Genomic DNA, 144,179 nt, shown 5'->3' with positions numbered 1-144,179 from the left:
TATATTGGTTTCACTGGTAAAAATAAATAATTGAAATGGGTTTATATTTGTTTTTTGTTAAGTTGCCTAATAATTATGCACAGTAATAGTCACCTGCACACAGAGATATCCCCCTAAAATAGCTAAAACTAAAAACAAACTAAAAACTACTTCCAAAAATATTCAGCTTTGATATTAATGAGTTTTTTGGGTTCATTGAGAACATGGTTGTTGTTCAATAATAAAATTAATCCTCAAAAATACAACTTGCCTAATAATTCTGCACTCCCTGTACTGTAGCAGTTTGCTCAGTGTACCCCGTTCCTGCCAGAACACCGCTAGTGTTATATTACAACATATCCCTTACTCCAGCTACTTCTGCAGTACTTCTGGGTAGTCCCACTCCGGAGGCTAACCCCTCTTCCGCTGTGCCCCAAGCGATGCTCCCTCCCGCGGGAGCTATACCTCCTTCGGCGGATGCCCAGACTAGGGCTTTACAGCAGTCCATTTCGGACGCCATTTTGTCTGCAATGGGCTCCGTTTCCTCAGCCTTAACCAGCTCCCTGTCTCAGGTCCTCTGCACCCAAACAGTGACCATGACTCACGATACCATGGTATCACTTCCCAATACCTCCAGAAACTCCTTGACTGATGGCCTAGTTCCATCCTCTGACAGCGCGCTCCGGTCGGGCAAAAGAGCCTGTTCGCCCCAGGCAGAACGTGCATGGAATTGGAAAACGGCTAGATCCCAGCCGGAACCAGAATCTGACTCTCAGGAGTCTGAGGAGGAGGTTAATTTGCAATCCCCAGTGAACTCGCCCGGCTGTGGCTAAGTCATCTTCGATGACCGATGCGCAGGTATCCCTTACGGATCCATCCGGTACCCCTTTATTTGACCCGGACTCTCTCCATCACCCCAGGTCATCTGAGTGGCTGCCGGCCCCCCATGTCGCTAGCTACCTAGAGTCCAGGACCCGCAAGCCCCTTAGTAAGGAGGCCAGGAATAAATTACCGAATGCCCCCGTCTGGCAATACCGAACAAGGTGTGCGAAACGCCTACGGTCGACCCTAAGGTGGTACAATTTTTGTCCAAATCAGGTTTTAGCCCCCGTAGGGGCCTGGACTCAGCCCTTTGGGCTTGCCAGGACAAATTATTGGACATTATGGGTCCGCTTGCCAAGATCTTTGACATGGCGGAATCGGCTAAAGCAGAAGGCCGACTGGTTGACCCCGATGAGCTTAGAGGCTGGGTCCAGAGAGCCATATGCATGGCTGGCAATGCCAACACCTCTATTGCCATTGAGCGCAGAAAGGCCATCCTAATAAAGATGGAACCTAAATTGTCCAACATGGCCCTCACTGAGTCGGGCAAAGACGCCCAGGGGCTCCTATTCGGTGACCCCTTAATTAAGGAGCTGGGAAAATTTGTAGGGACTTTTACTGCCCTTGATAAGGCGCAAACCTCAATGCGCAAGGTTTTCAATAATCGGGTTTCCTCCAGGGCTGGCAGTACAAGGGGCCATCTGGCCGGCCGTTCGTCTTTCCAGTCCTGAGGCTCGGGTCGAGGCCCCTCATCATCATCGTACCGGTCCTCCAGTCAGAACCCGAGGCAACCCCCATCCTTCTTCCCATCACGAGGCTCCTTTGGACGGGGTAGATCCTATCGAGGACAGCCGAACCTTCGACGTCCCTTTGGTAAGTCAACCGATTCTTCTCCCTTTTTCGGATCAGGGTGTGGGGGGCAGACTCTGGTTCTTTTCGCATGTGTGGGTCTCAATCACCTCGGATCCGTGGATTTTGTCCACGATCCGGGGTTTTCACATAGAACTGGTGTCGACCCCGTACTCCATTGTGCCTCCACCGCTTACTCGGACGGCACTGACTTCCCAATCCCTCATAGACGAGGAATTAAACGAGTTGCTCCTAAAGGGGGCTATAGAGCCAGCTCCTCAGGTCCTGCTGGGGGTGATCAGCAACATGTTCCTCGTAGAGAAAAAAGAGGGTCAATTCAGACCAGTAATAAATCTCAAGGCCTTAAATTCCTTCGTAAGATACCGTCATTTAAAAATGGAGGGCATCCACCTCCTCCGGGACATGCTCCTCCCACATGACTGGCTAGTGAAACTAGACTTAAAGGATGCAGACCTTACAGTCCCGATTGCCCCATCCTCAAGGGACCTATTACAGTTCCGTTGGCAGGACACCCTGTGGCGCTTCACGTGTCTTCCCTTTGGCCTGTCGTCCGCCCCGTGGTGCTTCACCAAGCTACTGCACCCAGTCATGGCCTGGCTCCGCAGCCGTGGGTGAGGCTCATAGTCTACCTGGACGACATTTTGATCATGGCCAGGGATTACTCCACCATTCAGGATCACTTTCGCTTGTCGATGTCCCTCCTCACCGACTTGGGCTTCATTATCACCCGGGAGAAATCCTGCTTGACCCCGTCCAGGACCATGGAGTTCCTGGGTTTCCTGGTGGACTCAGAGGCCTTGACTCTCAGCCTTCCCCCAGTGAAGGTGCGCGTGATTCGCAAGGAATTACGTCGCACATTGTCTTTGCCTCAGGTGTCCCTTCGCCAGCTGGCCAGGGTGATAGGTCTTTTATCATCCTCCATTCAGGCGATTTTTCCCTCCCCACTGCATTATCGGGTCTTACAGCGCCTAAAGATAGCCCACCTGCAGGCGGGAGCAACTTATGCGGACCTGATTCTATTGGATTCGGACACTCGAGACGAGTTGGTTTGGTGGATTGCCAACCTCTCAGCCTGGAATGGCAGGGCCATTTTCGGCCCTCGTCCAGACCTTGTCGTGGAATCAGACGCCAGCCTCCTGGGATGGGGTGCCCATTGCGAGGGGGTATCCACCGGAGGTCCTTGGGCGGCCTCCGAATCGAATCTGCACATCAATGCCCTGGAGCTCCTGGCGGGATCCTTTGCGATCCGCAGTTTCGCCAGGGGGGAAGGCCAGGGCGTGTGTTCGTCTATGGATGGACAACGTCTCAGCCGTCCGGTATATCAACTCCATGGGAGGTACTCGATCCAGGATGTTAACACATCTGGCCAAGGAGTTTTGGGATTTCTGCCTTTCCAATAATGTGTCGGTGGTGGCGGAATATCTGCCGGGGCTCCACAATACTCAGGCCGATTGGAGTTCTCGTTTCATGTCCGATTCCAGCGGCTGGAAATTGGACGAGGAAACCTTCGCCTCTGTGTTATCCCTTTAGGGTCCGTTCTCCATCGACCTTTTTGCATCTCGATGGAACGACCAGCTGCCCAGATACTTCAGTTGGAGGCCGGACCCATCCGCGGAAGCGGTGGATGCTTTCCTACAACAGTGGTCGGAGAACCTGACGTACGCTTTTCCACCTTTTTCCCTGATAACATGGGTTCTGGCCATGGTGCGTCACCAGTCAGCGGACATGGTCTTAGTGATCCCATTTTGGAGGACACAATCTTGGTTCCCGCAACTCCTGGAGTTGTTGGTGGACAGACCCCTGTTATTACCTTAATCGGCGACCCTGTTGCAGGGGCCGTTGGGTCAACCACACCCCCTAGTCGTAACCGACTCTTTGCGCCTGCTGGCTTGCAGGATTTTGGGAATCCCAGTCGCCTCTCAGATGTTTCAGAGACGGCTAGATTCCTTCTGGAGAGCGCATGGGCCCCCGGGACCAGAAGAGCTTACAAGTCTGCATGGCAGTCATGGTCTGATTGGTGCCTGCTTAGGAACTTTGATCCCGTTACGGCTTCCGTGAATAATATTATCCTTTTTCTTTCTTCCTTGTACAAGGACGGTAAAGCCTATCGTACTATTAACGTTTTTAGGTCTGCCATCTCGTCAGGCCATAGAGGGTCCGAGGGCTGCCCGGCGGGACGCCATTCCCTCGTTTGTCGCCTTCTTAGGGGATCTCGCCTCACCCGTCCTCGTTTCTCGAGCTCTTGGGGTGTTTCTACAGTTTTATCTTTTCTGTCAGCCTGGCCGGTCAATCAGGAGTTGTCCTTACGCCAGCTGTCAGCTAAATTAGTTACCTTATTTTGCCTCGTCTCTTGTAAAAGGGTATCAGACGTGCGGGCGTTGGACTACGACGCTCGCTAGTTCACCCCGGAAGGCGTGACCTTTAATATCTCATGTCGCACTAAGACCAGTATTAGGTCCATGGATTATCCGGCTTTTCCAGAGTCTTTGGTCCTTTGTCCTGTGGCATGCCTTAAAGAGTACGAGGCTCGGACTTCTCCTTTGCGTCCTACTTCTCATTCGCAATTGTTCATTTCGTTTCGCCGTCCTCACCTTCCGGTCACTAGTGTCACCTTGTCGCGTTGGGTGAAATGGATCCTATCCCTGTCTGGCATTGACACCTCCATTTTCACGGCTCATCGGTTCGAGGAGCGTCGGCCACGTCCCTAGCCTTGTCGGGGGCTAAGTTGGAGGACGTCATGAGACTAGCAGACTAGTCTTGAGTTTCTACGTTCAGCGAGTTCTACTTCAGACCGGGTCCACATGTGTTTTCCTCTATTGTGAATCGGCTTTGAACTAGCAATATGAGCTTCCGTGTCTTGATATAAAATTGTGGGATTTTACTAGTATATTACATAAAGTCATGATTTTATGAAAGACACGGAGGCGAGTATTGTCCCACCCTTTTTTTTCACCCTCCCTATTACTTGGTTTGTTTTTTCTTAATGCTGTATAGCAGGCATCCTCAAACTGCGACCCTCCAGCTGTTGTGAAACTACAACACACACAATGCCCTGCTGTAGGCTGATACCTCTAGGCTGTTCGGGCATGCTGGGAGTTGTAGTTTTGCAACAGCTGGAGGGCCGCAGTTTGAGGATGCCTGCTGTATAGGATGTTGACTTTTATGTTAGCCCTGACGTTTTAGTGTATCAGCGCTACTGTTTGGAGTTCATCCTCGGCTCCTTGCTATTTATATTTATTTTCTTTCCAGGTTGATTCCAGGTCCCAGCACTCTGTGGATGATCGTTCCCCAGTGTTGTAGCATCCTACCAGGATTTCGGTTGGGGATCATTCCGTTTTCCGACATCGGTTGAAGTCACGCCGTTTTTCTTCAGTTTCGGTTGCAGTTCCGTTACCAAAGAAAGAGGAAGTTGGGATATGAAGGAGGTCCCTATATGTGGGGACTAAGGGGAGGGACTACTATCCTCATTGGTGAAATGTTTTCTGATTATCTTCTTTGCTGTGTTGTTTCAGTAAAGAAAGAGTTAAGCAATACTCGCCTCCGTGTCTTTCATAAAAGCATGACTTTACGTCATATACTAGTAAAATCCCACAATTCTCACCCATTGTAGAAAGGTGGGCAAACCATGTTCCCTTCCTTGGTTGGAAAACACAGGCCTATAGTTCCATATAGTACTTACATAATAGAGCCATGCTGGGTCTACATATTAGTACCAAACAGTTCCTACATTATAGCACCACACAATGTGTATATCATAGTGTTATACAGTTCCTACATAACAGTGTCATACACAGTGGCGTACCTAGAAATGACTAGGCTCTACACAAAGTTTTTGAACAGGGTCCCCCTAGCAACTTCTTCGCAACCCCCACTCCTGTGGCTATTTAAGATCGTTCTCTCAGACGAGGCCCAGCTGCCGCTCCACCCGTTTCCTATAGTGTCACTGTATAAAATGTCATTGAATAACACTATTGAGGGGGCCATACAAAAAAAATCTGACCATAAAATCTTTTAGACCTCCTCCTAAGTGGACCCCTTCTGAGTTTGTGCCCCAAAGCAGTTGCTTCCCCTGCTTCCCCTCTAGCTACACCCCTGGCCATACAGTGCCTACATAATAGTGCCAAACAGTGCTTACATTATAGCGCCATACAGTATCTACATAATAGTGACAATTGACATATAGTTCCCCCATAACAGTGCCATATAATGCATTAACAATAGTTGCATACAGTTCCTATATAATAGTGTCACATAAGGCCTACATAATAGTGTCATACATTGCCTACATAAAAGTGTGATATACAATAGTTATGACATACCAATGTCCTAAAATGCCTATTTTATAGTGCCATACAATGTCTACATAGCAATGCCATATGGTTCCTACATAAGAGTGTCATATAATGCCTAGATCATAGTGATATACAATGTCTACATAATAGTGCTGTATTTGCTTCTTCCTCACCCCTGAGTCATCTAAAATTCTAGCGCATGCTCTCTTCATCTCCCGCCTGGACTACTGCAACATTCTCCTGTCTGGCCTCCCATCCAGCACTCTCGCACCCCTCCAATCTATCCTCAACTCGGCTGCCCTTATAACCCACCTCTCCCCTTGTTTCTCCTTTGCCTCCCCCTTTGCCGATCCCCTCACTGGCTCCCGTCACCCAGCAAATTCAGTTTAAAATACATATAAAGCCGTCCATAACCTGCCCCCTCCTTACATCTCTCACCTGTTACCTGCTTCCCCGATACATTCCCACACGTAAACTCCGATCCTCACGAGACCTCCTTCTCTGTTCTCCTCTCTTCTGTTCTTCACATAATCGTCTACAAGATTTCTTGTAGAAAATGTTTCAAAATGTTAGGTGATGCTATTATGTATTATGTAACAAACTACATACAAGTGTATGAAAGTGTCCAACCTGGCCTTAAAAGGAGACACCATAGGCTGACAGACTGAGTAGGCCGTTCACTGCAGCTCACTTGTCAGCTTTGCTGTATAGACTGGGGAAGAATGAGCAGAATCATGTTATTGTCATTAAAGGGAAGCCCAAGGTGGATGGTATATTGCCAGGATAAGCCACCAATATCTGATAGGTGTGGGTCCCACCTCTGGGATCCACAACTATCTCTAGAATGGAGCCTCTAGAATGGAGATCTCTAAATGGACCAACCCCTTTAATGACAGCTATATTGTACTGCCGGAGGCCTTGATAAGGCAGGATAGTAACACTATGCAGATACCTTGTCTCTCAGTGTTCTCTGGGAATGGATGAGTTTTCTGTAAGACAGTTTAGATAAATGTTCGTATTTGAAGACTGAGCACCGGGGAGCTCAAAGCATTAGGATGAAACCCATCATTTTTAGGGCATGTCCCCACAGATTTTTGCATGTGTATTTCAGCATATATTATGCACTGAAATATATGCCATATGTCTATGACATATAGTTCGTATGTCATGAATTTTTTTACGCAGTTGATTTAAACTATATGTCATGTACAAGAAAAGTACAAGAAAAGTGATGTCAGGTCTCGAAGTGTTCCATGTGTATTACACATTGAGATCAATCGAAGGAAAAAATACACATCAAATATGTATCAAAAACATCTAACTGCACATGGAAATGAGAAATACACATTGAAAATCTGACCTCGTTCTCCTATTGTAATACCCTTAATTTTCAGCCTCTACAAACTCCGTGTGAACACACCCTTACAGCGCTTTAGTGCCATTACTTTTGAGGCATTTTCCTGAAGAAAATATTGGAAGCACTGAAAGATCTGATCGATAGGGTCTACTGGGACATCAGCCTGGAGAGCATGGACTCCTCTCACGTCTCCCTGGTCAACATCAAAATGAAAAGTATGTTGAAAATTATGAAGAGATCAGTGAGTGAAAACATAAGACAAATGCAGTCACAATGGTGTTTGGTAGGGATGAGCGAATCGACTTTGGATGAAACCATTTCCCGAACTATGGTTCGGTTCCAAATACCGAAGCCCGAGTTCGGGAAATGTTTTTTTTACAGTAAAAATTAATTTATGAAATTATTACGCGAAGTCTTGTGAGACTTCACGAAGCAATAACTTCAGCTCATCTGAGGCAATACATTCTAATACAGTACGGAGCTCCTGCTCCGTACAGTATTAGAACAAAGTTTTATGCAAATCGACTTCGGATGTTTCATCCGAAGTCGATTCGCTCATCCCTAGTGTTTAGTTTAGATTTTTAACTATGAGATGAAGTTGATGGATCTGGATGTTGAACTGTTAAGAATCTTACAGCAGGAATATTGTTGTGTTAGAAAGATTAATCTGGGGAATATAAAACATATTTGGGATCTTAAACAGATAAAGAGGCAGAGGATGCTGCTACAATTGAAATGGATGAGCCAGTCCAGCTTACATTGGCTTTGAGATATGTAATCTATCTAATTACTTCATCAAAGCTACAACCCATGAGGATATGGGTCATGTGAAACACTACCTGGCTCCAAAGATCGAGGATGAAGAAGCTCCTTAATATTGTACATTACTATTTTATGGGGTAAAAACTAAGCATAAGAGAATGGATTCGAAACAAATCAGATTTGTTGTGAATGTTACAAAATGTGTCTATCAAACAAATCTGAAGCTTTTGCGATTCATTTTGGACAAATTGCGTAAAAACAGCGTCCAGCGCCATTATACTGTGAATATTGCCGGGGAAAACCACAAGGGGGGAAGGGGATGGAGGATCACATGAAACTGGGAGGAAGTAGGGGGAATGCTGAGATGCTGGAATACAGCTTCATTAGCCAATCAGGTGGGACAGTAGACAGGGAGATCCTTATGTTGAACGAGAAGAATCACCATACTGGGTTCAGCTTCTGACCTGGAAGGATGTGTCTGGCAGTGTCTGAAGAAAAGCAATTGCAGACCCAAGCCACTAATGTAGTATGATAAGGACACTATAGGGAAAGAATAGAGAGATAAAATTGTGTAGATTCTAGGGAATTTGATAAAAGAATGTGACGGGCTGGTCATCACACCCTGTAATACTGCTGCTGCTAGCAGCTCAGCCTGGCAGCTACTTCTGTATTACAAACCCCCTGCAAGATAAATAAACTCATTTTTTTCTGGAAATGAACAGAGACAGCTTTATTTTTTCAAAACCTCAAGATTCTACAGTTCATAGGCTTATTACTAGCACAGCACCCCAATAGCATTCTGCTGCAAACGTTGAGCAATTCCAAATTTTTCTTCTAAAAACCATTTCAGTGTATTATATCCATGTTATTAAATGTATTGCATTATAGCAAAAGCATTTTACATCAATAACGCAATTTTTTTGCCCATATAAGGGTACAGCCAAACAATCAGATTTCTGCATGGAGTTTTGGAAGCCAGAACCAGAAGTGAATTCATAACAGAGGGTAAGTCATGTCTGTGTTTTCTACTTTTCTACTTTTATGATCAACTCCTGATTTTGGCTTCTAAAACTGCATGCAGAACCCCGTGTGGCCATACAATTATTGAACATTGCATTGTTATATCTGTGTTAATGGATGTATTACTGACAGACCATGTAGTTCAAAGACATTTTACTACATAAATTGCATTAATAACTGTTCAATAATTAAATGCATAGTTCAAATATATTTTACCATAAACATTGCATTGTTACATCTGTGTTGGGAGATGCATTACTGCATCAGACCATGTAGCTCCAAGACATTTTATTCAAAAAATGCAGTTATACCCATCACATAGTTCAAAGACATTTACCTCAGAAATTGCATTATTACCAAAGTAAATTGTCAATACCAGTGTGCAGTATGTTTTCAGCAGGACACTCAATTGTGCCTCTCTCTGTATTTGAATTACACACTTATAATTTGGTTACTACCATTCCATAATCTGTGTACCAAACCAGTGACTTTTCATTTATAGGCCTCATAAATGTTTGTAAAATGGAAAAGTGCAAAACGAAACACCCAGGCTTCATCATCCCAGAGTCAGAATTTGGATAGTAGCAGCAGTAGCAGCACCGGCTGTCTAGCCAGTAGTAGTAGGCCACAGTTCTCCTTGGCTTCTAAAAGGTACAATATTATTATTGAGGACAAAGAGGATGAGATTGTGGACTGGATGGCTCACTCCTCATGGCAGTCACAGCAGGATGATCCTGTACTTGCCCTTAGCTCAGTCTAGGGTTAGCCGAGCAAGAGGGTGGAAGTTGCATGTGCTCCACTCCTCACAAAATGGACCAAAGTTATAGAGAATCACCTTCTCTGAAGATTAGCTACTGAGTGAAAAACCACAATTTCTACAGTGCTCAAGACAGAGAGAGATAAAAATAAGAACCAATAAGGTCTAGAACCTGCATGGCCAAGCATTAGAGTCAGACAGTAAGGTATTTGCTGATCAAAGCTGATAGACATTACTGCTGTGAGAGGGACAGGGTTCAAACACCCTTGACACCTGAACACAACCTGGCCAGTCGTATCTTAAGTACTGTATCCCTCAGTTGGAAATTACAGCCAGGATTGCAAGAGTAATATTGCTAGCCATAGATTCTGCAGAGAGAGACTTTGGGAAGATAGAGAGGGAAGAGTCCTATGTTTCGATCCTTGCTCAAATCCATATATTGCTATCGGGGAGATTTGCACTGTGAATTGCTAGCAATGTGTTTTGATACTGCTGAATGTACTACTGTCCCATTCTGCACTTTAGTAAAGAGAATTGTTTGTTTTCTACCTCTAGCCTGATTAATAACTCCTGCACCAATGGCTGACCATTGCACCCTACACCTCCTGCCTTGCACCCACACCAAACCTACAACATCAAGGGCACCTCAGTTACCATCAGGCAGGAACCCCAACATCAGGATGTGCCCAGAGGGAAGAAAGTTGACACCATCTTTTCACTGCCCTAGTAAGTAGCATCAGTGTGAGGATTGCCACAGATTCACTACCACTTCCATCCTCCACTCTGCTACTCCTGGGCTGGTTGGGAAAGCACAAATGTAGACACCGCAGCTCTGTTGCAGCACATGAAGTGGCATCACCAGTTACTCTTTGAAAATAGAAGTGGCCACCAGCTAGCGCAACAAGAATGTCCTCCTTCTCCCGGTCTTCTATGCTGCTGTATACATGTGTAGTAAAGTGTCCTTGTCATCGTCATCTCTCTTACGGCTTCTTCCACTTAGGCTTGTCTTCCTACTCTGCGTCATCATCGACCATCGATAACAAAATATATAGAGAGGAAAAAACTCTACACAGCCAACAACTCGCTAATGCACAAGCTTCACTTGGCTCCCACCTGGCCAAGTTGCTGGCGATGCAGTCGCTGCCATACTACTTGGATTCTGCTACTTTTAGGAAGCTCATGGCATGCGCTCAGCCTCACTGGAAGATACCTAGCTGGCATTATTTTTCCAAAAAAGCCAGTCATACTTTGTACTCTCACATGACGGAGAATGTGGGCTGCTCTTTACAATTCTCGCTGTGTGGCAAAGTGCACACTATGGTGGACATCTGGAGCAGCTGTTATGAGCAGGGACAGTACATGTCTTTCACAGCCCCCTAGGTCAATATTGTGCATGACAGCGGCGAGGCAGCACAGCAACAAGACCAGATCCTATTGAAAACTTCACATTTGTGTCTGTCTGGATTCCACACCAGGCGTTTATCTGCCTCCTCCTTGTCCTCCTCTGTAGACATCCTTCTGTCTCTCCACTGCCCGCTCTGCTATCATATGCGTAAAGTGAAGCATTGCCATGTCGTGCTAGAGCTGATTAACCTGGGCAAGAGTAGCCACACAGTCGATCAGTTGCTAAAGTGCATCAAGCAGCAAACATCCCAATATTTGTTTTCCCCCCTTCTGCAACTGGGCAAGGTGGTCAGCGACAGTGGCAGGAGCATCTTGATTGTCCTGCATTTGGGTGAAATAACACTGGTTCCCTGCATGGAACACGAGATAAATTTAGTACACTGGTTTGCAGAGACTGTTCTTGCGCTTCAGCAATTCTTATGTGGCAAGTAATGCCTTCCTGGACTTGCAGCGATAGAATGGTTCTCTTGATCTGCAACATTCCAACTTTCTGGAATTCCACCTTGTATATGTTACAGCATCTGCATGAGCCACGTAAAGCAAGCTCTATGCTTGGTTGCTTACATGATGACAGGCGTATCCTTACCCTCAAGCAGTCTGATGATTACTGGATATCCAAGCTTTAAGATTGTCACTGTCAAAGCAAAATGGGGGAATGTTTTCCTGTTGCCGAAAGGGGACCAAATTACTTTATTACCAGGATATTCTGTGTACGCAGCTTGCCACTGCTTTCAGTAAGCAGATGCCTGCTGCCAGTGATTCTGACCAGGAGTCTACTCTCTAGTCATCCACATTCTGCTATCTCCACTACCACAAGCAGCAGAAGACGCAGCAGCAGCCAGTTCAGTATCATTAACATGATGAAGACATTTTTTCATGTGCTTCGCAAGGCTGACTTAAATCAGCAAATGGAGATGTAATTACCTTGTCATGCCATCACCTGCCTACCATCATGTTCCACGTTGTATTGCAGCTGCTGCTGCCATCGCCACTGCCACAAACATTACCGCTACACAGCCCCACTACTACTACTACCCCTAAACAGCCACACACACACACATCTACTGCCTTGTCTGTTCCATGCTGTGCTGCCGCTACTAGGATGGACACATGCCAGTATTACCCTATAGTGTTGATTGAGCACGTCGGGATGCTTGGGTACCGAGCACCCGAGTATAATGGAAGTCAATGGGAGAACCCGAGCATTAAACCAGGCACCCCCTGCTCTAAAGAGGGCAGGGTGCCTGGTTCATAGGAAAAGGTCAAAAATTGATGGAAACACCACCGAAATGGTTCGGGAACAGCATGGGGAGGATGTCTGGACTCCCAGGTCGCTGCTGGGAACGATGTTGTCCGAGTAGTAGACCACTTTTAAAGACTGACAATATTACGCACAAAACCGAAGATAAAATCGATTTTAGAGGAAAAATTGTTAGGAAACATTTTTCCTGTATATTTACTTGTATATAAAGTGCAAGTGCTGCCAAAAATTACAAGGAAGAGGCACTCCGATACAACCTGTATATCACATAAAGGATGGCCTCATTCACATTGTAGTACAATTGTTCAGGTAGTGGGACTCCTACACTCATAAAGCCTATGCACTAAGTGAAAGGGCTGCCAAAAATTACAAGGAACCGGCACTACAATACATCCTTTATTACACATAAAGGAGGGCATCATACACACCCTTGAAAAATTATGATTGATGGCCTACTGGTGACCCTCAAAAACTATTGGAGCAAGGGCCTGCTGATCTGACCATCTAAAACATAAGGGGCAAGGGCCTGTTGCTGATCTGATCATCTAAAACATTAGGGGTGAGGGTCTGCTGCTGAGCTGACCATCTAAAACATTAGGGGTGAGGGTCTGCTGCTCAGCTGACCCTCTAAAACATTATGGGCGAGGGCCTGCTGCTGATCTGACCATATAAAACATTAGGGGCGAGGGCCTGCTGGTGGCCCTCAAAAACATTATGAACCAGGGCCTGCTGGTGACCCTCTAAAACATTATGGGCGAGGGCCTACTGGTGACCCTCAAAAACATTAGGAGCAAGGGCCTGCTGGTGACCCTTTAAAACATTATGGGCGAGGGCCTGCTGCCACTTTGGTGACTCTAGATAACCTGGGGCCGATTGCACGTGCCCATGACGGTGACGATCCATTCAGATGTTTGCCCTATCAACTTTGGATGTTATTTTCAGCTCAAACCATGGTGACCATAGGTAGCGGTGAATCAGTGTTCGATTCCGGAGAGGGAGCCTGAGAAACGGCTACGTCTACCACATCCAAGCAAGGCAGCATGCGCGCAAATTACCTATTAGGTATAATTAGGTGAGGGCCTGCAGGTGAGCTGACCCTGTAAAATATTTTAGGTGCGGGCCTGCAGGTGAGCTGACCCTGTAAATGATTTTAGGTGCGGGCCTGCAGGTGAGCTGACCCTGTAAAATATTTTAGATGTGGGCCTGCTGGTGAGCTGATGCTCTAAAAGGTTGTAGGTTAGGGCCTGCAGGTGAGCTGTCTCTCTAAAAAAAAATATGCAAGGGCCTTCAGGTGAGCTGACCCTGTAAAAGATTGTAGGTGAAGGCCTGCTCATGAGATGACCCTGTAAAAAATTATATGCGAGGGCCTGCTGGTGAGCTGACCCTGTAAAACATTGTAGGTGAGGGCCTGCTGGTGAGCTGACCCTGTAAAACATTATATGCGAAGGGCATATATGCGAGGGCATTATATGTGACAAATAAGCATGTTGATATGATAGAGGAGGAGAAGGAGGATGAGAAAAGGAAGATTCAACCATATACCCTTGTTTGTGGTGGAAGGGGTACATGGGAATACAGTGTATTCAGTACATTATAAACAATGCATTTAAAGTGCCTTTATGTTCAGCTTTCCTCTGGTGGAGTCGAAAAGTCATGGTCAATCCAGGCCTTGTTCATTTTTATAAGAGTCAACCTGTCAGCATTTTCAGTTGACAGGCAGATACGCTTATCTGTTATAATGCCACCAGTAGCACTAAATACCCGCTCAGACAAAACGCTGGCGGCAGGGCAGGCCAGCACCTCCAAGGCGTAGAGCACCAGTTCGTGCCACGTGTCCAGCTTGGACACCCAGTAGTTGTAAGGCACTGAGGGATCATTGAGGACATTCCCTCCTTGTGACACTAGGCCACGCATCAGGGTGAGGGTGCTGGCGGGGTGTCATGAAACTGTCCCAGGCTTTGGAGAGTGTTGCCCTGCCTCTGTTGAAACTGCTGTGTGTTCCCCTTGTCTCCCTTCCTCGGGTTGGCCAAGGAACTACGGACTCTGCCGCCAGCGTTGTCAGATAGAAACTTTTGGAGCAATTTTTCAACAAGAATCTTCTGGTATTGCACCGTTTTGCTCGTCCTCTCCACCAGAGGAATGAAAGATAAGAAATTCTCTTTGTAGCAGGGGTCAAGAAGAGTGAACAACCAGTAATCCGTGTTGTCTAAAATGCGTATAATGCACTGGTCGAGGCAAAGGCAGCCTAACATAAAGTCAACCATGTGTGCCAGAGTACCAACAGGCAAGACTTCGCTGTCATCATCAGGAGGATCACTCTCAATCTCTTCATCCTGTTCTGCCTACCCACGCAAAACAGGTGGAATTAAACTTCCATGGGTACTACCCTCTGTAGCGGAGGCAACCTTCTCCTGCTCCTCCTCCTCCTCTTCATCGTCCAATTTACGCTGAGAAGATGAACTGAGGGTGGTGTGGCTATCACCCTCTGTAATGTCTTCCCCTATTTCCACCTCTTCCACATGCAAAGCGTCATCCTTAATTGTGAGTAGCGAGCGTTTGAGTAGACACAGAAGTGGTATGGTTACACTGATAATAGCGTTATCGCCGCTCACCATCTGTGTTGATTCCTCAAAGTTTCTCACAGAGGTCAGACATCCATGCCCACTCCTCGCTTGGAAATAGCGGAAGCTGACTGAAAAGGTGACGACCATGTTGCAGCTGGTATTCCACTACTGCCGGTGAGCTGGCAATTTCAAGCGCTGCTGCAGAGTTGACAGACCGGCTGAAGCTGTTGATGACTTGCGGTAATGTGCACACACACGGTGCACCTTCACCTGTAGCTCAGGCAAATTGGGGTAGGTTTTGAGAAACCGCTGAACCACTACGTTTAAGACGTGGGCTAGGCATGGAATGTGTGTGAGCTTGACAAACTACAAAGCCGCCACCAAGTTACGGCCATTATCAGAGACAATCATACCTGGTTCTAGATTGAGTGCGAGAGCCACAGCTCAGTCTGGTCTCTTATCCCCTGAGCATATCAGCTTGAGCACGGCCTGTTGCCGCTTCTCCACTGCAGTGCTACACTACTTCCAGCTACCGACTGATGACTGACTGGTGCTGCACGCGGATAATTCGATTGTGGAAGTGGAGGAGGAGGCGGAGGAGGAGAAGTGGGGGTTGGAGCCACTAACGTAGGTGGTGGCGGAAACCCTGATGGAATTAGGGCCCACAATCCTTGGCGTCGGTAGCACCTGTGCCATCCCAGGGTACGACTCACTTCCGGCATCCACAACATTCTCCCAGTGTGCCATCAGGGAAATGTAGCGTCCCTGGCCGAAAGCACTTGTCCATGTGTCAGTGGTTAAGGGGACCTTCCCAGTAACTGCATTGGTCAGGGCACCTGTGATGTTACGGGACACATGTTGGTGTAAGGCAGGCACGGCACACCTTGAAAAATAGTGGCGGCGTAACGCATTTAGTGCTATGGCCTGTGGGTGGGTGGCTGGGTATTTGCGCTTGCTTTCAAATGCCTGGGGTAAGGACATTTGGACGCTGTGCTGGGACACTGAAGTGGATGTGGTTGCTGATGGTGTTTGCAAAGGTCCAGGTGCATGTCGGGAGGCATCCGGGCCTGCATCCTGGACAGGGGATTGGCCAGCACGTAGCACAGGGGAAGAGGAGGCAGTGGTGTGACCCGCAGACACTGATTGTGGACACAGGCGTTCGGCCCACCTATTAGGGTGCTTTGATGCCATGTGGAGGATCATGCTGGTGGTGGTGAGGTTGCTAGTTTTCATGCACTTGCTCATTTTTGTACTGCACAGGTTGCAAATTACAATTCTTTTATCGTCTGCACTTTCCTCAAAAAAGCGCCATAGTGCGGAACACCTACCCCTTGACAAGGGAGATTGCCGCAAGGGGGTGGTCCGGGGAACAGTTGCAGGCCTGTTTGGTGTGGCCCGCCTTCTATCTTTTTTCCACCCCACTGCCTCTTCCAGCCTGTTGCGGTGCTGCAGATCCCTCCCTCTCTGTACTGCTGTCCTCGCTCGGCTTTCCACCTTCCCAGGTTGGGTCAGTGACTTCATCGTCCTCTTCCAATTCCTCACTCTGGTTATCCTCCTGACTTGTTGACCTAACAACATCCTCAGTTATTGACAACTGTGTCTCATCTTCATCAATCTCTTGAGACACTAATTGCGGTTGACTTATTGGCAACTGTGTCTCATCAACACTAATTGCCGTTCCCCACTGTCATCTTCTTATGACTGTGGATGCTCAAGAGTTTGGGAATCAGGGCACAATATCTCCTCATGTCCCTCTTCAAACGGGCTTGTCGAGAGTCCCAAATCAAGGAATGGCTATGAAAAGAGCTCCTCGGAATATCCAAGTGTGGGATCACTTGTTTGCCGAGACCCTCCATCAGGGGCGTTGCTAGGGTCTGAAAACATCCGGGGCACAAGCCCACTGTATCACGCCCCTGTGAAGCCAAGCCCCCACCACATGAAGCCACGCCCCCATCTCCGGGGGGGGGGGGGGGGCCCTTCACAGTAGTTATTAACCCCTTTCAGCAGTCCCCTCTTCACAGTAGTTATTAACCCCTTTCAGCAGTCCCCCTTCACAGTAGTTATTAACCACTTTCAGCAGTCCCGCCTTCACAGTAGTTATTAACCCATTTCAGCAGTCTCCCCTTCAGTGAATGGGGGACTGCTGAAAGGGGTTAATAACTACTGTGAAGGGCCTAGTTGTCTGGGCAACCCCACAGATCATCCCCTCATCCCCCTTATACTTGTTCTGCTGGCTGCATGGGCATGAGTTCAACTTCAGTGGGCAATTCCGTCCTGTGGCGCGTGATCCCGCGAGACCCGTGACCTACAGCGGCGGGTCTTGCGGGATGACGCGCTGCAGGATGGGATTGTGCACCGAAGTGACTGAACTCAAGCACACGTGGTGTTCGTCCGAACACCGCGATGTGCCGAGCATAGCGATGCTCGAGTCGAACTGGTGATTGGCCGAACATGCTCGCCCAACACTTCTACTGATCACAAGCTACACCTGAGACAAGAGGTGTGGTCATTACCAACAACAACACTGCAACAAGTGAAAACAGATAGGCTTTCAGATGACATAACGTTCAGCCAGTCTCTCAGATCTTCTAACCTCTGTCACTGGAGGGACCTTGACACTCAGCCAGTTCTACCAGTTTTGTAAATGACCCCAACTGTTTTTTTCTCAAAACATTGTGGGTTTAAACACCATCTGCCCCCCCCCCCTTTCCCGGATAAGGGACACATTTTGGACGTTTTCTAATATGAAAAAGCAGAACACATGCAACGGCACAGTGTGTTTTTAAACACACTGCTTGTTAACATCGTCGACCATGCATTTAACCATAGCTATATACAGTCAGGTCCATAATATTGGGACACTGACACAATTCTAACATTTTAGGCTCTGTACACCACCACAATGGATTTGAAATGAAATGAACAAGATGTGCTTTAACTGCAGACTGTCAGCTTTAATTTGAGGGTATTTACATCCAAATCAGGTGAACGGTGTAGGAATTACAACAGTTTGCATATGTGCCTCCTGCTTGTTAAGGGACCAAAAGTAATGGGACATAATAATAATCATAAATCAAACTTTCACTTTTTAATACTTGGTTGCAAATGCTTTTCAGTCAATTACAGCCTGAAGTCTGGAATGCATAGACATCACCAGACGCTGGGTTTCATCCCTGGTGATGCTCTGCCAGGCCTCTACTGCAACTGTCTTCAGTTCCTGCTTGTTTTTGGGGCATTTTCCCTACAATTTTGTCTTCAGCAAATGAGATGCATGCTCAATCGGATTCAGGTCAGGTGATTGACTTGGCCATTGCATAACATTCCACTTCTTTTCCTTAAAAAACTCTTTGGTTGCTTTTGCAGTATGCTTTGGGTCATTGTCCATCTGCACTGTGAAGCGCCGTCCAATGAGTTCTGAAGCATTTGGCTGAATATGAGCAGATAATATTGCTGCTGCCTTTGTCGGCAGTCACATCATCAATAAATACAAGAGAACCAGTTCCATTGGCAGCCATACATGCCCACGCCATGACACTACCACCACCATGCTTCACTGATGAGGTGGTATGCTTAGGATCATGAGTAGTTCCTTTCCTGCTCCATACTCTTCTCTTCCCATCACTCTGGTACAAGTTGATCTTGATCTCATCTGTCCATAGGATGTTGTTCTAGAACTGTGAAGGATTTTTTAGATGTCGTTTGGCAAACTCTAATCTGGCCTTCCTGTTTTTGAGGCTCACCAATGGTTTACATCTTGTGGTGAACCCTCTGTATTCACTGTGGTGAAGTCTTCTCTTGATTGTTGACTTTGACACACATACACCTACCTCCTGGAGAGTGTTCTTGATCTGGCCAACTGTTGTGAAGGGTGTTTTCTTCACCAGGGTAAAAATGTTTTTGCTATCTCTCTGATGGGTTTGTTGTGTTTTTTCAGCCTAATGATGGCTTGCTTCACTGATAGTGACAGCTCTTTGGATCTCATCTTGAGAGTGGACAGCAACAGATTCCAAATGCAAATAGCACACTTGAAATGAACTCTGGACCTTTTATCTGCTCACTGTAATTGGGATAATGAAGGAACCTGGCCATGAAACAGCTGAGAAGCCAATTGTCCCATTATCCAGCTCCAGCAATTCATTAATAAACTTTAATTGAATATCGTTAAAATATTAAACTAGACACATGGAACAAAAAATCCCTGAGAGTGAACTCAGATGATTCCACAGCAGGCAACTATGAAGATATACTGTAGGGTGGGGAGAACTGTCCCTATAATCTCGCCCTCGTGTAGTGCTCAGCCCAGGGACGACCCCTGATGGTGGGGACTCCCTGTCCTCGAACCTGGACTAACAGAATCCTTCAACAGCTCTAACGCAATGGTAGTGATTAAATAGGTGCCTGTAGGTGGAAAGGAAAAAGAAATGCTATACATATACTCTCCCCTATAGGGATAGGGTAAATTGATGGACTCTGTATACAGCCCTAGTACTGTATTATGACAGTCAACAAGGTACACAGTGCATCAAGGTATATGTAGTAAATTACACCCTATAAGTAAATAGACATAAGATAAATTATACCCCAACACATTTTTCCCACTGTGTGGGATCATCAGGGGGTAGGTAAACACAATTGATATCATAGATATCGGATACCAATATTGATATAGTGATATCCGCAATTTGGGTGCGGACCACGAATAATGATATACTAGCGTCCATAATACATTAATTTCGATAATGAGGGGGCCATTAGATAATAGCAGGAGGAGGTCAATCTCATTTGGACATCATGCAGACCATAGCATAGAGAAATTGATATCCCATAAGGTTTCCATAGAGGCATCTGTGGGGGAGAAAAACATAGTATGGTATAGAACACGGCGGGTTCCAAAGTTTCACCTCCACCAGTGACCACCAATATTAGAAACCGAAACTCACAGTCTCCACAGACATCAGAAAGGTCCAATGAGTACAAAGATGGCATCAATATACTTAGAAATCCTAAGTCATAAGAAATACAAACTCAGTGTCACCAGAGATGGTCAGAGAAATGAGTACTCCTGGGGGATGTGTGTCCCTACTTACGATTAGTCGTCCATATCTAAGATAGAGCGTCCCATCTCCTCCAGAGGCCCGCTACCATCTGTGCCCCATGTCCCCCTTTTTAAATACACTCCTAATACTTATTAATTTTAAGGGTTATATGAATTGCTGGAGCTGGATTTTCGTTTATTAACCCTGATTTAGATTGTATCTTTACTTGCTGGACTAGCAATTGTCCCATTACTTTTGGCCCCTTAACAAGTGGGAGGCACATATGCAAACTGTTGTAATTCCTACACCGTCCACCTAATTTGGATGTCAATCCCCTCAAATTAAAGCTGACAGTCTGCAGTTAATGCACATCTTGTTCGTTTCATTTCAAATCCATTGTGGTGGTGTATAGAGCCAAAAATGTTAGAATTGTGTCCATGTCCCAATATTTATGGACCTGACTGTATGTCAGTGTCACTGTGACCTTCTGCTGTGATTGTTTTCAAGAGGGGAGAGAGGGAGAGAAAGAGCAAAATTGTAGTAACAAATTTGAAAAAATATAACAAAAAGATAAAAAATCATATGAGACGTCAGAGTGTAATATACACATTTTCTGGCAAATTGAAAAAATTTTTAACAAATTGGACATAAAACAAATTTCAAGAAGTTCGCTCATCTCTAGTAAAAAAGAACATCACCCACTTCTCCTAACTACTTTGTAATGAATGTAACTCTATTGCATTCTGGTCATGTTTTTAGGCATATTTGCAGATAGTTCTGTATATATTCAAGATTCTTTGTGTATTTCACACTGCATTTTCAGTGTTAATTTACTATATACGCTGTGAAAGCTCCCGATACATATGTTAAATGGGGTCATAGCCTTCCATTATACCAACAGAAGTCAAACGAGTGCTATTTTGGCCTCCAATGAGTGGTATATTCTAGGATTTCTTTATTTTTTACTGCATGTGTAATGACTCAGAGTGCCATTACTACTCCGCACCCCGCTACTGTTTCCTATGGGCTAATACAGTATCATCTTATGCATTTATTGCAGGTTCTATACAATGTGCATTGCTATTCCTATGTTACTGTTATTGTTCATGTAATGTACCTGGTTCATCAGAAGGTGGCAACAAGCATGGCAGAGCTACATTTGCAGAGGATGGAACATTCTTTCCATTCTCTTCTCTCCCTCTAAGGAGGAGTTTAGTTAGTTAGAGGTCAGTGGAGAATACCCCCTGCTTGGGGAAGGAAGCAGGTCCAGGTTCCTGCTGGACGTGTCCTGCCTAAGCCAGCTAGAGCACCTTCAGCTCTGCTGGACGCAGAGGCCAAAGCCTGAAGCCTCTGAAGCCAGGAGGTATAGATTCCCTGGTATTTATCTAGAGACAGACTACAGAAAGAAGTTGCAGCATAAAGAAAGAAGCAAAGTTATACAGTAAGCTTGTCAGCACAGCAGAGCCAGAGAGCAACAGATGTAGCAAAGTTGAGTTTGTTTGCCTGCCAGAGTTAATGCTAATGCCTGCTGGGAACCAAGACAAAGCCTGAAACTGTTGGAGAAACGTTTATTCAAGTAAAGCTGTTATTAAACTTCATCACAAGGTCTGGACTCAATTTATTTCTTCAAATCCCTTGATTATTTCCCCTATTTGCTCTGCTTCGGACGACAACGTCTGGGTTCCAGTGTATCCAGGTAGGAGCACCGTGACACGTGCACCAACATTAAGGGACATTGAGGCCACCCTATACCACTCTGGCATTCCTACACCTGGGTACCATCTACTACATCACTAAAAGGGGTCCTGTGCCCTTGTTGCTTGACTGCAACTGGCGTCACAAAAAACATTTGCTTTAAGGGAACCATGGCCGTTGTCGTGTGACGGACATGGTACAACCCAGAAGACTGTACTATTCCATGCAAAAGTGTCTAGTAAAAGCAGGTATACTAAGTATTTTAGTTTTGTTTTTTTAAACATGGGCTATGGATGATGCATGCCATTCAGTTTATGGACAATACTGATTCTGTAGAAAAAAGCGCTGTATTTTGGAAGTATTCTCCTGAGGGGCTGATGTACACATACAACCTTTCAGAGCCCATTTATAATATAAATATAATATTTTGTGGTATCCCTCAGCCACTAGGGCCTATGATTTTGCAATGGGGCCTCTTCCTTAGTATGCATCCAATTTCATAGTATATCTATTTGATTCCAAGAGGCAAAAAAGCAATGGCACGCTCCACTGGACATTGTATTACCATATGGAAGAATACAAAGTATTATACCTCCATGGTTTGTAGCCTCAGACACTCCATGTGTTGCCATACAAGTTCTATATATTTCTGTGTGCATGAGGACTAGGAAAAATTACGGAGTTCGTGTGCTGTTGCACTCGATTTTGATGTTAAGACCTCCCACCGGAAGATGAATAGTGAACATAAACCAGGCATATACCCTGTGTGCCGCTCCCCTATATTGATATGTTCAAAAAAGAGCACATCAGAGCTATAACGCCATAAAATTCACAAATGTGACTCTTCTCCGCTACACAAATTATTGTCAAGGGAACTCGATTACTAAGCAACGGATAGAGAAGTGTTTAGTGTGAAATTATTCTGTAGTTATAGAAATATTGTAACAGGTCAGGGCTTGGAAGATGATTATATTACCAGTCAGTGGTGCTGGGAATGAGGGCAGTGCTGTGCAACCTCCCAGTCACTGAAGGAAGCAAGATGGAGAGTGTCAGCAATAGATAACATGGCGTCATTCACACCTCAGAACCCCGAGCATTGATACTTTACTTTTTTTTTTATGTGTGTTGTGGGTTTCCTTATGTTAAAGTCAATGGGGTAAAAAGAATTCACATGGGCCCATTCACATGACCGTATGGCCGTGGTGCCTATATACACTCACCTAAAGAATTATTAGGAACACCTGTTCTATTTCTCATTAATGCAATTATCTAGTCAACCAATCACATGGCAGTTGCTTCAATGCATTTAGGGGGGTGGTCCTGGTCAAGACAATCTCCTGAACTCCAAACTGAATGTCAGAATGGGAAAGAAAGGTAATTTAAGCAATTTTGAGCGTGGCATGGTTGTTGGTGCCAGACGGGCCGGTCTGAGTATTTCACAATCTGCTCAGTTACTGGGATTTTCACGCACAACCATTTCTAGGGTTTACAAAGAATGGTGTGAAAAGGGAAATACATCCAGTATGCGGCAGTCCTGTGGGCGATAATGCCTTGTGGATGCTAGAGGTCAGAGGAGAATGGGCCGACTGATTCAAGCTGATAGAAGAGCAACGTTGACTGAAATAACCACTCGTTACAACCGAGGTATGCAGCAAAGCATTTGTGAAGCCACAACACGCACAACCTTGAGGCGGATGGGCTACAACAGCAGAAGACCCCACCGGGTACCACTCATCTTCACTACAAATAGGAAAAAGAGGCTACAATTTGCACGAGCTCACCAAAATTGGACTGTTAAAGACTGGAAAAGTGTTTCCTGGTCTGATGAGTCTCGATTTCTGTTGAGACATTCAAATGGTAGAGTCCGAATTTGGCGTAAACAGAATGAGAACTTGTATCCATCCTCTGATGGCTGCTTCCAGCAGGATAATGCACCATGTCACAAAGCTCGAATCATTTCAAATTGGTTTCTTGAACATGACAATGAGTTCACTGTACTAAAATGGCCCCCACAGTCACCAGATCTCAACCCAATAGAGCATCTTTGGGATGTGGTGGAACGAGAGCTTCGTGCCCTGGATGTGCATCCCTCAAATCTCCATCAACTGCAAGATTCTATCCTATCAATATGGGCCAACATTTCTAAAGAATGCTATCAGCACCTTGTTGAATCAATGCCACGTAGAATTAAGGCAGTTCTGAAGGCAAAAGGGGGTCCAACACCGTATTAGTATGTGTTCCTAATAATTCTTTAGGTGAGTGTATATGTGGCCGTGGTGCCTGTATTTTACATTGTGGAAAGGGGTTTTCCAACTGAATTAACATGACCGTATGGCTGTGCTGCCTGTATATAGCAGTCTGCAAAACACGGTAACCGTCCGTGTGAACTCCAATGCTGCATGGGTCCGCGATCTGCAATTTCTGGCAAAAGATAGGACATGTCCCATCTTTTGTGGAGCAGAGTTAGAAACCCACGGAAACAATCGGAAGCGCCTCCGTGGGCTTTCGGATCCATGCCTCTGCAACGCAAAAGATAGGACATGTCCTATCTTTTTCCCTTTCTTTGCGGATGACGGACCAATTCAATTCACTGGGTCCACATCCGCAACATCGAGTTCATACGCATATGTGAATGAGCTCTAAGAGCGTATGAAGCAGTGTGTTTTGGGTGAAAGTAGATTGATGGTAAGCCCCCTACATGTATAGTATGTCTGGAAAGGATTTCTCTAATTTACTTCCCTCAATCACTTTCTTTAGGCTACGTTTACATCTTCTTCAGGCAAATTCAGTAGTTTGTTCCAGCAGAGGAACAGACTACCGCAGTTACCACATCCAGCAGACTACCGGATCCCCACGTAACAGTATGTGTCCGGCAGAAATCTAGCATTTATGCCAGAAGCCCATCGGATTACTGTAGGATCCAGTTATAGTCAATGGAGATCTGGCGGTGTGCGGCAGTGTCGAGCTATGTTAAATAAGATTCCAGAACAGGCTACTGGATTTACCTCCTGGAGATGTAAGCATAGCCTTGTAAGCAGGAGCGATTTAGGTATTATAGGAGAAGATATGTCTGTCATTGTGTTTAATTCTTGCCATCTACTACAGCAGTGGTCCCCAACTTTTTTTGCGCCAGGGACTAGTTTCACACAAAACTATTTTCTTGCAGATCAGCATGCGTTGTTGGGGGGTGGGGGGGGGGGATGTGGTTATGGTTAGGGTTGGGTAATGGGGGTCATTCAAAAAACAGTAATTAATAAACCCGTATAGGCCCCCACTTAGTGACTTACAAATGATGTCTCCTTTGGCTGGAGTTGTTCTCTTTCCATTTTCCACAATTTCTTACTGTATAACTGAACAAAAAGAACACGCCCATTTAGTATTAGGCCCCTTGCAGACAATCGTGTCCGGATAAGGTCCGGATGCTTTGCGGCAAACCCGCGCGAGTAGGTACGCAATTGCAGTCAGTTTTGACTGCGATTGCGTTGCGTTGTTCAGTTTTTATCGCGCGGGTGCAATGTGTTTTGCACGCGCGTGATAAAAAACTGAATGTGGTACCCAGACCCGAACTTCTTCACAGAAGTTAAGGTTTGGGTTCAAGGTTGTGTAGATTGTATTATTTCCCCTTATAACATGGTTATAAGGGAAAATAATAGCATTCTGAATACAGAATGCATAGTACAATGGGGCTGGAGGGGTTAAAAAAAAAAATAATAATAATCTAACTCACCTTAATCCACTTGTTCGCGCAGCCGGCATCTCTTCTATCTTCTTCTCTGAGGAATAGGACCTTTGATGACGTCACTGCGCTCATCACATGGTCCATCACATGATCTTTTACCATGGTGATGGATCATGTGACGGACCACGTGATGAGCGCAGTGACATCATCAAAGGTCCTTTTCCTGTGCACAGCAAAGAAGAAGACAGAAGAGAAGCCGGGCTGCGCGATCAAGTGGATTAAGGTGAGTTATATATATATATATTTTTTACGGCTGCTAGAACATAGGTTTTACGGCCTGCTAGAACATCTGAGGAGAAAGAGGGGTCTTCTCCTCTCTAAACTCAGAGACACACAAAGTTTCACACAGCTTATCTGTAAAAAACGAATTAAGGACTCCTTCTCCAAGACCATTTCTCTGTTTGTTGGTGTTTTGCAATGTATTACTCCACCTCCCTGGTCTTTTCTGTGTATATCCATGTTTCTTTAGAGATTTTTTCATTCCTTGCCTGAAAAAGGGACCTCACAGTCGAAAGCTTGCCTTATAACATCATGTATTTTAGTTAGCCGTGAAGAGGTATCAAATTACAATATTTTTTATTGTTTCATAAATATACAGACGTTATGTTTATATGACATAACCAAAAGACCACCAGCAAACAGCTGTCTCTTTATCTGGAAGGGGATGTATGTTTGCTACCCTTACACACAAGTGAAAATCTAAGCAATAAATAAGAAGAACCAAGAAAAAAACAGATACTAAGCCAAGCGTGGTAGACAAGGCTATTGCCAGGGACTCAATGAAGAGGTCTCTTGATGACTGAATGACTATTTGGTTTTCCAAAATCTCTTTGCACTGCAGGCATCTGCATCCATTTACAGCTGAATAGGATTTGGCTGATGTGTAGGTCCCAGCTGATGCCTGCGTATGGATGAAAACACCAGCTGGTGTGGTGAACATGACAAGGTGTGAGGAACATGCATAGCCTGGTGGCAAAAATAGGATTTCTAAATTGACGATTTACACCTTGTATGTGGCCTGCTGCAGAGCTATGGCACCACCTCCACAGGTGAAGGAAGGATCAATCATAATTACTTTTGTCCAGATCCCCGGCAATAATAATGCATGATAATTCCAAAAAGAAATGACAATAACAGTGTTCCCCAGCCTCAGTATGGCTGCCTTGTGTGTCATAGCTTCCATAACAGTCTTGATTTCATTCTGCTACAGATGGAGCATAGCTCTTATAGACAAATGGTGCAATCAGGCGCTCATTACCTAGTGCTTTGGAAAATTCTCTTTAATTAAACAAGAGCTGGGGCTTGCCATTTGTCTAAAGAGCCATGACCCATCTGTACAAGTGATTCTATGGGTGTTTGTTCTTCAAGAGACGAATGCCACCCCACAGCTATAATAGCAGACGCTCACAAGGAGAGGCTAGAGAAATATTGTACTAAGATAATAATTTTCTATCCGGACAAATGTATGTGGACACCTGACCTTCACACGAACGTGAGCTTGTAGGACATTATGTTTCTAAACCACAGGTGTCAATGTGGGGTTGTGCCTCCTTTTGCGACTTCTACAACCTTCACAAGATTTTGGAGGTTGTCTTTGGGAATTTGTGACCGTTCTGCGGAAAAGAGCATTTGTGAGTTTATGGATGAAAAGGTCTGCCTTGCAATTTGTATTTCAAATAGAAAGGCATTGAATATGTGATCTTGGACCTGTGGGCATCTGCTCAACCATGGAAGCCCATTTCATAAAGGTCCTGATGCATAGTTCTTGTGCTGATGTCACTTTCATAGTTTGGCACTCTAAAGGTGATTTTTCTCCTTATACACTTAAGTGCTCCACGGCCCCACTGTAAGTTTGTATGGTCCACCACTCTTGGACTGTTAGATGCTTCAACTTAATAATGTTTAGAGGTCCCGAGCAGATCTAGCAGACCAAAGATCTCACAAATTGACTTGTGGCAAGGACAGCATGCTATAATTAACGTTTATGGTAATTAACCTCTTCCGTCATGCTACTGTGAAAGTTTTTTCCATTTTTTTTTTATAGAGGTTACATGGCTGTGTGCTTGATTCTACAGGGTGGGCCATTTATATGGATACACCTTAATAAAATGGGAATGGTTGGTGATATTAACTTCCTGTTTGTGGCACATTAGTATATGTGAGGGGGAAACTTTTCAAGATGGGTGGTGACCATGGTGGCCATTTTGAAGTCGACCATTTTGAATCCAACTTTAGTTTTTTCAATAGGAAGAGGGTCATTTGACACATCAAACTTATTGGGAATTTCACAAAAAAAACAACGGTGTGCTTGGTTTTAATGTAACTTTATTCTTTCATGAGTTATTTACAAGTTTCTGACCACTTACAAAATGTGTTCAATGTGCTGCCCATTGTGTTGGATTGTCAATGCAACCCTTTTCTCCCACTCTTCACACACTGATAGCAACACCGCAGGAGAAATGCTAGCACAGGCTTCCAGTATCCGTAGTTTCAGGTGCTGCACATCTCGTATCATCTAAAGGCAATCGTCTATGCTGTGAAGATACGAGATGTGCAGCACCTGAAACTACGGATACTGGAAGCCTGTGCTAGCATTTCTCCTGCGGTGTTGCTATCAGTGTGTGAAGAGTGGGAGAAGAGGGTTGCATTGACAATCCAACACAATGGACAGCACATTGAACACATTTTATAAGTGGTCAGAAACTTGTAAATAACTCATGAAAGAATAAAGTTACGTTAAAACCAAGCACACCATTGTTTTTCTTGTCAAATTCCCAAAAAGTTTGATGTGTCATATGACCCTCTTCCTATTGAAAAAACAAAAGTTGGATTCAAAATGGCCAACTTCAAAATGGCCGCCATGGTCACCACCCATCTTGAAAAGTTTCCCCCCTCACATATACTAATGTGCCACAAACAGGAAGTTAATATCACCAACCATTCCCATTTTATTAAGGTGTATCCATATAAATGGCCCACCCTGTATATACTTCTCTAAAAATGGATGGTACCGAAACACCTGATCCCAATAATCAGGGTGTCCACATTCTTTTGGTCATATGGTATACCTAGAGCTGAGATCACACATAAAGACTGTTACTGTGATCCTGCCAAGTTTTTCACATTGTGATAAACAACAATGGCTGGCTCACATGAACAGTTTGTTTATCTGGCATGTGGTATAACTGTTACTCACGTATCCACAATAGGTCGGCGTTGCTGTGCTCTCACCCAGTTACTGACTGCAGGCTCCTGAACTACGAGGCACAGGATGCAAGGCAAGCAATGTAGACAGTCCTAGTTGGAATCAGCAGTGCAGGGAAACTCTGAGCCCTGGATACTGCAGCTCCACTACTGCCAGTAGCAATAGGTGGGCACAGTACTGGGCAGTCATATGTGAAGCAGGTGGAATCGGGAACACCACTTTAGTGACTGTAGGCTCCCGAGCCATGAAGCACAGTATGCAAGGTGCATGGAGCACAAAGTGGTGGCCAGAACTATCTAATGTTAAATGCACACTCAAGTCATGATTGCCAAGGAGAGGCTTTTGTAACTTCTTTAAAATATTGCAATCCAAGGCCGTCTCAAGTTGGGGGACCACTGTGCAAGAAAAAGTACCATACCTGCCAACAGGTAATTTGTGTACAAAAAATAGTGGTAGGTTGTGGTGGCTCACTAGCAAGTAGTTAAGGTATGGTGCTGCAAGCTCATATAGAGGGAATCACCCCACCCTCTCTTAAAGGCAAATGTAGTAATAGAATAATGAGCGAGCACTCATACACTTGGCAACCAAATTGACATGTGCAGAAAATATTTATTATATCCCCATAAAATACAAGTAATAAAATTTATAAGAACAATGTAGCAATAATATACAACATTACAGTCACATATATTGTGGTAGATATGATCAACACTATATTCATATGACTCAATAGTGTCGATAAATTCAATAATATATATCACACCAAGAAACTTCAAGTATATGCTGTTATTTGGGAAAGAGGGGGTATTATCTTCCAGCGCTCTATCCCAATTTGGGAAACTGAATGTCACTGAAAATGTTGTAGGTGTATTCACTGGGAGCGCAACATGTTCATAATGTGTCCACAGGAATCCTGATAATGTGAAAAGTCTCTTATAGCTGATCCTTTTAAGCTCGATATGAGCTTTGGATTGAAGAAAACTTTAAATCGATATTTGGCTTACCGTCTAGCGTCTGCTGTCTCCCTATTGCTTCAATGGAGCTTTAAATATTTGCCGGCTTATTCAGTCGCTCCATACAGCAAGCTGGTTTAAATTTCGCGGGAGTTCCAAAGATCGCGGGAGTTGCCACTCTGTTCCGCAATTTCCTTTGGTGCAGCTTTCGACGATAAGAATAGTTAATCCTTTACTGTAGAGATTTTCTTCTGTATGGCCATACAGTATTATCGGAGGCTTTTCAATGCAGGTACAGGCTTTTCAATGCAGGTACAACAAGTGATGTACCTGCATTGAAAAGCCTCCGATGATACTGTATGGCCATACAGAAGAAAATCTCTACAGTAAAGGATTAACTATTCTTATCGTCGAAAGCTGCACCAAAGGAAATTGCGGAACAGAGTGGCAACTCCCGCGATCTTTGGAACTCCCGCGAAATTTAAACCAGCTTGCTGTATGGAGCGACTGAATAAGCCGGCAAATATTTAAAGCTCCATTGAAGCAATAGGGAGACAGCAGACGCTTGACGGTAAGCCAAATATCGATTTAAAGTTTTCTTCAATCCAAAGCTCATATCGAGCTTAAAAGGATCAGCTATAAGAGACTTTTCACATTATCAGGATTCCTGTGGACACATTATGAACATGTTGCGCTCCCAGTGAATACACCTACAACATGTTCAGTGACATTCAGTTTCCCAAATTGGGATAGAGCGCTAGAAGATAATACCCCCTCTTTCCCAAATAACAGCATATACTTGAAGTTTCTTGGTGTGATATATATTATTGAATTTATCAACACTATTGAGTCATATGAATATAGTGTTGATCATATCTACCACAATATATGTGACTGTAATGTTGTATATTATTGCTACATTGTTCTTATAAATTTTATTACTTGTATTTTATGGGGATATAATAAATATTTTCTGCACATGTCAATTTGGTTGCCAAGTGTATGAGTGCTCGCTCATTACTCTATTACTACAGGTAATTTGTAGTATTATAGATCAGCCCCATTCACTTCAATGAGTCTGAGCTGCAATTCCAGACATAACCCATGGACAGGTGTGGTGGCTCTTGGAAGAAAGCAGTCATGTTAGTCCCGCTCCTTTTATATTCTTATGATTTTAATGTAATGGTTTAAATTCAGGTCACTGATGTCTTCTTAAAGACACTCCTGGTACAGGACAGTTCCTGACAAGTCATCATGTAACAAGGCTTGGGTTTGGGCGATTTGAGTCTCATCTCTGATCCTTTCCTTCTGGCAGGAGCTAAGCCACCACTGGAGGTGTCTGTCAACAGCTTTCCATTTTCTTGTCACTGAAAATATATGTTACAGGCCAAACTGAGCATGAATGTGTAAAGGGGTGTTGGGTGAAATAACTGCTGGCCAAACAAAGAGTTCAGCCAACAACTCATAAAGATATATGGGTACCTCAAAAGTCCATAGAAAATCAAAGTAGATAATTAGAAATGCAATTTTCAAATGTTATCTTCCTACTGCTGACTGTTAGGACCCATGCACATGACAAAACGGTGTAAAGGACCATGTACAGGGTGCTGACATAGGGTGATCTGGGACATCCTTTTTAGAGGGGTTGTCCGAGTTAAATAAAAATGCTGACAACCCCTGTACATTTGCTAAAATAACCAAAGAAGTCATATTCACCCCTTTCCTCCTATGCTTCTTCCAGGGTCACTCTCAGGTTCTCCCCTCCGCCATCTTCCTGGCTGCAGAGTAAGGCTGAAACGATTACTCGATTGAATCAAATAACTAGACACAAAAAAATCGTTGATGCAAATTATTTGCATCGAGGATTCGTTTGTCATGTGACCACGGAGCGGGAGTGAAGAGCTTGCTATTGCTCACCGCACTGCGCTGCACTTTCCTCCTGACACATGGTCAGGACATGGTGCAGATAAGCGTGCACTATGACCTGACACTGTGTGACGTCAGGACGTCAGTGCAGCGCGCGGAGAAGCAGATGGACGAGCTGTGGAGCTGTGCCCCTACAGAAGTGGTAAGTATTTTATTGCACTGGGAACATGGCTAGGAGGGGAGATGGTGGCACTGGGGGGCAGCTGGTGGCACTGAGGGGACAGCTGATAGCACTGGGTGGAAGCTTATTGTACTGGGGGGCAGCTGATGGCACTGGAGGGGAAGCTGGTGGCACTGGGGGGGGGCAGCTGGTGGCACTGGGTGAAAACGGATGGCACTGGGGGGCAGCTAATGGCACTAGGGGGAATCCCGCCTGATGGCACTGGGTGGAAGCTGATGGCACTGGGGGGGCAGCTGATGGCACTGGGGGGGAAGCTGATGGCACTGGGGGGAAGCTGATGGCACTAGGGGGAGCCTGATGGCACTAGGGGCTGATGAGTTTTTATAAAGAAAAACATTCTTTTAATTAGTTTTTTGTTATTAAAGTACTCGATTAATCGTTGGATCAATCGATAGAATACTCGATTACAAAAATAGGTGATTATTTTAGCACATTTACACGAGCTGCCTGAGATTTTCATTTAACTAGAACAACCCCTTTAATATCACTAGATAAATCTGAATATTTAGCTGTACTTCACGCAATGTACAATTTAAAGTTTTTTGGTAAACAAAGGGGTTCACTTATAAACTCATATACGCCACTTTTGTGGCGTATATCAGTCGTAGGTTTTGTCGGCCGCCATTTTGTGGCAAAAATCTGCTTCTTTTCCCCGCTGACATCACTTTTAAGACAGGTCGAGAAAAGGGGGTGTGATATGGGTTGGTAAGAGGGCGGGCCAGCAGGCATGTCTCATTCATCATTTGGCTTAAATCTACGCCAGCAAGGGAGCTGATGTAGATTTAAGTCTGTAGAACAGCTTGCTGGGGTAAGTGCCAAAGTTATGCAGAGGCCTACTTCCTCCAGCAGTACAGAGACATTTAAGTCCGAAATGGAAAATGCCAGTCCTAATAAATGAGCCCCATAATTTTTAAATGTACAGTCGATATTAAGGATGAGTGAACCAGTTCGGACTTAACTGAGTTCGGTCCGAACTTTGCTATTTTTCAGATGGCAGACGTACCTGAATATTTCAGGGTTCATTCCGGATGAATCCACCAAAATGTCATGTAGTGCCATTTTAGAGCACATGTCCACGGGAAAAAAGCACTAGTGAGGGAGAAAAAGGGCTCTTGCATGAAGTAGGTTTTGGCCAATGCGCTCACTTTCCAGTCCACACCCCACTCCCGCCATGTCCAAAATAACGACACGTATACCAGGTTGGATTGAATCAGCCACAGCAGCTGTTTTATTATTACATATTTAACTTTTCCAGAAAACTGTACAACCAACCCATATGCAATGGCGTATGACAACACCCCCCAACATATGTATAACATATATTAACGACAAGAGAGGTCCTCGAAGCCCCAACTGTTTTGGTTAAATCCTCCTCCCCGGGGTACTCCATCTTGATCCCAGCCAATCAGCGCCAGCTCAGAGGCACCACTGATGGACCTAAAAACCTATCCCGAAAATACCAACCATGGGAGTGAAGCCCCAACCATGGAGCCCTCCCATCCTCCAGAACCTGTTATTCCACCAACTCCGAGGACCTCCCGCCGCATTGACTGCCATGACAAGAACTTAGCCCCTCCGCTAGCTGTGACCTGGAAAACAAAACAACCTGCACCGCACACCATTCAAAGTTGCAAACAAGGGGGAGGGTGGGTGGGAGCTGACTGCATCTACTGTGCCTCTGTCTGTCTACCTTCTTTTCTAAAATAGCCCCTTCTTTCCCTCTATTTAAGGCACCCATTTACTCTGCCCCTACCTCTAAATCCACCAATCCCCACCTAAACCCTCTGGCTGATGCCTCCCCTCATGATGCTGGCCTCCCCCCAGGCTGCGCCCTCTAGTCCGGCCACACTTGACGCAGGTATTGGCTATTGCGCTCACTTACCAGCCCACACCCCACTTCCGCCATGTCCCAAAATAACAACAAGTACACCAGATTGGATTGAATTGGCCACAGCAGCCGTTTTATTATTACATATTTAACTTTTCCAGAGAACTGTACAACCAACCCATATGCAACGGCATATGACAACACCCCCCCAACATATGTATGACATATATTAACGACGAGGGAGGTCCTCGAAGCCCCAACTGTTTTGGTTAAAGCCTCCTCCGCAGGGTACCCCATCTTGCCCCCAGCAAATGAGAGCCAGCTTGGAGGCACCACTGATGGACCTAAAAAACCTGCCCTGAAAATACCAACCATGGGAGTCCAGCCCCAACCATGGAGCCTTCCCATCCTCCAGAACCTGTTATTCCACCAGCTCCGAGGACCTCCCGCCGCCAAGAAAGCACCAGCTTGAGCCCTTAACTCCTTAAGGACCAGGCTCATTTTCACCTTAAAGGGAGTCTGTCACCACATTTCAGCATATTAGACCGATCAAATAGGGTTATATGATCCACCCAGAACTTAAAAACGGTACCTTTGTTGTAGAAAACGGACTTTTCTTTTAGCCGAAAATGAACTTATAAGGTTATGTTAATGAGCCCTCTCAAGTGCCCAGGGCGGTCTCTCAATCCTCGGAGCCCCAGGCAGCACCTCCTAAACGGCTCATAACCCCGCCCTCCGTGCGCCTCTGCCCGCCCGTTTACTCCCCTCCCCTGTCCTTTTCCACTGCGGCTGTGCGGTCCAAATCGTAGCGGGCGCATGCGCAGTAGGTATCGCGATGCCCTGCCAGGAGCGGGCATCGCATTGCGCATGCGCCCGCTACGATTTGGACCGCACAGCCGCAGTGGAAAAGGACAGGGGAGGGGAGTAAACGGGCGGGCAGAGGCGCACGGAGGGCGGGGTTATGAGCCGTTTAGGAGGTGCTGCCTGGGGCTCCGAGGATTGAGAGACCGCCCTGGGCACTTGAGAGGGCTCATTAACATAACCTTATAAGTTCATTTTCGGCTAAAAGAAAAGTCCGTTTTCTACAACAAAGGTACCGTTTTTAAGTTCTGGGTGGATCATATAACCCTATTTGATCGGTCTAATATGCTGAAATGTGGTGACAGACTCCCTTTAAGGACCAGGCCATTTTTTGCAAATCTGACCAGTGTCACTTTATGTGGTGATAACTTTAAAACGCTTTGACTTATCCATGCCATTCTGAGATTGCTTTTTCGTCACATATTGTACTTCATGACAGTGGTAAAATGGAGTAAAAAAAAAATCATTTTTATTTATAAAAAAATACCAAATTTGCCAAAAATTTTGAAAAATTTGCAAATTTCCAAGTTTCAATTTCTCTACTTCTATAATACATAGTAATACCTACAAAAATAATTATTACTTTACATTCCCCATATGTCTACTTCATGTTTGGATCATTTTGGGAATGACATTTTATTTTTTGGGGATGTTACAAGGCTTAGAAGATTAGAAGCAAATCTAGAAATTTTTCTGAAATTTTCAAAAACCCACTTTTCAAGGACCAGTTCAGATCTGAAGTCACTTTGTGAGGCTTACATAATAGAAACCACCCAAAAATGACCCCATTTTAGAAACTACACCCCTCAAGGTATTCCAAACTTATTTTGCAAACTTTGTTAACCTTTTAGGTGTTCAACAAGAATTAATGGACAATAGAGATACAATTTAAAATTTCACTTTTTTGGCAGATTTTCCATTTTTATAATTTTTTTCCAGTTACAAAGCAAGGGTTAACAGCCAAACAAAACTAAATATTTGGCTCTGATTCTGTAGTTTACAGAAACACCCCATATGTGGTCGTAAACTGCTGTACGGGCACACGGCAGGGAGCAGAAGAAAGGAATGCCATACGGTTTTTGGAAGGCAGATTTTGCTGGACTGTTTTTTTTACACCATGTCCCATTTGAAGCCCCCCTGATGCACCCCTAGAGTAGAAACTCCAAAAAAGTGACCCCATTCTAGAAACTACACCCCTCAAGGTATTTAAAACTGATTTTACAAACTTTGTTAACCCTTTAGGTGTTCCACAGGAATTAATGGAAAATAGAGATACAATTTCAAAATTTTACTTTTTTGGAAGATTTTCCATTTTAATAATTTTTTTCCAGTTACAAAGCAAGGGTTAACAGCCAAACAAAACTAAATATTTGGCTCTGATTCTGTAGTTTACAGAAACACCCCATATGTGGTCGTAAACCGCTGTACGGGCACACGGCAGGGCGCAGAAGGAAAGGAATGCCATACGGTCTTTGGAAGGCAGATTTTGCTGGACTGTTTTTTTGACACCATGTCCCATTTGAAGCCCCCCTGATGCACCCCTAGAGTATAAACTCCAAAAAAGTGACCCTATTTTAGAAACTATGTTTTGTTGGTACTATTTTAGGGTACATATGATTTTTGGTTGCTCTATATTACACTTTTTGTGAGGCAAGGTAACAAGAAATAGCTGTTTTGGCACCGTTTTTATTTTTTGTTATTTACAACATTCATCTGACAGGTTAGATCATGTGGTATTTTTATAGACCAGGATGTCACGGACGCGGCGATACCTAATATGTATACTTTTTTTAAATTTATGTAAGTTTTACACATGATTTCATTTTTCATTTTCCATAGTCTGAGAGCCATAGTTTTTTCAGTTTTTGGGCGATTATCTTGGGTAGGGTATGATTTTTGCGGGATGAGATTAGGGTTTGATTGGCACTATTTTTGGGTGCATATGACTTTTTGATTGCTTGCTATTACACTTTTTGTGATGTAAGGTGACAAAATTTTTAAATTTTTTTACGTTATTCACCTGAGGGGTTAGGTAATGTGATATTTTTATAGAGCAAGTTATTACGGACACGGCGATACCTAATATGTATACTTTGTTTTATTTATGTAAGTTTTACACAATGATTTCATTTTTTAAACTAAAAAAAAATCATGTTTTAGTGTTTCCATAGTCTGAGAGCTATAGTTTTTTCAGTTTTTGGGCGATTATCTTGGGTAGGGTATGATATTTGCGGGGTGAGATGATGGTTTGATTGGCACTATTTTGGGGTGCGTGTCACTTTTTGATCGCTTGCTATTACACTTTTGTGATGTAAGGTGACAAAAAATTGCTTTTTTTTTACATCGTTTGTGTTCATCTGAGGGGTTAGGTCATGTGATATTTTTATAGAGCCAGTCGATATGGACGCGGCTATACCTAATATGTATACTTTTTATTTATTTATGTAAGTTTTACACAATATCATTTTTGAAACAAAAAAAATAATCATGTTTTAGTGTCTCCATATTCTGAGAGCCATAGTTTTTTTAATTTTTTGGGCGATTATCTTAGGTAGGGTCTCATTTTTTGCAGGAGGAGATGAAGGTTTGATTGGCACTATTTTGGGGTGCATATGACTTTTTGATCGCTTGCTATTTGTGATATAAGGTGACAAAAAATGGTTTATTTAGCACAGTTTTTATTTTTAATTTTTACGGTGTTCATCTGAGGGGTTAGGTCATGTGATATTTTTATAGAGCCGGTCGATACGGACGCAGCGATACCTAATATGTATACTTTTTTATGTAAGTTTTACACAATAACAGCTTTTAAAAAAAATAATAATCCTGTTTTAGTGTCTCCATATTCTGAGCCATATTTTTTATTTTTTTTTGGGCGATGTAACGGACCGTTTCAGCAGACAAGGGGTTAAAATCTGTTTAGGCGATAAGCCCCTTTCTGAGAGACAGGCACAGCTACTGCAGAACACCAAACGACCGAACTGGATACAAAGTAGCACTCCAAACTGGAACCTCACGAATAGCTGCTAGCAGACGAACAGGGATCAGCTTACACTTCTGGCAATCGGTCCTCTAACAGCATACAGTGAATCCCCCCAATAACGAGACAAGGCTCCGTGTTGAGGGTCAAGCAGTGGTCTGACTGTACTTCACGTACAGCCTCTTTTATTCATAAACCACAAACATAGTACTGCCCACAGGGGTTTGAAATATAACCAATCAGTAATTTACAACACATACAATGATACAACAGCAACCAATCCTTCACGCCCCCAGAGGACCAGAATGAAGACTGTGACATAGGACAACATATCCCCACAATGCATCATGGTCCTCCCCTCTGTCCCAGAGACAACCTGAGGAGCAATCCAATTATCTCTGAGGACAAAGGGAGATCGCCAATACACATGTGAGGACAACAGAACAGACTTCACCATTTTAAACACACAATGGGACAATGGCACAATAGAAACACACCCGCATATTCCTCCCAAGCTGACAAGTTACACTTATTATAAATTGTTACAACTTTGTGAGTTTACATTGGCCATACATATAACTTACATTAATTCAAACAGTATAACGTGGGGACAAACCTATCCAAAATTCACTTAAATAGGTTCAGGGGTTTAAAAGTTAGTATATGGCCCATAATCCAGGGGCAAGAGGCCAGCAGCCAGTCCTCTCCAAAACCCAGTGGCGAGGTTGGTTTCGCCACAGGCGATTGTCTGATGTAGGGGCTCATTTTTTGCGGGATGAGGTGATGTTTTGATTGGTACTATTTTGGTGGGCATACGCCTTTTTGATCGCTTGCTGTTGTACTTTTTGTGATGTAAGGTGACGATTTTTTTTTTATTTAGCACAGTTGTTATTTTTTTTTTTTTACGGTGTTAATCTGAGGGGTTAGGCCATGTGATATATTTATAGAGCCGGTTGATACGGACGCGGTGATACCTAATATGTCTATTTATATTTTTCCCCTATTTTTTACCAATTTTTTTTTACTTTATTTGGGGAAAATGACGTTTTTGTTTAATTTTACTTGAAACTTTTAATTTTTTGGGGGAAAACTTTATTTTTTCAACTTTTTTTTTCACTTTATTTTTTCTCCCACTTTGGGACTTCAACTTTTGGGGGTCTAATCCTTTTTACAATGCATTCCAATACTTTTGTATTGGGATGCATTGGCTGTATGAGTAATACAGTGTGTATTACTCATACAGCTTCCGGCCTGTGAGATCCAGGGGGCTGGATCTCACAGGCTCGTCACAGGAAGGCAGCACCGATGCCTCAGGAAGGCATCGCGCTGCCTTCCATGCCATCGGGTCCCCCCTACAGCCCCATGGGGACCCGATGGCACCGGCGATCACCGACGTGGGGGGGCGGGTCACGGGACCCCCCCGCGCATTGACCCAAGGTTCCGGTGATCGGAAATCCTTAAGTACCGGGACAACATGCTGTACCGGTATGTCATGTGTCCGGAAGAGGTTAGGCCTGTGCGTCCCTCTAAACTCCTAAAGCAGTTTCAATGCCCCCTTGCAAGTCGAGACACCAGAGATCCATTCCAATCGCATTGAGATGGACCCCATCACTACGCCAAAAAGCCCCTGAGCCTTGTTCCAATTCCGCATGTCTTATGGCTACAGCCCCATTCCTCAACATAAACCTTCCCACCACCCAATTCACCTTTATTCGGGACACCACGAGAGGACGGCTGGATGATGTGGGACGCCGCGTACGTCCTAGCAGGTCAAAGAGGAAGAGATACCGCGGAGAAGCCGCATACGGCGTGGAGTGGTAAAGTACATTCACACACATTGATATTCTATGTGTAATTGCGCAATATATAATATCTCTGTATGAAAATATTGAATAGAGACATACACGATGAAGAACAGTATTTATTTATTATAAGAGCAGATGAGCATGGTCGCAACACAGGTGGACATTTCATCTTAGCCACTGCTGGACATTCACTTTTATGTGGCTACTTTAATGCTGCTGGTTCTGGTTCTGTGCTGCTCATAATCTTGTTGCACATAGGATTGCTACTGAGCTATTGCTATCTATATTGCTGCTCATAGATTATTTCCACTGCTGCTGACTCATATTTATTATTTTTCATTGCTGCTGGAATATTGCTGCTGATTCGTATTTATTGTTGGTTTTATTTTTAGTATTTTATTTTTACGCCAATTTTATTGTGTGGTGCTTTTTATGCTTATATTACATTAAATATATATTTTTTTACCTGATTAATGGCTGATGGTCCATGTGGCCCAAATATTTGAGTGCCCCCCCACACATTTTGATATCTACACGGGCTGTGGGTGAGCCAGAGGGGTGTGCACCTATTTCATCTCTACTTCGGTGGGTGAGCCGCTTGCAGCTCTTTTTATCCGGGCTTTGTTCACACGTTCTACTGACCGCGCCCAACGCCACACATGCCTGTATACCACATCGGACCAAATGGTTACTAAGACTGGGAATAATGCCCAGATCCGCAATAGGTAAAATTTTATATCTCCAATTAACTTGCGGAAAGGTCGGGCCCCCAAGTCATTTCCACCTACGTGTAAAACCAACACATTCGGGGGTCAATCCAAACACACAAATCTGTGTACCTCTGTTAAAACATTATTCAACACCATACCTCTCTTTCCTAGCCAATGGATTACCGCCACGTCCCTTAAAAAACCTAGCTGTCGCCCGTCCTGCTGTACCGCCGCACGCAAGGCTCCCCAAAAAAACTAACGAATGGCCCATGATCCAAACTAAAGCCGGCCTCTATTCTGCAAAGAGAAGGAAAAGAAAACAGGGCACCCACTAAACATTAGCCCAATTTTGCAAGATAACTACTATTTAAAGTCAACAAAGAACACAACATTACCTCATACTCCTTAAAGGCGAGCCGGGCGTACATACAATCTGAAACAGAGAGATTCCCACAGACCAATACGCTTGACAACCTCATCCCCTTCCCCGCGCCTAGCTGCCTCGGTAGCCGCCCCTATGCGAAAGGAATGACCAGTATAACCCGCCCCATCCAAACCCAGGCAAGTAAAACACAGACGGAAAACTGCAAGAAACTGGAAACAGGACAGGAAAGAGCCGTCGTCATGAACCAAAAGAGGACCAAACGTCCCCTTTCTAACTGCCCAGTAATCCCCCAAACATCGCACTCGGCACATTGCACATCCTGGAACTGCATAAAGGACAACTCTAAAACCCCTCCAACTCACATCTGTCTTTGACCATCTAATTCTAAACTCCAACCTATCAGGATAGAGATCAACGTCCTCCTGTAACAGAACGCCCGGTCTTCGGGCACTACCGCTGACTAATTCCCCCAAATGCAAGTCCCCAAAGAAGGCCAACCAAAAGGCCAGCTTAAACAAAGAAAACTCAAACGCTGACTGGCACACCGTCTCTACCTGCCTGCCCAAATCTACCAGCAGGGCGAATGATTCCGGTCGCCTATCATCCTCACCTCCCCTTTGGCGTCTCCAACCCTTTAAAGCCTGAGCTACTAAAAAATTTTTTGTGACATCAGGCAAACCACATAAGCGAAATCCAAAAGCTAAACCTGCCACCACTCTATTCAATTTCGCTACTAACCATCCCTCATCCTTACAGTGCCCGAGAAATAGCATCAAAGGGGCCTCTAAATCACTTCCCATGCTGTTCGACATCAACCCCTATCGTGCTGCACCAATCTCTCCAACAAATCCAAAACCTAGCATAAGTGTCCCACATATTCGGGGCCAACGACGACCGGATCACCCCTGCTACTGTTCCTCCAGCAGATCCCACAGAAAGGTTGGAGAGGAAAGGGGGACCTCCTCCGCCTCCGGTGCCAGCAGCCGAAATCGCTCCTACTGGAAACGAGAAAGCGCATCAGCTATACAATTTTGAACCCATGGAACATAGACTGCTACCACCCAAGTATTCAGCTCCAAACACTCCAGGACCAAACGTTGCAATAACTGCACAACTTGTGGCGAAGATGTCGATAAGGAATTGATCGCCTGAACCACTCCCAGGTTATCGCAACCAAAACGCACTTTACAGTTACGAAATCTTTCCCCCCAAAGGAAAACTGCCACCAGGATCGGAAAAAGCTCGAGCAAAGCTAAATTTCGTACCCAACCCCATGAAAACCACCCTTCTAGCCATCTTTCCGCGCACCACTGCCCACCACAATAGACCCCAAACCGCGTCCCCCCTGCCGCATCAGAGAATAGTTAAAAATCTAAACAATTCACAGCCTCCCTCAAAAATAGCGACCGCCCGTTGTAGGAGGCCAAAAAGGAACCCCAAACTCTCAAGTCGGCTCGCAATTCCCTTCCCAACCATATATAGTGATGAGGCGCCGACGCCTTGGAAGTCACTATTGACAATCGCCGCGAAAAAACTCTGCCCATCGGTATTATCCGACAAGCAAAGTTTAGTTTTCCTAGAAGCGACAGCAAATCGCGTATTTGTATCTTATGCAAACATTGCGCCCGCTGCACCGTATTTTTTAAATCCTCACGCTTGTCTGGCGGCAACCGACATTCCATCCTTTCAGTATCAATAATGATACCTAAAAAACTTAGTTCGGTCGCTGGGCCCACCGTCTTTTCTGGTGCCAACGGGACTCCAAAACCCGCAAACAGCGTTTCCAGCATATGCAACAATAAAGAGCAAACCGTCGAGCCTGGCGGACCCATGCATACAAAGTCATCCAAGTAATGGATGATAGAGGTCCATCTAGCCACATCTGCAACTGCCCACTCCAAAAAAGAACTAAAAGTTTTAAAATAAGCACAGGACAACGAGCACCCTATAGGGAGACATCGGTCCACAAAAAAATTACCCCCCTAAAAACAACCCAACAAATGTAAACTGTCCGGGTGCACCGGCAAAGCCGCTTCGATATCCGTTTTCGCTAACAATGACCCTTTTCTAAATGTTTTAACCCACCCGACTGCCGCGTCAAATGATGTATACACCACCGAACACAGATCGGGATCTATCCCATCATGACCGACGAACCCTTAGGATACAACAAGTGATGAATGCGCCAAAATTTATTCGGCTCCTTTTGGACACAACCCCCAGCGAGAACAGACGCAAATCTGACATCGGAGGTTCCGAAAACGGCCCCTCCATCCGACCCAGCCGCACTTCCCGTGACTATCTCCTTGTGCTTGTATGTGAAACTCAATTTTTTTTTTTACAAAAACAACTCCCCCGAAACAAAGAGGATACGGAAACCGAACTGGAATCCATCCCCTAACAAACATCAGGCTACCTATTTAGGAATGGCGCCATCTTTTCCAGTCGCACTGGCGTCACCCCCTTTTGAGGCCGCCCCCCCCCCTTTTTGCTTATTTCCTCTGAAACATCTACTAGCCCCCAAAGGAAGTGAATTTGTGCTAAAATTTGCACTTCACCTCAAACTTACACCCTCCTTCATTAAACAAAAAGCACAGTCCTTTGGCCGATGCTGTAGTAAACGTGGATTGGCTGGCTCCTCCTGCTTCCCCCAGAAAGGACTGAGCCGTTCTAACCGGCGCCGTGCCTTTTAGCCATAACGCAATACCCTTGTGGTCCCAACGAATGTTGGGATGCACGGCCTTCCGCTGGCAAAATTGTTAGTCATAGCGGAGCCAAGCTTGACCACCGTAAACCCGGCATGCCTCGCTAATTGCGTCAAGATAGCAAAAAAGAGCCAAACAATATTCGGGCACTTTTTCCCCAATAACACTGGCTAAAATAGCAAAAGCTTGCAGCCAATTAGAAAATGTGCACGGAATCAATTGATACCGGCGCTTTTCTTCCTCTTCTTTTTTACCGTCGTCCTTCCTGGCCCTGTCCAAATTTAAAACACTCAAGGGGGAGCAGTGAAAACATTTCAACATACTCCCCTTTCCAAATCCTAAAGGGCCCTCAAAGCACACATAAACCTCCCCCATGCAGCATCATCCATCCTAACCGACTCCTCCTTAAGTGAACCCCCGGCCTGCGTCTGTACTGACACAGAACCCGATCCCGACGGCCCGGCGTTTCCACCCGTAATCAGGGCCGGTGCAAGGATTTTTGCCGCCCTAGGCAAGATAAAAATTGCCGCCCCCCCCCCCCCTTATCAGATGATCTGTGGATGACGCACTGTTATGGGGAGGATCTGTGGATGACGCACTGTTATGGGGGGATCTGTGGATGACGCACTGTTATGGGGGGGATCTGTGGATGACGCACTGTTATGGGGGGATCTGTGGATGACGCACTGTTATGGGGGGGATCTGTGGATGACGCACTGTTATGGGGGGGATCTGTGGATGACGCACTGTTATGGGGAGGATCTGTGGATGACTCACTGTTATGGGGGGATCTGTGGATGACTCACTGTTATGGGGGGGATCTGTGGATGACTCACTGTTATGGGGGAAGGGGATCTGTGGATGACACTTATGTCATCCACAGATCCCCATAAGTGTCATCTACAGATCCCCCATCAGATGCATCAGTGTGGAGGGAGGAGGCGGAGACACTCATGGTGGGGCCCGGTGCAGTGATTCTACTCTAATACACTGGGTCCCGCCGCAGCTGTTAAGTCCATTCAATCCGAATGGGTCCACAATTACTGTACTGTACTTACTGTAGTACCTTATGTATAGCATTAAGACGGCGCAGACTGGCAGCTCCCTCCTCATGCGCCGCCTGCCTGCTTATCTCACTTTATGAATGAACAGGCAGACGGGCAGGCGGCGCATGAGGAGGGAGCTGCGGCAGGCGGCGCATGACCGAGCGAGCTGCTGGTCTGCGCCATTATACTGCTATACATAAGGTACTACAGTAAGTACAGTACAGTAATTGCGGACCCATTCGGATTGAATGTACTTAACAGCTGCGGGGCCTGGTGTATTAGAGTAGAGTCACTGCACCGGGCCCCGCCATGAGTTTCCCCACCTCCTCCCTCCACACTGATACTTCGCTGGCCGCGCTGTGCAGCATAGCGGCCAGCGAAGTATCCCCAATCCGCTTTATAAGACGCACGGCCATTTTCCCCCCACTTTTGGGGGGAAAAGTGCGTCTTATAAGGCAAAAAATACAGTAAATAATAAACATATTGCATTGTCTACTGACTACTTACCAGTCCAGGACAATAAGATGAGCTGGTCTCTGGCTGCAGTCTGGCTCTTGGTCGGGCTCTGGGGACTGGAGACAAACACGGTACGTACACCATTCAGGAATGTCGCCCTGGCTGGGGTCCTGGGGAAGAAGAAAGCAGCTGCACCTGCAGGCTGCACTCCAATCCAGGCAGGTAGGAGGCTAGGAGCCCACTTCTAGTTCTGTCCCAGAAGGCACAGGCACTGCACGACTGCACTGCCGCACTGGGGGTCGGGGGAGGCAAATTGCTGGTGGTGGGCCACTGTGGCTCTGGCTGGCTGCTGGGCTGCTGAGTGTGCGGCCTTGCCGCCTTCTCTTCTTCCTCCTTCGCTCCACCCCTCATTAGCTCCAAAGTCAGCAGAGCTCCGCCTCCACTCCACCCTCTGCACTGCAGCCTGAAGCCAGGTAAGCCGGCATAAGCTAGCAGCAGTTAGAACTTAGAATAGTCACTCAGAGTCAGGACGTCAGACCCCCCCTCCCGCCCGCACCCCCCCCCCCCGCCCCCACGGCTTTACTGAGGCAGCAGCGCTCAGTCACAGACTGTCACAGTCAGGAGTCAGCAGGCGCCGGCTCAGCCCAGTGCTGCGCAGTGCGCAGCCTGCTGCCTGTGTGCGCTGCCTGTCTGACATGTGCCGCCCGCCGCCGCGGCCCGCCGGGATTCTTTAGAGCGCTCAGCCGCTCTGGCGGCGCAGCATGAGGGGCGCCGCCGGCCGCCACTGTTATGTTAGTTCTAACCAACTTCTTTTTTTTTTTTTTTTTTTTTTTAAATCGCGGCGGGCGCCCCCTGCTATGTGGCGCCCTAGGCGACTGCCTAGTTCGCCTTACTGGTGGCGCCGGCCCTGCCCGTAATGCCCCCAACCTGTGTATGGGCTGAACTCGTACCCCCGCTATGTAACGGGTTGAACCCAGTCCCTGTTATACCCCAAGCAGGGAACGGCAACCCCCCAACTGGCCCCCATCCCGCTGCTAACGACGCCAAACCCCCTAATACATTGACAAGCCCCCGCCCCAAGTCCCCGGAAGATCCCCCAACCCCTCCACCCCCAAAGGTATTAAGGATAGATAAGAAAGGTCCCCATGTTAACTCACCAGGCTGCCTGGGTGCTGTGATCCCACCAGCCGCAGATCCTGAATCCCGTCCAGACGCAGTTCCCGAAACCAGTATATCCAAAGATCTGCAGCAGCCCACTCCTAGGTGTCTGGGGGATCCCTTGCCCCTTTGAAGGTTTCTACGAAATATGTTCCTTCTATGGAGCAAGTAAACGTGACGCCAGTTGCAGTTAGGCAACGAGGACATGGAGTCCCCTTTGTAGATGGTAATGTTGGTACCCATGGTAGGATTGCCAGAGTGGTGTAGAGTAGCCTACAATGTCTCTGTAGATGTTGTATACACGTGTCAAGGTGTTCCTACCTGGAATATCCTTGGATCCCAGGTGTGAAGTGGTCCGAAGCAGTACAAAAAGGGTAGTTGAATTTGGATGATGAATAAGTAGAATAAATGGAGTCCAAACTTGTAGTAACGTTGAACACAGCTTTACTTGGCATAAACGGTAGTTCTCACAGTTTTCAAATGGTATCTTGGTCATCAGCAGGTATTGGCATAATCTGGCAGGCAAATACTTCTCTGCAACAATCTCAGCTCTGCTATGCTAGCTGGAGTAAATAGGAACATTCCTCTTCTGTTTGAACTTAGGTTTAGTTGTCTGTAGTCTGTCTCTTAGGCCTCGTGCACACGACAGTGTTTTTTCACTGTCAGTGATTTGGCTTCAGTGGTCCGTGTCCGATTCTGCTTCAGTTGTGTTTCCTTGTGTCTTCCTTTTTTTTTGTCTGACAGGGGGAAAAAAAGGAAGGTTAATGAAAAGTGTAATTTTATTGCACCAAGGTCTTGTAGAAAAAACGGACATGGACACGGATAACATACCAGTTGTGCATCCGTTTTTTTTTGACGGACCCATTGACTTGAATGGGTCCTTCCTCTGTTTTCCACTGACAAGAATAGGATAGGTTATATTTTTTTGACGGACTGAAATCACGGATCACGGACGCGGAGAAAAAACGGACGACTATCAGTTTTTTTTTCACAGCTCCATAGAAATTAATGGGACCTCAGCTAAACTCTGAAAAATTACGGAACGCACACAACGTTCGTGTGCATGAGGCCTTACTCTATCTTGAGTCCTAGGAACTTCTTGTCCTGGCTTTGGAGTACCTCAAGCTCTAGCTTCAGCTTGGATGTGCACAACCTCCAGTGATAAGGCTGGCGTAGGAATAACAATACCTGTCCAGACAGGACCAGGCCTGCTGCCTTCCCCTAGCAGGGGTTAAGTCAGACAAGACTCCTCACGCAACCTCTCCCCACGAGGGGGTAGGGTAGACTGACTTACTCACTACCTAAACTCCTCCCTCTCTAGAGAAGGCTGGAAGGAACTAGAAGGTTTCTCTCCAGGGAAACTAGCTCTGCCTTGATTTACCGCCATCTGCTGGTAGACCAGGCAATTACATGAACATATAACAGTTACACAGATATAAATATGCACACTGTTCAGGGATGACATGAAATACATTTTGATGACATTTGATGACAAGTTAGCATATTGGAGATGGTAGCAAGGTGCAAAAGAGTGGTAATTGGGACATGAAACATCCAAAGTCGATTCGCATAAAACTTTGTTCTAAATCTGTACGGAGCGAGCACTCCGTACAGTATTAGAATGTATTGGCTCCGATGAGCCGAAGGTATTACTGTGATGAAAAAATGAATCCAGCCAGCAAAGGAAGCAATGTGGATAATAACAATACATTAGTAAGTGCCTTGTATTAACTTTCTCTACATGATAAATGCAACTTACTGAAGTGAGACAACCCCTTTAAGAATCCTTCCTAAATCTAAAGACAGTAAGCCTGATAGACATATTAAGATATACATAGCCCTTTGGCTTTTTAAGCATATTATTCATCTCAGTAGTATACAGCTGTCCATGTGTATTAACGTCAAACGTGGATTTACTGTATTTTCTTACCACTGCTTCAGCAAGCAAAATAGGAAACACTTTCCAATAAATCTTAGGCCTCATGCACACAGCCGTTGTGCGGCCGTTCGGTGCATTGCGGACCGCAATTTGCAGTCCCCAATGCACGGGCAACGTCCGTGCGGCGGCCAGGACGGATCGAGACCCATTCTGTAATGGTCACGTCCACACTCTCACAGGGGGAAGGATAGTGACCACTGCGCTCCACCCTCACCCCTGGCCCTGCCTACTTGCCTCACGAGTCCTGATGACAGGGGACAACTGGACAACAGTCCCTAACTTAGGATACGTGCAGGGAAGACAGACAAGACAAAATACGGAACATGAACGGACCAGGTCAGAACCAAGAGAGCTACGCAGTACAAAGGGTTAAGCAAAGAATGGTCAGGAGAAGCCGGGGTCAAATACCAGGAGAGTAGAGAAGTACAAGAGGAGTCCTAAGAGAGTAGTCAGGTGGGAGCCGAGGTCACAATACCAGGACGGATGCGCAGTACAGGAGGAGCAGGCAAAAGGATCGTCAGGGAACGGAATCAGGTGTGTATTCAGTAGTCCAACAAATAGCCAGGAACCTAGAAATTAACAGGCAACCTGTGGCTAGCAGGCTGCCTGTATTTATAGTGGGGAGTGAGGGTCATGTGACGTGGCCAGCGTCACATGACCGACAGACCAACCAGTTGAGCACCGAGTGATCAGCTCGGCGCTCAAGGCAGACTTAGGAGCAGGGAGCTACCCAGCAGTAAAGCCGCCCTGGGAATGAGGTCAAACACAAATCCTCATTCCCAAAGCTAAGCAACAGTTCTGCGGGCAATGGGGGACCGAGTGCACCTTCGGAACCCCGTTACACATTCAACTTGAATGTGTCCGTGATCCGTCCGCACCACAGAAACACCATGGAAGCACTCTGTAGGAATAATGTAAGTCACCTGCACATACTAAATGGTAAAACACATGGAAAAGGACCTAGGAATTTTAGTGAACAGCAAACTAAGCTGTAGAAACCAATGTCAGGCAGCTGCTGCCAAGGCCAATAAGAGAATGGATTGCATCAAAAGGGCCATAGATGCGAGTGATGAACATAGTCCATCCACTTTACAAATCACATGTCAGACCACACATGGAGTACTGAGTACAGTTCTGGGCTCCTGTGAACAAGGCAGACATAGCAGAGCTGGAGAGGGTTCAGAGGAGGGCAACTAAAGTAATAACTGGAATGGGTGGACTACAGTACCCTGAAAGATTATCAAAATTAGGGTTATTCACTTTAGAAAAAAGACGACTGAGGGGAGATCTAATACCATGTGTAAATATATCAGAGGTCAGTACAGAGATCTATCCCATCATCTATTTATCCCCAGGACTGTGACTGTGATGAGGGGACATCCTCTGCATCTGGAGGAAAGAAGGTTTGTACACAAAGAGGATTCTTTACAGTAATACCAGTGAGACTATGGAACTCTCCTGATTGGAGTCGGGAAGGAATTTTTTCCCCCTAAAGTGTGTTAAATTGGATTCTACCTCACAGGTGTTTTTTTTTTTTGCCTTCCTCTGGATCAACTAACAGGCTGAACTGAATGGAAAGATGTCTTTTTTCAGCCTTATAAACTATGTTACTATGTATTGAACTCCACTCAGACATCTCCTCTACTCAAGTCCTTTAACCAAACCCAACATCCAGCATTAACCCAACAAAGCTGTTCAGTATAATCATTTTCCACTTTGTAAGACCTTAGCTTCATTTTCCTGGAACCCATATTTTTTTGGTTTTTATACTTATACTTACCTGGCAGGGGAAATACCATAATCGGTGTTTCTCACTTAGGTGATTTTGGTTCTTTACTGTTAAGGTAGTTTCCTGGTCTTGTGGATTAGACCATGTGGAGTATCTGTTCTTATAAGTGGTCCTCCCACAGCCAGCAATGCGATGTGTGGTCTAAGGGGGGGCACCGGATCTCAGAAGAACCGTGAGCAGGGAGCCGATGGCTCCCTGATTCACTATGAAAACTAACTGCCTGGCAGTGACAAGATCTGCCGGGAGGGTGCGCCCCCCCAGCCTCTGTGCTGAAGTGCCCCAGAAGTGGCGACCCTGGGGCACCTGATCTCAATGGGGTTGGGAGCCCACTGAGTGACGGCAAATTTGCCCACACTTCATATTTACACATTTGACCGCACTCACCTCTCTTGACCCAGCTTTACAGCTTAGAATAAGAAGAGGTATTTTTTTAATTCACTTTATTTATTTTTTATGTTCACTGTGTTTTTCAGGGTTGTGGCACCCTTACGAGCTACGCCTCCACCCCCAGGGTCTACAGGTGTGTGTGGCCATCTGGCTCCTCACCCCCCTTCCCTGCAAACCCTTGGCCTCTCCCTCCTTGGAGAGACCAAACTTTGACTTTGGCTCTTGACCAACAACGGCTTCTCCGCAAGTGGATGAAGTGAGTATTATTTCTTTTACTTTCAGCCACCATTTTAGTAAAAATTGATTAGTTCCCACGAAACGCGAAGAAATTCTGCTTTTTGGCTAATCGAATTGTTACTGCAATTCGGATTGAAGTCAGCTTTGGATAAGCTCAACACTAATTCATGTCTGTCCATGTTGGCTTAGGAATACAGTGGGTACAGAAACAAATTTGAAGATCTTTTGATCTTAGTAAGTTCTGGAGTCTTCCATTATAGTCTGAGAGATACTCCCTCCCTATGTGGGACATAAAGTGGAACCCATTTTTTCACCCTGTTATAGCATTATTAATGAGCTGAGCAGCAGTGGGTAGATGCATTTTTAAATGCTGCCTCTTATGCGTTGTATGTAAAAATCCCCAGCAGTTACCCACAGAGATAATTCCAAATTTAAGGTCTTAATTTATTACATTTACATTTAAACAGTTAAACAGACATGACCATCTGAGGGTTTATCTCTGCGGGTGATTTCTGGAGATCTCTATGTATACTTACTATTGGATCTGAAACCCTGCCAAAGATTTAATGTCATGGAGTGTACTAAATTGGAAAACTATGCCGACATTGCATTTACTTAGAGACCTCTACTTTTTTAACTTTATTTTTGGATTTGACTGCAAGTCATAAGTACCATGAAGGTAACCAACACTGCTGTTATGGGGTCCATGAGAGGAGGTCCCATAGCACTTTCTAATGGGTAATATGAAAAATCTCAACTGGCTTTGCATTATTAGTAAAATAGGAAATATTTGAGACATTAAAGAGGTTGTTCCATGAAAAATATTCTACAGCACCTGGATCAGATTTTTTTTTTTTTTAATTGCATGGTTTTAAAACTTTAGTATAGCTAACATATATACTGTATCCTCAATTGTCAAAGAGGAAAAAAATACAGATTTCCCAGGGACGCTGTTCTTCAAAAGTACAAAAAGCTGTCTTTTATTGATAACTGCATAAGGAGAGAACACTTGTGTAACGTGTTTCGAAGGGTGTCGCCCTTCTTCTTCAGCTCAATATAAATCTAGCAGAGCAATGAATGTGGAGATCTCTGGATCCATGTGAGGTACTGGGCTGGTTCTAGCTTTGCTAAAAGGGGTTGTCATGTCCTATATGATGTCTTATTTAAAAAAAAAATTCAGCAGTTCAATATTAATTGCCTATCCTCAGGACAGGTCATCAATATCTGATCGTGGGGGTCCAACTCCTGGCTACCCCATGATCAGCTGCCTGACAAAGCTGCAGGACTCTAGTGAGTGCTGTGGCTTTTTTCTAAACCAATTACATCATGGTCGTTGGTCACATGGCCTATTTGCAGCTCAGTCCTATTCAAGTGAATGGTTCTGGGCTGCAATACCAAGCACAGCCATTATACAATGTAGGGCGCAATGCTTGGTTAGCTGTGAGGAGGTCACAGCATTCACAGCCTCTTCAAATAGCTGATCATTGGGGGTGCCGGGTGTTGGACTTCCACTGGTTAGATATTGATGACCTATCCTGAGGATAGGTCATCAATATCCATCTCCTGGAAAATCCCTTTAATCATAGGATACCTCCTTAAAGGGCTTGTCTGGTCTAGGTTATAATGTATAATGTTAAATTCTGCGGTAATAGAGAGGGGGAAGGGGGCATTTCAAATCCTCATTTATAATTAAAGAGGACCTTTCACCTGTATAAACTATGTGAACTGAGTATGCTGCCATATAGAGCGGCGCCCGGGGATCTCACTGCACCTACTATTATCCCCGGGCGCCGCTCCGTTCTCCCGTTATAGGCTCCGGTACCTTTGCTTTTTAAGTTATAGTAGGCGGGTCTTCTCTTGTCCTGTGGGCGTCTCCTTCTCTCAGGCTGTGAGCTGTGCGCTGAGATTGGCCTACTATAACTTAAAAAGCAAAGGTACCGGAGCCTATAACGGGAGAACGGAGCGGCGCCCGGGGATAATAGTAGGTGCAGTGAGATCCCCGGGCGCCGCTCTATATGGCAGCATACTCAGTTCACATGGTTTATACAGGTGAAAGGTCCTCTTTAAGAACAAAAAATGGCTACAAAGAGAGTGCATTCATTTGGAGGACTTGGCATATCCATACATTTCACAGACCATTCAGTTCAGTGAGCACCATTTAATTTTTCATCAAGGGAACGCTTGATGCCAGATTCTCCATATGATTACAGGGGATACCAGCAGAGGGACACCCAAGGAGCAGCTAATTTTCAGAGCACACTTCTAACAAAAAATGATTGTCCAATGTAGACAACCCTTTTAAAGGGCATCTGTCACCAACAAATTCACTGGTAAACTATGCACGAGGCGAAACGGCCGTATGCAAGTTTGAGTATACACTCAAACTTGCATACGGCCGTTTCGCCTCGTGCATAGTTTACCAGTGAATTTGTTGGTGACAGATGCCCTTTAAATGGGTTGTCTACATTGGACAATCATTTTTTGTTAGAAGTGTGCTCTGAAAATTAGCTGCTCCTTGGGTGTCCCTCTGCTGGTATCCCCTGTAATCATATGGAGAATCTGGCATCAAGCGTTCCCCATGATATGTACCCGTATACCCATGATATGTACCCGTATACTCATGATATGTACCCGCTGTGGAGCGAATGTGAATTTGTCCCAAGGCAAGTGCCGTGCTGTTTTTTCCTAACTTGGTTGTATTGCAGTATCTTCTATTGTTTACTGAGCATTCAAGGAGATTGAAGTGAGCAGAATAGGTCTTTTTACTGGATTGGTACAGTGTCCAAGACTTGATCGGTGTATTGTCAAGTCGCTTTTCCCCCTCCCCCCCAATTCTCGCTCCTACCCCAATAATGACAGACACAGCAAGTGGATTTTAAGGCCATAGCAGCCTTTTATTAATAATATAAATACAAATAAATAACATAAATAATACAGAAAACCCAGGCCTTCCCACCTGAAGGCCACGCCCAAGAACCGTACCAATAACCTATGAAAATCACAACGCGGGGAGGGTCCTTGGAGCCCCATAAATGACGGATAACGGCCCCACCCTTCGTTAAATTACCTCTAGCCGATGAACGCCAGCTCAGAGGCAGGAACCTGTAACCAAGAGCAACCAACGTGGGCCGCTACCCGCCATATCCCACCTTAAACCAGTACCTGGGGAGTCCAGAGCCTCCTTTTGGCTCCCTCCCCACCACGCCAGAACCACCAACTTCAAGGACCCCCCCACCGACCACGACCCAAGAAGGTGAACACCTCACCTCCTTGCGTCCCGACACACCTGCAGCGCCAATTCAATACTGTCCTGTAAACCAGAACACCAAAGATCTATTCCTACCCCGTTCAAGTGTACCCCATCACTCCTCCAAAATGCCCCATCACCCGACTCCAAGTCCCTATGCCGAACCACAATGCCCCCATTCCGTGTAACAAACCTACCAACAGCCCTGTTCACTTTTATCCTCGTCTTATTCAATCGCTCCACAGACCTCGCCTCCCTCCAGTGCTGACGCGGCACCATGTCCGACCAAACAGTCACTAGCTGCGGATACAGCGCCCACAACCGTAGCAGGTCAAACTTAATGTCCACTACCAACTCCCTGAAGGGATGCGCCCCCAAATCATTCCCCCCGACATGCAACACCAAAACACCGGGGGGCCTATCCAAATGCGCAAACCTGTGAAACTCAGGGAGGACCCGACTCCACAGCATGCCCCCCATCCCCAGCCATCGGATTATGGCCACCTCTCTCGAGAACGATAACTGCCTTCCATCCGGCCTGACCGCTGCTCTCAACGCTCCCCAGAACATGTAGGAGTGCCCCATAATCCAAATCAAGCACGGTGGAACCCCTACAAAAAGAAAAAACGAAATAAGCATATTATCCACTGTTCGCCGCCTGCACCCCCCCGCTCCCAAGTTCACCACCATCATGCCCACGCGGGCCTGACGTATGACCGAAACCGAAGGGACTCCCAACGGCCAATGCGCCGAATGACATCCTCACTCAACCCCCTCTGAGCCGCTTCCGTGGCTGCACCTATCCGAAACGAATGACCCTCATATAACGAGGGGTCCTTACCAAATCCCAAAAAACAAGATCTCATAACCACAACAAACTGGAAACGAGAGAGAAAAGCCCCGTCAACGTGGACTAACAACGGGCCAGCCCCTCTGACCTCGTCCCTTCCCCAAAACTCCTTAAGGCAACGAACCGGCACGCGTCCGCCCCTTCACCTTGTACAATACCACCCTGCAACCCCGACCCTTTTGGTCCGTTTTTGACTGTCTGATGCAAAATTCCAATCTATCCTCAAATAATTCCACATCCTGTCCGCGAAGGCCCCCGGCCCGACCCTTACTCGGACTAACTAACTCCCCAATACGCAAGGCTCCAAAAAAGCCGAGCGAAAAAGCCAACTTAAATAACCGGACTTCTCCTGCCGACACGCAAGTCCCCTCCAACTGTCCCAACATATCCAACAACAAAGCGAACGAAACCGGACGGCGAGTATCCATCCCAGCTGAACGCTTTCGCCAACCCCTTAAAGCCTGTACCACCCAAAAGGACTTAGTCACATCTACCGCCCCCCCAGCACCGACAACCAAAAGTACACCTGCCATAAACTTATTCAACCTGGAACATGACCACCCCTCCTCCCTGCAGTGCCCCACCCAAAGCAACATCAACACTCCGTCCTCCAAACCACAACCCCGGAAACGCTGCCTCCAAACCTCCCAAAGACCCCATGCCCTGTCGTACGCCGCCCATGTCACTGCCGACAGGGAGCCCCTCACCAGATCTTCAACCGACCGAAAGGCAGACTCCACAGCTCCGGGGGAAAGCTCGTTCCTTCCGTCTCCGCCTTCGGCGCCAACTCCCGAAAACGCTCCCACTGGAAATGAGACAAAGCATCCGCAATTGAGTTACTAACCCCCGGAACATGAGATGCTACAACCCACGCGTTCAATGACAGGCAACCCAATGTCAAATGCTGAAGCAATCTCACAACTGGCGGCGACGAAGCGGAATTGCGATTAATGGCCTCAACCACCCCCATATTGTCGCAATGAAAACAGACCTTCCGATCGTGAAAGAATCCACCCCGAATGGACACCGCCACCACGATTGGAAACAACTCCAGCAACACCAAGTTCTTCACCAAACCCTCCTCCTTCCAGCTCTCCGGCAACTCCCCCACACACCAACGACCACCCAAATATGCCCCAAAACCGTGACCCACCACCGCATCCGTAAACAAATCTAAATCTGCCAGTGACACCCCTTCTGCCATCCACAAAGACCACCCATTGTAAGTCTCCAAAAAGGACGCCCAAACCGTCAAGTCATCCTGCAACTCACGGGTAATTCGAATGAAATGATGCGGGGACCGTGCCCCCTCCAACGCACCTACACTCCATAGCCACCGTGTCAATGATTATCCCCAAAAAACTCAACTGCATTGTCGGGCCCTCCGTCTTCTCAGACGCCAAAGGAACCCCGAAAAGGCGGGACATGGCTTCAAAGGAATGCAGCATTACAGAATCTGCATCCGGGTAATTATTTAGAAAACGCGCCATCTCGGCTACCCGAATTGGTGTCCGCCTCTTTTCCCAACGCATCACACCAATTTTTTCCCTTACGATGTGCTCCGTAGTTTCCACCGCAAGAGGAACATTCGTGCTTAAACTTGCACTTGTCCCCGTTTTTGCATCCCCCCTCATTAAACAAAAAACAGAGTCCCTTAAGCGAGGCCGCCGAGCGCTCCGACTGCCCAGAACCCCGGCGCCCCCTTGAAAGGGCTGCGCGGCCCTGACTGGCGTCATAACCCTTATCCACACGCCAATGTCCTTATGGTCCCAGTGCATACTAGGCCGGACCGCTTTTCGCTGCCGAAGCTGTTCATCGTACCTCAACCACCCCAGCCCCCCATAGACACGGTAAGCCTCGCCTATGGCATCCATATAACAGAAAAGGGGGGAACAATTTTCCTGCGCCTTCTCCCCGATAACACTTGCCAGAATCACAAAGGCCTGCAACCAGTTTGAGAAGGTCCGCGGAATCAAACGTGAATGCCGCTTATCCTCCTCCTCCTTCTTCTTATCATCCCGCCTATCCCTGTCTAAATAAAACGTTCCAGGGGAAGCAGCAAAAATATACCCACGTACTCCCCTTTCCAAATTTTTTCCCTAACCTCGTGCTTCAAGTGCGCCCCCAGGGGGCCCTCAAAACACACGTGAACCTCCCCTTTCGCCGGGTCGTCCAAAACGCGGCTCCTCCCCATCCTTCTCCTTGGCACCATGCCGTCCTTATCCACCCCCCCTTGCTGTGTCGCCCCAAGCATGCCCCCAGCCCCCGCACCGACCTCTCCAACGCCTGCCCCACCAAAACCCCCAGCCGCACTCGTCCCCGTCAACCCCGAGCGTTGCACCCCCCATGCTGCCAACGGTGACCCCCCTACCGGCCCCACACCTAGCAATCCCGCCACCAAATCCCGCAACCCCGACAACAATTCCCCTAGCCCCCCTGCAACGGACACCCCAGAGCCCCCCACAACCCCCGGGGCCCCCCCGCTATTAGCAATCACTAAAGAGGAATCCCCGCACTTTTCACCTAGCTGCGTGGACGCTGTGAATCCACCAGCCGGAACGTGAGGCACCGAAACTTGACTGGCGACGTTCATCCTTCCGGTCGTCCACCGATGCTCGTCGTCTCCCGCACTTCTTCCCGCGTCCACCGATTCAGCAGCCTGCAAATCCACAGCCGCGCCACTTGATGAAGCTCTTGAAGCACTTGCAGACACTAAGGCCCGCAGTACCGAAGTCCCACCACCAGATGGCACCCACGTCTCACTTGAATCTCCAGAGACCTGCAATTCCACAGCCCCGCCACTAGATGTCGCCCGTCTTCCTTCTTTAAGAGCCGACTCAGAGCCAGCGCCGCGCTGCTCAGTTAAGAAAACCAGCCCAGCGCCGCCCACATGACCCCGCCGTCTTGCCGATGCTGCCTGCATCGCACTCCCACGGCGGGCAAGGGAACCAGGGTCTGGCCCCCCCCCCACCGCACCAGCTCCGGATCCAACATTGCCTGCATCAGGGGAGGGGTGGTCCCGCACCCCCCTCCCAGGGCCCTGCTGCACTACAGGATTCCTCCCAGCACGCGACCGCCTGGAAGCCCTGTTACTCACCGCGGTGCGTGCTGGAGGGTCCACAGAGGGGCTCCTTAACCGGCGCCGGACCCTCGGGGTCACATCTGGACTAAGGCGCGCCGGAGGCCTAGTCCTCCGCGGCCGGCTGGAGGGAAGAACCGAAGCAGCAGTCTCCCCGGACTCCCTCCAAGCTCCCTCCAAGCCCCGGTCATGCCAGGCCTGCATCCAGGCTTGCAGCCCCAATTCCAGCCTGCACTAGAACCCTGGTTCAGACAGCACACAGTTAATGCAGACACAGGGGACAAACACACGGCAGGCAGGCTGGGGACTTGACTGGAGTATAGACAGGGTAGACAGATTGGTTTAACATAAACATGAAGTGAACTGTACTTGGACTTGAAAAGTACAGGATGGCACACAGTTGAAACACGGCACGAATATAAGCAGGAGATAATGCAGGATAACCGCAGGTAAATTACTAGAGCACTAGTTCATCAAACACCTTTGTGGGTCATTAGGGAACCTAAAGCTCAGGCACCAACCTGCTGTTCAGAGTGGACAAATGAGACTGTGCGTTTTTCCTCCTCTAAGAATCCAGGTGTATTCCCTCTCACCATGTCAAGAGAAAACCGGTGTCTACAGACGTCCTTTCTTATAATACGTCCTGTGGAACACCAAAGTGTTCTGATAGTGAAAATACCGCTACCCAATGGGGCTGTTTTGAGGACGCGGTATATTTGACTATTTGCCTGTTTTAGATAGACGCTTGTGAGTATAATAAATTACTTTTTATACATTTATTGACGGTATTTCACTATGGAAGCAACACTCTTCCTAGGGTCATATATTGCAAATATGGCCAACCTGCGGCTCTCCAGCTGTTGCAAAACTACAACTCCCAGCATGCCTAGTCTGCCTACAGCTATCAGCCTACAGCAGGGCATGGTGGGAGTGGTAGTTTTACAACAGCTGGAGAGCCGCATGTTGGCCAGCCCTGATATATTGTATGAGCGGATACAAAGGGAAAAGGAAATTTGACTTCACCTGATGTGCCTTAACTTGCTTGCGCTTGTGAGTATAATAGCGCATTAATATAAGATCTAAGTAGCGTTATTTTTACTATCAGCGCACTTAGGTGTTCCACAGGATGTATTATGAGAAAGGACGTCTATGGACCCCAGTTTTCTCTTGACGTAGTGAGAGAGAATACACCTAGATTCTAAGAGGAGGGAAAATGCACGGTCTCATTTGTCCACTTATGGTTCATGTGAACTGAACCCACATCACTTTGGAGACTCGCTGCACATTCCATCTATTTACGGACTGGAAGTATTGTATTGTTTTATCACTGCTGTTGAGAGTGTCTTAAATACCTAGGGACCCACAACCATTTTTACAAAACACACTCTCAAAAACCTCTTGATCAAACCATACTGTCAAAGTATGGCAGACTCAATTTAAATACACTGCTCAAAAAAATAAAGGGAACACAAAAATAACACATCCTAGATCTGAGTTAATTAAATATTCCTCTGAAATACTTTGTTCTTTACATAGTTGAATGTGCTGACAACAAAATCACACAAAAATAAAAAAATGGAAATCAAATTTTTCAACCCATGGAGGTCTGGATTTGGAGTCACACTCAAAATTAAAGTGGAAAAACACACTACAGGCTGATCCAACTTTGATGTAATGTCCTTAAAACAAGTCAAAATGAGGCTCAGTAGTGTGTGTGGCCTCCACGTGCCTGTATGACCTCCCTACAATGCCTGTGCATGCTCCTGATGAGGTGGCGGACGGTCTCCTGAGGGATCTCCTCCCAGACCTGAACTAAAGCATTTGCCAACTCCTGGACAGTGGGTGGTGCAACGTGACGTTGGTGGATAGAGCGAGACATGATGTCCCAGATGTGCTCAATTGGATTCAGGTCTGGGGAACGGGCGGGCCAGTCCATAGCATCAATGCCTTCGTCTTGCAGGAACTGCTTGTCACGGAACCATGAACCAGACGTACAACAAGAGATAAGTGAAAATAAGAAGGCTTTATTGAAAATAAAGCTGTAAAGCAAAAGTCCAAACGGATGGTGAAACCGAGCAGAGTCTTTGCGAAGCCAGAGGTCAGGAACCAGAAGGGTAGTCAGACGAAGCCAGGATCAGGAACCAGCAGGGTAGTCAGACGAAGCCAGGATCAGGAACCAGCAGGGTAGTCAGACGAAGCCAGGATCAGGAACCAGCAGGGTAGTCAGACGAAGCCAGGATCAGGAACCAGAAGCAGCAGCAGTCTTAGAAGCATGTGAACACAAGAGGACCAAGCAAGGAACTGAAGCCACAGACCTCCTATATATATGAGCTAGGCATCCAGCTCCTCCCAGGGGAAGGAGGAGCCGCAGGGTGGAAGGCTACAAGAAACCCAGAAACCAAGATGGCCGCCAGCACATGTCAAACGAAGGAGAGCAGCAAGCAGGTAAGACCATGACAGTACCTCCCCCTCAAGGGCCCCTCCTCCGCGGAGCACAAAACGGTTTCTGAGGGAAGCGTGCGTGGAAGGCTCGGAGCAAGGCAGGAGCATGGACATCTGCGGAGGGAACCCAGGAACGCTCCTCTGGACCATAACCACGCCAATGGACCAAAAACTGCAACCGACCGCGGACCAGGCGTGAGTCCAGGATATTGCTCACCTCATATTCCTCACGATTGCCCACTTGGACCGGATGAGGCCGAGGAACCGAGGAAGTGAAACGATTACACACCAGTGGCTTCAACAGGGAGACATGAAACACGTTGGAGATCCGCATGCCAGGAGGAAGCGCAAGGGCATAGGCTACCGGGTTTACCCTGCGAAGCACTCGGAAGGGACCAACAAAGCGAGGCGCCAGCTTGGGAGTGGGCACTCGAAAGCTCGGATGGCCTCGAGCGGCCAGACCTGGGAATTACTGCCCTTCCTGGTCAGATCCGTGAGAGGCTTGGCCAGCATGGAAAAGTCCCTGATGAACTTCCGATAATAATTGGCGAAGCCCAAAAAGCGCTGCAGGGAACGAAGACCACTGGGCTGGGGCCACTGTAAGACAGCCGAAACCTTCTCAGGATCCATGGAGAACCCCTCAGCGGAAATGATGTAACCTAAGAAGGTTACCTGGGATCGGTGAAATTCGCATTTCTCAAGCTTACCGAACAGCTTGTTCTCTCGTAACCGTTGCAACACTCGTCTGACATCCAGAATGTGGGCCTCCATGGATTCAGAATATACCAAGATGTCATCCAAATAGACTACCACACACTGCTGCAACAGGTCACGGAAAACATCGTTGATGAATTCCTGAAAGACTGCGGGCGCATTGCACAACCCAAAGGGCATAACCAAGGATTCGTAATGACCGGTCCTGGTGTTAAACGCGGTCTTCCACTCATCGCCCGCCTTGATCCTTACCAGGTTATATGCCGCCCTCAGGTCGAGTTTGGTAAAGACCGTGGCCCCTTTAAGGCGATCGAACAGCTCGGAAATCAAGGGTATCGGGTAAGCGTTCTTGATCGTGATGCGATTGAGACCCCTGTAATCGATGCAAGGCCTCAACTCACCGCCCTTCTTTTTCACAAAGAAAAATCCAGCCCCTGCCGGGGACGAAGATTTGCGAATGTGTCCGCGTGAAAGCGCCTCCCTCACGTACTCCTCCATGGCCTCATTCTCCGCTACCGACAGTGGATAGACTTTGCCACGAGGAGGAACGGCACCAGATTGTAACTCTATGGCACAATCGTATGGGCGGTGCGGAGGTAGGGCAACCGCGCGCACCTTATCGAATACATCCCGGTACTCCTCGTATTCAGGAGGCAACAGAGAGTCCGAGGAAGTACACAGCAACTTGACAGACCCATGGATGCAACTAGCCCCACACTGCGGTGACCACGAGAGGATCTCGACCGATCTCCAATCGAAAGTCGGATTATGCTTCTGGAGCCAGGGGTACCCCAAGACCACCGAGTAGTGTGGAGACGAAATAACCTGGAGGCAGACCGACTCTCTGTGAATGGCACCAATGGCTATCCCCACTGGAAGGGTCTCATGAGTCACGTGTGGCGGCAGAAGGGGTCTGCCGTCTATCGCCTCAAGAGCCAGTGGGGAACCTCGAGCCTGCAGAGGAATGGAATTGGCGGCAGCGAACACACTATCAATGAACAAACCACCAGCACCAGAGTCCACCAACGCCTGGGTCGTCACCGAGCCCCCGACCCAGGAGAGGACAACAGTGATCAGTGGTTTGTCAACACGGGAAACCGGGGACGAGGAGACTCCACCCAAGATCTGCCCCCGACAGGATCTCAGGGTACGAGCGTTTCCCGGACGGTTCGGACATGCCAACCGAAAATGCCCACCGAGACCACAGTACATGCATCGGCCCTCGCGTCTCCGGAGTGCCCTCTCCCCCTCGGACAGGCGAGCAAACCCCAGCTGCATGGGTTCACCCCCAGACAAGTCATCCCCAGGAGGCGTGGGAGGAGAGGGAGGCACGGGTGGGACAGCAAACGTAGGCACCAATCTGTTAGAAGACCTCCGCAGGTTCTCCTTAAAGGAAGGTCTCTCCCTGAGTCTGGTGTCAATCAAAATCAGGAAAGAAATAAGAGACTCGAGCTCAACTGGTAGGTCCTTAGCTGCAACCTCATCCTTCAAGGCATCCGAGAGACCATGAGAGAAAGCAGCGACCAGAGCCTCATTATTCCAGCCCACCTCTGCTGCTAGGGTACGAAACTCAATGGCGTATTCAGCTACGGATCGTGAACCCTGTCTGATGGACATAAGGAGCTTCGCAGCAGAGGCAGCACGAGCCGGCACATCGAATACCTTCCGAAGAGAAGCAACAAAACCGGAAAACTCGGCAACCACCGGATTGTTGTTCTCCCATAAAGGGCTGGCCCAGGCCAAGGCCTTGTCCGAGAGCAGCGAGATCAAGAAGCCCACCTTTGATCTCTCAGTAGGAAAGGCATGTGGCAGCAACTCGAAATAAATGCCCACCTGGTTAAGGAAACCTCGGCACTGAGTTGGCTCTCCCCCAAAGCGCTGTGGAAGAGGGGCAGAACCGGTCATACCCCGAAACACCGCAGGCGCAACAACAGGTGTCGGGGTAGACTCTGGCGCAACAACCGGAGCGGCAGTAGGAGCGAGCCCAGGAGCGACAACCGACCCATCGGCAACGGGAGCGAAATGAGCCGTGCGTTCAAGCAGGGTTTGCAACGCCACAGCGAACCGACCCAACAGGTGATCCTGCTGATCAAGTCTGGCAACCAGCGTGGGTAGCGAGGATGGCCCTGTACCGTCAGAATTCATGGCTTGGTCCTAATGTCACGGAACCATGAACCAGACGTACAACAAGAGATAAGTGAAAATAAGAAGGCTTTATTGAAAATAAAGCTGTAAAGCAAAAGTCCAAACGGATGGTGAAACCGAGCAGAGTCTTTGCGAAGCCAGAGGTCAGGAACCAGAAGGGTAGTCAGACGAAGCCAGGATCAGGAACCAGCAGGGTAGTCAGACGAAGCCAGGATCAGGAACCAGCAGGGTAGTCAGACGAAGCCAGGATCAGGAACCAGCAGGGTAGTCAGACGAAGCCAGGATCAGGAACCAGAAGCAGCAGCAGTCTTAGAAGCATGTGAACACAAGAGGACCAAGCAAGGAACTGAAGCCACAGACCTCCTATATATATGAGCTAGGCATCCAGCTCCTCCCAGGGGAAGGAGGAGCCGCAGGGTAGAAGGCTACAAGAAACCCAGAAACCAAGATGGCCGCCAGCACATGTCAAACGAAGGAGAGCAGCAAGCAGGTAAGACCATGACACTGCTGACACACTCTAGCCACATGAGGTCTAGCATTGTCTTGCATTAGGAGGAACCCAGGGCCAACCGCACCAGCATATGGTCTCACAAGGGGTCTGAGGATCTCATCTCGGTACCTAATGGAAGTCAGGCTACCTCTGGCGAGCACATGGAGGGCTGTACGGCCCTCCAAAGAAATGCCACCCCACACCATTACTGACCCAATGCCAAACTGGTCATGCTGGAGGATGTTACAGGCAGCAGAACGTTCTCCGCGGCGTCTCCAGACTCTGTCACGTCTGTCACATGTGCTCAGTGTGAACCTGCTTTCATCTGTGAAGAGCACAGGGCGCCAGTGGCGAATTTGCCAATCTTGGTGTTCTCTGGCAAATGCCAAACGTCCTGCACGGTGTTGGGCTGTAAGCACAACCCCCACCTGTGGACGTCGGGCCCTCATATCACCCTCATGGAGTCTGTTTCTGACCGTTTGAGCAGACACATGCACATTTATGGCCTGCTGGAGGTCATTTTGAAGGGCTCTAGCAGTGCTCCTCCTGTTCCTCCTTGCACAAAGGCGGAGGTAGCGGTCCTGCTGCTGGGTTGTTGCCCTCCTACGGCCTCCTCCACGTCTCCTGATGTACTGGCCTGTCTCCTGGTAGCGCCTCCATGCTCTGGACACTACGCTGACAGACACAGCAAACCTTCTTGCCACAGCTCGCATTGATGTGCCATCCTGGATAAGCTGCACTACCTGAGCCACTTGTGTGGGTTGTAGACTCCGTCTCATGCTACCACTAGAGTGAAAGCACTGCCAGCATTCAAAAGTGACCAAAACATCAGCCAGGAAGCATAGGAACTGAGAAGTGTTCTGTGGTCACCACCTGCAGACCCACTCCTTTATTGGGGGTGTCTTGCTAATTGCCTATAATTTCCACCTGTTGTCTATCCCATTTGCACAACAGCATGTGAAATTGATTGTCACTCAGTGTTGCTTCCTAAGTGGACAGTTTGATTTCACAGAAGTGTGATTGACTTGGAGTTACATTGTGTTGTTTAAGTGTTCCCTTTATTTTTTTGAGCAGTGTATAATAGTATGGTACAATAATATTTGTGGTCGGATTATTGGAAGGGCATATGTGTTCTTTGGTCCCCACCACCTTGAGGATCTAGAGAGCCTCTATAACCTACTTTCCCTGATGGCCTTTCGGTGATCCTTTGAAGCCAACTAGAAGTGACCGTGCATTAATGTAGTTGTCTCTTTTAATGTCTAAGTGAGTCACTGTCTCGGCTGTCTCCATAACACTGATAAACTTCATTGGAGAGGACCATGTACCATTCAGTGGAAAAAGCCATACGCATGAACAGCCACCTCTTCTATATATGGGGTCCAGTTCTCAGAGGAGGAGTCGGTTCCATTCACCAAGTTCAGTTTGATTTACTAGCTTACAAGTTATTGGAGCCAAGGATTAAATTATTGGTAAATTTAATGTTGTATATAGGGTTGCACCGGGTATCGAACTATCAATACTTTTTCGATCCTTTGATGCCCAGTTCAGTTCAGTACTGACTTTGACAGTTTTTCGATACTATTATTAGCTCCAATTAGAGAACATGGACCGCATGGTGCATGCCAAATTCTCATCAGCTGCTGCAGGTGGAGAATGCTAGAGAACAGAGGAGAAAGCACTGCCATAGCGGCTGCTATGGGGCCCATGGAATTAGGGGGTCCACCAACACATATTCAACTTGGACCTCCTGCAGCTCTGCTGCTCCTTGTCACCTCTCATTAGCAACAGAGCTGGCGGTTGCTAGTGCTAACTTGCATCAGGGAACAGCGGGACGATGATGGTCTTCCTTACATGTGATCAGGAGGATTCAGTGGGGCATGGTAGTTCTATGCCAGAAGAGAAGAAGCTGGGTGGAGCATGGAAGCATGATGGAGCATGTGAATAGTACCAATCGCCTTCTTCTTAATTCAGGAGCCAAGGTCGATGTGAAGCTGTGGGGATAGCTGTAGCCTGTGCACAAAGGTCTTTAGCAGACACATGCTCAGCAGAGTCAGCCTCTCTAATCCTCAAGATTCACAACTGAGCTGCAGCACACTGGAAGTTGAAAAATTCAGAGGAGATGGGGGGGGGGGCTTTTTCTGCCCAGTGTGCCCACCTATAGGCCAACGTCTGCCCATATATATTAAAACAACTGTCTGTACTGTAGTACTGCTTCCAGGATTGAATACTCACCTAGCTTCTGCTCTGCTATTATACATATAGAGTATAATATACAGTATTTCTATAATATACAGTATTGTGCAGATAGAGCACCTGTGGAGGGGAAGGAGAACATGCATGCACTGCAGCAATTGATGACATATTTGAATTCCGTAGTGGTTCAGTGCATGCATGTGCACTCAACTCCAGAGGTGCTATGGAGGAGAATGGTGCAATGTGCAAGCAGAGGGTTCCGCTTGTTTTTGATGATGTGCACCGAGACCAGGCAGCAACATAGAGGAACATTAGGGTTAATGTGAATCATTAATCCCCATGTTGCCAATATGTGAGATAAATTATTGAGGGTCAGTTATTATTAATGTGAGGCACATTTTGTTATTACTTTAGTACCTCCATGTGTCTCACATTAATAGAGAATCCAGAAAGTACCTCCTCATATATTGGCAACATGGAGTTAATGTGTGAGGTACATGACGGGGGTTACTTAGTATTAATGTGAGGCACATGGCGAAGTGAGTCCTAGAAACCACCCGCACCACTGTTCTGATCTACTTGCATGGCGGACCACAACTGGACAGCAGTCCCTGTTTAACTGAGTGCTGGGGCTTATGAAGAAGAAAACAATAAACAAAGTGACAGAGGCACATGGGGAAAATTAAGAGAAACAGAACCAGAATACACAAAGTCGGATGGACCGGGTCAAAACCAGGAGAATGCAATCTGCAAAGTCAGAATACCGAGAGTAATACACTGCCTGTCCAAAAAAAAAGTCGCCACCAAGAAAAAAGGTCACACACTAATATTTCATTGGACCGCCTTTTGCTTTGATTACGGCACGCATTCGCTGTAACATTGTTTCGATAAGCTTCTGCAATGTCACAAGATTTATTTCCATCCAGTGTTGCATTAATTTTTCCCCAAGATCTTGCATTGATGATGGTATGATGGTAGAGTCTGACTGCTGCGCAAAGCCTTCTCCAGCACATCCCAAAGATTCTCAATGGGGTTAAGGTCCGGACTCTGTGGTGGCCAATCCATGTTGTCTCATGCTCCCTGAACCACTCTTTCACAATTTGAGCCGGATCAATCCTGGCATTGTCATCTTGGAATATGCCCGTGCCATCAGGGAAGAAAAAATCCATTGATGGAATAACCTGGTCATTCAGTATGTTCAGGTCGTCAGCTGACCTCATTCTTGGAGCACATACTGTTGCTGAACCTAGACCTGACCAACTGCAGCAACCCCAGATCATAGCACTGCCCCCACAGGCTTGTACAGTAGGCACTAGGTATGATGGGTGCATCACTTCATCTGCCTCTCTTCTTACCCTGATGCGCCCATCAATCTGGAATAGGTTAAATCTTGACTCATCAGACCACATGACCTTCTTCCATTGCTCCAGAGTGCAATCTTTATGCTCCCTAGCAAATTGAGGCCTTTTTTTCTGGTTTGCCTCACTGATCAGTGGTTTTCTTACGGCTACACATCTGTTCTGTCCCAATCCCTTGAGTTCCCTTCGCATTGTGCATGTGGAAATGCTCTTACTTTCACTATTAAACATAGCCCTGAGTTCTACTGTTGTTTTTCTTCAATTTGATTTCACCAAACGTTTAAGTGATCGCCGATCACGATTATTCTGGATTTTTTCCCCGACACATTTCTTCCTCGAATACGATGGGTCCCCACTATCCTTCCGGTTTTTAATAATGCGTTGGACAGTTCTTAACCCAATTTTAGTAGTTTCTGCAATCTCCTTAGATGTTTTCTCTGCTTGATGCATGCCAATGATTTGACCCTTTTCAAACAGACTAACATCTTTTCCACGACCACGAGATGTGTCTTTCGACATGGTTGTTTAAGAAATGAGAAGCAACTCATTGCACCAGTTGGGGTTAAATAACTTGTTGCCAGCTGAAAGATAATCGGCCATGCAGTAATTATCCAATAGGAGGCTCATAACTATTTGCTTAGTTAAATCCAGAAGGCAACTTTTTTTTTTGAACAGGCAGTGTACAATACCAAGCCAAGGTCAAACATGAGTGGTCAAGTCTGGGTCCAAATATGTCAGGCAAAAGCAGATCCAAAACCAAGCCAAAGTCAAACCAGGAGAAACAGTACAGACAAATCAGAATCCAAATTCTGGGTCAGAGGAGTAGCCAAGGTCAGAAGACATGTGAGGAGGTACTTGCTGAGGTTCTGTCACGGATGGTGTACAGGAAACAAGACAATACTATATAAACAATGTCTCTCTGGATCCACAACTAAGGAACAAAGGGAGACCCCTGCAATAGACCTGCCGCTCTCCCTCACTGCTCAGCCTATGCGAACACCCCAAAGGTGGATGGCCGCATATCCACGTTCCTCGGCTATCTATTACCTGAAGACCCTACAATAGTGAAGGGACACGACCACCGGCTCCCTACACTGACACGGAGGGAGTCAGGGTCACCTGGATCCAGAAAAGACAAAATCATAAATACATAAACAGCACTTATCTTGCAGACGAATGACGACTGACGACTGGGAACTGGGAACAGCATGCACACACACTCCAGGAAGTTGTATCAGCCGCACACTACTGCATTATGGGGAGGAACTTAAAGGGTAGCGATCAGTCTAACTGCATGACAGCTGAGATAGACTAACGAGATGAGAAACTAAACCAAAACAAAGAAATTCAAGGAGGGGGATCTGAGAAGCTCCTGTGAGCGCTTCTCAGCTGTCTGGCTGTGACAGTACCCCTCCCTCTAGGAGTGGACTCCGGACACTCAGGGCCCACCTTCTCAGGATGGGACCTATGGAAAGCCCTGATGAGACGAGAGGCCTTAATGTCCGTCACTGGGACCCACATCCTCTCCTCAGGACCATAACCCTCCCAATGAACGAGGTACTGGAGGGAACCGCAGACAAGACGAGAATCCACAATCCTAGAGACCTGAAATTCAAGATTTCCATCAACCATAATCGGAGGAGGAGGCAAAGGCGAGGGTACAATAGGTTGAACATAAGGTTTCAATAAGGACTTATGAAAAACATTATGGATCTTCCAAGTCTGAGGAAGATCAAGACGGTAGGCAACAGGATTGATGACAGACAGGATCTTGTAAGGCCCAATAAACCTAGGACCCAACTTCCAGGAGGGAACCTTCAATTTGATATTCTTGGTAGACAACCACACCAGATCACCAACATTCAGGTCCGGACCAGGCACACGTCTCTTATCCGCCACACTCTTATATCTCTCACTCATGCTCTTTAGATTATCCTGAATCTTTTGCCAAATAGATGACAAAGACGAGGAGAATCTGTCCTCATCAGGCAAACCAGAAGAGCCCTCTCCCGAGAAAGTCCCAAACTGCGGATGGAACCCATATGCACCAAAAAATGGTGACTTATCAGAGGACTCCTGACGACGGTTATTTAAAGCAAACTCAGCAAGGGACAAAAAAGAACACCAATCCTCCTGATTCTCCGCCACAAAACAGCGCAGATATGTCTCCAGATTCTGATTGACGCGCTCTGTCTGGCCATTCGACTGCGGATGGAAAGCAGAAGAGAATGACAACCGAACCCCCAAGCGAGAACAGAAAGCCTTCCAGAATCTGGAAACAAACTGCGTGCCCCTATCAGAGACTATGTCTGAAGGAATCCCATGCAATTTGACAATGTGGTCAATAAATGCCTGCGCCAGCGTCTTAGCATTGGGCAAACCAGGAAAAGGGATAAAATGCACCATTTTGCTAAAACGGTCCACCACCACCAGAATCACAGACTTCCCCGAGGAACGAGGCAAGTCCGTTATGAAGTCCATGGACAGATGTGTCCAAGGACGGGAAGGAATGGGCAAAGGAAGGAGAGGACCTGATGGCCGTGAATGAGGGACCTTGGCACGAGCGCAAGTCTCGCAAGCTGCCACAAAACCCTCAACCGACTTACGAAGCGCAGGCCACCAGAATCTCCGAGCGATGAGATCCAGTGTGGCTCTTCCCCCCGGGTGCCCAGCAAGGACCGTGTCGTGGTGTTCTTTAAAAATCTTGTGTCTCAAAGCGAGAGGCACAAACAACCTCCCAGGAGGACAAAGATCAGGAGCTTCTGACTGGGCTGCATGCACCTCTGCCTCCAATTCAGGAAAAAGAGCAGAGACCACCACACCTTCAGCCAAAATGGGACCCGGGTCTTCAAGATTCCCACCTCCCGGAAAACAACGTGACAGGGCATCTGCCTTCACATTCTTAACCCCAGGGCGGAACGTAACAACAAAATTGAACCTTGAAAAGAACAAAGACCATCTGGCCTGTCTCGGGTTCAGACGCTTGGCTGACTCCAAGTAGGCCAGATTTTTATGGTCAGTAAACACGGTAATAGGGTGTCTGGCTCCCTCTAGCCAATGGCGCCATTCCTCAAAAGCCAACTTGATGGCCAACAATTCCCTATCTCCCACATCATAATTTCTCTCTGCGGAGTAGAGTTTCTTTGAGAAAAAGGCACACGGTTGCCATTTGGCAGGAGAGGAACCCTGAGACATGACCGCACCCACCCCTACCTCAGAAGCATCAACCTCAACTATGAAGGGTAACGAAATATCAGGTTGTACTAGGATGGGAGCGGAAGCAAAACTCTCCTTGATATTAGAAAAGGCCTTACGCGCCTCTACCGACCAGGAAGAAAAATCTACCCCCTTTCTGGTCATATCAGTGAGTGGTTTAACAACAGAGGAATAATTCAAAATAAATTTCCTGTAATAATTGGCAAAGCCCAAAAAACGCATCAGCGCCTTCTGATTCTCAGGAAGCTCCCACTCAAGCACAGCGCGGACCTTCTCGGGGTCCATGCGAAAACCAGAAGCGGAGACAAGAAACCCCAGAAATTGGATTTCTGGAACCGCAAACACACATTTTTCCAGTTTCGCGTATAATTTATTCTCCCGCAGGATGAGCAAGACCTGACGTAAGTGTTCCTTATGAGTCTTGAAATCAGGAGAAAAAATCAAAATGTCATCCAAATACACTAATACAAATTTTCCCATTAAATGATAAAAAATGCTGTTGACGAAATGCTGAAAAACGGCTGGGGCATTCATCAAACCAAAAGGCATAACCAAATTCTCAAAATGGCCCTCAGGGGTATTGAAAGCCGTCTTCCATTCGTCTCCTTCTCTGACCCTAACCAGGTTGTATGCCCCTCTTAGGTCTAATTTGGAAAAGACTTTAGCCCCAACAACCTGGTTAAACAGGTCCGGGATCAGAGGAAGCGGATAAGGATCACAAATAGTGATACTGTTCAGCTCCCTGAAATCCAGACAAGGTCTTAAAGAACCATCTTTTTTCTTAACAAAGAAAAAACCAGCGGCAACAGGTGACTTCGAGGGTCGTATGTGTCCTTTTCTCAGACTCTCAGAGATATAAGCCCGCATAGCGACCCTCTCAGGTTGGGAGAGATTGTATAAACGAGATTTAGGCAGCTTGGCGCCTGGGATGAGATTAATAGGGCAATCATACTCCCTGTGCGGAGGCAAACCCTGAACTCCACTCTCAGAGAAGACATCCAAAAATTCAGAGAGGAAAGGTGGTACAGTCTTAGTAGAAACCTCAGAAACAGATGTTATGAGGCAATTCTCTCTGCAAAAGTTACTCCAACCATTTATTTGCCTCGCTTGCCAATCAATGGTGGGGTTATGTTTAGTGAGCCAGGGTAGCCCCAACACTAGAGGAGTAGGCAACCCGCTAAGGACGAAACATGACACATCCTCAACATGAGCATCACTCACAATTAAACGGATATTGTGAACTATACCCTTTAATGATTTCTGAAAAAGTGGAGCTGAATCAATAGCAAAAACAGGAATATCCTTTCCCAAAGTGCATACCTGGAAACCATGAGTTATTGCAAATTGATTATCAATGAGGTTGACAGCTGCTCCACTATCCACAAAAATCTCACAAAAAATGCTCTTGCTCTCTAGCGCCACCCTAGGACAAAACGGGAACTACAAGCAAACGGAAAACCTTCAATTTCCGCCTCAACCCTGCCAATAGTAACAGACGGAACATTTTTAAAAGATTTTTTCCTTTTTGTCTCTTTATTACTCCCAGAAAACTGCCTGAATCTCCTAGAGGGACAAACATTTGCCAGATGATTTATACCTCCACAACAAAAACAAACCCTCCCCTGCGGGCTGAATCTTCTATTGTCAGAGGCAATCAACCCCAGCTGCATGGACTCCTGCTCAGAAGGGGCTGACAGCGACTGAGACCCCTGTGCACAGAATGAGACCGCTGCACTGTCCCGGGACTGAGTATGACAGGAAGGAGAGATCTCTCCTCTCTCTCTAAGACGCCTGTCAATACGAACAGCCTGAGACATAGCAGAATCCAAGGAGGTAGGTCTTTCATGAAAGGCAAATGCATCTTTCAATCCCTCTGAAAGACCATAGCAAAATTGACTTCGGAGTGCAGCATCATTCCAACCCGTATCTGCTGCCCATCTCCGAAATTCTGAACAGTATATCTCTGCGGATTGTTTACCCTGGCATAACAGACGTAGTCTAGACTCAGCCAGAGCAATACGATCCGGATCATCATATATCTGACCCAGGGCTAAAAAGAATTCATCCACTGAACGAAGGGGCCGTGCCCCCTCCGGCAGCAAAAAGGCCCAGGACTGAGCGTTACCCCTGAGCAGCGATATAATGATCCCCACCCTCCGTTCTTCATCACCAGAAGAATGGGGAAGAAGGCGAAAATTGAGTTTGCAAGCCTCTCTAAAACGCACAAAATTCTCACTACCCCCGGAGAACGTATCCAGGAGCGAGATCTTAGGCTCAGCACAAACTCCATGAACGCAAGCTGAACCGGTCACTTGAAACTGAGAAAAAGTCTTACGGAGATCAGCTACCTCCAAAGAAAGACCCTGAAAGCGTTCAGCCAAAAGTGAAACCGGATCCATGCTTGAGACGGTTTTGGCGGCTGATAATGTCACGGATGGTGTACAGGAAACAAGACAATACCATATAAACAATGTCTCTCTGGATCCACAACTAAGGAACAAAGGGAGACCCCTGCAATAGACCTGCCGCTCTCCCTCACTGCTCAGCCTATGCGAACACCCCAAGGGTGGATGGACGCATATCCACGTTCCTCGGCTATCTATTACCTGAAGACCCTACAATAGTGAAGGGACATGACCACCGGCTCCCTACACTGACACGGAGGGAGTCAGGGTCACCTGGATCCAGAAAAGACAAAATCATAAATACATAAACAGCACTTATCTTGCAGACGAATGACGACTGACGACTGGGAACTGGGAACAGCATGCACACACACTCCAGGAAGTTGTATCAGCCGCACACTACTGCATTATGGGGAGGAACTTAAAGGGTAGCGATCAGTCTAACTGCATGACAGCTGAGATAGACTAACGAGATGAGAAACTAAACCAAAACAAAGAAATTCAAGGAGGGGGATCTGAGAAGCTCCTGTGAGCGCTTCTCAGCTGTCTGGCTGTGACAGGTTCCTATTAATGTTAGGCACATGGCTTTATCAATTTATACTTTCACATGCCTCACATTAATAATCAGTGACGTCAAGTACTTTCTCACATAATGGGCAAACAATAATTTGCAATAAAATATATATAGTGGGGTTTCGCTCTGGTAGAAAGAATTAGTGGACGCAGTATAGAGGCAACCACAAGTTCTTTGGATTAAACAGTTCAGTGTTTTATTCACACTTCAGGCAAGTGACAAAACAAGCAGTCATAATCAAACAAAAAGTCACCTAGCGGTGTTGGTGTTAATTTACACCATGCGGCAATTCTGCCTCAAAGAGTACTTGCTGATAGCAGCACCAACCTGTTTTCACGCCAAACAGATAGCAAGCCTTCATCCAGACACAAGGCTCACAGATCCCAACACAGAGACCTGGCTTCTGAGCCCAGCTGCCTATTTAAGGATAGCCAGGTGCTGCCAAAACCCGGACCGGCACTTAAAATCCGGTCCTGTATTTGACCTCATCTGGCTGTAAATCAGCCCAATAGCACATGCTGGGAGGAAAATACCTGCCTTGCCAGACAAAACCTCTCACTGTGTCACATACCCCCCCCCCTTTTTGTTCAACCCTGAGGGGGTGAACACACCCCAGACAGTGTACCCAGGACAGTGCATCCGCGTTTCCCTGTAACTGGCCTGCCCTGTGTTCCACCGAAGACTTAAAGTTTTGTAGAGAGAGAAACCATCGGGTGACCCAGGCATTTCTGTCCTTGGCCTGGCTCATCCACTTGAGAGGGGAGTGGTCAGTCACCAGGCGGAATTTTCTCCCAAATAAATAATAGCTGAGAGATTCTAGTGCCCACTTAATAGCCAGGCACTCTCTCTCCACTATACTATACCGGGTCTCGGCTGGGGTGAGCTTACGGCTGAGGAAGACAACGGAATGCTCCTCCCCCTTGTCTTCCTGAGACAGTACAGCACCGAGGCATACTTCGGAGGCATCAGTCTGTACTATAAACTCCCTTTTGAAGTTTGGCGTCACCGAATCCGGGGACCCGTACAGGGCCGACTTCAAAGCGGAGAAAGCCTCTTCCGCTCGATCATCCCAGCGAACATTCATTGACTTGTGTCCCTTCAAGAGTCCTGTCAAGGGCGCGGCTGGAGTAGCAAAGTGGGGAACAAACCTCATGTAATAGCCAGGGCCGTCTTTACCAAGGGGCAAAAGGGGCAGCTGCCCCGGGCCCAGTTGCTCCTGGGGGGCCCAAGGCAGCTGCCTCTTGAGCCCTGCTAGCTACTGCCCCGGGTGTCAAGCTGTCAGCTACACAGGGGTGCTGCCGTGCCTGCCTGCAGTGAGTCCAGGCATCACGATCGTACTGTGTTAAAGTTGTGATCAGGACCTTAATGACATCATCACCATGTGACCAGTAACCTAGCAATTTCTGGTCACATGGCTATGAGGTCATCACAGGTCCTAGCAGGAGTGTTCTGTGGAGCTTTTTTGTGTGAACATTACATCAGAAAAGGTGACAGGGGCTGTTATGTTAATATACTGTAAACTACTGTATAGTGGGGGGCTGTATACTGTGGGGGGCCTGTATATTGTGTGGGGGCTGTATACTGTGTGGTGGGCTGTATACTGTGTGGGGGCCTGTATACTGTGTGGGGGCCTGTATACTGTGGGGGGGGGCTGTATACTGGGGGGGCTGTATACTGTGTGGTGGGCTGTATACTGTGTGGGACTGTATACTGTGTGGGGGCCTGTATACTGTGGGGGGGGCTGTATACTGTGGGGGGGGGGCTGTATACTGTGGGGGGCCTATATACTGTGGGGGGGGGGCTGTATAGTGTGGGGGCCTGTATAGTGTGGGGGGCTATACTGCTGTACTGTATACTGTGGGGGTCTGTATACTGTATACTGTGGGTGCGGTATAGTGTGGAGTGCTATACTGCTGTACTGTATAGTGTGGGGGGCTGTATTGTGTATAGTTTGGGGCGCTGTATACAGTGAGGTGTTGTATACTGTGAGGTGCTGTATACTGTGGGCTGCTATACTGCTCTACTATATACTGTGGGGTACTGTATAGTGTGGGGTGCTATACTGCTCTACTATATACTGTGGGGTACTGTATAGTGTGGGGTGCTAAACTGCATACTGTGTGGTGCTGTATACTATAGGGTGCTATACTGCATACTGTGGGGTGCTGGGGTGCACTGTAACACTAGGGTGAGCCGAGCCCTGGTCTCCTTCCTGCAGAGCGGTGCCCACTTCCAGCCTGAGCCCAGCTGCCCAGAGCACTGATCCTGAGCCGCTGGAGTCTTCAGAACTGGAAGTATTTACAGTCATTCACTGTACTCTACCAGATGTGTGGATTTTTTTTGTGTGTGTTGTGGTGGAGGGCGTGATTGCCTAAGGTGTGGGAAGGCGGGATACAGGGGGCCCAAGTAAATTTTTGCCCAGGGTCCAATCAATATTAAAGACGGCCCTGGTAATAGCCCACCATTCCCAGGAATGACTTTATTTGCCTAGTGGTGACAGGTTGGGGCCAATTCCGTATTGCCTCGGTAGGTGACTTTCCCAGTCGGTACTGTGGATGACAATATCGTCCAGGTAAGCCGAAGCACACCGACAATGTGGACAAAGTACAATGTCCATTAGTAGCTGAAAAGTGGCGGGGCGCCATGCAGACCAAAGGGTAAGACCTTATATTGATACAGCCCCTCAGGCGTGATGAAGGCAGTTTTCTCTCTGGCAGCCTCCGTTAAGGGCACCTTTCGGGAGGTCCAAAACAGAAAAATACCGGGCTTGTCCTAACCTCTCGATGAGCTCATCCACCCGGGGTATGGGATACACATCGAATTTGGAAACCGCAACGTCCTGTCCGGCTTGGGTATCAATACAATAGGACTGGCCCACTCACTTTTTGACTCCTCAATGACGTCTAGCTGCAACATTAGCTGTACCTCCTCCGATATGGCTTGTCAACGAGCCTCAGGTACCCGGTATGGTTTTAATCGGACCTTTGCCTGAGGCTCAGTGACAATGTCAGGCTGGATTATGGAAGTGCGTCCAGGGAGGTGCGAGAACACATCCGTGTTCTGACTAACGAACTCCCTGGCCTCCTGAATCTGTTTAGAGGAGAGGCTGTCAGCAATTTTTACTGTGGCAGCCACCTCTCTTGCATCAGACAGAGGGGCCCGTACCTCTTCTCCTAGAAAACCCAGCTACGGGCTGTCTTCTGTACAGGTTTCCCTATCTTTCCACGGTTTGAGTAAATTCACATGGTAAACCTGCTCCAGCTTTCGCTGCCCTGGCTGGTGAACCTTGTAGTGTACATCTAGTTTACACCCTGTAGTTTACAATTTTCTCGAGTACCTCGTAGGGCCCCTGCCACCTACCCAGGAACTTACTGTCCACGGTCGGCACCAGAACCAAAACCCGATCACTCGGGTTAAAGATCCATACCCGAGCCTGCCGATTATATACCCAACTCTGGGCTCGCTGAGCTGCCTCCATATGCTTCCTAACAAGAGGCAATACTGTCTCTATCCGATCTTGCATCTGGGTAACAATGACACTTTTATGTTGAGTGGGTTGTTGTTCCCATGCCTCTTTGCCACGTCCAAGAGACCGCGAGGGTGTCTGCCATATAGCAGTTCGACGGGCAAGAACCCAGTAGAGGCCTGGGGTACCTCTCGCACGGCGAACATTAGATAGGGCAGAAGGAGGTCCCAGTCCTTCCCATCTTTAACCACCACCCTTTTCAACATATTTTTTAATGTTTGGTTAAACCTTTCTACCAGACCGTCCATTTGCAGATGTCAGTAGCTGTTTTATGTGCAGCAACTTACAGAATTCCCTCATCACCTTGGACATAAAAGGGTCACTTGGTCGGTCAGAACCTCTTTAGGTAGTCCTACTCGGGAAAACATCTTCATTAATTCCTTAGCTATGAGTTTGGCCGAGGTATGTCGCAGTGGCACCGCCTCCGGATACCGAGTGACGTAGTTTAGAATGACTAAGATGTGTTGATGCCCTCTGGTGGACTTCGGTACTGGGCCTATGAGATCCATAGCTATTCGGTCAAACGGTACTTTGATAATCGGGAGAGGTACTAGGGGACTACAGAAATGTGGATGGGGGCAAAATATCTCGCAGGTCGAGCAAGACTTATAAGACTCTTCCACCTTTTGAATATGCTGGGCCAGTAAAACTGCTGTGGAATACAATCCTGAGTTTTCTGCAGCCCCAGGTGACCCCCGAGAACGTGTTGGTGGGCTAGATCTAACAAGAGCTGGCAATAAGCCTTGGGGACCACCAATTGTTCAATAGGTTCACACCGTTGTTGGTTTACCCAATTCAACATATCCTGATGAACCACAAAACGGGGAAACCACAGGTTGTTGTGGTTCACCATCTACTATTAACACATTTTCCCAGTCGCGGGATAGGGTTGGGTCCCAACGTTGGGCGGTACCAAAATTATCCCTGGAGACATTGAGGTCTGCCAATTCAGGACTCGGCAGCAAGTCCTCCACATCTCCCACCATCACACTTAGCGGGGTTGTCTCCCCTCTTCCACCGAAGTGGCGGTCAGCCCTACCGCTGGCCCTTCGGTCTCAGGTTCCCAGGGTTCTGGTCTCCCCCCTGAGCCAGACCACTCTGCTAGGGTTACCCCTGTCTCATGGGTATCAGTCACTCTCATAGCAGGCCACAGTGCCGAGAAGCCCGGGAATTCTCTCCCTATTATGAGTTTATAATGTATTATGAGTTTATAATGTCCATCTACCGGCCACCGTAGTTAGAGACACCAGCGTGGTGGGGTAGTCTTTTAGGTCTCCGTGGATGCACATTACCCCTACTTTCCGGCCAGTATACTCAGGGGACCACACCAGGGTAGCCCTTACTAGGGTCACCAGACTTCCTGAATCCAGCAGAGCCTCTGCAAGAGTGTCTTCCACTTCCACCTGGCACAAATGATCTAGAGACTCTGGGGTACCTGTTGCACACAGCCTCCTGGCATATAGCGACTGATGGTAGCCATAGTTAGTGTCCATGGGCTCAACCCGATGGGGACATTCAGCCCTTACATGGCCAGGCTTCTGACACCGCCAGCAGACTATCGGAGCCAGGACTGATGTGGGTACATCCCGGGCAGGTTTTATCGGCTCAAATCTCCGGGCCTGGGGTGGAGATTTCCAGGGTTTGCCGACCCCCCTCCCGACAGAACCCTCCTTTAGATTCCTGGTAGCTTCATAGAGTTCCACTAGGTCCACCATCTCAAGGGCATTGCCAGGAGACACCTGACCGATCCAGTGCTGGAGAGGGTATGGCAAAGCCCTCCAGAACATATCAGCCAACAGACGATCCAGCATAGCAGTGGGACTCAACACGTCAGGCTGTAGCCATTTTTGCAAGAGGTGAAGTTATAATACTGGGGTCTTGTGGGGTCAGCTGGGTTGAACTCCTACCGATGCATCTGCTGGGCCCGGACCAACACATTCACCCCCCGTCTTGCCAGAATCTCAATCTTCACTTTCTGGTAGTCGGCCGCTTGATCGTCCGGCAAGTCGAAATACACCTGCTGGGAATCAGATGCCAGGAATGGAGCGACGACCTGAGCCCACTGATCACGGGGTAGCTTTTCCCTGAAGGCCACTTTCTCATACATCGCCAGGTAGGTTTCGATGTCGTCTGTGGGGGTCATTTTAGGAATCGCGGCACGGACTGCTTTCCGGGCATGGTGGACGCTCGGGGTTGCTCCTGCTGTCTACAAAGCCATCACGTGTTATAGCAGCAACTGGTTAGTCTTCTGCTGCTGCTTAGTAACCTTGCGTTGTTGCAGGTTTGTCTCTCGCTGCTGCAGATTAGCCTCCATGAGGGCCTTCACAGCACGGCACTTCGAGAATTCGCGAATATTTAGAATATGGTGCTATATATTCGTAATGATGAATATTCTTTTTTTTTTTTTAACACAGTACACATCAGGTGATCATCCCTCCCTTCTTCTAGCTTGTGGACCAATGAGAAGGTTTTGTCACAGCTTAGCAACATCCCTAGAAACCAATAGAAAAGTTGCCTACCCCTTAGTATATAAGAACCTCCCCAGAAGCTATTTTCTAAAGTTTATTGCAGTTATGAAAGAGACAGCAGTGTCATTGCTGTGCTCTGTGCTTTGTTGTAATACATTAGACAGTTAACTTATGTATATAATTCAGATAATTAGGGGGAGATAGTCAGTGAAGGTTAAATTGATCTATAGTGTAGCTGATAGGTGCAGGTTGTTAGGCAGTGTGATAGGTTCTGCTGTCCATACATACATGCTACAGACATAGTGCTGTGATGTCACAAGTTGCACGTATTGCGAAAAAATATGTGCATTATTAATTGCCGAAAATTCGCAAGCGCAAATATATTGGAGCGCTCTGAATGAAGGTACTGTAGAACGGAACAAAACAGCGGCACTCACCCGTGTGTAGTCAATTCAGCAACTTTATTAATCCAGTGTTACATCAGGCAGGGGGCGGAAAATTCAAAAAACAAGCATTGATCAGCGGCGGCCGTTTCGCGCTACATGCGCTTCTTCTGGCTGTGCGTCAATTCGTGCTTGCGCATTGCTCCTTTTAAATGCTGGCGCAGGCCGTTGTCATGGAAATCAACAAGTCGGGCCGCGTCAGCATAAAGGAGATGACTGAAACGGGATACATATAAAAACAATGTAAGTGCAAAAACCAAGGAACATACACATATTAAGCAACAAGAAACTATACATGCTAAGATGTTACAAAAATGGACTTAGATCGTTCCTATCATTAAGTCCCAATTCCCCTAGGGCTTGTGTGCGCAATATCCATTTAGCCTCTCTCTGCAGGAGGAGGCGGTGTCTGTCTCCCCCCTGCAGAGGGGCGGACACAATTTCCAGGCCAGAAAAAGAGACACAACTCATATCACTATCATGGGCACTTCTAATGTGTTCTATAAACCTAGGACACCCTTTCCCTGTCTTAATGGAGTTAAAATGTTCCTTCACTCGTTCAAAAAGACATCTGATAGTTTTACCGATGTAAAAGCGTCCACATGTGCACAATAATAAATATACTAGATAAGTACTGCGACAGTTAATGAAGGTATTGACAGTATGCCGGATACTAGCAAATTCAATACTCTTTTTCTGCGAATTATTGGTGCACAGTGAACAATTTCCACACCTGTAGTTGCCTTTTGGCAAGTTACTTTTTATCCAATTCTTGCTCTTGTCTTTCTGGAGCCTACTCCTGACGAGTTTGTCCTTGACAGTGTGACTCCTTCTAAAGGAGATAAGGGGTCTCTGTCCTGTCAGCTCATTAAGAGTTGCGTCCCTCCTCAAAACGTCCCAATTCTTGAATATGACCGACCGGATGCGATCCGCCATTGGACTGTATTTGAAGGAGAACGCAAATCTGGCACCCTTGATCTGATCAACACCCCTATCTTTTTTCTGGTTACCACTCTTCAGAAGGCAATCCTGTGAGAAATTTTCCTCCACTCTTTCCATGTCTCTGCTTAGTGCTTCTTCAGGGTAACCCCTTTTTACTAAGCGCTGTTTAAGATCATCAGCCTGTCTATGATAACCACTGTTTTTGCTGTTAATACGTCTCAGTCTAATAAACTGTCCGTACGGTACGGCCTTTTTGACACTCCGTGGATGGAAGCTGTCGTGGTGGAGCAAGGAGTTGGTCGCCGTGGGCTTACGGAAGCCCTCCGTGACCAACTCATCGCCTTCCACCAGGACAGCCACATCCAGGAATTCCAACCTATTTCCTCCAAAATTCATGGTGAAGGTCATGCCCATGTCATTTTTATTTAAATAATCAACAAACTCGTTGCACTCCTCTTCTGTACCTTCCCAGACTACAAAAACATCATCTACAAAACGTAGGTACGCTTTCAATTTAGAAAGAAAAGGATTATTGACAGAATATATGTATCTGTCCTCTAGTCTGGCAAGGTACATATTAGCAAAAGTGCAGGAGACGGGGGTCCCCATAGCCTTACCCAGCTTCTGCCTAAACCACTCGTCACCAAATTGGAAAACATTGTTCATTAAAATGAACTTCAACGCCTCCCCAACAAACTCACAATATACAGGGCCTTTACCTAAGTTCACCACAATGTCCAGGATCGCCTCAACACCCGCATCATGAGGGATGCGGGTGTAGAGGCTATCCACATCGAGGGATACAAGTTGGTAATCTTTCTGCCAACAGATTTCTTTCAGGGCCAACAAAAAGTCATTGGTATCCCTGAGATAGGCAGGGGCGCTGCTGAGTACTGGTCTCAGAAGCCAGTCCAAATATTTGGATAAAGGCTCAGTCACTGAGCCAATCCCCGCGACGATGGGACGCCCCGGGGGGTGGCTCAGTGACTTATGCACCTTTGGAAGAAAATACCAAGATGGCTTTGCCGGAGATGACGGGACAAGTTTGTCCAACATATTTTTGGGTAAACAACCCACCTCCACGTATTTTTTGACGATGGATTGCAGCAGCTGCTGGGTACTAGGCAGGGGATCCCCCCGTATCCTTTCATAGACAGAGGTATCACCCAATTGTCTGAGAGCTTCGTTGATGTAAAATTCTCTGGACATGAGAACAACATTGCCCCCCTTGTCCGCTGGTTTCACTATTATATCTTCCTGGGAACGGAGCCACTGTAAGGCTTTCTGTTCCTCTATACTGATGTTAGGTTGAGAAGTGGAGTATATCAGCGCTCTGATATCCCTCATAACTTGATATTGGAAGATATCAATGCTACTCCCAGCGGGCATGGGTGTCACGGCCATGCCCATGACCGTGACTCCTTTACCGCATGCGGTTGCCTGCGGTTTTGTATGGGCGTTCAACCACGGGTGAGGGCCGCTTGTCTGTGGCCTCACTTGTGGTTGCCGCGGGCAACCAGTGTTGTTGTTAGCAGCAGAGCAGCCTGAGCGTCGCTAGGCAGTTTGCTGCCCTGGCATGCGGTCTCACCTGACGTTCCTTTTGTTAGGTGTGTTTGTTGTGTGCACTTTCCCTTTATGTATGTTTGTTTTCCCTTCTGTGTTACTGGAAGGGTTAACTTCCTTCCCAGTGTGTGTGTGATGTCACTGGGTGTGTCCAATCCTTGGGTGTGGCCACTTGGGCCTATAAAGACCCTCTCTCTTGCAGAGCTCAGGAGGTTGCTTCAGCATGCTTGCTGATAGCAGCCTCCTGTGTTTGTCATCCGCCAGTGAGAGCCACCACTGTGGTCATAGTTTAAGTTTGAGTTTGAGTTTACGTTTAAGTTAAAGTTTTATGTATGCCTATGTCTTTATGTGTGTGTTGTAGCAAGTTTGTCTGTTGGGATTTTCATATGTGTTTGTGCAGCATAACGGTTCTGGATCCCTGTCTGTTTAGGGATCCAGTCAGCAGGGCTGTGGCAGGTTGGTGAATGTCTGTTCACCTGCCATTTCCGTATTGCTGTTTCTGTTCCCCTTTTCCCAACAGCTTGGCCATTGAGGCTCCTGCTCCTCCGTGTCAAGGAGGAGTAGGTTGCCTTACCCAGCTCCTAGCTCAGGGATCTGCGGAGGGTAAGATAGGGCTCCGAGGTTCCGGCGCATGGGCCCTCCTACCTTAAAGGTCGGCCGATGCAGGTTAGGAGTTAGGGTCAGGGTAGGGACGCTGTAGGAGGTGACCTGCTCCCTGTCCTGTGGCTTCATGGCCGAGTAGCTACTTCAACACCTGGCACCTCACGGCTGAGGGTTTCCCCCATCCTCAGCCGTGACAATGGGTGGGCAAAAGATGGATCTCACTCCACCAGTGAATGGATCCATGGAGACATCAGTTAAAGATCTCTCAGTGGCATCCATTCCAGTTAGAAATTCGAGACAGGCTCGTTCATCATCATTAAATTTATTGGACACTTGGAAGGCCACAGGATCCGACTGGAGTGGTACCTCTCCCAGGGTGGTAGGTAACTTTTGTGGGGTGTCTCTGAATAGCTTGTGTAGGTACAATTTGCGGGTGGCTTTGAACAAATCGACTTCAAAGGTTACAGGATCAAACCTTTCAGTCAAGCTGTAACCAAGTCCTATCTGCATATTTCAGTCAAGCTGTAACCAAGCGCTCTATCTGCATATAAAGCTATTCTAATGTTCTGCCGTGCCAACCATTTTCTCCAGTCTCAGGAAACTTATACCTGCTTGAAAAATGTAGCAAAAGTGACCCATGCCAGTATTTTGCGCGCATTACGCGAATAATACATTGCCGATTTTCGCAATCAAGAATATGATCTCGAACTCGGGAATATATGACGAGTATTCTACAAAATATTATAAAATAATACAGCTGGTTTAATGTACGACATACAACCGTGCCTGAAAAATGCAGAAACCCAAAAAATCGGCGTTCACACCAGCCTCACTACTCATACCCGCATCCTCCACCAATTGTGGGGTTTTGCTGTGGTAGACAGGATTAGCAGACGCAGTATAGAGGCAACCACAAGTTCTTTGGATCAAACAGTTCAGTATTTTATTCACACTTTAGGCAAGTGACAAAACAAGCAGTCATAATCAAACAAAAAGTCACCTTGCGGTGTTGGTGTTAATTCAAAGAGTCCTTGACCATAGCAGCACCAACCTGTTTTCACGCCAAACAGGTAGCAAGCCTTCACCCAGACACAAGGCTCGCAGATCCCAACACAGAGACATGGCTTCTGAGCCCAGCTGCCTATTTAAGGGTTTTCAGGTGCTGCCAAAACCTGGACCGGCACTTAAAATCCGGCCCGGTATTTGACCTCACCTGGCTGTAAATCAGAACCCCATTTTGCCTGCCAAACTGGGGTTATTGTGTGGGTATTTTTATTTTATTTTTTTGCCTGGTATCAAATTGGTATAGAATACTGTGTTACTTTACTTGGTATCGAAATCAAAATTCAAGTATTGTGACAATATATCTGTACAATGTATAATGTATATGCTGATACTTACAGTACATGGTCACATAACATGGGATATAATGAAATGTGAGAATGACAAAGGAACGTGCTAGGAATCTACAAAAACTGGGTAAATGAAGTATATGGAAGAGGCTGGTCTACTGACAATGATAGAAGACAGTCCGAAAGGGGATTCCGAGCCTCAGGACAAACTAAAAATAAATGATCTGTACAACATAGGTCTTGGCCTCCAGGCAATGTGATGGGATCATGAGTGGCGCATTGTTAAAGGCTATTTATACAGCTTAAGGGTCTTCGTATTATGTGATTGTGTGGAATAAATAGCTGTTTTATCCTAGAAGACCCACACATTCTATACACCACCAGTAATATACAGGAGTTCAGAAACACCCAGTATAGCTTCCAGCTAGAACTGGAGCATAACCCTGAAGTTGACATGTTATCCTCCATATTCAGCTCTCTAGGAAAAGAGATTTTCCACTTGAACACAGATCATTGCATCTATTCAGGTCCGGACAATGCCTGAAAACTTATTATAGCTGACTTAAAAGGTTCCAGTCTATGACCACAATATGTTTTCAATTACCGGAGGGATACACATGGTGTATTGGGAGGTAGTTCACCACCTGGCAGTGGCTTTCTATGGATAGGACAGGATAATCTGGATAATATGTGGACATAGAGGGGATAGAAGATAGCACGGGAGAGAAGTGTCATCCCTCTCTTACTACCTACAAAGTCTGCACTTTCCAGAATCAGATATTCTATTTCTGTTAATCTATTGTCACGGCCTATGGTGTGCGCTGTGACACTGTTGCTACACTTGCAGTTGCCCACGGCAACGTGTTGCTGTGTGTGCATGCGGTAGCAGTGTCCCGGCCTTCTGGGTGATTGCCGTTGCCACGCATGTTGTTGCCTGCGGCAACGTGTAGCTTTCTATGCTTGTGTGTGCACTTCCCCTTTTAGTGGCTTCCTTCCCTTGTCTGGTGTTGGAAGGGTTAACTCCCTTCCTTGTGTTTTGTTAACACTGGGTTTATGTGTGTGTGGCTGCTTGGGCTATTTAGCCTCTGCTGGATGCCTGAAGCTGGGGGGTACTCCAGCCATGGTGTATGCTGGAGTTATCCTCCTGGTCTTCATTTCCATCTGTCCAGTGAGGGCCACCCTTGTGGTCATAGAAGATAGAAGATGTTTTTATGGTGTCTCACGTTTATTGCAGCTATGGTTGTCCTGGGTTTCTGTGTGGTTGTGGTGTGTGCTGTGTCCTTTTAATGTTGATGTGGACACCAGCACTTGTGCACGGGTTCCAGTCAGTGTGTCTGTGGCAGGTAAGTGTGTTACTAGTCTCGCTTACCTGCCATCTCTATAGCTGTATGTGTTCCCCTCTCCTTGCAGCCTGGCCTCAGATGGAGACTCCTGTTCCTCCATGACTGGGATGAACAGGTTGTTTCTCCCCTGCTCCTAAGTAAGGGATTACCAGGGCGACTTAGGGTTACTAGGAATCCTGAGTATGAGTCGTCCTACCATCGGGGTCCGCTCATACGGTGAGGAGTCAGGGAGAGGATTAGGGACGCGGTAGGAGGTGACCTGCTCCCTTATTACTCCTTTTTGCCAGGCTGATCCCCTTTACCCTCTGACACCACACGGTGGGGGGTTTCCCCCACTCCCCGTCGTGACATCTATTTCCCATTAAAGGGATTGTCTAAGCGTTTAACACTGATGATCTATCCTCAGGATAGGGGTGTTTTCCAGATGTTTAATATTGATGGTCTATCCTCAAGATAGGACATTAATATCTGATTGGTGTGGGTTTCTCTAGTGAGCGATATGGCCTCCTCGCAACATAACAAGCACAGTGTCACCCATTGGATAGTGGCTGAGCCTGGTATTGCAGCTCAGTCTCATTGACTTGAATGGCTTGCTTAGGAAGAGACAGTGGCGCAATTCAAACAGCTGATCAGTGGGGTGCTGGGAGTTGGATGCTGAGGCTAGGTCATCAATATTAAAACACTCTGACAACCCCTTTAAATTTATGGCACTGTATGCAAATTGTAGTTGGTACCATGATTCTGCCTCCTTTTGGGACCCTCAATAATATTTCCAAATCTCATATAAATAAGGTAAGTCAATATACTTACTGAGGAAATATGAGGCCAGGTTCTTGCAAGATCCTGATGTTGGAACATGAAGACTGGGATCTGATTGCACTGGGGCCAGCTTTTGACACCCCTGGCAAACAGCTCATTATGCTGGGAAAAGCCACAACCAGCAAGGAAAAGTAGTAATACTAGTTCAAACTGAGCATGGGAACCTCCACTATGATGTCCTTATACCCCAACAGAACACACAGACAAGGGTTGTCTTCAGCTATTTGTCACAGCCATCTGTAATAGAGTAAGACTGAATAAAGCCAAAGCAGTTCAGGTATATATTCATTCGATGTGAATTGTTCTCGTAGGCCTGAGAACACAAAGCACTTCTCGGGGGTCTCCAGAGTGATGTGAGCCAAGAAGGTTCTTGCATACAAGTTTAGCGAGGTACAAAACTTTTTTAAGACTTTTCAAAAACAATCAGACCCAGTCTAAATTTGTTCCATCATCTTTTAGTTGTTGCAGGACTACTAAATATTTGGCCCCAAGTTAGTAAAGAGAGAAGATTGTAGCTGAATATTAAAAGGTATTTTCTAAGGAAGCCAGCTGTTTAGCTTCAAGTGTTCATAAATAATATTAAAAGTTCATGATGGATGGACCCAAGTGTAATAAATGATAAATGATGAGCAGATAGGACGTGTATATATTCCTAAAAAACACCCAACTATCAGGGTCGTATCTATAGAGGGTGAAGATATGGCAGTCATACCTTGAACCTGATGGATGAAGTAGCCCAAAGGCCCATCTGCCACATAAGAGGACACCAACATTATAAATGGCCCATGCTAAATAGGTGGGAATTTTGTATTAGGACCCAAGAGCTTTAGGTTACACTTCTGTCAATCAGTACATCATGGCATGATTTGTTTTCAACATAAACTTTGTTTCCATACTTTATTTCTATAGATCTAAATGTACAGGTGAAACTCGAAAAATTAGATATGGTGCAAAGTTCATTTATTTCAGTAATGCAACTTAAAAGGTGAAACTAATATATGAGATAGACTCATTACATGCAAAGCGAGATATTTCAAGCCTTTATTTGTTATAATTTGGATGATTATGGCTTACAGCTTATGAAACCCCAAAGTCTCAATTTTGAGGTACCCTTTGCTCAGGGGGTATGGATTAATTAGCTGACTAGAGTGTGACACTTTGATCCTAGAATATTGAACCTTTTTACAAAATTCAAATTTTAAGCTGCATTAATGCAATTCCTTTTAATTTGCATTACTGAAATAAATGGACTTTTGATATTCTAATTTTTCGAGTTTCACCTGTATATAATATTTAGAAACCTTGTTGAGATGGTCTTTTCTCCTCACTTAAATTGTATAAATTCTTCAAGAAAAACATAAGCTGGATGAAAAGCTTGGTCATACAAAATCATATGCAATAGCAATAGAACAGTTTCAAATGTTGGAGCAATCAAGATAAGACTACATCAACCAAATTGCATGAAGGTAGAAAAGTGTCCCAGAAAACAATATGAAAAATGGTCTTCTAGGGGGATTGACCTCCTCAAAGAAGAGAAGCAATATAAAATGCATTCGGACAGTCTTCAGACCCTTTCACTTTTTTCACACTCTGTTATACTTGGCCTTGTGCTAAAATAAAAATGTTAAAAATTTTCCTCATCATTGTGCACCCATAATGAGAAATTGAAAACAGAATGTTCGAAATCTTTGCTAATTTATTGAGAAGAAAAAACGAAAATCTTACATTGACATAAGTATTTAGACCCTTTACTTAGGACTTAGTTGAAGCACATTTGTCAGCGATTACAGCCTCCAGTCTTCTTGGATATGATGCCACAATGTTTGTACACCTGGATTAGAGGATTTTCTGCCATTCTTCCTCTCAAGCTCTGCCAGGTTGGATGGGGGACCATCAGTGGTGATGTTTGATTGGGTTCAAGTCAGGTCTTTGGCTGGGCCACTCAAGGACATTCACCGAGTTGTCCCTAAGCAACTTATGTGTTCTCTTGGCTGTGTGCTAGTGACATTGTCTTGTTGGAAGGTAAACATTCATCCCAGTGTGAGGTCCAGAGCACTCTGGATCAGGTTTCCATTGAGAATATATCTTTGTACTTTGCTCCATCCAGCTTTCCCTCAGCCATGACCAGTCTTCCTGTCCCAGCCACTGAAAAACACCCCCATAGCATGATGCTGCTCACCATGCTTCACTGTAGGGATGGTATTAAGCAGAGCCTAATTTCCTCCAAACATGATGCTTAGGATTGAGGCCAAAAAGCTTGCTTTCATTAGACCAGTGAATCTTGTTTCTCACAGTCTTTATGTGCTTTTTTTTGGAAACTCCAGGTGGGCTTTCACGTGTGTTTTTAATGAGGAGAGGCTTCTTTCTGGCCAATCTACAGTACCTTAAAGCCCAGATTGGAGGCATGCTATAATGATGTTTGACCTTCTGAAAGTTTCTCCCATCTGCACACAGGATTATTGGAGCTCAGCCAGAGTGGACATTGGGTTCTTGGTCAACTATCCTACCAAGGCTCTTTTCTTCCAATTACTTAGTTTGGAGGGGTAGTCAGCTCTGGGATTATTATTATTTAGGAATTATGGAGACCACTGTGTTCTTGGAAACTTTCAGTGCAGCAGAATTTTTTTGTACCCTTCTCCAGATCTGTCCCTCCATACAATCCTGTCTCTCTCCTGTCTCCTGATATTTCTCCTGTCAATCCTGTCCCTGAACTCTACAGGCTGTTTTACTCCTAATGTCTTGACTTTTGCTCTGATATGCATTGTCAGCTGTGACACCTTATATAGACAGGGATGTATCTTTCCAAATCAACTGAATTTACCACAGTTTGACTCCCATCAAGTTGTAGAAACATGTCAAAGATGATCAAGAGAAACTGGAGGCCCTCAGAGCTAAAATTCTATTTTCCCTTTCTTATTAATTGAGATTGAGTGCAGAATGATGGGGGGAGGGGGGGAGGCCACAACATAACAAACTGTGGAAAAAGTGGTAGATACCTTCAATAGTTTTTTTTCTTCTTACAGGAGTACAAAATTCTTGATTCAGCTTGATTCACTTCAACCATACTTTTTTTTTTCTTGTTGTGGCTTTACTTTTGAAGAGAAAATGCAGCCTTACAGAACTCATAATCAGGAGCCACATGAGTTACGCACATAAAGGTTAAAAATCCTCATTACACTTATAAATAAATCATATTTTAATAAGCAAAACCACAATATTCATAGATGGAGAATGATTGGCACTTAATAGACTTTGCAATATCATGTTTGCATTTTCAAGACAACTGAGTAGAAGAAGAGAGAAGACAAGGCTGTCCCTTTATAGATCTGTCTCCATCTAAGTTGTGCTCAATATTTTATGAGTATCTTGGATATGGGGCATTTCCATAAAGAGTCACCTAAAGTTACCTAGAGGAAACATATTCTTCTTACTAGTTTCATAAACTTTTATATTGTATCCACCTTGTGCGCCTTTTTTTTTGTTTTTTTAATGGATTGTCGTGAATATGATTGAATTATATGATTACATTGGATCTTGCCATTAGAGACGGCATGGACCTACGGCAGGCTGTTCCTTCGGGTGAACAGCCTGTCAGATCCGTCCTGCCGCTAGTGAACGTGTGCCCCCGGACTGCCGCTCTGACCTCATTGACTATAATGGGGGAGGGGCGGAGGTTCGGCGGAGGCACGGCGAGAGGCTGCCGGTATAAATGTCGGACATGTCCTAATTTTATTCCGGCAGCCTCTCGCCGAGCGCTGCCGTGCCTCCGCTGGAACTCCGCCCCCGCCCCATTATAGTCAATGGGGGTGGAGCGGCAGTCCGGGGGCACACGTTCACTAGCGGCAGGACGGATCCGACAGGCTGTTCACCTCTAGAGATGTCCCAAACTATTCGCCGGCGAACATCGCTTGTTCACGTTCGCCGCTATACGTCATCATTGAGCAAACTTTGACCCTGTACCTCACAGTCAGCAGACACATTCCAGCCAATCAGCAGCATACCCTCCCTCCCAGACCCTCCCACCTCCTATCAAAAAGCAAGGACAGCATCCATCTTAGATTCATTTGGAAGCTGCAGTGTTAGTGAGAGCAGGGACAGTGCAGCTGCTGATTTATTAGGGAAATCGTTCGCTAGGCCAGTGTTCTGTGTCCACTCCAGTCCTCAAAGACTCATCTGACCTGCTGTAAGGACAGCGTCCTGACAGCACCCCAAAAAGCCCTTTTTAGGGCTAGTACATCAGTCTGCCAGTGCCCACCACTCATATCTGGTGGCACAGTAGCTTGCATTTAAAACAGTAAAACAATTTTTTCTCTGTAATATAATTGCAGTTGCCTGCCAGCGTGTGTGTCAGGCCCACAGAGTGTACTGTGCCCACTACTGCCAGTGCCCACCACTCATATCTGGTGGCACAGTAGCTTGCATTTAAAACAGTAAAACATTTTTTTCTCTGTAATATAATTGCAGTTGCCTGCCAGTGTGTGCCAGGCCCACAGAGTGTACTGTGCCCACTGCCCGTGCCCACCACTCATATCTGGTGGCACAGTAGCTTGCATTTAAAACAGTAAAAAAAAAATTCTCTGTAATATAATTGCAGTTGCCTGCCAGCGTGTGTGTCAGGCCCATAGAGTGTACTGTGCCCACTGCCAGTGCCCACCACTCATATCTGGTGGCACAGTAGCTTGCATTTAAAACAGTAAAACAATTTTTTCTCTGTAATATAATTGCAGTTGCCTGCCAGTGTGTGTCAGGCCCACAGACTGTACTGTGCCCACTGCCCACCACTCATATCGGGTGGCACAGTACCTTGCACGCATAGTACCACTAATCTAAAAAAAAATGACAGGCAGAGGCAGGCCACCCCGCAGGGGCCGTCGTGGTCGTGGTGCTGTGATTTCCTTTGGCCCTAGAATAATGCCCAGTGTTCAGAGGCCACGTACCCTGAACTCGAAAAGTTCTGAAGACATAGTTGACTGGCTAATACAGGACACCCAATCTTCTACAGCTTCTGCTCGGAACCTTGACGCACCATCCTCCTCCAGCTCAGCTTCGGACACCTCTCAAGTTACCACTCGCCCGCCTGCCGCCACCACCAACACTAGCACCACAGCCGCTTCACTTGATCTGTCAGAGGAGTTATTTATACATCAGTTGGAAGAAATGAGTGATGCGCAACCATTATTGCCAGAGGATGTAGATAACAGGGATATGTCTCAGTCAGGCAGCATTACACACATGGACGTACGGTGTGAGGATGATGATGTTGTACCCGCTGCTGCTTCCTTTGCTGAGTTGTCAGATACAAGTGAAGCGGTTGACGATGACGATGTGTCCGTGGATGTCACGTGGGTGACCGCTCGAAGAGAAGAAGAACAGGGGGAAAGTTCAGATGGGAAGACAGAGAGGAGGAGGAGATGAGTTGGAAGCAGGGGGAGGTCGTCGCAAGGAGCTAGTGGCACAGTCAGACAGCATATATCGGCACCCGGGGTCAGCCAGACAGCACGTCAATCAACGCATGCTGTTGCCACCACCAGAATGCAGTCATTGCAAAGCTCAGCAGTGTGGCATTTTTTTTGTGTGTCTGCCTCTGATAACAGCGATGCCATTTGCAACCTGTGCCAAAAGAAACTGAGTCGTGGGAAGTCCAACACCCACCTAGGTACAACTACTTTGTGAAGGCACATGATCTCACATCACAAACGCTTATAGGATCTACACATGATGAGTACAAGCAGCACACAAACTCAAAGCCACCATCCTCCTCCTGGTCCAGCATCTTCAGCCACGTCAACCACTGCTGTCCTCCTTGCCCCCTCTCAACCACCCGCCACTCCGCCTCTCACCTTCAGCAGTTTCTGCTCATCTGCCCACAGTCAGGTGTCTGTCAAGGAAATGTTTGAGCGTAAGAAGCCAATGTCACAGAGTCACCCCCTTGCCCGGCGTCTGACAGCTGGCTTGTCGGAACTCTTAGCTCGCCAGCTTTTACCATACAAGCTGGTGGAGTCTGAGGCCTTCAAAAAATTTTAAGCTATTGGGACACCGCAGTGGAAGGTACCCGGCCGAATTTTTTTTTTCACAAAAGGAAATCCTCAACCTGTACTCTATTGTGGAAAAGGAAGTCATGGCATGTCTGGCACACAGTGTTGGGGCAAGGGTCCATCTGACCACTGATACCTGGTCTGCAAAGCACGGTCAGGGCAGGTATATCACAGTACACTGCGCATTGGGTAAACCTGCTGACGGCTGCCAAGCAAGAAAATGCGTGGCTCTGCAGAGGAGTTGGTGACACCGCCACGACTTGCAGGCAGGCCTGCTGCCACCTCCTCGGCTGAGTCCTCTTCTGCTGCTGCGTCTTGCTCCACATCAACTGCACCCCCCCAGCTCCCCAGGGGCTATTCCACATCCTGGATACGACAGTGTCACGCTGTCTTGGGGTTGACTTGCCTGAAAGCAGAGAGTCACATCGGACCTGCACTCCTGTCAGCCCTGAACGCACAGGTGGATCAGTGGCTGACCCCGCACCAAGTGGAGATCGGCAAAGTGGTTTGTGACAACGGAAGCAATTTGTTGGCGGCATTGAATTTGGGCAAGTTGACACATGTGCCGTGCATGGCACATGTGTTGAATCTGATCGTACAACACTTTGTGCATAAGTACCCAGGCTTACAGGACATCCTCAAGCAGGCCAGGAAGGTGTGTGGCCATTTCAGGCGTTCCTACATGGCCATGGCGCACTTTTCAGATATTCAGCGGCGAAACAACATGCCAGTGAGGCGCTTGATTTGCGACAGCCCGACACGTTGGAATTCAACACTCCTAATGTTCGACCGCCTGCTCCAACAAGAAAAAGCTGTCAACGAGTATTTGTATGACCGGGGTGCTAGGACAGCCTCTGCGGAGCTGGGAATTTTTTTGCCACGTTACTGGACACTCATGCGCAATGCCTGTAAGCTCATGCGTCCTTTTGAGGAGGTCACAAACCTAGTCAGTCGCACAGAAGCACCATCAGCGACATCATCCCATTTGTTTTCTTCCTGGAGCGTGCCCTGCGAAGAGTGCTGGATCAGGCCATAGATGAGCGTGAAGAGGAAGAGGAAGAGTTGTGGTCACCATCACCACTAGAAACAGCCTTATCAGCATCGCTTGCTGGACCTGCGGCAACGCTGAAAGAGGAGTCGGAGGAAGAGGAGTCAGAGGAGGAATGTGGTTTTGAGGAGGAGGAAGACCAACCACAGCAGGCATCCCAGGGTGCTCGTTGTAACCTATCTGGTACCCGTGGTGTTGTACGTGCCTGGGGGGAAGAACAGACCTTTAATGAGATCAGTGAGGACGAGGAACGGGACATGACGAGTAGCTCGGCATCCAACCTTGTGCAAATGGGGTCTTTCATGCTGTCATGCCTGTTGAGGGACCCTCATTTAAAAAGGCTGAAGGAGAACGACCTGTACTGGGTGGCCACGCTACTAGACCCCCGGTATAAGCAGAAAGTGGCTGAAATGTTACCGAATTACCGGAAGTCGGAAAGGATGCAGCAGTTCCAAAACAAGTTAAAAAGTATGCTTTACACAGCGTATAAGGGTGATGTCACAGCACAACGGGAATCTAACAGGGGAAGAGGTGAAAGTAATCCTCCTCCTACCACGACCAAGCCGGCAAGGACAGCCCTTCGGGGTCCACCCAGCCTTTCGGGGTCCGCAGACTACCTCGCCTTAGCTGCAGATATCGACACTCTGAGGAGCGATGAACCCCTTGACTACTGGGTGTGCAGGCTTGACCTGTGGCCTGAGCTATCCCAATTTGCGATAGAACTTCTGGCCTTCCCCGCTTCAAGTGTCCTGTCAGAAAGGACCTTCAGCGCAGCAGGAGGTATTGTCACTGAGAAGAGAAGTCGCCTAGGTCAAAAAAGTCTAGATTACCTCACCTTTATTAAGATGAATGAGGCATGGATTCCGAAGGGACTGACAGTGGGGGATGCATTTGACTAAAAAAGGCCTGATGAGATGCCTTGGGCTAAAAATGGTCCACACGCTGCTATATTTAATCTTTGCATGCCGGATGACTTGTGTGACTTCTCCGCCACCAACTAGGGTTCAAGCCGCAATGTTTTAGTGCACTTTCTGCCTGGAAAACATCAATTTTTCAGCGGCTGCAACAATACCTTTGCAGTTGTCTAAACTCTATTCGATACACGTCCCCTGATAGGGGACGTAACAGGGATTAAACTGATAGGAATAGTACTACTTAACATACCACTCATATAGGGTGGCACAGTACATTGCACGGCGCACGCGCAGTGCCCCAAATTGGAAGTAAGAGGACCGACCAAGCATCTTTTTCCATCTCCCGGTTCCTAAAATCTATTCCATACACCACACCGGCCCCTGATAGGGGACATAACAGGGATTAAACTGATAGGAATAGTACTACTTAACATACCACTCATATAGGGTAGCACAGTACATTGCACGGCGCACGCGCAGTGCCCCAAATTGGAAGTAAGAGGACCGACCAAGCATCTTTTTCCATCTCCCTTTCCTAAAATCTATTCCATACACCGGCCCCTGATAGGGGACAAAACAGAGATTAAACTGGTAAGAACAGATTTTTTTTAATTTAAAAAAAAGAGGACAGCCTCTGCGGAGCTGGGTATTTTTTGGCTGCGTTACTGAACGCTCATGCACAATCGCTGTAGGCTCATGCGTCCTTTTGCGGAGGTGACAAACCTGGTCAGTCAAACCTAAGGCAACATCATCGACCTCATCCCATATGCGTTTTTTCTGGAGCGTGCCCTGCGAAGAGTGCTGGATCAGACCGTAGATGAGCATGAAGAGGAAGAGTTGTGGTCACCATCACCACCAGAAGCAGCTTTGTCATCGTCGATTGCTGGACCTGCGGCAACGCAGAGAGAGGAGTCTGAAGAAGAGGAGTCAGAGGAGAAAGGTGGCTTTGAGGAGGTGGAAGACCAACCACAGCAGGCGTCCCACGGGGCTTGTTGTCACCTTTCGGCGACCATTTGTGTTGTACGTGGCTGGGTGGAGGAAGAGACCTTAAATTACGTCAGTGAGGACAAGGAACGGGACATGGCTAGCTTGGTATCCAACCTTGTGCAAATGGGGAGTTTGCGGTTGTGCAAATGGACTGTTTGCGGTTGTTTGCTGTGCGTTAAACGGGGAGTTCGGTCTGTCAGAGTTTGGTCTGTCACTGTGAAGCGGGCGTAACCCTTACTCTGCCTGATCGATACAACATCATACCTGATGTTTTAAAGCACGTTATTCCAAACAATTTAGGAATGTTAGGTGATTTATGCCCTTTATGGATTAAAACCCGACTCTGCGTCAACTACGTAATTTTCCATGGGAGTTTTGCCATGGATCCCCCTCCGGCATGCCACAGTCCAGGTGTTAGTCCCCTTGAAACAACTTTTCCATCACTATTGTGGCCAGAAAGAGTCCCTGTGGGTTTTAAAATTCGCCTGCCTATTGAAGTCTATGGCGGTTCGCCCGGTTCGTCCGCGAACATTTGCGGAAATTCGCGTTCGCCGTTCACAAACGGGAAATTTTATGTTCGCGACATCTCTATTCACCTGACGGAACAGCCTGCTAGAGGTCCATGCCACTAGTGTGAAAGTAGCCTTAGTTTCAGCGATCGGTGCGATTCCCAGCACCAGAATTTCTGACATGTCCCATCACTATGACGTGAAAAGTTTCATAAAACATGAGTTACATTTGTCCAGTATAAGGGACGTCAGTCCTTACCAAGAATCTTTTTAGCCAATGAGTGGGTAAGCTCTCCATTCAAGACTGGTGAAAATCCCAATAAAATACATTTAAGGCTACTTTCACATTAGCGTTTTTTCCGTCATGGATCTGCAAAAACGCTTCCGTTACTATAATACAACTGCATGCATCCGTCATGAACGGATCCGGTTGTATTATGTCTTATATAGCCATGACGGATCCGTCATGAACACCATTGAAAGTCAATGGAGGACGTATCCGTCTTGCTCCGCACCACATCGCGACTTGCAGCGTTATTCTGTCCGAGATGGGAGCACAACCAAACGGAACGGAATGCATTTTGGAGCATTCCGTTTTGTTCAGTTCAGTTTTGTCCCCATTGACAATGAATGGGGACAAAAGTAAAGCGTTTTCTTCCTCTATTGAGATCCTATGACAGATCTCAATACCCGAATTGAAAACGCTAATTGTCAAGGCTGTTGCAGCCTGTTATTGTGGGAGGGGCGTAGGCTTTATAAGCTCCCCTCCCACAGTCATCCGGCGCTGGCGTCATCCTGTGCTTTCTCTGTACATCCGGTTACGCCAGTCCCGCACGCACAAGGCATCAGCCAGGTAAGTGTGTTCGCTGGCTCTTACCTTCCACGTCGCATCCCCACCACCTCGTTCCTATCCAGCAAGGGCCAGTTCGGACATCCACTTGTTTTACCCCACAAACCGGCCGCTGCGCACAGTCTCACGCCTGTTTACGTTATTCAGGCCACGTTTGTCATTTACATCTCACGCCTGTTTACGTTATTGAGGCCACGTCTTGTCTCTTTCACGTCCCACGCCTGTTTACGTTATTCAGGCCACGTCTGTCATTTACGTCTCACACCTGTTTACGTTATTCAGGCCACGTCTTATCTCTTTCAAGTCCCACGCCTGTTTACGTTATTCAGGCCACGTTTTGTCTCATTTACGTCCCACGCCTGGTTACGTTATTCAAGCCACATCTTGTCTCTTCTCGTCTTATGCCTGTTTACGTTATTCAGGCCACGTCTTGTCATCTACGTTCCACGCCTGTTTACGTCATTCAGGCCACATCTTGTCTTTCATGTCTCACGCCTGTTACGTCACCCAGGTCATATCTTGCCATCCTCGGTCATGTTCACGGCCTGTCTTCCTTCCAAGCCATATTCATCATCCATGTATCTTCTGGTAATGCACCTGTCATCGTTAGTCAGGCCGCACTTTGTTCCCTCATCCATGTTCATCTGTCCTCCTGGTGGCCTAATCAGGTTCATTCGTCTACAATCTTGCTCATTGGTCATAAGCCTCTCCGCTAAATATTTTTCTTTTGTCTCAGTCAAGAACCGATTTCGGCAGCGCCGCCACGAACTTTCAGGACCTGAGTGCCCTCGTTAGACCAGGTGGGAATATCAGGTACTGGTCCTCTCTTTATCTAAATTCGTACATTTTGCGGAGCCTTGTCACGTTTTTCCACGTCCCGGACTCTTGGTCACTCCAAGCGTTCCTCTTGGGCAGCAAACTCAACGCGCCGCCTCGGGTTTCAGGGCCCAAATGTTTCAGAGGCTATGTCTTGTTTTACCCCACACACTAAAAATGCTCTCTCTTTCAGCTTCCAACATGTCACATCATTCTGAAATTGATGACACCGCTTCCATTCCGGATTCCCTGGCATCCAGCAACGCTAGTGTGGGGTCACTCCGAAGCTGGACGATCCCCAAAATCATAGCGGAGTTGAACAAAAGAGGGATTCGTTACCCAGCTACGGCCAGGAAGGCGGAGCTATACCGACTCCAGGTGTCCGATTCCTCCCCCTCAGGAGAGCAGGTGTCAATGTCGACAATCCAGTTGTCATTGACCCAGCTGCACGCCACCATCAACTCCCTAGCGACCTCTATTTCGGACATTAAGAACAGGCTGTCGGCAGTGGAGTCCAGAGATCCGCCGCCCAGCCTCCCCATCCCTTCTCTCCCAGTCGCTTCCACGTCCCAATCCGCAACCTCAGGTAGGGTTCCCGTCTTGTCCGAAGTAGCCCCGTCCCATTTGGTCACTGACAACATCAAACGGGACATCTTGGAGGTAAAGGACGTCAATTTGGCCGCTATTCTCATAGCCACCCACGACGCGGTTGAGAATAGGACCATCGCTTGCGAAAACATGTCAATAGTTCTCAGGTCCAGGGATTAAACAGAAAACTTTCCATCCCAGAATTCGTCCTGGCATTCAGCCTGTTCAGGGACATAATCTGCTTCGCCTATGCTGAAAGGTGCGAGGAGCTAGATATGTACTTGTACAGGGTCCCGGACCTGGGGCATAAGTACGGAGGGTACGCATTTTATGATTACCATCGCTCCTTCTCGGCCAAAGCCGCGGCGGCCCTCGCCCAGTTCCAACGGGTCACCAATTGGGCATCCCTGGACCTGGAGCTCCTTTGCCGACATTTCGTCGGGCTCAAAGCCGCTGCTTGCTCGTCATGCCAATCGATTCTGCATTCCTCAGATTGGTGCCCTAATCCCAGCCTTCCAATGTCCCAGCCTAGGCCCACGGCAGGCACTTCGGGGTCCCAGCCGAGACACAACACGGGCACGGACAAACTGGGTCTCCCTATAGTCTTCCTAGGCAATAGAGATGGCCCGAATAGTTCGCCGGCGAATAGTTCCCGGCGAACATAGCTTGTTCGCGTTCGCCGCGGCGGGCGAACATATGCGATGTTCGGTCCGCCCCCTATACATCATCATTGAGTAAACTTTGACCCTGTACCTCACAGTCAGCAAACACATTCCAGCCAATCAGCAGCAGACCCTCCCTCCCAGACCCTCCCACCTCCCGGACAGCATCCATTTTAGATTCATTCGGAATCTGCATTCTCAGTGAGAGGAGGGAAAGTGCTGCTGCTGCTGATTCAATAGGGAAAGCGTTAGCTAGGGCATTGTTCTGTGTCCACAGACTCTTCTGCTGTAAGGACAGCGTCCTGACAGCACCCCAAAAAGCCCTTTTCAGGGCTGGTACATCAGTCTGCTTTTTTTTATTTTTTATATATACATATATTGCAGTTGCCTGCCCGTGTGTGAGAGGCTGCAGGCTCAGTCACAGACAGTACTGTGTGCACACCATTCATACAGGGTGTGACAGAAAATACCTAGCAGATAAAAAAAATTCTATTTAATATTTTTCTGTGATCTAATCCCATTTGCAAGCCCGTGTGTGTCAGGCCCACACAGACTGTATTGTGGCCGCTGGCTAGTGGCTAGACCTCCACTTATACCGTTACAGGGTGTCATTTACTCACAAATACCTCGCAGATAAAAAAAATTCTATTTAATTTTTTTCTGTGATCTAATCCCATTTGCAAGCCTGTGTGTGTCAGGCCCACACAGACTGTATTGTGGCCGCTGGCTAGTGGCTAGACCTCCACTTATACCATTACAGGGTGTCATTTACTCACAAATACCTCGCAGATAAAAAAAATTCTATTTAATTTTTTTCTGTGATCTAATCCCATTTGCAAGCCCGTGTGTGTCAGGCCCACACAGACTGTATTGTGGCCGCTGGCTAGTGGCTAGACCTCCACTTATACCGTTACAGGGTGTCATTTACTCACAAATACCTCGCAGATAAAAAAAAATTATATTAAATTTTTTTCTGTGATATAATCACAGTTGCAAGCCAGTGTGTGTCAGGCCAACACAGACTGTACTGTGCCCACTGCCCACCACTTATATAGGGTGGCACAGTACCTTGCACGCATAGTAACACTTATCTAATAAAAAATGACAGGCAGAGGCAGGCCACGCCGCAGGGGCCGTCGTGTTCGTGGTGCTGTGATTTCCACTGGCCCTGGAATAATGCCCAGTGTTCAGAGGCCACGTACCCTGAACCCAAAAAATTCAGAGAAAATAGTTGACTGGCTTACACAGGACACCCAATCTTCAACAGCTTCCGCTAAGAACCTTGACGCACCATCCTCCTCCATCTCAGCTTTGGTCACCTGCTCTCAAGTTACCACTCTCCCGCCCGCCGCCACCACTACCACCACAGCCACCACAGCCGCTTCACTTGATCCCTCAGAGGAGTTATTTACACATCATTTGGATGAAATTAGTGATGCGCAACCATTATTGCCAGAGGATGGAGATAACAGGGATATGTCTCAGTCAGGCAGCATTACACACATGGACGTACAGTGTGATGATGATGATGATGTTGTATCCGCTGCTGCTTCCTTTGCTGAGGTGTCAGATACAAGTGAAGTGGTTGATGATGACGATGTGTCCGTGGATGCCACGTGGGTGCCTGCTCGAAGAGAAGAAGAAGAGGGGGAAAGTTCAGGGGAGACAGAGAGAAGGAGGAGACGAGTTGGAAGCAGGGGGAGGTCGTCGCAAGGAGCTAGTGGCACAGTCAGACAGCATGTATCGGCACCCGGGGTCAGCCAGACAGCACGCCAATCAACACATGCTGCTGCCACCACCAGAATGCCGTCATTGCAAAGCTCAGCAGCGTGGCATTTTTTTTGTGTGTCTGCCTCTGACAACAGCGATGCCATTTGCAACCAGTGCCAAAAGAAACTGAGTCGTGGGAAATCCAACACCCACCTAGGTACAACTGCAGAAAATACCACTCATCCGGTGGGGCAGTAAATTGCACGGTGCAGACGCAGTGACCGTGGCATGTATTCAAACAAAGGGGAGGGAGCCAGCATTTTTTTAACCATCTCCCCGCTCGAAAAATCTATTTAATAAATTGACCCCAGATTGGGGACGTAACAGGGATTAAACTAATGAGAAGAGAGAACTACAGAAAATACCACTCATATCGGGTGGGGCAGTAAATTGCACGGCACAGACGCAGTGACCGTGGATTCAAACAAAGGGGAGGGAGCCAGCGTTTTTTTAACCATCTCCCCGTTTGAAAAATCAATTCAATTCACCTTTCGGGGACCCTTGGTGTTGTACGTGGCTGGGTGGAGGAAGAAACCTTCAATGACATCAACGGGACATGGCTAGCTTGGTATCCAACCTTGAACAAATGGGGAGTTTGTCACAGTCCAGGTGTTAGTCCCCTTGAAACAACTTTTCCATCACTACTGTGGCTAGAAAGAGTCCCTGTGGGTTTTAAAATTCGCCTGCCTATTGAAGTCTATGGTGGTTCGCCCGGTTCGCGAACATTTGCAGAAATTCGCGTTCGGCGTTCGCGAACGGAAAATTTTATGTTCGCAACATCACTACTAGGCAACAGTCAGGTTTGCAACAATTATAACTTTGCAACCTGCAATTACAACCAGTGCAGAGCGCTCCATGTCTTCTCCACTTGTTTCAGGGCCCACCCCCTGTCGGTTTTCCCAAACAGAACCGCCAGAAACAAGTGACTAGGCTTGGTCAACGTGGACCTGTTAGCCGCACTCCTCTGTGATCACCACAACCCCCACCAGGTTCACTTCTTAATCAAGGGTTTCACGGAGGGTTTCCACATGGTCTCCTGGCCCTTCCTCAGTCGTCCTGGGAAGGCCCTAACCTCAGGTCCGCAGTTTCCTATGCCGCTTCGGTGGGTCCTCTGATCCAGGTGGAGCCGGAGAAGGGTTTCCTCATCGGGCCTTCCTCTAGTATTCCCTTTGATTATTGGAGGATAAACCCTATCGGCATAGTCACCAAAAAAAGTTTTTTTAACCATCTACCCGTTCGAAAAATCAATTCAATTCCCCTTTCGGGGACCCTTGGTGTTGTACGTGGCTGGGTGGAGGAAGAAACCTTCAATGACATCAACGGGACATGGCTAGCTTGGTATCCAACCTTGAACAAATGGGGAGTTTGCGGTTGGGCAAATGGACTGTTTGCGGTTGATGGGGGGCATTAAAAGGGGAGTTTGGTCTGTCAATGTCTGTGAAGCGGGCGTAACCCTTACACTACCTGATCGATACAACATCATACCTGATCGTATACACACACTGGATGTTTTAAACCACGTTGTTCAAAAAAATTTTTGATTGTTAGGTGATTTATGCCCTTTATGGATTAAAATCCAACTCTGCGTCAACTACATAATTTTCCATGGGAGTTTTGCCATGGATCCCCCTCCGGCATGTCACAGTCCAGGTGTTAGTCCCCTTGAAACAACTTTTCCATCACTACTGTGGCTAGAAAGAGTCCCTGTGGGTTTTAAAATTCGCCTGCCTATTGAGGTCTATGGCGGTTTGCCTGGTTCGCCCGTTCGCGAACATTTGCAGAAATTCGCGTTCGGCGTTCGCGAACGGAAAAATTTTATGTTCGCAACATCACTACTAGGCAACAGTCAGGTTTGCAACAATTATAACTTTGCAACCTGCAATTACAACCAGTGCAGAGCGCTCCATGTCTTCTCCACTTGTTTCAGGGCCCACCCCCTGTCGGTTTTCCCAAACAGAACTGCCAGAAACAAGTGACTAGGCGTGGTCAACGTGGACCTGTTAGCCGCACTCCTCCGTGATCACCACAACGCCCACCAGGTTCACTTCTTAATCAAGGGTTTCACGGAGGGTTTCCACACTGGTCTCGTGGCCCTTCCTCAGTCGTCCTGGGAAGGCCCTAACCTCAGGTCCGCAGTTTCTGATGCCGCTTCGGTGGGTCCTCTGATCTAGATGGAGCCGGAGAAGGGTTTCCTCATCGGGCCTTCCTCTAGTATTCCCTTCGATTATTGAAGGATAAACCCTATCGGCATCGTCACCAAAAAAAATTCAAATAAAAAAAGATTAATCTATGACCTCTCAGCTCCTCATGGTTCAAACATCCCCAGCCTCAACTCCCTAGTCCCGTCTGAGGAGTTCTCGATGAAATACTCCTCTCTCAGCGAGGCCATCTCTCTCATTCTCCTGGCAGGCCCAGGGGCTTGGCTGTCCAAGGCAGACCTGGCGGACGCCTTCAAGTTGCTACCGATCAACCCACAACTCTGGAAATTCTACGGCTTAAAATGGGACGCCTTGTACTATTTCGCCAACCGCCTCACCTTCGGCTCCAAAAGCAGTCCATGGCTATTCGACCAGTTCGCCCAGGCCCTGTACTGGGTCCTGGTCAACCACTGCGATTGCCCCATGGTCATCCATTACCTGGACGACTTTCTGTTGATAGAACAACCTGACGCCACACCCTGCAAACTCGACAGTCTCCTCCAGGTTTTGCCAGCCTTAACATTCCTGTCGCCCCTTCCAAGATAGAAGGGCCCTCAACCACTATCACCTTCCTCGGCATTGTCTTAGACACCCAAAAGATGGAAGCGAGGTTGCCTGAGGACAAACTGTCAAAAATCAAGGATATCATTTCCAGATTTGTGGGTTGCAGGGTCATCTTGAAGCAGGAATTACAATCCCTGCTGGGTATACTGAACTTCGCCGCCATTATCATGCCCCAGGGCAAGGCCTTCTTATCCAGATTGTTGGATCTGCTCCCGACAGCCACAGAGCAGGACTCCCCAATAGCCCTGGACACCCAAGTGATGGCCGATTTATCCATGTGGAATTCCTTCCTGACCTACTGGAATCGGATCTCCTTATTCGTCCCTCAATGGCGTCCCTCTTCTCCCACGATTTTTTCTGACGCAGCTGCCTCCAAAGGTTTCGCGGCCATCTACAACAACCAGTGGTTCGCAGGCCAGTGGCCTCCCGAAATCTCTTCTCTCAGTGAGTAGCTCAGATCCTCCCACCTCCTAGAAATCTACCCAATCGTAGCGGGCGCACAACTTTGGGGCAGGCAGTGGGAAAATTCCCCGGTGACATTTATCACGGACAATCAGACGGTAGTGGACATCATCACCAAGGGCAGGTCAAAATCATGTCACATCATGCCTTTTGTCCGCAAATTAGTTTGTCTCTCCCTACAGCACAATTTTCAGGTATCATGCAGACACATCCGGGGTGTCCAGAATTCGGTGGCTGACGCACTGTCACGCTTCTATTTCCAACATTTCTTCCAGGTCATGCCGGAGGTGGAGCCAGCAGGATTGTCCCCTCCAGAGTTCAACACCCTACGCATGGACTAGCGCAAATCATTTCATCCGCCAAATCCCTCATACAAAAATCACTATCAGCCAACACAGCTAGAAACTATAAAACCGGTTGGAACAGCTTCCAAAAATTTTCACTTCTCCATCCTAGGAGCGGCACAGATAGGACCACCTATTTGATGGCTTTTTTAGATTATTGTCACCATCACCTCAAACTTAGCTACAATTCCATCAGATTATACATGGCAGGGGTGCAATACTACTACACCCTAAAGCATCCCGGTAGTAAGGCGATATTCGCGTCCCCCGCAATCAAGGCCGTCCTTAGGGAGATTCAAAAAAGCAGCCAACCATGCACTCCAATCAGACAACCAGTTTAAGGGGATCTGTTTAGGAAGCTTTCCAATTCCCTAGACAGCAACCCTTTCGGGCTCCATCCCAGCACCGTTATCAAGGCAGCCATGTATCTAGGTTTCTATGTTTTTTTGCGACCAGCGGAATTCACAGGTTTCTCCCCAAAATCCAAGGGTCTGACCAAGAGCCAGCTAGCCTGGAATCATGACCATTTCATCTTGCTACTGCCTTCCACCAAAACGTCGCAATCAGGGCCTCCAGTCCAAGTCAAATACTTCAAATCATCAATAAATGGTGCCCAGTCCAGGTCTTTAACCAATTAATGAGCTCCTTGGGCCATTCCTCCCCAGACAGCCTGCTACTGCCCTTCAAATCCAAGCCCCTCACGGCCGCGCAATTCGTTTCCCACATTCGTCTACTAGTTTCAGGCCTAGGTTTTGATCCCAAAACCATATCAGGACACTCCTTTCGGATCGGGGCAGCTTACGCAGCATCCAAGCACATTGTACCCAGTCATATCATCCGCAAAATGGGACGTTGGGAATCATCTTGCTTCACCAGGTACATTCCCAATCCGCATCAGGAAATTTCAGAAGTTTTCCGCAAGCTTGCGTTGTAAGCCATGTACCAGTCAATAAAAATACTAAATCCACCTTTGCTTGACTTTTTGGCCCCTTATAGGCTACCCACGTTCGCGGCTATGGGCACAATCCAGGCCTACTTAGTTAGCAGTACGGATAGGTCTTTCCTGGGCACCACTGCGCCAGCGCCAGTATCCGTAGCCACGACCATAATGTGAAAGTAGCCTAAGTTTGTGAGTGTAACGTGAAAAAAATGTGGAAAAGTTAAAGGGGTATGAATACTTTTTCAAGGCACTGCAACCCGGAATAACAGCTTTACAGATCTCATGCTGGGCAACAAGCTTTCCGCTTACAATGTTCTTACAAGAGGCAACTGGCTTGATGGTTACAGTCTCACATGGAGCAGAGCTTAATAGTTACAGCAGTCTCTCATAGAGGGCACAGTCTTAGAGGCAAAAAGTTGGCGAACATATTGGGGGATATTCGATTGTGACTCTTCAATGCATTTGCGATTTTTCTCATTGCAATCTGTATTTTACACCGCCCTTGCCAAAAAAGGGCCGTGGCGAGGGCGGAGTAGAGCTTCCGCTATCGGCCCAGGCACATTCATCATTACTTAACAAAGTGACCCTCTTTGCAACCTAATCAGTCTGGTTCACCGCTCTCCACATAGGCATTTCTCTATGCTTGGCAAACCGACTGGTCCATTCCTCCTGACTTGGCTATCCTCAGTTCCACTGAGGCTCACGGGTGTATAGGCTGAGAAGTGCAAGTCAGCTACCACTGCTCCAGTCTACCCTTCTGTGGTAGGTGGTGCTGCTGCTTTTCCTTATTTATACCCTGAGTTGATGCACCAATTTGCTTTTTATTTAATGCTAATTATACTCTGGGTGCGGGGGGGGGGGGGGGGGGGGGGGGTACATAGAAATCGTACGTATTCGTACTGACCCAGAGAATGAAGGGCACAGGTCAGTTTTGTGGCAAAGGGAATGCCGTAGGAACAAAACCCTGTGGTATCTGAATCTATGGGACTCCTGTGGATATAAGTTTTAACTGCAGTCCTATGTAACACCACAGATAACACAGGGATAACTCTCTGAGTACAGATAATGTAGTAGATGTCACCTGCAGTCCTATGTAACATTGCAAATAACACAGTGATAACTCTCTGAGTACAGATAATGTAGTAGATGTCCCCTGTAGTCCTATGTAACACCCCAAATAACACAGTGATAGCTCTCTGAATACAGATAACACAGTGATTGCTCTCTGATTACCGAAAATGTAGTAGTGTTACCTGCAGTCCTATGTAAAACCACAGATAACACTAGTGCTGATAATGTGGTAGTGTTACCTGCAGTCCTATGTAAAAACCACAGATAACACTAGTGCTGATGTGGTAGTGTTACCTGCAGTCCTATGTAAAACCACAGATAACACTAGTGTAGACCATGTGGTAGTGTTACCTATGTCCTTAGTGTGCCTCCCTGTGCCTCTCCCACGGACTCCATGCTGGCGGTGCTGCCTCCTCTTCCTTCTTCTTTCTCTTGCCCCACACAGAACGTCCTGATGCAGCTGCGTCAAGACATAGGAACACTTTGGGCATAGTGATAGTGACACACACACACACACACACATACACAGAGGGAGACACATACATACAATAAATATGATTACATCACACATCACTGCTCCTGCCTGTCTGCTTTGGTAAAGCCGGGCATAGATGGTCTATGTCAGGTTTTAGCAGAGTGGGGCACAGGACAGTGGACACAGGGCGCGATATGTATGTGAGCACAGCTGAACGAGTGCAGGGCAGGAGCTCACATACACATCGCACCTCTTTCCTGTGTGTTGTGTCCACTGTGCTAAAGCCAGACGTAGGCCATCCCCCACATCTTAACCCCTTTGCTACCAGCGCCATTTTATATCACTTCTCTTACCCCAAACCCCTTTAACTCCTTGCTCTGATACTGAGTGTGCACATAGCCAGCAATCATATCCCCCCCCCCAAAGGTGACTGATGTGTTGGGGGGTGGGGGGGTTGGGGGAATATGATTGGTGGCTATGTGCACTGTCAGTATCAGCAGAAAGGAGTTAGAGGGGTTATCCAACCCCTAATGCCCCCCAAAATGCCCGGGAGGAATAGGGGAGCACACTGTCCACTATGAGTCCCCCAAACCCTTAATGCCCCCCAAAATGCTCAGGACGGGGGGGAGGGGGGGTCCGCGCCGATCAAAGGCAAGTGCTGCGGGCCCGCTGCGCCTGCGCCACAGTGTGTACTGGCTAAAGTAAATGGAGGGGGCGGGGCCTTCCGTGCACTCTGGGCCCCCCTGCGCTCCGGGCCCCATAGCAACGGCGTGGTCTTCCTATATGGGCGGTACGCCACTGTCTGGGTGCAATGAGGGTGGTGCTGTTGCATCTTAATGCACTTGAGGCTCTGCTCCTTTTCATTCCTTGCTGTGGTCCCACCACTTTCAGTCACAGGGCCAGGCATGTGGCCCTGAAGTCTCTTGGCAGTGTTTTCAGTACTCCTGCTGTAAATGGCTGGAGTGCCTGACGATCTCCAACCATTTACAGCGCATGTGCAAAACGCACTGCTGCAGAACTTCAGGGCCGGATGTGAGTACATCTTTAGGGCCAGGCGTGAGTACGCCAAAGTGGTTGGGGCACGGTGAGGAATGAAAAGGAGCAGAGCCTCAGATGCAACAAGATGCAATGTCACCATCCTTGTTGCACCCAGGGGCTAATTAGCATAAAATAAAAAGCTGAATCTCAGCAAAGAGGCCACCTATCAAAATAGGACCAACCCATGTGGTGACAAGAGCTTATCTCACATTTAAGACGGATTCATAACAATGTATTCTCCAAGAATTAGATGGCCTATCCTGAGGACAGGTCATAAATATCAGATCAGTGGGCCCTGCACCCTCACAGGTCAGCTGTTTTGGGTCCCCTGCCCCTGTAGTGTTAATAAAATAAAATAAATGAATCATCACCAAGGCCCGTTCCCCTGATGAACTGAGCACAACCTGCTCTCCACAGGAGCAGACGTGATGCAGTGATGTCATTGCTCCTGCTGAGCTGGGCAGAATTGTGCACAGGCTGATTTCATGGCCAGGGAATGACCCCCAGCCTGTGCGCTCCTCTTACAGAGCCCAGCAGGTGGGATGGCGTCACTGCATGGCGACTGCTGCTGTGGAGCGCACAGGCCGGGGAATAGGGAAGCAGGCAGCTGACAGATCCCTGGTTCATCAGTGTATTCAAACCTCAGCCATGGGACAGCCACCAAAATCCAGGACTGTCCGGCTGGATCCAGGATAGCTGAGATGTATGTAAATAGGCAGGAAGGCTTATTCACTGTTTATCTAGATAGGACAGATAAATAGATAGATAGATCTGAGATAGATAGATAGATAGATAGATAGATAGATAGATAGATAGATAGATAGATAGATAGATAGATAGATAGATAGATAGATATGAGATCTGAGATAGATAGATAGATAGATAAATAGATAGATAATAGATAGATAGATAGATAGATAGATATTAGATAGATAGATATGGGATAGATAGATAGATAGATAGATAGATAGATAGATAGATAGATAGATAGATAGATATGAGATAGATAGATAGATAGATAGATACAGTAGATAGATAGATAGATAGATAGATAGATAGATAGATAGATAGATAGATAGATAGATAGATAGATAGATAGATAGATAGATAATAGATAATAGATCGATAGATAGATATTAGATAGATAGATAGATAGATATGAGATAGATAGATAGATAGATAGATAGATAGATATAGTAGATAGATAGATAGATAGATAGATAGATAGATAGATAGATAGATAGATAGATAGATATAGTAGATAGATAGATAGATAGATAGATAGATAGATAGATAGATAGATAGATAGATAGATAGATAGATATAGTAGATAGATAGATAGATAGATAGATAGATAGATAGATAGATAGATAGATAGATAGATAGATAGATAGATACTGATGGCCCCCATCGTGATCCATCATTATTTGAGGTCACATTGTCTCTATCTTTTGCGATCGCATTATGGGTCGGCATCTGCCCAGTGATCACACTGACTTCATTTGGTGGACCTCTGGGCAGTATCGCCGTTTCTCTGTTCGCTTTATCCCCTGTTAGCATTTATTATTCATTTGTTATTTATCTTTATGAGATTGCTGGGCGGTACCCAGCATTTACCTGGGTGATAGCAAACATACACCGGACATGCGCACATTCATATGAGACCGCTGTGGCCATTTTGGAAAAGGCTGTCTCCCGGCCTTTGACCACCGCGGCTATCGCGAGAATCGGGACGCCACTGCACACGATCCATGCATAATACAGCTCCCCACCGGACAGTGAGTTTTTTAATCCACTTAATCAACACCGCCACCTGCACTAATTAAGCTCTTCTTCACTTTTCACAGGACACATTACAGTTGTATTTTATTTTTATGTATGCACTATGTCTGCCGGATATTGGCACTTCAATACATGTATATTGTGTAATCATCTTCAGAATGTAAGATGTCTTTTTATACCATAACAATTATGATTGATGTTAATAAGTTTTTGGATTGACACCCCTATTTATATTTTGTTGGAGTCACATGTGCACTATGCTTGACAAAGACAGCAATAAGCTGTCGAAACGTCGCTTGTCTGACTTTGGGTCAATAAACCACCGTTTGCCTTTATCTCCTGGAGTGCTGCTGGCTATTTTTTCTTCTAGCTTATTGGACCTAGGTGCGGGTCCACATTTGCCGGACGTGCACCCTGCTTTTACACAGTGTGCTGCCTCCTCATTTTCTCAAATTAGATAGATAGATAGATAGATAGATAGATAATAGATAATAGATAGATAGATAATAGATAGATAGATACAGTAGATAGATAGATAGATAGATAGATAGATAGATAGATAGATAGATAATAGATATGAGATAGATAGATAGATAGATAGATAGATAGATAGATACAGTAGATATATAGATAGATAATAGATAGATAGATAGATAGATAGATACAGTAGATATATAGATAGATAATAGATAGATAGATAGATAGATAGATAGATAGATAGATATATAGATAATAGATAGATATGAGATAGATAGATAGATAGATAGATAGATAATGCAAAAGAGAGTTAAGGGTGTATTACATGGCCAAATCTTCTGCCCAATGATCGCTAACCAGTGTTCGTAGTAACGCTCATTAGCGATCTGGCAGTGTAATACTGCTGCCGAGCGATTGCTTGTTCATTGGGCAATGCAGTTCTTTCATCATGCTGAAAGATCAGGATTTGCCGGCAGCCGATCGTGCTGTGTAATTACAATCTGCCAGACAGTAGGAGGACATGCAGTGGCATAACGATCACTACTCCCCATGCTGCGGAGGAGATGACAGCATGTAATAGCAGTGGTCTCCTCAGAAAGCTTCCCTCCCGACAGCTGTCTGTGTGACCGGGGTGCCTAATACACCCTTTAGACCAGCACTTCCAAACTATGTATTCTTGATCAAAAATATGCACAGAGAGCTTCTAATTTTCATATAGTAAGTTTAGCAGTAATGCAGTTTACATTTATTCATGTTTTCAATGTTTGCATGCGTCTTTGTGCATAAAGCAGTGTGCTGCTACTTGTAGTCCTTGTTTCCTTTTAGATAAATAGATAGAAAACAGATATGAGAAAGATAGATAGATAACAAATACAAAAAATGGCAGGCAGCACAGCAGTAAAAAAGTAAAGCGGAGTGCCAGCGGCTGTAGAGGCGATCCACCTACTAGACAATATAAGCAAACGAACTCCGCGGCACTTCCAAGGGAAAGCGTATGTTTATTCACCAAATAACAGCTGTTATTTGGTGAATAAACGTACGCTTTTCCTTAGAAGTGCCGTGGAGTTCGTTTGCTTAGATACTGTAGATAGATAATATATAGATAGATAGATAGATGGATGGATGGATGGATGGATAGATAGATAGATAGATAGATAGATAGATAGATAATAGATAGATAATAGATAGATAATAGATAGATAATAGATAGATAGATAGATAGGAGATAGATAGATAGATAGATAGATAATAAATAGATAGATAGATAATAGATAGATATGAGATAGATAGATAGATAGATAGATAGATAGATAGATAGATAGATAGATAGATAATAGATCAAAGATAGATAGATGATAGATAATAGATAGATAGATAGATAATAGATAGATAATAGATCGATATGAGAGAGATAATAGATAGACAGATAATAGATCAAAGATAGATAGATACATAGATAGATAGATAGATAGATAGATAGATAGATACATAGATAGATAGATAGATAGATAGATAGATAGATAGATATGAGATAGATAGATAGATAGATAGATAGATAGATAGATAGATATGAGATAGATAGATAGATAGATAGATAGATAGATAGATAGATAGATAGATAGATAGATAGATAATAGATAGATGTGTGTAATTCTTCACTTCCCCTGTGGTGGCGCTGCAGGAGACTTGAACACTTACTAACATGTTACCCTATGGATTATAGCTGCTCGTCAGGGGTCTAAGCTGTGGGACAACCTATAATCAGCCTATTATCCAGTGACTATCTAACAAAAAGGGATGGAAAAAATGGACAACCACTTTAACAAATAAATGCAGGTTTCTTTCCTTTGCACCCTGCGGCGTATGCCTTGTGCCAGACTGGCTGACATTTCCAGAAATATAATTCACGTTAGACAAAGCATATACAGTAGGCATCAATGTAAATTGTTCCATATGATACGTGATTTTTGGAAATGGGGCCGCATAGAATATGTAAAAGGTGCTGAATAGATGATGAGCAGAAAACCTTCTTCTCCAGCTAAGTAGAGTTCGGGGCTGAGCGTATAATGAGGCAGAAAAAGACAACTTGTCTCAGGTAGTGGTAGGAAAAAGTAGGAAATTACTATAAGACACATTAATTGTCTTCCTGAAAGGCCCTAAGCAGGTCTGGCTAGCGGGTGATATAATGATCAAAGTGCCAGCGCCAGTCTTCTCTATCTTCCTCCACTCTCCTTCGGCATATAGTGGAGCCGGCATAATGAATGTAAAGGGCACCATTCCTGTTACCATCTCAAAACGCTGAATGACTAGGCTCCGGATGCATTATAGTACAAAGCCTTCATTAGCAATATCATATTGATCTTAGGAGAGGGATCAATACTTTCCTGAACATTGGGTCCAAAATTCTTAATTTATAGCATGCTCGAATTAGGCAGAAACTTTCAAAAACTAATGCAAGATTAAAGGAATGCTCTGGGCGGGAAGTCTCTGTACATGTAATATAATGCTGTACTTTAGTCAGTAGGATTACACCAGTGGTTAAAATCTATCAGTGTGATTGAAGCGGTAGTCATCATTATGACTACCATTGCCACTTCCTTATGGCAAAGGTACAAGTCAAAAAATGACCATGGATATCCCTATTGCCAATACTTATCAATGAATATTGTGGCTAAATAAAGGGGTCCAGCTAAATAGATAACCCGGTACAAGCTCCCGAGTGTACAAAACAACAAGACAATAAAATTGGAGCTCACAAAGTACCCATATAAAAGGTTTTATATTTCATTGAAACATAGTATATAACAATATATGCCATTAAAAAGGGGGAAGTGACACAACAGACACCATCCCGGCAGTACACACACCGCAGAAATATATCAAATTGGGAAATAAATAGAAATCAAAACTCCAGGAAGACAATAGCAAAAACAGGACTCACCCAAACGAAGTGTGAACAAACCGGAATGGCGCTACCCTGACGGGCGTTTCAGAGTAACCCCCGGACGAAGGCCAGCCGAAATGAGCGTCGGGGTAGCGCCATGCCGGTTTGTACACACTTTGTTTGGATGAGTCCTGTTTTTGCTATTGTCTTCCTGGAGTTTTGGCTAAGATTTTTGCAGGATTACTCCGTATATACTATTAGTTTGCCAATATCCTTATATTATGTATTGTTAATGACTCTCGCAGTTATTGACTCACCCTACTGCTATCTTTTACTTCTATGGCATATCAATTTATATATATACAGTACAGACCAAAAGTTTGGACACACCTTCTCATTCAAAGAGTTTTCTTTATTTTCATGGCTATGAAGGCATCAAAACTATGAATTAACACATGTGGAATTATATACATAACAAACAAGTGTGAAACAACTGAAAATATCTCATATTCTAGGTTCTTCAAAGTAGCCACCTTTGCTTTGATTACTGCTTTGCACTCTCTTGGCATTCTCTTGATGAGCTTCAAGAGGTAGTCCCCTGAAATGGTCTTCCAACAGTCTTGAAGGAGTTCCCAGAGATGCTTAGCACTTGTTGGCCCTTTTGCCTTCACTCTGCAGTCCAGCTCACCCCAAACCATCTCGATTGGGATTAGGTCCGGTGACTGTGGAGGCCAGGTCATCTGGCGCAGCACCCCATCACTCTCCTTCATGGTCAAATAGACCTTACTTTCAAAGTTTTCCCAATTTTTTCGGCTGACTGACTGTCCTTCATTTCTTAAAGTAATGATGGCCACTCGTTTTTCTTTACTTAGCTGCTTTTTTCTTGCCATAATACAAATTCTTACAGTCTATTCAGTAGGACTATCAGCTGTGTATCCACCTGACTTCTGCTCAACGCAACTGATTGTCCCAACCCCATTTATAAGGCAAGAAATCCCACTTATTAAACCTGACAGGGCACACCTGTGAAGTGAAAACCATTTCAGGGGACTACCTCTTGAAGCTCATCAAGAGAATGCCAAGAGTCTGCAAAGCAGTAATCAAAGCAAAAGGTGGCTACTTTGAAGAACCTAGAATATGACATATTTTCAGTTGTTTCACACTTGTTTGTTATGTATATAATTCCACATGTGTTAATTCATAGTTTTGATGCCTTCAGTGTGAATCTACAATTTTCATAGTCATGAAAATTAAGAAAACTCTTTGAATGAAAAGGTGTGTCCAAACTTTTGGTCTGTACTGTATATAATTTTGATTTCTATTTATTTCCCAATTTGATATATTTCTGCAGTGTGTGTACTACCGGGATGGTGTCTGTTCTGTCACTTCCCCCTTTCTAATGGCATATATTGTTATATACTATGCTTCAATAAAATATAAAACCTTTTATATGGGTACTTTGTGAGCTCCATTTTTTTTGTCTTATGGGAAAGGTGGTCTGAGACGTTCCTTGTTGACTCTGCTGGTGTCTATTCTACACTTTGGTCGTGGAAAAGAAGAGCCGACAGAGATTATGATGCAGAATGTCCAACAGAACATGAAAGCTGCAGGCAAGACAGTGATGGTTGTTAGCTAGTTTCATCACACTCTCCATGCTCCTATGAACAGGAGAACCCATCTTTTTTGTCAATTGATCCTCCTTTTAAGCTAAATTCTTGTTTGTTTGATAAGATTAGAGCCATAATCAATGTTTATGAGCTGTCAGGAGTTCAGAGACAAGGGCTAACACATGAGCCATCAGAGCTTCTATCTGAATATGTACTCTGCAAATACACAGAGACTGACATCTGAACAGAGAAAAGGGCTGATAATTTTTAATAAAGAATCTAGTAAAAGACCAATTTTTTTGCTCCTTCTCTCCTACTGCAGATGAAAGTCCAGGCAGAGATCGGTTAGTCTCTGTAGATTTTTGGGCCTAAGAAGAGGGAGCACAAGTCACAGCTTCCTCTCTATTCCAAACTCCAGTCTAGACTCTCTTAGGCTTCGTTCACATCATCGTTCAGCCTTTCCGTTCTCCTGCTCCGTTTAGGAGCAGGAGAATGGAAAGGACGGAAAAGGCACATAAGTGATGCCAAACTGAGTCAAACGGAGCCCTTAGGACCCCATAGACTATAATGGAGTCCGTTATGTTTACGCTCAGAAGATGATTTTGAAGCGGAGACAAAAGCATGCAGGACTTTTGTCTCCGCTTTAAAATCATCTTCTGAGCGGAAACATAACGGACCCCATTATAGTCTAGGGGGCCTAAGGGCTCAGTTTGGCGTCAGTTATGTGCCTTATCCGTCCTTTCCGTTCTCCTGCTCCTAAACGGAGCAGGAGAACGGCAAGGCTGAACGTTGATGTGAACGAAGCCTTACAAAGCTGGGGGCAGATCCTGGATCCCCACCCAAACTCCTACAAGGGCCAGGGGAGGGCTGGCAGCCTTAGTCCTGGGGGGCAAATCTAGTCAAGTGGCTCATTTGTATTTTGCAGACTTTTATTTTATTTTATACAGGAACACATTGCATTTGCTGCCCCCCAATGCGGCACGTGTAGCGCACTGCGCCAATTCCTTTGCCCGCCCATTTTTCAAAGCCCCTATCATATTTAAAAATGCGGTACGCGTACGTGCTGCGCCGATTCTTTTGCCCTGACCATTATTAAAAGCCCCTCCTACATATAATAGGCCACTCCCAACAAACACTGTACAGCTGAAATTCTATTGTTGAGGCCTGTCTCTACACATCATATGGAGAGGGGAGGACCTGTCCTGGCTGCACTGCCTGCTTCACATTATACAATAGACAGCCGGCTACAGCCAGGAAGCTCCTCCGCTCTCCTTCCTCCCCAGATCCTGCTCAAGGCTTGTGGTTGCCCCCACCATCTGCCACCCACCCGTGGCCTGCTGCCCCCTTTGGCTGTCCTCACCCAGCTCTGAATCCTCCTTCTGCAAATGGCAAGGGGAGGAGTCGGAGCATCTCCTCTCCTACATAGCGCCCCATACCTCTTACATCCAGTGATGTCACCTTTGTTGTAGACGTTCTCTTTCTTTATCTTCTCCATTCAGACCAGACCGCCATGATGATTATTTAGCCATCTGCCGTCTGTGCAGAGATTGACAAACAGACATTAGTTTCCCACATTTCCATCTTCTGAACACTCTTTTCTGCCACCCTAATACTATACTGCAGAAACAGTCCCCCTCCACACTCCAAAAAATGTAGTGTGAATTTTTTTAGTCGAATGAATTGAGATGATAAAACAAAAATGACAAATATTTGAGCTCCTAAATACATTCGATCAACTGTGCTGCTCAATATGTATATATACGGTAGGACAGCAATGACATAACATTATTAATGGTAGAACCATGCTTCACAAAAGTCCCAGATCCAGAGGACAAATGCAAAATTAAAATTTGTCCCGGGATGGCTGTGGGCATGTTCCAATTTCAACTATATATGAGTCCTCAGGATGCACTTACAGTTGAACCCCATGGTGAAACAAGGAGCCATCAACTCCCTGCTCCACCATCCCACTGGTTCAGAGTAGGCAGGCACAATACAGTAATATCATCCTGCCTGCTGCACGGAGCCCCAGATAGTGGGGACCAGAGTAGTCCTGCTCTGCACTGCTTGTTGTGGATAAACAACTTCAGATACCACACCTAAATTGTTAGTTAGCAATTTAGTAGACGTGTTTATATTTAATTCATCCGTAAACAGTGCATCACAAGTACAGCAACTTTTTGGGCATAAAAACTTGATTCTGCAACTTCGCCGAAGTTCACCAAGAAATTCAATTAGTTCCAAGTTAATTTGTCACAAATCACTATAAATCAAGTATACCAAGGCCACTCTGCCTTAGGGTTCATGCACACGACCGTATGTATTTTGCGGTCTGCAAAAAAAACGATCCACAAAAAATACGGATGATATCTGTGTACATTCCGTATTTTGTGGAACGGAACAGCTGGCCCCTAACAGTACTATCCTTGTCCGTAATGCGGACAATAATAGAACATGTTTGCAGAACGGAAATGCAGACATACGGAAACGGAATGCACACGGAGTAACTTCCTTTTTTTTGCAGACCCATTGAAGAGAATGGTTCCGCATACGGTCCGCAAAAAAAAACGGAACGGACACGGAAAGAAAATACGTTCATGTGCATGAGCCCTTAGGGCGCGGCCACATGGAGTGGCAGTGCTGCGGGCGGGTTGCGGCCATGCTGCGGTAAAGAACCCCGTGGAAAATTAACCCCCAGCTCCCTTTCATGTAATAATGAAGACCTCACTGTATAGTCGGTCTTGATTGTTAATGACCGTGCGGCACCTTTAATGCACCTTTAAACAGGTGCTGTTGCTGGTATGGGGTTTGGCTGCTTAGATGGGGGGGCAATATGCATATTATTGCTGTTCCTGACCTGTAATCTCCTACAGGTTATTTGACAGTAAACACTGAATATTAATCAGCTCTGGCATACCCACTTCTCCAGTCCTAGCGCTCTCCTGCCCTACAAGTGGGAGCCCTTCTGCCATCTTCTTTTCCTCCTTTTCCACATCATCTAATATCGATGAGAATTGTCATCAGGAACATCCAGCTCCTCCTCTCTCTTCTCATCTTGCTGACTTTTCTAGGACATGGAGACTTTGAAGGATGATCTGGAAGAAGCAAAGCCAGCAAAAGATGAGGATGGTCATTATTAAGATTTGGCCCCTCTAAGGAGTGCAGACTGGATGGTATTGGTTGGCACGCTGGGCACTCGAATAATAAAGGCTTCCATCTTATTGGTTTATATTATTAAGTACAGTCAGATCCATAAATATTGGGACATCAACACAATTCTAACATTTTTGGCTCTATACACCACACAATGGACTTGAAATGAAACAGACAAGATGTGCTTTAACTGCAGACTGTCAGCTTTAATTTGAGGGTATTTACATCCAAATCAGGTGAACGGTGTAGGAATTACAACAGTTTGCATATGTGCCTCCCACTAGTTAAGGGACCAAAAGTAATGGGACAATTGGCTTCTCAGCTGTTCCATGGCCAGGTGTGTGTTATTCCCTCATTATCCCAATTACAATGAGCAGATAAAAGCTCCAGAGTTCATTTCCAGTGTGCTATTTGCATTTGGAATCTGTTGCTGTCAACTCTCAAGATGAGATCCAAAGAGCTGTCATTATCAGTGAAGCAAGCCATCATTAGGCTGAAAAAACAAAACAAACCCATCAGAGAGATAGCAAAAACATTAGTCATGGCCAAAACAACTGTTTGGAACATTCTTAAAAAGAAGGAACGCACCGGTGAGCTCAGCAACACCAAAAGACCTGGAAGACCATGAAAAACAACTGTGGTGAATGACCGAAGAATTCTTTCCCTGGTGAAGAAAACACCCTTCACAACAGTTGGCCAGATCAAGAACACTATCCAGGAGGTAGGTGTATGTGTGTCAAAGTCAACAATCAAGAGAAGACTTCACCAGAGTGAATACAGAGGGTTTACCACAAGATGTAAACCATTGGTGAGCGTCAAAAACAGGAAGGCCAGATTAGAGTTTGCCAAATGGCATCTAAAAAAGCCTTCACAGTTCTGGAACATCCTATGGACAGATAAGACGAAGATCAACTTGTACCAGAGTGATGGAAAGAGAAGAGTATGGAGAAGGAAAGGAACTGCTCATGATCCTAAGCATACCACCTCATCAGTGAAGCATGGTGGTGGTAGTGTCCTGGCGTGGCCATGTACGGCTGCCAATGGAAACGGTTCTCTTGTATTTATTGATGATGTGACTGCTGACAAAAGCAGCAGGATGAATTCTGAAGTGTTTCGGACAATATTATCTGCTCATATTCAGCCAAATGCTTTAGAACTCATTGGACGGCGCTTCACAGTGCAGATGGACTATGACCCAAAGCATACTGCAAAAGCAACCAAAGAGTTTTTTAAGGGAAAAAAGTGGAATGCTATGCAATGGCCAAGTCAAACACCTGACCTGAATCTGATTGAGCATGCATTTCACTTGCTAAAGACAAAACTGAAGGGAAAATGCCCCAAGAACAAGCAGGAACTGAAGACAGTTACAGTAGAGGCCTGGCAGAGCATCACCAGGGATGAAACCCAGCGTCTGGTGATGTCTATGCGTTCCAGACTTCAGGCTGTAATTGACTGCAAAGGATTTGCAACCAAGTATTAAAAAGTGAAAGTTTGATTTAGGATTATTATTCTGTCCCATTACTTTTGGTCCCTTAAAAAGTGGGAGGCACATATTCAAACTGTTGTAATTCCTACACCGTTCATCTGATTTGGATGTAAATACCCTCAAAAAGCTGACATTATGCAGTTAAAGCACATCTTGTTCGTTTTATTTCAAATCCATTGTGGTGGTGTATAGAGCCAAAAATGTTAGAATTGTGTCGATGTCCCAATATTTATGGATCTGACTGTAAATGTTGGAATAAATAAATAAAACTGATGCAGAATAAGTCTCCCTGCACTGTCCCTGCAGTCTCTCTGCACTGTCTCTTCCCTCTCCCTGCAGTCTCCCTGCACTCTCTCTGGACTCCTCCTGCACGGTCCCTGCACTCTCCCTCTCCAATATTCTTCTATTTATGATTTTCAGCAACACTGTCCCTAGCACATGAGAGCTTGTCACATCTTTCCCTATACTCCGCTCCCAGAAAAATGCCGGAAACCACATGGGATGATGGTTTTATAAGGCTGTGACATCACAGGGAACATCACATCTGCGGATTGGCTGGCTGCACAGCATTATGGGTGATCTTCTGTTCCCTGGCTAGTCCCCTCTACACTTAGTTCCGATTTCTAACACGTGCAGCCGCCATTTTAGGAAAACTGAAAACCATTAAGCGCAAGGAATTCGTTTTGAATCTAAAGTTTTCCTAAACTTCAGACTGATTTTCACTTTGGATGCTTCGCTCAACTCTAATGTTTACGGCTGAATAAAATAAAAAAGTGTCTGCTAAATTGCAAGTATTTTGGTGTAGCTTCTGAAGTTGTTTATGCATTTACTGATCCAGAGGAGTAGAGGAATCTTGTAGGATGAGTACCCACCAAAAGCCTAAACCATATGAATGCTGTGGCCGAGTATACTGACTAGGGATGAGCGGACCCGTAAATGTTCGGGTTCGCCGGGTTTGGCCGAACTTCGGCTCAAAGTTCAGGTTCGGGACTTGAAATTGACCCGAACTCGAACCCGAACCTCATTGGTACACTAAAATGGCTGTAAAATAGTCGTAGTAAGGGCTAGAGGGCTGCAAAAGGAAGCAAAATGTAAGAGCAAATACATGTGAATAGTGAAATGACTTAAAATAACATAGAATAGAAAAAAAAATAATAATAATAATAATCTTAAACTAGGGGGCGGAGGTCAAAGTGGAGTAGGAGGTTGAGGAGGCTGTGGACGTGGTGGTGTAGGTGGAAGCGGCGGTGGAGGAGGAGGAGGTAGCCAACACAGTTTTTTTTTTTTCCTTTTATGTTTTTTTCCTTTTATTTATTTATTTTTATAAATTTGGGAAGACCCTAAAACATTGGAAAATAGAAAAGAGAGTATAACAATGGCTGGGGGCGGCCGGTATACATGTCTATTCTGCACAAGGTACGGACAGGTCCTTGCTAAAGCTCCCTTCTGAGGTGCTGGCGGTGCACCAGCTGCGTTGGCGACTTCTTCCTCCTCCTCCTCCTCTGCCTTCTCATTGTGCTTCCACTGTGCCTCCGCTGTCAGGTGGGAATGGCATCAGCAGCACATTGTCCTTGTAGCAGGGATCCAGCAGGGTGGCCACCCAGTAATCAGCACTGGTTAGAATGTGGGCAACTTGCCGGTCGTTGCGCAGGCACTGCAGCACGTAGTCGCTCATGTGTGCCAGGCTGCCCAGAGGCCACGACAAGCTGTCCTCTGTGGGAGGTGTATCGTCTGTGTCCTCTGTATCCCTGCAGCCATGTTCCATTGATGCCCATAAGGTGCTTTGGGTGCCATCCTGATGTGAACACGGTTCCTCCTCCTCCTCATCCTCCTCCTCCTCATCCTGCAGAACTGTGCCCTGGCTGGACAGTAGTGTACGTGGCCTCTGTTGATGCAGGAACCCACCCTCTGAGCCACTTGTGAATGACTGGCCTCATACCCGTGGAAATGATCCCTCTTCCTCCTCCTCCTCTTGTGCCACATTCTCTTCCATCATCGCCCGAAGTGTTTTTTCAAGGAGACATAGAAGTGGGATAGTAACGCTGAGGACTGCGTCATCGGCACTGGCCATGTTGGTGGAGTACTCGACATGTCCTGTCGCCTACGTGCACCTGAGGAAGGTGTTTCATTTAGGCGTGTAGCTAGCACAAATCGACCATGTCCTCTCCCTGCAACAGGATCTCCACCAGCACCACGACCAAGGCCACATCCCTTATTTGATGCTCTCCTCATTCTTTGAGGTCACCCACCGAACTAACAGTCAGATTAAGGCCTCATGCCCACGACAGTTGTTTTTATCGGTCCGCAAAATGGGGTTCCGTTGTTCCGTGATCCGTGTCCGTTTTTGTTTCCGTGTGTCTTCTTTTATTTTTGGAGGACCACCAGACATAAAGGAAAGTAAAAAAAAGTCTAAGACAGGTTTGCCATGCAAATGATAGGAAGAAAACAGACGCAGACGCGCGGACGCGGATGACAATCTTGTGTGCCTCCGCGTTTTTTAGCGGTCCCATTGACTTGAATGGTTCCGCGAACCGTTTTCTGCAAAAATAATAGGACAGGTTATATTTTTTGGACGGACTGGAAGCACGGATCACGGACACGGATGACAAATGGTGCATTAGCCGAGTTTTCAACGGACCCATTGAAAATCAATGGGTCCGCAGAAAATAACGAAAAATGGCGCAACGGACACGGAATCAAACAACGGTCGTGTGCATGAGGCCTATCTATATTAATTTCCCTGTCACTTATGCAGTGCAGGTGTACCTCACACCAAAAATGGGAATATGTCACCCACCGAACTAACAGATGGATTAACTATATAAATTTCCCTGTCATATATGCAGTGCAGGTGTGTCTCACACCAAAAATGGGTATATTTCACCGGCCAAACTAACAGTCAAATTAACTACACTGCTCAAAAAAATAAAGGGAGCACAAAAATAACACATCCTAGATCTGAATTAATTAAATATTTTTCTGAAATACTTTGTTCTTTACATAGTTGAATGTGCTGACAACAAAATCACACAAAAAAAAAAAAATGGAAATCAAATTTTTTAACCCATGGAGGTCTGGATTTGGAGTCACACTCAAAATTAAAGTGGAAAAACACACTACAGGCTGATCCAACTTTGTGTAATGTCCTTAAAACAAGTCAAAATGAAGCTCAGTAGTGTGTGTGGCCTCCACGTGCCTGTATGACCTCCCTACAATGCCTGTGCATGCTCCTGATGAGGTGGCAGACGGTCTCCTGAGGGATCTCCTCCCAGACCTGGACTAAAGCATCTGCCAACTCCTGGACAGTCTGTGGTGCAATGTGACGTTGGTGGATAGAGCGAGACATGATGTCCCAGATGTGCTCAATTGGATTCAGGTCTGGGGAACGGGCGGGCCAGTCCAGAGCATCAATGCCTTCGTCTTGCAGGAACTGCTGACACACTCCAGCCACATGAGGTCTAGCATTGTCTTGCATTAGGAGGAACCCAGGGCCAACCGCACCAGCATATGGTCTCACAAGGGGTCTGAGGATCTCATCTCGGTACCTAATGGCAGTCAGGCTACCTCTGGCGAGCACATGGAGGGCTGTGCGGCCCTCAAAAGAAATGCCACCCCACACCATTACTGACCCAATACCAAACCGGTCATGCTGGAGGATGTTGCAGGCAGCAGAACGTTCTACACGGCGTCTCCAGACTCTGTCACATCTGTCACATGTGCTCAGTGTGAACCTGCTTTCATCTGTGAAGAGCACAGGGCGCCAGTGGTGAATTTGCCAATCTTGGTGTTCTCTGGAAAATGCCAAACGTCCTGCACAGTGTTGGGCTGTAAGCACAACCCCCACCTGTGGACGTTGGGCCCTCATATCACCCTCATGGAGTCTATTTCTGACCGTTTGAGCAGACACATGCACATTTGTGGCCTGCTGGAGGTCATTTTGCAGGGCTCTGGCAGTGCTCCTCCTGTTCCTCCTTGCACAAAGGCGGAGGTAGCGGTCCTGCTGCTGGGTTGTTGCCCTCCTACGGCCTCCTCCACGTCTCCTGATGTACTGGCCTGTCTCCTGGTAGCGCCTCCATGCTCTGGACACTACGCTGACAGACACGGCAAACTTTCTTGCCTCAGCTCGCATTGATGTGCCATCCTGGATAAGCTGCACTACCTGAGCCACTTGTGTGGACAGTTCCTAAGTGGACAGTTTGATTTCACAGAAGTGTGATTGACTTGGAGTTACATTGTGTTGTTTAAGTGTTCCCTTTATTTTTTTGAGCAGTGTATATTCATTTCCCTGTCACGTATAAAGTGCACGTGTATCTCACACCAAAAATGGGTATATGTCACCCATTGAACTAACAGACGGATTAACTAGTATATTTTTGTGTCAGGAGTACAAAAATGGTGCATTGCACCCACAAAAAAATCGCTATAGGTCACCCACAGAATTAACAGCCAGATTAATTATTATATTTCTGTGTCAGGGGTGCAAATCTGGTGTATTGCACCCACAAAAAATCATTACAGGTCACCCACAAAACAAATAGCTAGATCCCTCTCTTCAGCCGACTGCTTCTTGTCCCTGCACTACTCAGAGCTGATTGGCGGTGTTACACGTGATCCAGCTTATATAGAGGCTGGGTCACATGATGCACTGACCAATCACAGCCATGCCATTACTAGGCATGACTGTGATGGCTTCTAAGTGCCCACAGATTAAAAGCTTGTTGATTGGCTGCCCTGCAGCCTTTCAAAAGCTTTATTAAATGCCCGAACACAGAACTCAAACTTTTCCGGCAAAGTTCGGTACGGACCCAAACATTACAGTTCGGGTTCGCTCAACACTAATACTGACATACCCCCTGCTTGTTGTGGAATAGGTGAGTATTCAAACTAAGGGGGCATCACGGTGTATGAGGCACCTCATACTGTGTGTTGGGGGTTCTTAATGGGATTTTATACTGTGTAAGGACACTTATGGGGGCCTCATACTGTCTGGGGAGACTTATGGGGGGGAGTCACTCGGTATTGGGAAACTTAAAGGGGAAATCATACTGGGCACTTTATGTAAAAGGCACTTAAGTGGGCATTACCCAGTGTGGGGGCCACTTATGGGAGATTTCGACTGAGAGGGAGCACTTAATCGGTATTCTTTTGTGTGTGGGACACAGAGGCATCATACTGTATGGGCCACTAAGGGGGCATCATACTGTGACAGTGACACTGGGAGGACATTCTTACAGTGTTGACACATTAAGGGCATATTTTTACTATGTCTCGTGCACTTTGTATGGGCACAAAGGGGACATGGCAGGATTGGCCGTATATGGCATTTGGCAGAGTTAAAAATAAGAAAATTGCCATGGCTCTCTATCTGTGTCATTGATGTTGTCCCTCCTTCGTAGATATGGTAGAACGTCAGTAAAGAGCATGGAGTAAAAGAGTAGGCTGAGTGATCCTGAGATCTTGGCTAGATTCGATCCAAATTTCAGGAAAAATTTGATTTGCACCGAATCAGAGTTTCCTCACGCTTCGTGGTAACAAATCCTATTTTTTCCTAAAATGGCTGCTGCGCGAGTGAGGACATAGAGCAAGGAACTCTGGGAACGTGGGATCACCCATAATGCCATGCATGCAGCCAATCAGCAGCCAGCCAGTCCTGTGATGTCACAGCCCTATAAATAGCCTCAGCTATCTTGGATTCTGCCGTTTTCCAGTGTACTTCAGGGAGAGACGTCAGCAGACACTAGGGACAGTGCTAGGAAAGACTTCATTGTGCTAAAAAATGATTTACAAGTTCAGAGAAAGATTATTCAAGGTGTAGGGAAAGGATAGAGAGGAATCATTCCACAGCATTTATGTAGAACAGGGTTCAGTAGGGGAGGTTACAGCCTGGGTAATAGGAACAATCCTTTTACACCTTGCTGCACTGACTGAGGATCCAAATTGCCATTATACAGCTCTGTAATTGCAGCAAACCGTTCTTGTTATTGGGCTGCAAGTGCTGTTTGATTCAGTCATTAACAGGGTTTATTACATGGAAATATTTCTACGTCTTATTTCCATGTATTATACATGTTGTGGGAGGTTAGCTCTTCTCCGGGGGTCATTCACACAAGTATCTTCGCCAGACACCAAGTTTCAGGTCCAAACATCGCTTTATTTGGCACCTCAGCAAAACAAACGTAAATGATACAAAATAAACACCTGCCCGGCTGGGCTCTAACTAAACATAACCTGACTCACCTAAAGCAACGTTCACACACGGTCATAACATGCGGCTTTCCCAGCCCAATGTCCCTCAGCCTCCTGGCTGTACAGAACACCGTTCACACATGGTCTAAAGCAGTGTTTCCCAACCAGTGTGCCTCCAGCTGTTGCAAAACTACAACTCCCAGCATGCCCACACAGCCAAAGGCTGTCCGGGCATGCTGGGAGTTGTAGTTTTGCAATAGCTGGAGGCACACTGGCTGGGAAACACTGGTCTAAAGTCCAGTGCCTTTATGGGGGAGTGTGGCCCAGTAGTCCTCCCGACTCCGGCCTTGTGACCACTTGCGCCCAAGCGTCACGGTGTCCCCCAACAATCCGGTTAGCACCTAGCCCCGTGGCCCCTCAGCCAGCCCAGCTGAGACCACTCTTCCAGAGCCTCCAGCAGGACTGTGTTTCACAAAAACTCTGTCTCCTTCCCCAGACTGGGAGCCACACCCAAGTCCAGCAACAGGATTAAATACCATCCCTGGACAAGGGCATATTCCAAAATCCAGGACTGGAGCATGGAGAACAGGCACCCACCAAACACATTGCCTGTTACCAGTAAAAGCCCGCCCCGGACTAGCTGGAGCCAGCTAAGCTAACTGTCTTGGTGTCCACCAACTAACTTGGTGGCCACCTATATCTAGGGCCTTTACTTCACCAAGGCCGGGCCCCTTTGGTGACACGCTCCTGGTGCAAACAACACCCCTTTTTCATGCTTCCCTGGGACTTTACTGCACTCATCACAATTCACATTGCCACATATCCCCCCCCCCCCCCCCCCCCCCCCCGTGTTCAACCCTGTGGGGGTGAACACATGTACCAAACGAATGCTTGTGATAGGGCATCCGCATTAACCTGCTATCTTCCAGCTCAACATTCCCCTGGAAGATGTGGCCAGCATCACACGCTTCCTTTTATTCTGCCAGACCCAGGACAACAGCGCTTGGTTTGTCACCCTCATGAGTTTATTACAGAGCTAACAAGGCCTCTGGGATTTTGTTGCCCATCTCATGAGCAGGTACTCTCTTTTTATATTTCCTGGCTTCTGCACAGGCCCCTCATGTAATTTCTTGGACTGCGGCAACTCTTGACTGAACTGGTCGCAGTAATGGTCGTGTCCCGACTGTTTCTCTTTTGCCTTGCGGGGCTCCTTCAGCAGAGCAGGTTTTTTACGACTTGCTCCTTTTCCACGCATCTGGATCACTTTCCCATTATTCTCAGCAGGGGTTTCTTCGGGTTTGGGGCCAGCTTCAGAGTCTTCTGCGTCTTCAGTGGCTTTTCCCACTTCGGCAGTCGCTCCTTCTGCCCTAACCTTGGTCTCTGGAACATCCAAGGATTTCTCCCATTTCAAGACCTCGGCCTTAGCTTCTTCGGCTTCTGTTTCTTTGGCGTCTCCATTCACTTTATTAGCCTTTTCATCCTTCACGGACATGGCATCATATCCTTGCCTTCTCAACTCCTGCTCCTCTTTGTCATCAAGGTTGGAGGTACTGGGGACATCAGGATCTTCACCAGACTCGTCGTCTTCTAGCAATCCCTCCAGAGGTTCACCCAGGATATTGTTCCCCAATCGTTTAGGCTCTATGAGAGCCAACTCACATTAGTAGACAGGATCCGCATACTGACCACCCATCTCCTCGTATTCCTTCCCCAGCAGGCTGCTGGCTACTTGGATGGCTTTGCAGGCGGAGAGTACGTCTTTCGGGACCAGGTCCTGGCTACCCCCTGCCATGTGTCTCTTGGCCTCTGCATTTACATCAGCCCCATCAACGGGTTCAGCAGAAAGATCTTCCGTCTTCTCCGCCTCGGTCGACACCACGGCGCCACCATCTCCAGACCCATTCTTAACAGGCTCTGGCTTAGACTTCTTCAACTCATAGACGTTCTTCCCGACATCATCTTTTGAGCTCATGAGATCTTCCATCCCTGCTCTGAGTTGCTTGTTCAGCCTCTCACATTCATCTCGCTCCTCAAGCGCTTCTTCAAGGGATCGAGCCAAGGAGAGGGCTTCCTGTTCCAGATGCTCTTCACTCTGCTCTGCTGCAGCCAATGTAAGACTATCACCATTCTCTTTTGGCCGCCCTGTGGGGGTTTCACCGAGAGTCACTTTGTTTGTGTCTACTGCAGTCTTCGGTGACTCTGTGAAGACAGCTAGTCTCTTCTCTATTATATCTAGTGACCGTGGGGAGAGAGAAAAACCTTCAGGATTGCAGCTGTACTGACGTGTCAGGTCATCTACCACTGCCTGGGTATGGGTCTCAGACACTAGGCTGTCGTCTCCCCACTCAGCTCTCGTCACGTCAGGTATAACTGTCGTCTGGTCGCTACTAGTGACCACCTGAATTTCGCAATACCTTGACCTGGTAGCTTCCCTCTCGGAGTTGCTAATGGTTACAGCAAATACATAGCCTATGTCACTCGTGTCATTATTAACGCTGACCTCTAGGGGCACTGCCGAGTTAATCCCTACCTGGGACATTACTTTATTGACCATAAAACACTGTGGAGACTGCATGTTCACCTCTGGTACGTGTGATACACCCTCTAGGACTGCTACCCTTTCTTGCACGTTCACCCGAGTATGATTGCTCCACTCAGTGCTCACAACATTTATCTGCACTTCTGCATCCTTCACATGTTTTCCACCCGGGGGCGCTATTCCCCTGACCACCTCCTGCAATGGAAAATGCATGTCATCATCACATATTTCACCTGTCATCACCTTTTCATTATGCCTTTCCGCAAACTTGGCACAATCGCTTTGCACCTTATCAGCACCATTGTTTTCAATAGGCAATATTCTTTCCCCATGGCAGTCAATGTGCAGCTCACTTTGACCTTCATTTAAACGGGCAAGTACAGGTTCTGCAGGAGTTTCGTCACTATCTGCAGAAGTGTCTACCTTACCCTACAACAACGAAACGTTATCACAACCCAACATCACATCATATATGAACATATTTGTAACATCAGGTCCACAAGACCCAGTTCTCACTGGAGACTCCCCCTAAGTGAGAACCACCTGCACTTGCTCAGGCTCTCTTTCAGGTGCCTGGTTCACATTATAGGTAACACCACTTTCATCTATCTTGCACCCGAGCTCACTAACCATAGAACCCTGTGGAGACTGCTTAACTGCACCTAGTACATGTGGTACATCTTCTAGCATTGCCTCACTTTCAATCAGCATCCCTACCACATATATAATTAAACCAGCAGGGGTAGCTTTTTTTCTGATCACAGCCTGCAAAGGAAAAGGGGTGTCATCATTATCACTTAATTCACATAACTTCACATTTTCATTAGGCAATGCAGATAACTTGGCACCATTGGTTCTAGTTGTCACTTCAGTCCCAGCTGTCACCATAGTCTCACGTCCGGTGGGAACTATCTGACAGTTCTTTTTAATCGCATGTCTGTCCAGCTTATTCATCACTATACCAGTCTTAGTTTTCAGTATTGTGCTACTCCTTACCCGGACTAGCATAGGGTCTTTAACTTTCACGACTCCAAGCCTAGCCTTGGTCATGGGCATTTTGGGCCGCACAATACCCTTCCCCCCTGCAGATTCCCGCGAGGGAGCAACTGCAACAGGCTTACCCACCTGTTCAGACGCTGCGGTTTCCACAGAGACACACCCCCTTACAACAGTTCCTTGCCTCTGGGACTTACCACCTGCCGGCCCTGCAGGTAGCAACTGTCGTCGGCGTACTGTCCCGGGGTCTGCCAGCCTAATAATTACAGGAACGTTCTTACCGCCTGACGTCGCAGAATCTGCAGTCTCTGGAGATGAAGATATCCCAAGATCATCTCTCCCGAGATCTCCAGCCTTCTCTGGGTTCCTGGTACCACGACCACCGGCAGACTCCTTACTGAAATCGTTGCCACCGGAAACCACATGGCCTGAAGTCCAGACCTTTCCCGGACGGTCCCTTTAGGCACACCCTTTAGGACCTTGTACACAATCACAGGAAACATAGGCACTCCTGAGAGCCGCACCACTCTCCCCCTATTTGTCTTACCGACGGTTGCCCTGGGCAACAGCATAGATCCGCTTTTCCTCAGGAAATCCAGGCACACCACTGACACCTTGGATGTTTACAAAGGGTCCATACAGCGTTGGAGAATTGGTCTTGCAGGCCCACTGCAATTAAGCCCTCAACGCCTCACTCTCTACATCAAAGCACGCCATTTCACTGGGGCCTCGACCCAGCTCCTTGGCCAGGTGTTCTTGCCGTTTGATATGATGCCACCGTATGGCATATTCCGTCATGAAAGTCACTTTAACAGACATTTCGGCAACCAAGTCCGCTTAGCCAGAGACCCCCCAAAAATATATATATTTTTTTCCAGTCAGTCTCTCTCACCAGGCTTCTGGCCCTTTAACACAGCGACTCCTTTGCAACCCATCATGAGCAGCACCTGCTCCTTTCAGTGATGATGTTGCCCCTAGCAACCACTTTGCCTTCTTTCAGCAGGGACGCCTGCCCGTATCCGACACCAATTGTTGGGGGTTAGCTCTTCTCCGTGGGTCATTCACACAAGTATCTTTGCCACACACCAAGTTTCAGGTCCAAACATCGCTTTATTTGACACCTCAGCAAAACAAACATAAATGATACAAATTAAACACCTGCTCGGCTGGGCTCTAACTAAACATAACCTGACTCAACTAAAGCACCGTTCACACACGGTCATAACATGCGGCTTTCCCAGCCCAATTTTCATCAGCCTCCTGGCTGTACAGAGCACCGTTCACACACGGTCTAAAGTCCAGTGCCTTTATGGGGGAGTGTGGCCCAGTGGTCCTCCCAACTCCGGCCTTGTGACCACTTGCGCCCAAGCGTCACAGCGTCCCCCAACAATCCAGCTAGCACCTAGCCCTGTGGCCCCTCAGCCAGCCCAGCTGAGACCACTCTTCCAGCTTATTAGCCGTTGTGTAGTTCGAAAATTACAGCCCTTTTTGGCGTGTATTAGTGGCACAAAAACTAATTTTATTTGCCGTTCAGTGGTGCAGTTATATTTTCTATAGCCTTTTGTGGAGTGTATAAGTGGAAAAAAGAAATATATATTTGCCGTTCAGTGGTGCAGTTATATGTTCTAAAGCACTTTTGTGGAGTGTATAAGTGGAAAAAAGAAAAATATATTTGCCGTTAAACAGTGCAGTTATATGTTCTAAAGCACTTTTGTGGAGTGTATAAGTGGAAAAAAGAAAAATATATTTGCTGTTCCGCGGTGCAATAATCTGTTCTAAAGCCTTTTGTGTTGTGTATATGTTGAAAAAAATAAGGGCCTATTTTCTGTTCAGTGGTGCAGTTATATGTTCTAAAGCCTTTTGTGGCGTGTATAAGTGGAAAACAGAAAAATATATTTGCCGTCCAGCGGTGCAGTTATATGTTCTAAAGCCTTTTGTGGAGTGTATAAGTGGAAAAAAGAAATATATATTTGCCGTTCAGTGGTGCAGTTATATGTTCTAAAGCACTTTTGTGGAGTGTATAAGTGGAAAAAAGAAAAATATATTTGCCGTTCAGTAGTGCAGTTATATGTTCTAAAGCCCTTTTTGTCGTGTATTAGTGCAAAAGAAAAATATATTTGCCGTTCCGCGGTGCAATAATCTGTTCTAAAGCCTTTTGTGTTGTGTATATGTTGAAAAAAAAAGGGCCTATTTTCTGTTCAGTGGTGCAGTTATATGTTCTAAAGCCTTTTGTGGCGTGTATAAGTGGAAAACAGAAAAATATATTTGCCGTTCAGCGGTGCAGTTATATGTTCTAAAGCCTTTTGTGGAGTGTATAAGTGGAAAAAAGAAATATATATTTGCCGTTCAGTGGTGCAGTTATACACTCACCTTAAGAATTATTAGGAACACCTGTTCTATTTCTCATTAATGCAATTATCTAGTCAACCAATCACATGGCAGTTGCTTCAATGCATTTAGGGAGGTGGTCCTGGCCAAGACAATCTCCTGAACTCCAAACTGAATGTCAGAATGGGAAAGAAAGGTGATTTAAGCAATTTTGAGCGTGGCATGGTTGTTGGTGCCAGACGGGCCGGTCTGAGTATTGCACAATCTGCTCAGTTACTGGGATTTTCACGCACAACCATTTCTAGGGTTTACAAAGAATGGTGTGAAAAGGGAAAAACATCCAGTATGCGGCAGTCCTGTGGGCAAAAATGCCTTGTGGATGCTAGAGGTCAGAGGAGAATGGGCCGACTGATTCAAGCTGATAGAAGAGCAACGTTGACTGAAATAACCACTCGTTACAACCGAGGTATGCAGCAACGCATTTGTGAAGCCACAGCACGCACAACCTTGAGGCGGATGGGCTACAACAGCAGAAGACCCCACCGGGTACCTCTCATCTCCACTACAAATAGGAAAAAGAGGCTACAATTTGCACGAGCTCACCAAAATTGGACTGTTGAAGACTGGAAAAATGTTGCCTGGTCTGATGAGTCTCGATTTCTGTTGAGACATTCAAATGGGAGAGTCCGGATTTGGCGTAAACAGAATGAGAACATGTATCCATCCTCTGATGGCTACTTCCAGCAGGATAATGCACCATGTCACAAAGCTCAAATCATTTCAAATTGGTTTCTTGAACATGACAATGAGTTCACTGTACTAAAATGGCCCCCACAGTCACCAGATCTCAACCCAATAGAGCATCTTTGGGATGTGGTGGAACGGGAGCTTCGTGCCCTGGATGTGCATCCCTCAAATCTCCATCAACTGCAAGATGCTATCCTATCAATATGGGCCAACATTTCTAAAGAATGCTATCAGCACCTTGTTGAATCAATGCCACGTAGAATTAAGGCAGTTCTGAAGGCAAAAGGGGGTCCAACACCGTATTAGTATGGTGTTCCTAATAATTCTTTAGGTGAGTGTATGTTCTAAAGCACTTTTGTGGAGTGTATAAGTGGAAAAAAGAAAAATATATTTGCCATTCAGCGGTGCAATAATCTGTTCTAAAGCCTTTTGTGTTGTGTATATATGGAAAAAAATAAGGGCCTATTTTCCGTTCAGCGGTGCAGTTATATGTTCTAAAGCCTTTTGTGGAGTGTATAAGTGGAAAACATAAAAATATATTTGCCGTTTAGCGGTGCAGTTATATATTCTAAAGCCTTTTGTGTCGCGTATAAGTGGAAAAAAATAAGGGCCTATTTGCCGTTCAGCGGTGCAGTTATATGTTGTAAAGCCTTTTGTGGAGTTTATAGGTGGAAAATAGAAAAATATATTTGCCATTCAGCGGTGCAGTTATATGTTCTAAAGCACTTTTGTGGAGTGTATAAGTGGAAAAAAGATAAATATATTTGCCGTTCAGCGGTGCAGTTATATGTTCTAGATCCTTTTGTAGAGTGTATAAGTGAAAAAAAGAAAAATATATTTGCCGTTCAGCGGTGCAGTGTCAGGAAGACGGGGACGTCATCTCCCCCCGGGGTCTGAGGGTGCGGCTTGGGATACGGGCCTCCCTTTGGCCTGGCAGAACCATGGGCGCCCCAGCAGCTATGCGCATATTTAGATAATAGCTGTGGCCTTGCTGGGGGAGGTTCCCAGTCCGCACTCACATCCTCTGGCTATAAAAACCTGATTAGATTCTGGCTCAGTGCTGAGTTATTCCACCTTATGGTGAGACATACGAAGCTTCCTAGGCATTTTGTTTGGTGTTCCCTGCTGACTTTACGTGTACCAACTTTGACCAACCTCCGCTTCTGACCCTGTGCATTCCGCCTTAACCTTGGATTTTGCCTGACTACTCTGGGCTTGTATTTGGGTACCTCGTTTCCGACTGCTACCTGCCAGTGGGTTTTCCTCCTCGCTGTTTTCCTTAAGCTCGCCTGTCAGAGCTTGACATAACTCAGCCCTCCATGTAACCCGCAGGAGCAACAGATGCCATTACTGCTCTCTGTCAACAAATCAGACTGATGACACAAGCATTTCAGGAGATGCAGAAGAGTCACAAGCATCTGTTCCAAAGGGTGGTTGCACAGGAGCAACATAGCGCAGAAGCTACCGCACTGCCACCCTCACCAATGCCAAATCCGACACATGCCGTCGAAATGATGGTCAGTGTACCATCGAACGGCCTTCCTGAGCGCTTTGCAGGCGATCTGAAGAAGTACCGCTCATTCATTGTCTCCTGTGAGCTCTTCTTCGCCCTGAAGCCACGCACGTATCCCACTGATTATATCAAAGTATGTACGGCTATCTCTCTCCTTTCGGGGCCTCCCCAGACCTGGGCACACCAGTTGCTTCAGGCCGATGATCCGGTGCTCTCTACTAGGGGGTCCTTTGTCACTGCTATGCAGGGACTGTATGATGATCCGCTACGGGCTTCCACCTCCAGGAGTACTCTGCGTAACCTCTGCCAAGGCAGACGTTCGGTGGAAGACTATATCACCGAATTCTGTGATGTCGCCCCGGAAACCGGACTAAACGAGATCGCTGTCATAGACCAGTTCCGGGTTGGACGGTAGGAGCATTTGAAGGACGAGCTCGCCCGCGTCGGAGTACCCGATACCCTACAGGCCCTGATGCGCCAGGTCACTCACCTGGACCGACTCTTCCGTGAGAGGCGTCAGGAGAGGCAGCTGACACAAAAAACCACAAGCACGACGACCGGATCCCCTGCCTCTCCTGGGGCTGGTTCCCGCTCCCATGCTCGGAGATGTCACCCCGGAAGAACCCATGCAGATTGGGGTTGTTCGTGGCCCCCTTTCTGCGGTCAAAAGGACCAGACCGCTGGCACTGTGCCTGTGCCTATACTGCGCGAAACCAGGCCACTTCTTGAAGGACTGCCCCATCAAACCTCCGGCAGTTAGGCCGGATGTATCTTCACTTTGTGTTACCCCTCCAATGTACAACCAGTCATCTCACCTTAGCATTCCTGTTTTCCTACAGTTGGACAAGAATGGCATTAATCTCTCTGCCATTATCGACTCAGGTGCCAGCAGCTGTTTCATGGACGAGGAACTGGCTCTTCAGTTGGGGATTCCATTGCGTCCAAAGAGTAATCCATCCCAGCTGCACATGGTGGACGGCAGCACCCTCCAGACCGGTCCCATCGCCATGGAATCCCATCCCTTGCTCCTTCGCATCAGCAACCATCACTCCGCACTAGTCACGTGGGACATTGTGCCTTCTCCATTGTTCCCTGTCATCCTGGGTATCCCTAGGCTCCTGAAACACAATCCTCTGATTGACTGGGCCACTAGATCCATCACCTATGTTCTAAAGCCTTTTGTGGAGTGTATAAGTGGAAAAAAGTAAAATATATTTGCCGTTCCGCAGTGCAGTTATATGTTCTAAAGCCTTTTGTAGAGTGTATAAGTGGAAAAAAGAAAAATATATTTGCCGTTCAGCGGTGCAGTACCATCCCTGCACACACATGTAGAACAGAAGGTGGGCCAGTCCTTGAGCCTGTCGGTGTCTGCAAAAGTGCATGGCATCTCCGACTTGTGGAGCTGTAACTATGGTCAGGGACAATACATGTCCTTTACGGCCCACTGGGTGAATGTGGTTCCTGCACAGCCACACCAGCAACTTGGCCAGGTGACGCCGCTTCCTCCTCCACGCTGTCACGCCTTTGGTCCTGCGACAATGTCCGCCTCTGTGTCCTCATCCTCCACTTCAGGGACAAGTCACAGTGCCCCTCCAGCATACCACATGTGCAGGGCACGGCAGTGTCACGCTGTTCTGCACCTCATTTGCCTGGGCGAATGGAGTCACACAGGGAAGGAACTGCTCCGTGTCCTTCATCAAGAAATCTAATCCTGGCTTTCTCTGCAACAACTCAAAATCGGAACCATGGTGATGGACAACGTGAAGAACATGGTGTCGGCACTGCGTCAAGGAGGGCTGAGCCATTCGCCCTGCATGGCACACGTGTTTAATCTGGTAGTCAAGTGGTTCCTGAAGTCTTCCACCCATCTGCAAGACATCCTAAAAATGGCCAGGAAACTTTACATGCACTTCAGCCACTCGTACACCGCAAAGAACACTCTCCTTCAGCTTCAGCGGCAGAATGGCATCCTCCAACATAGGCTGATATGCGACATTTCCACCCATTGGAATTCCACCCTCCATATGTTGGACAGTCAGTCCAACATATGGAGGGTGGAATTCCAGTGGGTGGAAATCTCGCATATCAGCCCATGTTGGGGGATGCCGTTCTGCCGCTGCAGCTGAAGGAGAGTACGAACAGAAAAGGGCCATAAACTATTTCTTGATGATTCAAGCGGACAGGAGTACTTCCCTGTGTAACTTCGATGTCAGCCAGTGGCAACTCATGTGTGACACATTCCGTTTGCTCAGTCCCTTTGAGGAGGACACGTTATTTGTCAGTTGCCAGGACTATGGGATGAACAACATCCTTCCACTGCTTCATGTCCTGGAACAGATGCTGGTAAATCTGTCTGGTCAGGGGACTGGAGACGTGGCGCCTTGATCTCACGGCCACATGAGCCCTGTGGGGCTAAACTTGAGAAGGACATTGAAGCACAAGCAATGTGTTGTGAAATGGGTGGTTTTTACACACAGGTGACAGTATAGGAGGAGCAGGAGAAGCCAGAGGAGCTACAGGGCGATGAGGAAGAGGAGGCAGAGGACCCAGACACACTATGGCATTATGCAGTGGAGATGGAGGCAGCGAGTCCTTCCGAGTCACTTGAATAAATGGCCCAATACATGCTCACTTGCTTGCGTAGTGACAGCCGAATTGTCACCATTTGGCAGAGGGATAACTTCTGGCTCTCCATCTTGTTGGACCCTGGCTACCGGTCCAAAATGGGGGCCTTTTTTACACCCGCTGAGAGGGAAGACAAACTGAACTACTATAGAGACATCCTATGTAGTCAGTTGGCCATCTTGCCTATCTTCGCCATCATCCAACCTCTCGCAGGTCTGACCGGGGGGGCCCTTTGCGCTCACGTTCCTCTGCCATCTCTGCTGTAACAGGGTGGGGGGTAAGGAGCAGTTACAGCTCCATCAGCAGCAACTTGAATCTAGAGTCGCTGATGAGCAGCTTTCTTCATCCGCCTAGGGAAGAAACTACTCCCCAGCAGCAACAGCTAGACCTGGAGCAGGACCTGAACCAGCAGGTGGTGGCATACTTGGACAGTACCCTGCCACCCCACATTGAAGATCCGCTGGACTACTGGGTGTCTGGATGAAGGCTTGCTACCTGTTTGGCGTGAAAACAGGTTGGTGCTGCTATGGTCAAGGACTCTTTGAGGCAGAATTGCCGCATGGTGTGAATTACCACCAACACCGCAAGGTGACTTTTTGTTTGATTATGACTGCTTGTTTTGTCACTTGCCTAAAGTGTGAATAAAACACTGTTTGATCCAAATAACTTGTTGTTGCCTCTATACTGCGTCCGCTAATCCTGTCTACCAGAGCGAAACCCCACAATTGGTGGAGGATGCGAGCATGAGCAGTGAGGCTGGCAAGAACGCCGATTTTTTTAAATTAAACCAGCTGTATTACAACCAGTGCCCCACGACAAAATGGAGGCTGTTGTGAAGGCCCTCATGGAGGATAATCTGCAGCAGCGAGAGACAAATCTGCAGCAATGCGAAGCTAATAAGCAGCAGCTACAGCTGCTACAACACGTGATGGCTTTGCAGACAGCAGGAGCAACCCCGAGTGTCCACGATGCCCGGAAAGCAGTCTGTGACGCGATTCCTAAGATGACCCCTGCAGACAACATCGAAACCTACCTGGCGATGTATGAGAAAGTGGCGATCAGGGTAAGGCTACCCCATGACCAGTGGGCTGAGATCGTCGCTCCGTTCCTGGCATCCAGTTCCCAGCGGGTGTATTTCGACTTGCTGGATGATCAAGCGGCCGACTACCAGAAAGTCAAGAGTGAGATTCTGGTAAGACTGGGGGTGAATGTGTTGGTCCAGGCCCAGCGGGTGCATCAGTAGGGGTTCAGCCTGCAAGTCCCCGGTATTATAACTTACTTCACCTCTTGCAAAAATGGCTACAGTCCCATTGCTATGCTGGATCGTCTGTTGGGTGATATGTTCTGGAGGGCTTTGCCATACCCTCTCCAGCACTGGATCGGTCACGTGTCTCCTGGCAATGCCTTTGAGATGGTGGACCTGGTGGAACGCTATGAAACTACCAGGAATCTAAAGGAGGGTTCTGTCGGGAGGGGGGTCTGCAAACCCTGGAAATCTCCACCCCAGGCCCGGAGATTTGAGCCGATAAAACCCACCCGGGATGTACCCATGGCAGACCTGGTTCCGATAGTCTGATGACGGTGTCAGGAGCCTGGCCATGTAAGGGCTTACGGTCCACATTGGGTTGAGCCCATGGACACTAACTATGGCTACCGTCAGTCGCTATATGCCAGGAGGCTGTGTGCAACAGGTACCCCAGAGTCTCTAGATCATTTGTGCCAGGTGGAAGTGGGAGACACTCCGGCAGAGGCTCTGCTGGACTCAGGGAGTCTGGTGACCTTAGTAAGGGCTACCCTGGTGTGGTCCCCTGAGTATACTGGCCAGAAAGTCAGGGTGATGTGCATCCACGGAGACTTAAAAGACTACCCCACCTCGCTGGTGTCTCTAACTACTGTGGCCGGTAGATGGACCCACGAGGTGGCTGTCGCCACAAATCTACATTATGAACTCATAATAGGGAGAGACTTCCCGGCTTCCCGGGACTGTGGCCTGCTATGAGAGTCACTGATGCCCATGAGACAGGGGTAACCCTAGCAGAGTGGCCAGGCTCAGGGGGGAGATCAGAACTCTGGGACCCTGAGACCAAAGTGCCAGCGGTAGGGTTGACCGCCACTTCGGTGGAAGGGGGGGAGACAACCCCGCTAAGTGTGATGGTGGGAGACGTGGAGGATTTTCCGCCGGGTCCTGAATTGGCAGACCTCAATGTCTCCGGGGATAATTTTGGTACCGCCAAACGTCGGGACCCAACCCTATCCCACGCCTGGGAAAATGTGTTAATAGTAGATGGTGAACCACAACAACCTGGGGCAGAGTCAGTGTTTCCCCGTTTTGTGGTTCATCAGGATATGTATAGGGTAAACCAACTACGGGGTGAACCTATTGAACAATTGGTGGTCCCCAAGGCTTATCGCAAGCTTGTGTTAGATCTAGCCCACCAACACCTTCTCGGGGGTCACCTAGGGCTGCAGAAAACGCAGGATCATATTCTACAGCAGTTTTACTGGCCCAGCATATTCAAAGAAGTGGAAGTGTTTTGTAAGTCTTGCCCGACCTGCCAAATAACTATCCCCCAGCCACATTTCCGTAGTCCCCTAGTACTTCTCCCGATTATCGAAGTACCGTTTGACTGAATAGCTATGGATCTCATAGGCCCAGTACTGAAGTCCGCCATAAGGCATGAACACATTTTAGGCTGTGCCACTGCTACATACCTCGGCCAAACTCATAGCTAAGGAACTAATGAAAATGGTTTCCTGAGTAGGACTACCTAAAGAGGTTCTGACCGACCAAGGGACCCCTTTTATGTCCAAGGTGATGAGGGAACTCTGTAAGTTGCAGCACATAAAACAGCTACGGACGTCCGTTTACCATTCGCAAACGGACGTTCTGGTAGAAAGGTGTAACCAAACATTAAAAAATATGTTGAAAAGGGTGGTGGCTAAAGATGGGAAGGACTGGGACCTCCTTCTGCCCTATATCATGTTCACAGTGCGAGAGGTACCCCAGGCCTCTACTGGGTTCTCGCTCTGAAAAATGCTATATGGCAGACACCCTCGCGGTCTCTTGAACGTGGCCAAAGAGGTGTGGGAACAACCACCCACTCCACATAAAAGTGTCTTCAAGTAAGTTACCTAGATGCAAGATCGGATAGAGACAGTTTTGCCTCTTGTTAGGGAGCATATGGAGGCAACTCAGCAACCCCAGAGTCGGGTATATAATTGGCAGGCTCGGGTCCGGATCTTTAACCCGGGTGATCGGGTTTTGGTTCTGGTGCCGATCGTGGCAGTAAGTTCCTGGCTAGGTGGCAGGAAGCCTACGAGGTACTCGAGGAAATTGGAGATGTAAACTACAAGGTACACCAGACAGGGCGTCGAAAGCCAGAGCAGGTTTACCATGTAGATTTACTCAAACCGTGGAAAGATGGGGAAACCTGTACAGAAGACAGCCTGCGGCCAGGTTTTCTAGGAGAAGAGGTACTGGCCCCTCTGTCTGATGCAAGAGAGGCGGCCGCCACAGTAAAAATTGCTGACAGCTTCTCCTCTAAACAGACTTAGGAGGCCAGGGGGTTCGTTAGTCGGAACACGGATGTGTTCTTGGACCTTCCTGGACGCACTTCCATAATCCAGCATGACATTGTCACTTAGCCTCAGGCAAAAGTCTGATTAAAACCATACCGGGTACCCGAGGCTCGGCGACAAGCCATATCGGAGAAAGTGCAGGCTGTAGTGGACTCACTTTGGAAAGCTGACCTAACCACTAACCCAAAAAAATGTGCGATAGGGTTAGAAGAGACTAAGTACCTGGGGAGTCATCAAACCCCAAGTGAACAAAATAGAGGCGATACGGAATAAGCCCCGACCTGTCACCAGTAGGCAAATAAAATAAAAGAGATTGGGTGGCTTACTGGCTGACTATCAGGATCGGTGCTCTAATCAATATGGTTCACCCAAACATAAACAAATCAATGTGAATACATGATTTGCACTCTATCTCTGGAATCACATTGGAGCATATGGATAAAGAACATATACTTTACTAGCTGAAGGACCCGGCTTCGCTCGGGTATATTTAATCTATTTTATTTAATGTTTGTGTGTGTCGTTAAAAGATATCAACAGTATCCACTATAACCGTGACATCTACAGCACCACGCCCCCAAAACAGTGACCTCCACAGCCCTCCACCCCTTATCACTGACCCCCCCACAGTGCCCCGTCCCTTAAAATTGGACCTCCACAGCAGCCCACCCCATTAACTTTGACCTTTACAGCAGCCTTCCCCTTTAACAGTGACTTTCACAGCATACCACCCCCTTGACAGTGACCTCCACAGGGGCCCGCCCCCTTAACAGTGTCCTTTACTGGATCGGAGCGTGTCCTTTTTAACAGCTCACTCTAAGACAGCAGTACTGTCACCCTCCCTCCCACCTCTGCAGCTGACAGAAGTTGATTTTTACCTTCATTTTTTCAATCCCTGTCGGCTGAGGAGTGGAGGGGCGTGGCCTAACCAGATCGGGGCATGGCTTAGCGGGACCAGAAGTTGATTTTTAACTTCATTTTTTCAATCTGTCGGCTGAAGAGTGGGAGGGGCCGTGGTCTAATCGGATCAGGGGCGTGTCCTTTTGAACAGCTCACTGTAATACAGCAGCACTGTTCTGTCTGAGTGTGAGCTGCAGGGAGAAAGTCACCCTGTCTCCCACCCCTGCAGCTGACAGAAGTAAATTTTTACCGTCAGCTCAGGAGTGGGAGGGGACAGGAGTGGGCTCAGGAGTGGGAGGGGACGTGGCCTAACCAGATCTGGGCGTGGCTTAGCGAGACCTAGAAGTTGATTTTTAACTTCATTTTTTCAATCTGTCGGCTGAGGATTGGGAGGGGGCGCTGCCTAACCAAATCGGGGGCGTGTCCTTTTGAACAGCTCACTCTAAGACAGCAGCACTGTGCTGTCTGAGTGTAAGCTGCAGGGAGAAATTCACCCTCCCTCCCACCCCTGCAGCTGACAGAAGTTGATTTTTACCTTCATTTTTCTATCCCCATCCCTGTCAGCTCAGGAGTAGGAGGGAACGTGGCCTAACCGGATCAGGGGCGTGACTTAGCGGGACCTTGGGGCGGGATTTTAAGTCTTTTGAGGGTGGACACATTGTGGCAGGGGGCGTGTCTGGGCTCCTTCCTGCAAGAGTGACGCCCCTCTGGGCACCCTACTGGCTCATTTGCATACCAAATAAACTGGATTTTCAGAGGATAAAAACATCTATTGGAACAAAGGCACATCTGGAAATAAGGTACTAAGTGCTATTAGGCCATGGCTTTACTTCAATAGTGATTATCCTGGTGACAGATTTCCTTTAAAGCTCACCTACAGCAGTGAAAATAAATGGCTGGTTTGATATGGAAACCTGGAGTAAAACTGTGTATATGGAGGCTAATGGCCTGCGAGCTTCCATTGGCTGATAAGGATCATGTGACCAAGCTTCTCTTGGCTAATGCATTTTTTGGGGGAATATCTCAGGAACGGTACGTCCTAGAGAGCTGAGAACTGGTCTAAAACCTTCCCGGACACCTGATGTACCTGTGTGCCAAATTTCGTGCTTGTAAATGCGACGGATTCCTTTAGCGGACACACACACATACACTCAGCTTTATATATTAGATTGTCCACCCAAGATAATAATAAAACACACGCTAAAATATCATCAATAAAATATAAAATTCATAGAAGTAGTATAGAACTTGTGGTTTATCTGATCGTACACTATATAGTATGGATGAGAATAATCCAGTATATAGTGGGAATAGTTCCCAAATGATAGAATATATATCCTTCGAATGGTCCCTTGATGACAAACAGCAATCAATTGATGCAGCAATATCCGTCCTTATGACCTTTCATTTGTTCATATATTAAGGTAAGTACACTGCTCAAAAAAATAAAGGGAACACTTAAACAACACAATGTAACTCCAAGTCAATCACACTTCTGTGAAATCAAACTGTCGACTTAGGAAGCAAAACTGAGTGACAATCAATTTCACATGCTGTTGTGCAAATGGGATAGACAACAGGTAGAAATTATAGGCAATTAGCAAGACACCCCCAATAAAGGAGTGGTTCTGCAGGTGGTGACCACAGACCACTTCTCAGTTCCTATGCTTCCTGGCTGATGTTTTGGTCACTTTTGAATGCTGGCGGTGCTTTCACTCTAGTGGTAGCATGAGACGGAGTCTGCAACCCACACAAGTGGCTCAGGTAGTGCAGCTTATCCAGGATGGCACATCAATGCGAGCTGTGGCAAGAAGGTTTGCTGTGTCTGTCAGCGTAGTGTCCAGAGCATGGAGGCGCTACCAGGAGACAGGCCAGTACATCAGGAGATGTGGAGGAGGCCGTAGGAGGGCAACAACCCAGCAGCAGGACCGCTACCTCCGCCTTTGTGCAAGGAGGAACAGGAGGAGCACTGCCAGAGCCCTGCAAAATGGCCTCCAGCAGGCCACAAATGTGCATGTGTCTGCTCAAACGGTCAGAAACAGACTCCATGAGGGTGATATGAGGGCCCGACGTCCACAGGTGGGGGTTGTGCTTACAGCCCAACACCGTGCAGGACGTTTGGCATTTGCCAGAGAACACCAAGATTGGCAAATTCGCCACTGGCGCCCTGTGCTCTTCACAGATGAAAGCAAGTTCACACTGAGCACATGTGACAGACGTGACAGAGTCTTGAGACGCCGTGGAGAACGTTCTGCTGCCTGCAACATCCTCCAGCATGACCGGTTTGGCATTGGGTCAGTAATGGTGTGGGGTGGCATTTCTTTGGAGGGCCGCACAGCCCTCCATGTGCTCGCCAGAGGTAGCCTGACTGCCATTAGGTACCGAGATGAGATCCTCAGACCCCTTGTGAGACCATATGCTGGTGCGGTTGGCCCTGTGTTCCTCCTAATGCAAGACAATGCTAGACCTCATGTGGCTGGAGTGTGTCAGCAGTTCCTGCAAGACGAAGGCATTGATGCTATGGACTGGCCCGCCCGTTCCCCAGACCTGAATCCAATTGAGCACATCTGGGACATCATGTCTCGCTCTATCCACCAACGTCACGTTGCACCACAGACTGTCCAGGAGTTGGCAGATGCTTTAGTCCAGGTCTGGGAGGAGATCCCTCAGGAGACCGTCCGCCACCTCATCAGGAGCATGCACAGGCGTTGTAGGGAGGTCATACAGGCACGTGGAGGCCACACACACTACTGAGCCTCATTTTGACTTGTTTTAAGGACATTACATCAAAGTTGGATCAGCCTGTAGTGTGTTTTTCCACTTTAATTTTGAGTGTGACTCCAAATCCCGACCTCCATGGGTTGAAAAATTTGATTTCCATTTTTTTATTTTTGTGTGATTTTGTTGTCAGCACATTCAACTATGTAAAGAACAAAGTATTTCAGAAGAATATTTAATTAATTCAGATCTAGGATGCGTTATTTTTGTGTTCCCTTAATTTTTTTGAGCAGTGTATATATTGTAGAGTGTATAATATATATTGGTTACATTGACGGTAAGGCTTAGTTATCCGAGACTTCCTTCATCAATATTCACTTGTTTGAGACTTATAAAACATCCCTGCTGGTACTGTGGCTGCGATCATTCATATGTGTATAACAACAATTTTCCCCTTTCTCATGCACTTGGGTATATACCCGCTGACTTACAGTTAGTTGCTGAGGGATCGGCATCCCACGTGTCGCTCGGCATAGAACGATCTTACCTCAGGTATGATGTCTATTCGGTTGTGTGCACTGGGGCAGCTGAATGCCGTAGTAGTTGCAGTTCGCACAACGCAGGGTGCTGGCAGGTTAAATTATCTCTTGCCTCCAGCTGGAGAAGTTGCAGAGCGCTCCGTATCGATTGTGGTCTCAAAGGCCCTTCACTGTAACAGCAATAGGGGGTCTTCCAGCACCAAATGCGTTTCGGGACCCTTAACTGCTCCCTTCCTCAGTGGTCAAACCCCCATAGTATTAGTTCATGACTTAAATACCTTAGGTCACATGTTTCTTTAGGTTGTCCAGAAGATATGGAGCGGAATTCGCTTTAGCTCATTATATATTCCAATGATGATGTGAATAGCCATATAGTATCAATCTAACAAAGATCTATTCCATTATGACTTATATAGATACATATTAACCCATATATGAGGTCTATTCATTGGGCATCGCATAAGCGTGAATAATATTCTATTTGTATATATACATGTAGATTAAATAAATGCAATGCTATTATAAATTTTCATCAGTCGAGATGGTGATGTTAATAATACTGAATATATTCCTCATATACGGTCATTTTCAAGAGATACCAGATGCGTTATTAATGCGGCATTGATGCGGTTCTGCTGTAAATGTTCGTCAATAAAGATAGTTATGTTTGATTTTACTTATACGAATTTCCCCTATGCGTTTGTTATCAAGGAGTACCAAATTTTATACCTACAGATGAAATAGGAATACCAGATGAAATAACAAAAATTTGAAATAACCAACAAATGAAATAACCAACTAATCCAATTCTACGGAGAGGATGGGTAGGAGCCCCCCGCCAAGGGGTCCGGGGTGACATACATAGGTACTACCTCGGTCATCCGTCGGCGAGAGGCACCCACCCAAAGTTTACAAAAATCCAAACACTTCTAATTCTGCGTTTAAACCTTCAGGTAGGAGAGAATTGA

This window comes from Bufo bufo, chromosome 1, assembly GCF_905171765.1.
Source record: "Bufo bufo chromosome 1, aBufBuf1.1, whole genome shotgun sequence".
NCBI lineage: Eukaryota > Metazoa > Chordata > Amphibia > Anura > Bufonidae > Bufo > Bufo bufo.
This window is presented reverse-complemented; position numbering follows the sequence as displayed.